This window comes from Mobula birostris, chromosome 16, assembly GCF_030028105.1.
Source record: "Mobula birostris isolate sMobBir1 chromosome 16, sMobBir1.hap1, whole genome shotgun sequence".
Lineage (NCBI taxonomy): Eukaryota > Metazoa > Chordata > Chondrichthyes > Myliobatiformes > Myliobatidae > Mobula > Mobula birostris.
The window spans coordinates 76,912,688-77,014,838 of NC_092385.1; the positions used below are offsets into that span (position 1 = coordinate 76,912,688).

The window sequence follows — 102,151 nt, forward strand, 5'->3', positions numbered from 1 at the left end:
AAAACAGATGGGTTTTAAAGAGAATTAGCAAGTAAATTGATCATTTTCAGATCCCACTAGTTAATGCAAGGCCACTAACAGTGGAAAAATAAATTTAGAGTTGATCACAAGGTTTTAATTGACAGAGCAATAGTGAACTTGGCCTTTTCTCCTTGGAGTGACGGAGGATGAGAGGTGACCTGATGGAGGTGTATAAGATGATGAGAGGCATTGATTGTGTGGATAGTCAGAGGCTTTTTCCCAGGGCTGAAATGGCTGCCACAAGAGGGCACAGGTTTAAGGTGCTTGGGAGTAGGTACAGAGGAGATGTCAGGGGTAAATTTTTTTTTATGCAGAGAGTGGTGAGTGCATGGAATGGGCTGACAGCAACGGTGGTGGACCAAAGGGCCTGTATTGTGCTGTAGGTTTTCTACGTTTCTATGTAATAGATATTTCAGAGAGTTGCAGAGCTGAACTAGATTTCAGAGATAAGAAGGAGTGAAGCCACAGAAGGATAAGAGAAGAAGGGTGAGAATGTTAAAGTCAATATGTTGATTGACTTGGAACGAATGTAGGTCAAGACACACAGGGTTGTTGGCTGAATGTTTTTGATCCTCTGTCTCTTTATTTTCCATCATGGATCTATCCACCAAAGAACTTCATCTACAGTTTACCCCAAAGTAACCCAGCCCTTGCTTAATCAGAGTTATTCATTCACTTTTTCCATCCCTGGTCACTCTCAATAAGCAGTCATGGAAGGACAGAGTGAGATGTATTGAGAAGGTCCAAAAGATTGCATATTGTTCTAGGGCTAGCAGACTCCATGTTACAAAATGCTTTTTATGTGCAGAGCACATTCCCATGTCATTACCATTCCTCCAAGTTCTGATCTCTCCTCCTACCTCTGACTCTCCCTTAATAGCTCCTTGGGAAGCAACAATACAAACAGTTATGACTATGAGGACATGCAGTCCCCTTTTATTGTCATTTAGGAATGCATACATTAAGAAATGATAAAAATGTTTTTCCAGAATGATATCACAAAAACACATGACAAACCGACTTTAAAAACTAACAAAAACCACATAATTGTAACATATGTTACAACAGTGCAAAGCAATACCATAATTTGATAAGAACAGACCACAACACAGTAAAAGTCTAAGAGTCTCTCAAAGTCCCATCATCTCACGCAGACAGTGAACCTCCAGCGCCGCCAACTTGCAGATGCAGCATCCCGGAAGCATCCGACCACAGTCCGACTCCGAGTCCATCTGAAAAACTCTAAGCCTCCGACCACCTATTTGACACCGAGCACCATCTCTGCCGAGCGTTTCGGCCCCGGCCCCGGTAACAGGCAATATGCAAAGCCGAAGATTTGGGGCCTACGCCTCTGGAAATTCTTGACGGCACAGTAGCAACGGCAGCGAAGCAGGCATTTCAGAAGTTCCACCAGATGTTCCTCTGCGCTTTCACGGCTGTCCCCATCAAATCTGGATTGATGCACGACCCCTAGTTACACATAATCGATATTCATTCGGAACGGCTGCGTCGCGCTGCCATCTTCTCCCTCCGTCAGTTGATGTTCAACCAACAGCTTGACTCCCATTACAGTAAAATACCAAAACTGTGCCAGCCAATTATTCACAATTCCTGACAGCATTGGTCACAGGTGATGTTTTCAGGGCTCCACTGATACTCAGCAGTAAGCTCTATGGGCAGTCACACAGACCCTGGGTTCACTGGATAAACTGTCTATCATCTTTGCAGTGTTAATAAATTAACGTCCAATAGTCCAGAAAGTCTACCATACCAGATAATTGGTATTGTATTCAACAACTGAATTTCCTTTAAAAGCCAAATTCTCTCACACTACATTCTGCAAAATTGGCTCAAATGATCTAGAATTCAGCTTCCTGTTGGCTGTGGAACCTGCTTCCCTTCCCAGGCTTACTTTATCCAATGCGGAGGGCAGACCACACTGCCATACCACATCCATTAGGCAAACCACAAGCCCTCAGCCCCAGGTAGTGCTATACTTCACCCATGGAAAACCCCAATGATCAAAGTTGATGACAAATTTACTGTTATATGCACAAGTACACATAAAGATAGATGCAATGAAAAACTCACTTGGGCACCATCACGGGCACATGGCATTAGATAAGCAGCATTCATAAGAAAAATTTCAATTAAACATAAATTTTCCATATTTTTACAAGTAAACGCCATTAGAATGTAAAAAAAAAAAACACAAAGTCCATTTTAGTTCAGTGGTCAAAGTGGTCATAGTTTTGCTGAACTGCAATGGTTTGAATTTTGTTGTTTGGTTCTTGACCGAAATAGTTGAAGGGAAGTAGTTGTTCTTGAACCTGGTGGTGTGGGGCTTCAGGCTCCTGTACTTCGTGCCTAGCTGCAGCTGCAAAAAGATAGCATGGTGTGTGCCTCGTGTAGATACTATCAATGGTGGAGATGGATGCGCTTGTGATGTATCAGGCGAAGTTCACCACTCTCCGCAACTTCTTGCCTTCCTGCACATTTGAATTGCCATACACAACTGCTTAAGTTTTTATATAGTATTTCAACTGATAAATTTTCATCATGTGTTGGAAAAATTAGAACAAAAATATCATTAGGAAAACAAGTAACCTCGAAGCTTTTTACATATATTTCTTATTGTAATTACTGGCTGTTGTAATTATTATGTATAGCAATGAACTGCTGCCACAAAAACCAAATGTCACGCCAAATACCAGTGATGTTAAACCTGATGCAGCTTCCAGTGAATTCACTTAGGATATAAGTGCTTGTTAGATTTTATATCTGCACTAGTTTCCTTTCACCATTTTTAAGAAATGCGTTAAGAAATTTCAATGATTAAGAAAGCATGCCAGTGGCTATATTTCATTGTGAGTTTGAGAAGAATTTCACATGTCACCGAAGACTCCAGCGAATTTCTGATGATGTACAGTGGAGAGCATTCTGACTAGCTGCATCGCAATGGGGGCTCCAATGCAGGGAGGATCATGAGAGGCTACAGAGGGTTGTAAATTCAGCCAGCTCCATCACAGGCACAATCATCCCCACCTTTAAGGCTATCTTCCAAAGGTAACACCTCAAGAAGGCAGCATCCATCGTTAGGGAGCATCAGCCTCTGGGATATGCCCTCTTCTCATTACTAGCTGCAGGGAAGAGAGACAGGAGCCTGAAGACCAGCACTTCATGTTTTAGGAACAGCTTCTTTCCCTCCACCATCAGATTTCTGAGTGGTCCATGAACTCATGAGCACCACCTCACTATTCCTCTTTTCCACTATTTATTAATTTATTGTCATGGCTGCACAGTACAACCGCCATAAAAAAATAATTTCATATTTTACATCAGTCACAATAAACCTGACTTGGATTCTGATGTAATATTGTCACTAGTGGATCTCAAAATTCTCCTATCATTTCCAGTAAATCTCAAAAACAAAATCACCTCCAAGGACAGAAATAGCAAAGGAACTGCTTCCAACAGCAGCCCATACATACAGTACTGTACATATCAATAGCTGGGATGCATACGACTTTTGCACAGTGCTTTCACTTATTGGCCAAAGGGATGAGGTACAACATCCAGTAGGCATTGTTAAGTTGAATTGACTCCAGAAATAGCGACAGCCGATTTGCAAGTAACTGTAGTTGGGATCAAGCATATAGATCGTCACAGAGAATTGATCAAATGAAGACATGTTGATGAAGAAATTTAATGAATCTGCGAAAGCAACATTGAAAGTATGAAGAAAACAAATCATATCATTGAGCACATGTTGATTTGACAAATTCAGTAATAGTTTCTTTTTGGCAACTACACTTGTGATGAATATAAGTTCATTAGAACTAAGCCAGATTACACAGATTCAACACGGCACCCAAAACTTTGACAAACTTCTAGAGGTGCACAGTGGAGAGTATCCTGCTAAGTTCCTCCAGCATTTTGTGTGTGTTGCATTATTTTATCTTTTTTTGTAATTGCAGTTTGTCTTATGCATTTGTCTATCTTTGTCTGTAGCTTTTTATGGATTCTATTGTGTTTCTTTGTATCTACTGTGAAGACCTGCAAGAAAATGAATCTCAGACTAGTTAATGGTGACCTATACGTACTTTGATAATAAATTTACTTTGAACTTTGAATGACATGACATATTCTCTAGTCATTGAACAGTTACTATCCTCAATTGCAACACAGCAGGCTCCAGAGTTACAAAGATGTCCTGTATTTAGTTATTCGAAATCCCTGTTAATGTTGAAATGTCATGAGAAAGTCTTTAGGAAGATGTCATACTTAAGTCATAACAAGCCATTTCTTAGAACACACAGAGAATAATCACTTATCAAGAACTCAGATAATGATCATTCTGGAACTGCAGACATTGCTACAAACAAATTTCAATGTTTAGAAACATTGCAGATGAATTTATTAATACTTCCTATTTCCACTGAAATGAGCGCATGATCTGTAAAGCTGACATTGCTGAGCTTGTGGTTGTTCCTCTTCACATTTTGTGGCGCATCAGGTGGCAACTTTGCCGTTTCTTTGGCATTTTATCTATTTTCTTTACGAGGCCGAGTTGCTAGCTCGATGCTCAACCCAGCACGGATGGAAAGCGTGCAAGGAGCCGGCCAGATTCGAACCCAGGACCACTGGCCTCAAAGTCTAGTGCATCACCAGACAACTATTGCTGAACTGGCTAGAGTTAAATCCCTATATACTTCCATCCCCCATCAGGAAGGTCTCAAAGCTCTACGCTTCTTTTTGGATTCCAGACCTAATCAGTTCCCTCTACCACCACTCTGCTCCGTCTGGCGGAATTAGTCCTTACTCTTAATAATTTCTCCTTTGGCTCCTCCCACTTCCTCCAAACTAAAGGCGTAACTATGGGCACCCATATGGGTCCTAGCTATGCCTGCCTTTTTGTTGGCTTTGTGGAACAATCTATGTTCCGTGCCTATTCTGGTATCTGTCCCCCACTTTTTCTTCGCTACATCGACGACTGCATTGGCGCTGCTTCCTGCACGTATGCTGAGCTCGTTGACTTTATTAACTTTGCCTCCAACTTTCACCCTGCCCTCAAGTTTACCTGGTCCATTTCCGACACCTCCCTCCCCTTTCTAGATCTTTCTGTCTCTGTCTCTGGAGACAGCTTATCCACTGATGTCTACTATAAGCCTACTGACTCTCACAGCTATCTGGACTACTCCTCTTCTCACCCTGTTTCTTGCAAAAACGCCATCCCCTTCTTGCAATTCCTCCGTCTCCACCGCATCTGCTCTCAGGATGTGACTTTTCATTCTAGGACGAGGGAGATGTCCTCCATTTTTAAAGAAAGGGGCTTCCCTTCCTCCATTATCAACTCTGCTCTTAAACGCATCTCCCCCATTTCACGTACGTCTGCTCTCACTCCATCCTCCTGCCACCCCACTAGGAATAGGGTTCCCCTGGTCGTCACCTACCACCCCACCAGCCTCCGGGTCCAACATATTATTCTCCGTAACTTCCGCCACCTCCAACGGGACCCCACCACTAAGCACATCTTTCCCTCCCCCCCCCTCTCTGCATTCCGCAGGGATCGCTCCCTACGTGACTCCCTTGTCCATTCGTCCCCCCCATCCCTCCCCACTGATCTCCCTCCTGGCACTTATCCGTGTAAGCGGAACAAGTGCTACACATGCCCTTACACTTCCTCCCTTACCACCATTCAGGGCCCCAAACAGTCCTTCCAGGTGAGGCGACACTTCACCTGTGAGTCGGCTGGGGTGATATACTGCGTCCGGTGCTCCCGATGTGGCCTTTTATATATTGGCGAGACCCGACGCAGACTGGGAGACCGCTTTGCTGAACACCTACGCTCTGTCCGCCAGAGAAAGCAGGATCTCCCAGTGGCCACACATTTTAATTCCACATCCCATTCCCATTCTGACATGTCTATCCACGGCCTCCTCTACTGTAAAGATGAAGCCACACTCAGGTGGAGGAACAACACCTTATATTCCGTCTGGGTAGCCTCCAACCTGATGGCATGAACATCGACTTCTCTAAGTTCCGCTAATGCCCCACCTCCCCCTCGTACCCCATCTGTTATTTATTTTTATACACACATTCTTTCTTTCACTCTCCTTTTTCTCCCTCTGTCCCTCTGAATATGCCCCTTGCCCATCCTCTGGGTCGCCCCCCGCCCCCGTCTTTCTTCCCGGACCTCCTGTCCCATGATCCTCCCGTATCCCTTTTGCCTATCACCTGTCCAGCTCTTGGCTCCATCCCTCCCCCTCCTGTCTTCTCCTATCATTTTGGATCTCCCCCTCCCCCTCCAACTTTCAAATCTCTTACTCTTCCTTCAGTTAGTCCTGACGAAGGGTCTCAGCCTGAAACGTCGACTGCACCTCTTCCTACAGATGCTGCCTGGCCTGCTGCGTTCACCAGCAACTTTGATGTGTGTTGCTTGAATTTCCAGCATCTGCAGATTTCCTGTTGTTAGAGTTAAAATCTTGGTATTTTTTCTTAGGTTTCTTCAGTTTCTGAAACATGAAGCTTGCAATTGGCATGTAGATCCTGGGCTCAGATCTCTGATGGGCAAACACTTGTCCATAAGACCACAAGACATAGAAGCAGAATTAGGCCATCCAGCCCATCGCGTCTACTCTGCTAATCCATCATGGCAGAACCCAGATGCCACTCAACCCCATACACTGTCCTGGCTGCCTACTGAACTGAACTGAAATTATGAGTTGAAACGAGACCTAGGTTCAACACCACTGCCTTTTAGAGTCTTACCCGCTAGTCTATTCCTGTGAGAGAGACACCTGTTGGGGGCTCATTGAAGTTTCCTGGTAAAATATGCATACCAGGCCATCATGAAGTGTGTATTTAATGAACTATACTGTTTGGTCAACAACTTTGAAACAGGATACACTGAGCTGCTCTTCGTCATTGCTGGTGACTTCATGAATGTGTCACCAAAATACTCCTGAACTGCCAAGGGGCCAAATATCCTTGATCATTGTAGTATAACCACCAAGCCAAAGCCTGACCACACTTCGGTCAATCAGCCCACCAGGGTGAGTTCCCAGTCACTGCACACAAATAGAAACTGAAATAGGAAGATCCAGTACAGAAAGTCATACAATGCTGGTCAGAGGAAATAGATCAGCTTCCATGGGACGGGCTTTGAGTCGGACTGATCCGTGTTCAAAGACTCAGCTGCCAGCCAAGATTATATCCCATGACTGCAGCCCTTGTTAGCAGGTACATTGAGTACAGTGTACCAAAAGGATCAGTCTGGGTGTTCGCAAACCAGAAACCATCAATGAACCAGGAAATCCACTCGCTTTTGAAGTCAAGGATTACAGTGTTCAATTCAGGTGACCCTGACCTTTATAAGAAGATATAATTTCCATAAAGCTATTAGAGATGCCAAGAGACAATACCAGTCCAAAGTAGAGTCCCAAACAAGCCATCAGCTGTGGCAGGGCTTACTGGCTATAAATAATTTCAAGCAGCATTACATCCCTTCCCAATGGCTTAAGGCACAAATTGGATGTTCTGAACAGAAGGGAATTTCAATGTCATCACCCAGTTTGATGGCCTCCAATGCACCTGAACCCATAATCATGGCTGCAGATCTAAAATCAGTCTTGTGGAAAACATACTGGTGCACCTGGCCCGTCCCTAGATCCTGGTGTCCCTGGCCCGTCCCTAGATCCTGGTGTCCCTGGCCCGTCCCTAGATCCTGGTGTCCCTGGCCCGTCCCTAGATCCTGGTGCACCTGGCCCGTCCCTAGATCCCAGTGTCACTGGCCCGTCCCTAGATCCCGGTATCCCTGGCCCGTCCCTAGATCCCGGTGCCCGTGGCCCGTCCCTAGATCCCGGTGCCCGTGGCCCGTCCCTAGATCCCGGTGCCCGTGGCCCGTCCCTAGATCCCGGTGCCCGTGGCCCATCCCTAGATCCCGGTGCCCGTGGCCCGTCCCTAGATCCCGGTGCCTGTGGCCCGCCCCTAGATTCTTGTATCCCTGGTCCATCCCTAGGTCCTGGTGCCGCTGGGCCATCCCTAGAACCTGGTGCCCCTGGCCCACCCCTAGATCCTGGTGTCCCTGGCCCGCCCCTAGATCCTGGTGTCCCTGGTGCTCCCGAGATCCCGGTGTCACTGGCCTGTCCCTAGATCCCGGTGTCACTGGCCTGTCCCTAGATCCTGGTGTTACTGGCCCGTCCCCAGATCCTGGTGTTACTAGCCCATCCCCAGATCCTGGTGTTACTAGCCCATCCCCAGATCATGGTGTTACTAGCCCGTCCCTAGATCCTGGTGTCCCTGGCCCGTCCCTAAATCCTGGTGTCCCTGGCCCATCCCGAGATCCTGGTGTCCCTGGCCCATCCCGAGATCCTGGTGTCCCTGGCCCACCCCTAGATCCTGGTGTCCCTGGCCCGCCTCTAGATCCTGGTGTCCCTGGCCCGCCTCTAGATCCTGGTGTCCCTGGCCCGCCTCTAGATCCTGGTGTCCCTGGCCCGCCTCTAGATCCTGGTGTCCCTGGCCCGCCTCTAGATCCTGGTGTCCCTGGCCTGTCCCTAATTCTGGTGTCCCTGGCCTGTCCCTAATTCTGGTGTCCCTGGCCTGTCCCTAATTCTGGTGTCCCTGGCCTGTCCCTAGATCCTGGTGTCCCTGGCCTGTCCCTAGATCCTGGTGTCCCTGGCCCGTCCCGAGATCCTGGTGTCCCTGGCCCGCCCCTAGATCCTGGTGCCCCTGGCCCGCCTCTAGATCCTGGTGCCCCTGGCCCGCCTCTAGATCCTGGTGCCCCTGGCCCGCCTCTAGATCCTGGTGCCCCTGGCCCGTCCCTAGATCCTGGTGCCCCTGGCCCGTCCCTAGATCCTGGTGCCCCTGGCCCGTCCCTAGATCCTGGTGCCTGTGGCCCGCCCCTAGATTCTTGTATCCCTGGTCCATCCCTAGGTCCTGGTGCCCCTGGGCCATCCCTAGAACCTGGTGCCCCTGGCCCACCCCTAGATGCTGGTGTCCCTGGCCCGCCCCTAGATCCTGGTGTCCCTGGTGCTCCCGAGATCCTGGTGCACCTGGCCTGTCCCTAGATCCCGGTGTCACTGGCCTGTCCCTAGATCCTGGTGTTACTGGCCCGTCCCCAGATCCTGGTGTTACTAGCCCGTCCCCAGATCATGGTGTTACTAGCCCGTCCCTAGATCCTGGTGTCCCTGGCCCATCCCAAGATCCTAGTTTCGCTGGCCCACCCCTAGATCCTGGTGTCCCTGGCCCACCTCTAGATCCTGGTGTCCCTGGCCTGCCTCTAGATCCTGGTGTCCCTGGCCTGCCTCTAGATCCTGGTGTCCCTGGCCTGCCTCTAGATCCTGGTGTCCCTGGCCTGCCTCTAGATCCTGGTGTCCCTGGCCTGCCTCTAGATCCTGGTGTCCCTGGCCTGTCCCTAATTCTGGTGTCCCTGGCCTGTCCCTAGATCCTGGTGCCCCTGGCCCGCCCCTAGATCCTGGTGCCCCTGGCCCGCCCCTAGATCCTGGTGCCCCTGGCCCGCCCCTAGATCCTGGTGCCCCTGGCCCGCCCCTAGATCCTGGTGCCCCTGGCCCGCCCCTAGATCCTGGTGCCCCTGGCCCGCCCCTAGATCCTGGTGCCCCTGGCCCGCCCCTAGATCCTGGTGCCCCTGGCCCGCCCCTAGATCCTGGTGCCCCTGGCCCGCCCCTAGATCCTGGTGCCCCTGGCCCGTCCCTAGATCCTGGTGCCCCTGGCCCACCCCTGGATCCTGGTGACCCTGGCCTGTCCCTAATTCTGGTGTCCCTGGCCCACCCCTAGATCCTGGTGTCCCTGGCCCACCCCTAGATCCTGGTGACCCTGGCCCGTCCCTAATTCTGGTGTCCCTGGCCCGTCCCGAGATCCTGGTGTCCCTGGCCCGTCCCGAGATCCTGGTGTCCCTGGCCCGTCCCGAGATCCTGGTTTCCCTGGCCCACCCCCAGATCCTGGTGCCCCTGGCCCGTCCCCAGATCCTGGTGCCCCTGGCCCGCCCGGAGATCCTGGTGCCCCTGGCCCGCCCGGAGATCCTGGTGCCCCTGGCCCGCCCGGAGATCCTGGTGCCCCTGGCCCGCCCGGAGATCCTGGTGCCCCTGGCCCGTCCCTATATCCTGGTGCCCCTGGCCCGCCCCTAGATCCTGGCATCACTGGCGCTCCTGAGATCCTGGTACTCGTGGCCAGTCCCTACATCCTGGTGTCCCTGGCCCGTCCCCAGATCCTGGTGCCCCTGGCCCGCCCCTAGATCCTGGTGTCCCTGGCCTGTCCCTAGATCCTGTACAGATCAGCCATCAGCAGTATTTACAGACATTTTAATCTCGCCCTGCTTCAAATCTGAGGCGCCCACACACTTTAAGAAGACCACTGTCTTCCCAGTAACTAAGAAAAATGAGATAACGCACCTTAGTAACTACCACCCAGTGGCTCTGACACCCACCGTCATGAAATGCTTTGAGTGGCTGGTCATGGCATACGATACCTACGGTGATCGAGAGGCTGGTTGTGGTACACATTAACTACAGTGATCGAGAGGCTGGTCATTGTTTTTTATAAAACGATAAAAGTTTATTTACAGCACATATACAGAAGGTACAGACATTCAATATTTACAAGACAGTAAGATACTCAGATTAAAATATGGTTACAACTGTCTATTAGACAATCAACACGCCGAGGGGCCCAGTGCACCCAGAAGTCCCCCATCGTGCCCATTGCGACCGCATGCTCCCTCTCCCGGGACAGCCGGGCACAAACGTATCCTCAGAAAAGGGGCAGGCTGTCAGAATGGGCGCGCTCTCCACTTTCCGCGCAAGCCCACTGTCACGTACCCCGTGAGGGGGATAAAGAACCAGCAGAGATGGAAACCACTTTGGAGTCTCGTATTGCTATAAACTACTAATATTTATCAGTAACTACGCAATACAGTAATATAAATGTAGATAAATCACACAGGTTAGCAATGATTATGTATAAAAGTAAGTGTGGAATATATATGTGTGGAAAAACCACGCTGCTTTAAGTCTAGGGGTAAAAAGATACAGTCTTACGATGTTGAGTAAAGTTCAGTTTGTGGTATTGAGTTGAGTAGTGATGGGGAGAGAGAGAGAGAGAGAGATAGATAGATAGATAGATATGGATATGAGTCTTCAGCTGAGCTGATGCCGTCGATCTTCTCGTCGTCTTCCGAAATCCTTCACAAGTCACTGACTGTGACTTTAACCAGGGGGACGGTTTTCCTGTGGTGGAGCTATCACCCCGGCAAGGGTGGACACATAGACAACTCCCCACCAGTCAACCCCTTCTCCTCAAACTGGAATAGCAACTTGGAATCGATCCGCCTGATCGATCCTCCAAAACCCTCTTTCTCTGCGGGCACAACAATGCTCCTTCAGTGTCCCGATCATGTGTCTGAGGTCTGTATCATCTGACCTCCCATTTATTTCACCAGGCTGCGTATCACCTGCCATTCAAAGAGTCCCTCCTTCCTGAGTGCACAAGCAGGCAACAAGTCCTTGAAGAAATATCAACAATCTGCCTTTGGTCACCATAGCAACTTTCGAGCTGCTCGGAGCTGTCTCCAACTCCAAACTCAGTAAAAATCCACAGTTACTTCCAATGCCTTAAAGTGACAGTCCAACGTTAATCTTCGTCTCTCTCTCTCTCTCTCTTTTCAAACAAACCATCAATGATGAATGTCTCTCTCTGTCTCTCTTCAAACAGTTAATAGGGGCACTCCAGGATCCCCTCACACTCCCCTTCCTCAAGGAAAAAAAAATTGTCAAAGACAATTTTTTTAAAATGTCCATCGCAGGGTTTTAAACAATACAGGGAAAGAACATCAGACGACAAAGCAAAAAAGGGTTACAGTTTTGAACTTAACATCTGGATAAGCAATCAGCTATGATGTTATCAGTACCTTTTACGTTTTATTTTTACGTCACCTTCTTGCAATATCAGACTCCAATTTAACAACCTTCTATTCTTATCCTTATCTTAGTTAGAAACATCAATGGATTGTAACCCATGTAAACCATAAGTGGTCTTTGAGCAACAAAATGGTTTTGAGGTCTCTGATCATAGGCCTCAAAATGTTGTAAAGCCAGAATAAGTGCTAGTAATTCCTTTTCAACAGTTGAATAATTTTTCTGGTGTACATTAAATTTCTTTGAGAAATAAGCTACTGGATGTTCAATGTCATCCACTCCCTTCTGTAACAGTACTGCCCAGCAGCTTCGTCACTAACCCCTGTTGTTATAGAAAATGGCTTTGAAAAATCAGGTGCTTTGAGCACAGGATGGTTTCCAGAAGTTCAAATGCCTCCTGGCAAAGGTCACTCCATTCAAATCTTTCACTCTTCCCTAGCAGTTTTGTTAGGGGGAGAGCAATGTCAGCAAAGTTCTTACATAATTTTCTATAATACCCAACCATCCCTAAAAAACTTCTCAAAGCCTCCTTGCCAGTCAGAACAGGAACTTCAGCAATAGCTTGAACCTTGGCCTGTCCAGGAGCCAGCTGGCCTTGGCCCACCACATACCCCAGATATGTGAATGTGGCATGGCCGAATTCACTTTTAGCAAGGGTCACCGTAAGATTGGCCTTAGAAAGTCTATCGAACAGTTTCTCTACCGCTGCAATATGTTCTTCCCATGTGTCACGCCAGACCATTAGGTCATTGATATGAATTCCTGTGCTTTCTAACCCTCCAATCACCGAACTGATTATTTTTTGAAATGTTTCTAAAGGATTTTTCATCCCGAAGTGTAAAACATTGTACTCATACAGTCTAGATGGTCTCACAAATGTTGATACCTCTTTAACCCTCTCTGTTAAAGGAACACCCCGGTATCCTTTTAACAAGTCAATCTTAATAAGGTATTTAGCCTTCCCCACTCTATCAATACAGTCATCCATTCTCTTTCTTTGTTCTTTCTTGTTTCTAATTCCTTCTTCACCCATTTTACTTTTCTCAAAGCTCACTTCTGTGAAGATACCATTTCGTAGGCTGCGCTAAATTCATAATGATGTCATGCACTGCACCTGTGCCCCATTTCAAAACACCAATTAGTCCTTTTACTTGTTTTTTCGGCTTTGGGTCCAACTGGTGGACCTTATCAGTAATATTTTCCAAAACAATGGAATTCTGACATCTTGGTGCGTCTAGATTCAGTGGGCAAACATGTTTTTCCATTCCATTATCAGATTTCACGATTCCATTTCGTACTTCAATAATTCTCACAGCGGCAATTCCAGTAAACAAGTGTCTTATTTTGACTCGACCATTTTGTAAACTTTCCTTAGCAAAGTCACAAAGCTTACTAAATCCCTTCCAAAGTTCTCTGAGTCAGGTCAAAGGTCCTTTTGGCCTGTAACTGAACACAGGTTCCAACAAATTACCCTTCACTGCCTTCTGAATCGAATCTCCAACAATAAATAAGAAGCGGGGAACCCCCTCGTTCCAATTTTCCTCATTTCTCACACTATGACGTCCACCTGAAGGCATACTGTAAGCCATGTTTAAAATTTCAGCCTTCTAACCTTTCAAAACCACCACGTGACTTGCAGGCACTGAGGCTGGTCTCCACCTCCTCATCAACACCCCATCTTTAAGGTAACGTTCCACTGACTCTCTCTGAACCTCCTCTCCTGTGAGAGCCATCTCCCTTAAAGCTACCATTCCAGAATCTCGCTTCTGTTCCTCGATACATTCCTTTCTCAACAAAGACAAACCTTTCTTATACACCTTACCCTTATCAGCTGTACTGCCCTCTGAGTCCTGCTGAAACCTGGACGGGAGAAAAGTCTCTGACACATCATAATTTAACCCTTTGGTCTTGCTATAGGCCTCAGCAGCAGCTTTGCTCATTAGCTGAATTGCTGAAACACGCTTACCTTGTCAACATGCCTCCATTGTTTATTAAACTCAGTACCATCATCAGGCTGATCAGAATCATGTATACATTATGAAAGAGACCAAATAAACTCCCCATCTCATTACGATCTATACTTCGACTTGTATCCATGGCAACTTCCACTCCAAAACCACAACAATTTTTCCTCCTCTCAATAATATCACTCTGAATAACAGCATGACCTTGCAGGTGCTTACTTCCAAATGTCCAAACAAAATCCAACAAACTAGCGCATCCTGTCTCAGCAGGCCTTTGTCCTGCAACCAATCCAACCTTTTCCATCACTTTACCCAAAAGTCCAGGAACAGCACTTTTGCCATTACTTTCAACAACACTGACCTCACCAGGTTCCACTTCATGACCAACTTTTAAAACACGGTCTACTACAAATGACTGAGAATCCTCACATTCCACTGATACCAAGGTTAACCCCTTACTCACTGAACCAAGTCCATCTGACACAAAAGGACTGCATTCCTTTCCAACCAAGTCAGCCACCTCAGACTTCAACTGAGCCTCAACATGAGGTTCAGAATCCTGTGAATTCACAGGTACTTCAACAACCTGAACACAGGCAATCGGGACAACTGCCTCTTCTGGGCTGTCATCACTTGTCCCAGTTTCAAATTCAAGGTCATCTCGAACCTCCCAGCTTTTCTCTGGCCAACTCCCTTCTGGAGTAAACTCAACCTCGTGGGTTAAAACTTCTTTGTCTGCTTTCTCAACAGACCCCCTCAGGGTAGGGGCATCCCCTGCCACTGGATATGCCCTTACTTCATCAAGAACACAACTTTTAAATTCATCACACAAAACTAGCCCCTCCGAGCTGTAAAAATCATCAGGGTCCAACTCCAAACCTGTTTGCTGCAACCTCTCCCTTTTAAACTGTCTCTGCCTTTCTGCCACGTGATCTTCACGTTGCCATTTCTCCCGTTCGAGCTGTCTCTTTCTGCCTCTTTAGCCTCTCTCTCGAGCTGTTTTAATTTCAGTTCATGCTCCCTGTTTACTATTTCCAACAGAAGCTGAAGCTCATCCTCAGCAGGTTCACCTTCCAAGAACAACTCTAACGCCTCCTCATCAAATGTTCCCTTATCTATATAATATTCAACTATTTTCCTTTGAATTTCTTCCTTACTCACAGCCTTCTTTACCTCAATTCTCAATTCTTTAGCAGTGTCCGGCAACTCATACTCTTTAGCAAACTTCAAAGTCCCCAGGTCTGGTGATTTCAGAACACCCATTTCTGCTGTTTTTCCACACAACCAAATCAACAGTCCAAATTCAAAAGAGATTCCCCCCAATCAAATCAAACCAGCCTCCCAACCAATTTGTTCATATCGCGGACACAGGCCCCAATTAATGTCACGTACCCCGTGAGGGGGATAGAGAACCAGCAGAGATGGAAAACACTTTGGAGTCTCGTATTGCTATAAACTACTAATATTTATCAGTAACTACGCAATACAGTAATATAAATGTAGATAAATCAAACAGGTTAGCAATGAGTATATATAAAAGTAAGTGTGGAATATATATGTGTGAAAAAACCAGGCTTCTTTAAGTCTAGGGGTAAAAAGATACAGTCTTACGATGTTGAGTAAAGTTCAGTTTGTGGTATTGAGTTGAGTAGTGATGGAGAGAGAGAGAGAGAGAGAGAGATAGATAGATAGATAGATAGATATGGATATGAGTCTTCAGCTGAGCTGATGCCGTCGATCTTCTCGTCGTCTTCCGAAATCCTTTACAAGTCACTGACTGTGACTTTAACCAGGGGGACGGTTTTCCTGTGGTGGAGCTATCACCCCGGCAAGGGTGGACACATAGACAACTCCCCACCAGTCAACCCCTTCTCCTCAAACTGGAATAGCAACTTGGAATCGATCCGCCTGATTGATCCTCCAAAACCCACTTTCTCTGCGGGCACAACAATGCTCATTCAGTGTCCCGATCATGTGTCCTGAGGTCTGTATCATCTGACCTCCCATTTATTTCACCAGGCTGAGCATCACCTGCCATTCAAAGAGTCCCTCCTTCCTGAGTGCACAAGCAGGCAACAAGTCCTTGAAGAAATATCAACAATCTGCCTTTGGTCACCATAGCAACTTTCGAGCTGCTCGGAGCTGTCTCCAACTCCAAACTCAGTAAAAATCCACAGTTACTTCCAATGCCTTAAAGTGACAGTCCAACGTTAATCTTCGTCTCTCTCTCTTTTCAAACAAACCATCAATGATGAATGTCTCTCTCTGTCTCTCTTCAAACAGTTAATAGGGGCACTCCAGGATCCCCTCACACCACCAGGAGATCCTCCTCACGAGCCACCCCCTTCCGAACTAGGTGCCTGTATATCAGGAACGCAGGGTTGAGTGCAGACAGAACCTGAGCTACAGCCCCTTGGGAAACTCAAACAGCGGCTGCAAGCTCCCACATTCTGTGTGAGCATGGTGCACTCACCTCTCCCGCCCACAGAATGATCAGGTGGACGGGGTGTCAGTGAACCTGCCCTGATGCATCACCTTTCACCCAGGTCCCCAATGAACAGAGAAAGCATCCCTGCGTAAAGAGATTTCCACAGGGGACCTCCTCCGCTGCCAGATGATAACACAGACCACCAAGGAGTATCTGGCCGGCAGACGAAGGCAAGGAAGCGGAAGGTGTGCAGGAGCAGCCCGTACAAAAAACACTTCTGAGTGTCACGGAATGGTCTTGGCACAGATGAACTACAGTGCTCCTTGAACCTGAGGGGATAACTTCACTCACCCCAGTACTGAACTGACCCCACAACCTGTGGACTCAATTTCAAGGATTCTACAACTCACATTCTCAATACTTATTGCTATCATTATTTTGTTTTCTCTTTTTGTATTTGCATAGTTTGTTATCCTTTGCACACTGGTTATTTATCTGCCTTTGATCACTAATCGTAAGCTCTGATCCAAGCACATTGATACAATGACCAAGAAAACTCACCAGTGCCTCAGCTTTCTTAAGAGGCTAAACAAATTTGGCATGTTCCCTTTGACCCTCACCAATTTTTATTGACGCACCATAGAAAACAACCTATCCAGATGCATCATAGCTTGGTATGGCAACTGTTCTGCCCGTGATTGCAAGAAAATGCAGAGAATCATGAAAACCCACATTCCTTCAATGGAATCTGTCTGCACCTACCAATGCCTTGGTAGGGCAGCCAGCAGAATCCAAGATCTCACCAATCCCTCAGCGATTCTCTCTTTTCCTCATTTCCATCAGACAGAAGATGCAAGTTTGCAAGCAAGTACCACCAGGTTCATGGTTAGTCAGGGAATCAAAGGTTATAAGGAGAAGGTAGGAGAATGAGTTTGAAAATGATAATAGAACAGTCATGATGGAATGGCAGAACAGACTCAAAGGGCCGAGCGGCCTAGATCTGCTCTTATGGCTCAAACCAGGTTCATCGCACAGTTATAAGACTATCGAATGGTTCCCTAGTACAATAAGGTGGGCTCCTGACCTTAGAATCTATCACATTGTGGATGAGTGTGTGCCTACACAGACATACTGTGCAATCCCAAACTAAAGCCGTGGATGAATCAGGAGGTACGTCATCTGCTGAAGGCTCGATCTGTGGCATTCAAGTCTGGCAACCCAGGCCTGTACCAGAAAACCAGGTATGATTTGCAGAAGGCTATTTCAAGGACGAAGGGACAATATTGAATGAGGTTGGAGGCGATATCAGATGCACGGCAACTCTGGCAGGGTCTGCAAGACATTACTTCCTACAAAGCGAAACCCAATAGCATGAATGGCAGCGATGCTTCACTGCCAGAGGAACTCAACGCCTTCTATGCCCGCTTTGAAAAGGAGAACACAACTACAGCTGTGAAGATCCCTGCTGCACCTGATGACCCTGTGATCTCTGTCTCAGAGGCCGATGTTAGACTGTTGTTAAAGAGGGTGAACCCTCGCAAGGCGTAAGGTCCCGATGGAATACCTGGTAAGGCTCTGAAAACCTGTGCCAACCAACTAGCGGGAATATTCAAGGACATTTTCAACCTCTCACTGCGACGGGCAGAAGTTCCCACTTGCTTCAAAAAGGCAACAATTATACCAGTGCCTAAGAAAAATAATGTGGGCTGCCTTAATGACTATTGCCCAGTAGCACTCACATCGACAGTGATGAAATGTTTTGAGAGGTTGGTCATGACTAGACTGAACTCCTGCCTCAGCAAGGACCTGGACCCATTGCAATTTGCCTATCGCCACAATAGGTCAATGGCAGATGCAATCTCAAAGGCTCGCCACATGGCTTTAGACCACCTGGACAACACAAACACCTACGTCAGGATGCTGTTCATCGACTATAGTTCAGCATTTAATACTATCATTCCCACAATCCTGATTGAGAAGTTGCAGAACCTGGGCCTCTGTAACTCCCTCTGCAACTGGATCCTCGACTTCCTAACCAGAAGACCATAATCTGTGTGGATTGGTGATAACATATCCTCTTCGCTGACAATCAACACTGGCGCACCTCAGGGGTGTGTGCTTAGCCCACTGCTCTACTCTCTCTATACACATGACTGTGTGGGTAGGCATAGCTCAAATACACCTACAAGTTTGCTGATGATACAACCATTGTTGGTAGAATCTCAGGTGGTGATGAGAGGGTGTACAGGAGTGAGATATACCAACTAGTGGAGTGGTGCCACAGCAACAACCTGGCACTCAACATCAGTAGGACGAAAGAGCTGATTGTGGACTTCAGAAGGGTAAGACAAAGGAACACATACCAATCTTCATAGAGGGATCAGAAGTGGAGAGGGTGAGCAGCTTCAAGCTCCTGGGTGTCAAGATCTCTGAGGATCTAACCTGGTCCCAACATATTGACATATTCATAAAGGAGACAAGACAGTGGCTATACTTTATTAGGAGTTTGAAGCGATTTGGCATGTCAACATATACACTCAGAAACTTCTACAGTTGTAGTGTGGAGAGCATTCTGACAGGCTGCATCACTGTCTGGTATGGAGGGGCTACTGCACAGGACCGAAAGAAGCTGCAGGGGGTTGTAAATCTAGTCAGCTCCATCTTGGGTACTAGCCTACAAAGTACCCAGGGCATCTTCAAGGAGCGGTGTCTCAGAAAGGCAGCGTCCATTATTAAGGACCTTCAGCACGCAGGGCATGTCCTTTTCTCACTGTTACCATCGGGTAGGAGATACAGAAGCCTGAAGACACACACTCAGCGATTCAGGAACAGCTTCTTCCCCTCTGCCATCCAATTCCTAAATGGACATTGAATCTTTGGACACTACGCCACTTTTTTAAATATACGGTATTTCTGTTTTTGCACATTTTTAATCATCTATTCAATATATGTAATTGAGTTACTTGTTTATCTATTATTATATTTTTCTCTCTCTCTGCTAGTTTATGTATTGCATTGAACTGCTGCTGCTAAGTTAACAAATTTCACATCACATGCCGGTGATAATAAACCTGATTCTGATTCTGATTCATTGTGATTTTCCACCTTCCTGTCTACCTACACTCCACTTTCTCTGTACTGTAACACTTCATTCTGCACTCTATTATTGGTTTACCTGTTCTACTCAACCAACTGAGCCACAGAACGGGATGCAAGATATAATTTAAACTTACCTCAGTACATGTGACAATAATAAACCAATTTACCAATTTACCAACAGATATTCGACAAAACAAAGGGATGCAATTGCAATGCTAACATGACACCTACACAGGGAAGTTTCTGTGATTACCAACACCATCCTGAGAGGTGGGACTAGTACATCCTTTGCTTCTACGGATGTTGTTTAACCTACCAGGTTCCTCCAAAGTTCCTTTTTGCTCAAAAACTCTGCTTCCTTTTTTGTTCAAAAATTTATGGTATTGATGTTGATAGAGAATTGGTTGGCAGACAGGAAGCAAAGAGTGGGAATAAACGGGACCTTTTCAGAATGGCAGGCGGTGACTAGTGGGGTACCGCAAGGCTCAGTGCTGGGACCCCAGTTGTTTACAATATATATTAATGACTTGGATGAGGGAATTAAATGCAGCATCTCCAAATTTGCGGATGACACAAAGCTGGGCGGCAGTGTTAGCTGTGAGGAGGATGCTAAGAGGATGCAGGGTGACTTGGATAGGTTAGGTGAGTGGGCAAATTCATGGCAGATACAATTTAATGCGGATAAATGTGAGGTTATCCACTTTGGTGGCAAAAACAGGAAAACAGATTATTATCTGAATGGTGGCTGATTAGGAAAAGGGGAGGTGCAACGAGACCTGGGCATCATTATACACCAGTCATTGAAAGTGGGCATGCAGGTACAGCAGGCAGTGAATAAGGTGAATGGTATGCTGGCATTTATAGCGAGAGGATTTGAGTACAGGAGCAGGGAGGTACTACTGCAGTTGTACAAGGCCTTGGTGAGACCACACCTGGAGTATTGTGTGCAGTTTTGGTCCCCTAATCTGAGGAAAGACATTCTTGCCATAGAGGGAGTACAAAGAAGGTTCACCAGATTGATTCCTGGGATGGCAGGACTTTCATATGATGAAAGACTGGATCGGCTAGGCTTACACTCATTGGAATTTAGAAGATTGAGGGGGGATCTTATTGAAATGTATAAAATCCTAAAGGGATTGGACAGGCTAGATGCAGGAAGATTGTTCCCGATGTTGGGGAAGTCCAGAATGAGGGGTCACAGTTTGAGGATAAAGGGGAAGCCTTTTAGGACCGAGATGAGAAAATACTTCTTCACACAGAGAGTGGTGAATCTGTGGAATTCTCTGCCACAGGAAACAGTTGAGTCCAGTTCATTGGCTATATTTAAGAGGGAGTTAGATATGGCCCTTGTGGCTAAAGGGATCAGGGGGTATGGAGAGAAGGCAGGTACAGGGTTCTGAGTTGGATGATCAGCCATGATCATACTGAATGGCGGTGCAGGCTCGAAGGGCCAAATGGCCTACTCCTGCACCTATTTTCTATGTTTCTATGTCTGGTCCCTTAAAGAAACCCTGTTTCCTTCGCTATTCCCTGTCTACTGACCCAAGCACCCACTTCTCCATCATCTGCACTATTAAACTCCGCACCCTTCTTCACATTTAGTGTACCCACCCCCCACAAAAGTATGTGAGTATTCCCTACAACATGGTAATACTAACATCAAGTGATTCATCAATCTATATGAATGAAAAGAAGGGCATGTAGTTTCTGGGGCCTCAGGTGCTGAAGGAGAAGATGTTCAGACCATTCCCACAGAACCTCTACAAGAGCAACTACAACAGCATTGTACTGATCTTCAGGTACAGGGGAGTCAGGAATTAAGGACAACAGGCAACAAATGGGGTTTATTTATCTATCTATCTATCAATTGATTGATTGGGATACAGATTGGAACAGGCCCTTCCAGCCCTTCAAACCACACTACCCAGCAACCAACTGATTAACTCTAGCCTGATCACAGGGCAATGTACAGTGACCAATTAACCTACTAACCAGTATGTCTTTGGACTGTGGGAGGAAATGGAAGCACCCAGAGAAAAAATCATACATTCCACGGGGAGGACATACAAACTCCTTACAGATGACGTTGGAATTGCCCTGAGCAGCAATGGTGTCACACCAACCACTACACTACCATGGCACCCAGATAAGGACAAGATCAGATCATCTGGGACCTTATTGAATGATTGAACAGGGCTAGATACTATATGGCTTACTCTTGCAATTTTTATCCATTCTGATTCACATACCACAGAAATGTCATTTTGTATTGACCCCAAGACTTAAATAAATGGCACTACCCAGTCTACACGACAAAGTAGGTACCAGTGCCTGGTTAAGTGCTTATATTAATTAGTTCTGGTGTTAATAGAATTGAACAAACCCCCTTAATTGTAAATTAGACAGAAAGACTATTGAAACAGATGAGGACTGGCAATCACACACATGTATTGTGTAAAAAGACGACAAAATGGACAAATGAAATACAATGGATTCTGATTAATTGGGCCATTGGTTATTTGGAACAACTGTCGAAGAACAAAAAATAATCAAGAATATAGGTGGGATTCCCTTAGTTAATTTGGGACACTGTGCTGCCTAATTGGGCCAGGATAATCTTGCTAAACAGTTTCTAACTAGTTTCAGTCGCCTGTACCTGCATGGCCATTAGGCATTACATTGTATTTAGAGCGAACAGTTTTTAAATAGCGTCTGTTGTGCGTGTTTGTGTTCAAAAAGGAGCGATTTTTGTCCCTGATAGTTGGCGAGAAATAAGCAGTAAGACAATTTAGAACTGTTCTTTTCACTGCAGTTTCAAGCATTCAGGCTTGGTGATGCCAGAATCAGCCAGGAGTGAAAATCAAACAATTTCACTACTTCAACAAGTTAGGACCTACAAAGAATTGGAAAGCATCAACAATCATCTTGAACATTAGAATGAAAATGAAGATTTGGAGAATGCCATCATCGAAAGGATTGTATGAAGGCAGTCCATAATCTATTTTGACCTTGTTCATTTATTCAATCAAAAGAACATGGCAGCGCACATTGGATTAATTTTTCTGTCGATATCTGTTAGGAACTAATACAGTTTTATAGGACTGTAGTGGTATTGATCATCATCATCATCACCATCAGGTGCCATGCCCATTTTGAGCTTTGACTGCCATGGCCCACACACTCCTGTTTCGGGTCAAGTGGATCAGTTCATTGATATTCATTTCCAGTTCTCTGGCTGCTGCCTCCATCATCATTTGTCTTTGTCTTCCTCTTGCTCTCTTCCCTTCAATCTTTCCCATAATTACCGTGCATTCTAATTCCTCTTTCCTAATCACATGTCCAATGAAGTTACATTGCCTTTTCATGATCTCATACATTATTTCTCTTTTTGTCTTTGCTCTGTTCATGACATCCTTGTTAGATATTCATTTTGTCCATGATATTCTTTGCATCCTCCTCAAAAACCACATCTCTGCAGCTTCAATTCATTTCCTCATGTTACTAGATATTGTCCAACATTCTGAGCCATATAACATAACTGGATAAATATTTAATATTTCAGTACTCTGAGGCGGGTTGTCATGCCTAGTTTAGTGTTGGTCAGTATACTCTACATTCTCGTAAAGGTGTCTTTTGCCATCCCTATTCTTCTTTTGATGTCCATGTTGCACCTGCCATCTGATGTCACCCAGCTTCCTAAGTAGCAAAAGTTCTGTACTTGTTTTATGTCTTCCCCATTTATTCTCAGCCTGCAGATAGGATTCTCCTTCTTTTTGGATATCACCATAGATTCTGTCTTTTTGCAATTCATAGATAGACCCATTTTTGCACTTTCTTCAACAATTATATCAATTACGTTTTGTAGCTCTTCCTCCATACTTGCAATTAACACAGTGTCATCTGCATATCTGAAATTATTGATGTTTTCACCACCAACTTTGATTCCCAAGATGTCTCTTATTTTTTGTAATATTGTTTCACTTACACATTAAACAAATCAGGGGAGAAAACACACCCTTGTTTAACGCCTCTCTTGATTTTCATAAACTGACTCACTTCTCCATCTATTCTTACAGCGGCAGTTTGTTCCCAGTACAGATTTCTGATTAGGCGGAGGTCTTTCGAATCTAGATCTAGAGTTTCCTGCAATATTTCAAATAACTTATTGTGCTTCATTTTATCAAATGCTTTTGTGTAGTCGATAAAACAAAAAAACAAATCTTTTTGCACTTGAATAACTTGGCTCCTCCCACTTCCTCCAAACTAAAGGTGTAGCTATGGGCACCTGTATGGGTCCTAGCTATGCCTGCCTTTTTGCTGGCTTTGTGGAACAATCTATGTTCCGTGCCTATTCTGGTATCTGTCCCCCACTTTTCCTTCGCTACATCGACGACTGCATTGGCACTGCTTCCTGCGCACATGCTGAGCTCGTTGACTTTATTAACTTTGCCTCCAACTTTCACCCTGCCCTCAAGTTTACCTGGTCCATTTCCGACACCTCCCTCCCCTTTCTAGATCTTTCTGTCTCTATCTCTGGAGACAGCTTATCCACTGATGTCTACTATAAACCTACTGACTCTCACAGCTACCTGGACTATTCCACTTCTCACCCCGTCTCTTGCAAAAATGCCATCCCCTTCTTGCAATTCCTCCATCTCAGCCGCATCTGCTCTCAGGATGAGGCTTTTCATTCCAGGACGAGGGAGATGTCTTCCTTTTTTAAAGAAAGGGGCTTCCCTTCCTCCACCATCAACTCTGCTCTCAAACGCATCTCCCCCATTTCACGCACATCTGCTCTCACTCCATCCTCCCCTCCCCCCCACTTCCCTGGTCCTCACCTACCACCCCACCAGCCTCCGGGTCCAACATATTATTCTCCGTAACTTCCGCCACCTCCAACGGGATCCCACCACTAAGCACATCTATCCCTCCCCCCACCCCGCTTTCCGCAGGGATCGCTCCCTACGCGACTCCCTTGTCCATTCGTCCCCCCCATCCCTCCCCACTGATCTCCCTCCTGGCACTTATCCTTGTAAGCAGAACAAGTGCTGCACATGCCCTTACACTTCCTCCCTTACCACCATTCAGGGCCCCAGACAGTCCTTCCAGGTGAGGCAACACTTCACCTGTGAGTCGGCTGGGGTGATATACTGCGTCCGGTGCTCTCGATGTGGCCTTCTATATATTGGCGAGACCCGACGCAGACTGGGAGACCGCTTTACTGAACACCTACGCTCTGTCCGCCAGAGAAAGCAGGATCTTCCAGTGGCCACACATTTTAATTCCACATCCCATTCCCATTCTGACATGTCTATCCACGGCCTCCTCTACTGTAAAGATGAAGCCACACTCAGGTTGGAGGAACAACACCTTATATTCCGTCTGGGTAGCCTCCAACCTGATGGCATGAACATTGACTTCTCTAAGTTCCGCTAATGCCCCACCTCCCCCTCGTACTCCATCCATTATTTATTTTTATACACACATTCTTTCTCTCACTCTCCTTTTCCTCCCTCTGTCCCTCTGACTATACCCCTTGCCCATCCTCTGGGTTCCCCCCTCCCCTTGTCTTTCTCCCCGGGCCTCCTGTCCCATGATCCTCTCACATCCCTTTTGCCAATCACCTGTCCAGCTCTTGGCTCCATCCCTCCCCCTCCTGTCTTCTCCTATCATTTTGGATCTCCCCCTCCCACTTTCAAATCTCTTACTAACTCTTCCTTCAGTTAGTTCTGACGAAGGATCTCAGCCTGAAACGTCGACTGTACCTCTTCCTAGAGATGCTGCCTGGCCTGCTGTGTTCACCAGCAACTTTTATGTGTGTTGCTTGAATCTCCAGCATCTGCAGAATTCCTGCTGTGTGCATATGTTGACTGCTAGTTTTCCCATATTATAGCCATGACTAGATTTCAGAAATACTTCATTGTCTGTGAGTTGAGATATTGTCAGGAGGATAGCAGCCACAAAACTAGGTATAATCCAAATCTTTATGACAAGTGTTTAATTAACCCAATAAAATCGTCACATCAGGTTCAGCAGAAGCACACTATCACTGGTGCACTACATGGGACCAGATGGTTCATTCTGCCAGATCCTATACTATAACAGTAGGAATAGGTGATGAAGAATTTCTTTCAACCAGTCCAGTTTTAGGTAACTTTAGGTAACCCTAGTTCTATATTCTACCTGCACTGTACTTTTGGGTAACTCTAATACTATATTCTGCATACAAAAGTTTTTTTTTGCTTTTGTACTGCCCCATCAGGAATGATTTGCTTGGATAGCATGCAAAACCAAGATTTTCACTCCATCGCTATAAGTGTAATAGTAAACCAATTAATAATCTATAGTAATAATAATAATATTTTTTTACACGCTTTACTTAGCATTTACCTCAAGATTCCAATTTAGAGCAACCGATTCTGACAGAGGATAAAGACCTTCACATTTAATGAATTCTGATGTAAAACTGAATCTACAGCATCCATTTACTGTCGGACAGCTGAGTCACCGGTTTAACTGCTGGGTGTGTACGATAGGTTAATGACGGTGAGATCATCGTTAAATGTTATCAGATCGTAACAGTGCAACCGGTGTATAGGAGCTGGGACCGTACTTCTGAAACATAAATCTGGACTTTCTTAAAAATAACAGTAAGTAGCAGTTGTATTGAACGTACTCCGGATTCAACGTATCGATACTGGTCATCCGTTGCTCACTATCAGTAAAATGTATAGAGAAAAATTCCAAATTTTGATTATTTTAATGTTATCTTAATGCATTCTTATTGCGTAAACGGTGAGTGGATTTTTTGTGTAAGTATATTTTAAATATACCTGAAAGATGACGCAGCCTATGAAGTCCTGGTGGTTTTAGTTATCGTAAATGACTTCTCGGGCCGCAAACTTCGTGATTGCGGCCGGTGTTCGGCCGATCCCGCCCATCCGCACTGACCAGATTCATTTCCAGTGCTCTTCTGGAAAAGCTGGGATAGGATGATCCTTTTTGCAGACTACTGTGCAATACATATCTACGGATTATCAAAAACAAAGCCTTCCGTAGAAACACACACACAAAATGCTGGAGGAACTCAGCAGGCCAGGCAGCATCTATGGGGAAAAAAAGCACAGTTGAGATTTGGGCTGAGACCCTTCATCAGGACTGAAAGCTGAGGAGTAGATTTGAGGGGGAGGGCACCTAACCCTTCCGTAGGAACTTGGCTTTTTACAAATGGTGTGATGTGAAACTCTGGGCTTAAATTAAGAATGCTTAAAAACTGATATGTGACCAACTTAATTTAAAGCAGAAGCAACCAGCCATGCTATCTTCCCAATTAATTAATTTAAATGCTAAACTACTTTGACATCGGTCCTTTGCTTGGGATACAGTGTGGAATAGACCCTTCCAGCTGAGCTGCCCAGCAACCCACTGGTTAACTCCAGCCTGGTCACAGGACAATTTACAGTGAGCAATTAACCTACTAACTGGTGATGCCTTGGGACTGTGGGAGGGGATAGAAGTAGCTGGAGGAAAACCGCACATTCCACGGGGAGGATGTACAAACTGTGCTCAAATCAGTTTAGAAGCTAAAACTTGTTGCCAGGCTTGGTCTGATGAGGAGATGGGGATGGAAGAGGGGCTCCATGGGCTTAGTTACCTGGGGGCATCGAGAAGTGTTCCTATCTAAATAGTAAGCTTAAATTTAACATCTAAGGTAAGAGATTTTAAAAGGACATTTAAGGGGAAGATAAGGGGAAACTTCTTCACTCAGAGAGTCATGAGAATGTAGAATAAGATGCCGGCACAAGTGTTGCATGTGAGCTTGATTTCAATGTTTAAGGAAGTTTGGATAGGTGCATGGGTGATGGGGACGTGGAGGGCTATTGTCCTGGTACAGGTTGTTCGAAGTAGGGAGTTTGAACAGTTTTGGCATGGACTAGATGGGCTGAAAGGCCTGTTACATGCTGTACTTCTGTATCACCTCAAAGACAGCTTCACGTAAAGGGTGCTGCTATTTGGAATGAGTTGCCAGAAATGGGGCTTGAGGTTGGCACATCATTGAAAGTTATCTAGCTAAGCGCTTGGATAGGAGAGGGTTAAAGGACACAGACGGGGGGACTAGCTCACTAGGATACTGTCAGCATAGGCCAGCTGGGCTGGAGGACCTGTTTCCAGCTGTGTCTTTTTCCTGCATAAGCATATTGGATTATATTCTAGCTCAGGATTCTGAGTAGATTTCCATAACGTGTAATTCAAGGATTTAAGTATTCACAGGTGCCTCGGTAGCGCAGCGGTTAGGGTGGCACTTTAAAATTTGGTATTCCACAGCTCAATCCTGATGCAATCTGAACAGTGTGGGTTTCCTCTGGGTCCACAGACCTGCTGGTTAGATGGTTAATTGGTCATTGTAGCTGATCTTGTGATTAGGCTTGTGTCAACCGGGTGGGTTGCTGGGCAGTCCAGCTCCTTGGGCCAGAAGGGCCTGTTCTGTGCTGCAGCTCTAAATAGTAATTTCCAGTTTAGTCAAAGTCCATTCACCTATTGAAATATTTCCCCCCTTGTTCCATTTTTCTCTGTTGAATTGGTCTCTGGCAGACTGATGAACCCTGGATGCTGGCATTTCATTTTCCCCTGGTGTGGTGAAGTAGTCAATGAAGAGTTACTGGCCTTTAATTCCCATTGCCCCTTTCTCTTTTTAATTGGTCTTTATTTTCCATGGTAGGATTATTGAGAAAAGCTTGTATGTAAGGAATTAAATGACTTGTTCTCCTGGGCAATGTGGCTTAAACTGAATCTGTTCCAACCTTTTACTGTTTTAAATGCCCTATCAGTCATACACATACACTTTGTCTCGTGTTTTGTGACATGCTACATATGCCAACCTCTTTCCTAATGCGACTGTTGATTTAGGTCAAGTGTCAGATCTGGGAAATGATTTTGCAGTAAATTTTTGTTGCTGAATAGGGTGATTCACTCTGACATCTGCATAAAAGAAAAATCTAAAGTATACTCTTTGTGCTTTGAATTGGAGTGCTTTGTAATATCACCTTTGTGTTCATTCTGAAACTTTTTTTAACCAAAGCTTACTGGAATTTTTACTACATCTCTGATCAGTTGTCTTATTTGCAGAAATGAAGTGTGGCCTTAACCCACTTTGAATTAATTTGGATCATAAGAGAAGTAGAATGAGGCCATTTAGCTCATCATTTTTGCTCTGCTGTTGAGTCATGACTTTTTTTAAAACTCCCTCTCTCCTGCCAGTTTAATGCTAAACTGAATGGGAAGAGTGCCCCAGCTTCTAATGGCTGGAGTTCCTGAGTTGTAACAGGCACCCCAGAGTCTGGACTGTAATTGATCACAGTGATGATTTTAATTACCTTTGCTAAACCATGTCTGTTAGGAGTTTGTACGCTCTCCCAGTGACCATGTCTGTTTCCTTCGGGTGCTCTGGTTTCCTCCCACAGTCCAAAGACGTAACTACTGGATAGTAAGTTAATTATTCATTGTAAGCTGTCCTGTGGTGAGGCTAGTGTTAAACAGGTATTTTGCTGTGCAGTGCGGCTCATTTGGCCTGTTCTGCATTGTATCTCCAAATAACTGATTCAGGGATTTTAAAGAAGTCCTGAATTCTGAATTTGTTTCAGAAGCAATCCAGTTATGTGCTAAAATCCATTCCACTTAAGGATAGGCTGGAAGAAAATCATCCTTTCAAAATGTGAGGCTGTTAACACTGATCAACACTCCCTCTTTTACGCTTACGCAGTACTGTGGAGTAACACCAATTTAATACAGAACTTTGACCCGTTTGAGTCAATGACTACTGAAACAGTGAACTTTGGAATTACGGTCACAATCTGGAATGTGGGCGAATAGGAGAGACTTAAAACTTGAAAAGGAGTGTCTTAGTATCAGCCAAACTGTGTATTGGATTTTTACTTGTCTAGACATTCTGCTTGACACCAGGATATCTGGCAGTGTATTTTTGAATCCGTGCGAATTCATTTGCTTTCTGTGCCGTTCAGTTGAATCATTCTCCACAAATCACTGAACATTTCTATGCATTGATGCTGTCAGTGTACAAATAAGGTGAGTCAGAAATGAAATCTTTCTTTATGGTGTAATGTGTATCTGTCCTGCTAATGCTTAGTAATGATTTGGTTATAATTCCTATTATTGATGATGTGTTGTCTGAAGGTGGTGAGTCCTTCATTCTTTGGAAAAGTAATCATTGACTAGATGAACGTGGGTTGTTGAACATCTGATAAAACATACAATGAAATGTGTAATTTGCGTTAACCATCACCACAACCTCAGGATGTGCTGGGGGCAGCCTGCAAGTTCCACCACACATTCTGGTGTCAGCATGGCATGCCCATAGTGTTTAGCATGAGAATGGGTAATGTGTGGCTCCTGCTACAAATATATCTTTTATACAGCATGTATGTGCGGGGGTTTGCCTTTGTATCCTAAGCAGATGCTCCTCTTTTTTGGAGTGGTGAGGAAACATATAAATGCTTTGAGTATGAGATCCTATGGTGTAGAATCTCCTTAGATCTAGGCAGATTGAAGATTTTAATAGTGAACTTCTGTAAATTGTTTTAATAGGTGTGCTGTGCATCCGTAAGGGCTGAAAATGGAATATGCGAAAAAGTCTCTCAGTTTCTTATCTTCTAGTTCCATCTCCAGGTAACACCTCCACAGATGCAATGATCCTTCAGTGCACAGAGTTGTGACCATTGGGTCTCCATATTTCAATGAATGCTAACGGTTCAGATTTTGTACTGTTGGTTCTGTATCATTCTCATTTGTCCCTCCTTCATGCCAACTTGTATTTAAATCTTCCTTTGCCGCAAATGGACTTAAACTATTCACTCTTGGGCAGTTCGAAATTTGCTGGAAGCTAGAGGGGCAAAATAAATCAAATTTTTCTGTGAATAGTTTAGGGGAAAATACTTTCTTGGTTATGAACCAACATGCTGATTTATATTTCTTCCAAGCTGTTGAGAGAGACCCAATCTACAATAGTTCTAAAGACAAATGAGAATCAGATTCTGGTATGTGGAAGAAAAACAACTTGGCTGGCCAGCCATGATCTGTGGGATAAAAATATAAATTTCAATGAATCCCGTCATCCTCTGCATCAGGACTGAGAGAAGAAGAAAGGTCTAGAAGCATTAGAGGGTGGTGCAATAGGTGAACAAGTGAGAAGAAAGCTAGATGGATGGGAAAGGTGAACAAATTAGAAGAAGGCTAGATGGATGGGTGAGTGTTTTAAAGAAAACAAATTCAATCATAGCAACTTGTCTATCTAATTCTCCCATTTGCTTATGGAGAGATGAAATGCAGGAAGAAACATTCCTTTTGCTTTGAGGGTTTGCAACCCAATGGTATGAACATTTCAGTTTTCCAATTCGGGTACCAAAGTTCAAGTAATTTTATTATTAAAGTACATATGATGCCATTATCTACCCTGAGGTTCATTTTCTTGCGGGCATTCACAGTAAATACAAAGAAACACAATAGAATCAATGAAAAAAGTACACACAACAAAGACAGACAACCAATGTGCAAAAGATGACAAACTACAAATATGAGAAATAAAAAATACAAATTAATATTAACAAGCAACAAATCTCAAGAACATGAGTTATCGAGTACTTGAAAGTGAGTTCAGCAGAGAGGTAATCTGCTGCCACCCACCAAAGGTGGCTCTTCCCACTCATATCTGTCAACCTACTTCCATGGATCACATTCTCACCTAGTTCCACGCTGCCCATTTCATTCCTCTTGTCATCTGCCAGCTATGCATTGCCCACTTACCCCACTGCTCTGCACCAACATTCTCTTCTGTTCTAATGCAGGATATAAACACTTTGCAACTTCTGCTGATTAACCAAAGTTGTTCCATATTCTATTGCTTTCCTCTACATTTCTCCTTTCTACCAGTTTGTATACTAGCAAGTAAGAACTCATTATCCGGGTACATCTTCAGTAAAATTTCGGTGTAATTGCTTGAATTACTTCAAGAAATAAAAAAGGGATGTCTGATGGAGGGGTAACTAAGATAGCTCACATCATGTGATCACTCTTTGATGCTTGTATTTGCATATAAAACAAAAGAACAGATTGAACCTGATGCACAGTAGAATACAGCAGTTGGCAGCAATCTTGAGTAAGCGAATGCCTGACATTCCCAGCAGATCAGTGAATATCTACAGACAGAAGCTGAGTTGATGTTCCCTGTGGTGACTTGCCAGATTTTCATAGAAACAAGGAAGATTGGTTGCTTGGTGCCTCTGGTTTCTGTAACAAGACACTCCAGGACAGGCTAACACGAGGAATTCTGCAGATGCTGGAAATTCAAGCAACACACATCAAAGTTGCTGGTGAACGCAGCAGGCCAGGCAGCATCTCTAGGAAGAGGTACAGTCAGGACTGACGAAGGGTCTCAGCCCGAAACGTCGACTGTACCTCTTCCTAGAGATGCTGCCTGGCCTGCTGCGTTCACCAGCAACTTTGATGTGTGTTCCAGGACAGGCTGTTGTTTTGACTTGAACTGCTTTCTCTGACTGTCAAGCCTTCTCAGTAATTATCATCCCATAGTGGAAGGTTGTGAATGTTTGGTCAAGTTCAGTTTGTTGTGGCCATCAGAAAGGGGCTGTGAATGTAATCTTCCAGTCGTCAGCCGAGATATGGGAGCAGAATTATACCTTTTGGCCCATCGAGTCTGCTCTGCCATTCCATCATGACTGATTTACTATCCCTCCCAACTCCATTCTCCTGCCTTCCCCTGTCACCTTGGACACCTTTTCTAACCAAGAATCATATCAAGCTCTGCTTTAAATATAGCCAATGACTTTGACTCCCCAGCCATCTATGGCAATGAATTCCAAAGACATGCCAACCTCAGGCTAAAGAAATTCCTCCTCATCTCCGCACTAAAGGGACATGCTTCTATTCTTGGGCTGTCCTCTGGTCCTAGAGTCTTCCATTATAGCAAACATCCTTTCAATATTCAGTAGGCTTCAGTGAGATTCCCCTCATTCTTAACTCCAGTGAGTACAGGCCCAGGGCCATCAAATGCTCTTTATACATTAACACTTTCATCCCCAAGATCATTCTCATACAACTTGTCTGGATCCTCCAATGCCAGCACGTCGTTTCAAATATGGGCCCAAAACAGCTCATGATGCTCTAAAAATGCTTTCTTTATGAAAAAGATGAGATAATTTAAAATTCACTACATCTTCAAATGGTAGTGTAGATCTTGTTTGCTCTTTGCTGAATAATCCAATAAAACCTGACTATCTAAGGTGCTATTTTCTTAGGTGCGTGTCTGCCAGTGCATCAGTAACTTCTCACCTGTTGAACGGTGGTCCACATCAAAGACCATTCAGAGTATGCAACTGGGATCGGAGTTTGAAGAAAGGTATCATGGCAGAGGGTCTTCATGATCTACTGGACAAGGTGAAGATCATTTGAACAAGTTTTGGCTTGGAAGTTCTACTTGGGAAGCTGGACACTTCACACAAGAACAACCAGCCATAGGCTTTTCTTGATAGTGATCTAGAAATTCTTTATCCCCCAAAATGAGAATACAATTATCAAATTCAAACTCGTGCAGTTTTTAAGATTTGGATTTTTATCTATGCACAAGTTGATTGAAAGGGATATTTTACCTGTTGAGGTCTTTCCTGTGGATGGGACTGGCAGTAGCATTTTGATTGCAAATCCTAAATGAAAATAAAACTATATCGCTTTTTCTTTTGACTACATGTTTTTCTGAAATCATAATCATATGATGTTGGCCCCAGAGAAACACTGTTTCATTTGACTATATTCCTGTATGGTTGGACTTTGAACTGCCATATTCCTTGTGCTAATTTGCAGTATTCCATCTGATGCGTTATAGGATTTTGTCCCATAACTGCAGTATGATCTTGTTAGTTTAAGTGGTTTCATAATATACTGGGTAGTTAAAGGCTAGGGAAGATGGGGCTTGCCAGCCATGATTGGCAGGTCATCTAGAAGGGAAAACTCTGGTCTCAAACATTGGCCCTGGGGCTTTACCCACTCATTGGGAAGGCTTTGGGAGTAAACCCGGAGGGAAAATCCAGAGCAGGAGTCCTATGCAACACACAGCAAAGTTGCTGGTGAACGCAGCAGGCCAGGCAGCATCTCTAGGAAGAGGCACAGTCGACGGTTGGAGTCCTATGTTGAGTTCAGTGCTGACTAGTAATGTCATAGTGCCAGACTGTATCAGTCTCACGGTCCATGAGTTGCCAACATCATGCTACTGAGTTGCCAACGTCAAGCATGACTGAGGGATGCTTGACATTAGAAAACAGATGCAATGTCAATATTCCAGCATCAGCATTGGTAGAAATTTGAGGACCAGTAGGAATGCACTATTCTTGACTAAAGCTGCTCTGGGATCAGCTGAGAACATTACTGACAATGCAAAGCAATCCATTAGTTTTGTTTATGAAAAGTTTTTTTTAGAAACTATAGAATGCAAAGAGAACTATTTAAATTAATCCTATCATATCAAGTTTTAATAAACTAACTTGAAGTGTGAGGTTTGGCATTGTTAACTTCATTTTGCACTTTCAGGTCCAAAAATCACTACATACGACATCCAGTGTCTCGCTTCTACTGGAGGAGGATGGGACCTTCATTGAGACTGAAGAATTCTTTCAGACTGTTTTAGACAACACCCTCTTTATGGTCATTGAGAGAGGGCAAAAGTGGACACCACCAGAGGTGTGGGCACTAGTATTATTTATTAATGAATTCTGTAACTTTGAATCATGATTTGAAGTAGCTTCAAGTGCAAATCCTTTATTCTTTAAATGGCCACAAGTTATTTACGGAAACTTGACTATTCAAACCTATTCACCTTATTAAAAAAGATCTTCCAATATTTCATAGCTCCATTGGTCCTTAATTCCATACAGATATTTTCTCCATAACTTTATTTTAATAATGTGAACCAAATCATCCCAGAGAGGATATGCATATAGGAAATTGTTTTCTGACACGGAATAAAATTACAAGTTTACTTTTAACAGAATATTGGCTTTCACCTGCGTTTCCCTGACAAATTGTGTAGAAGAAAAGATGTTGCCAGAATAACCTTTGACCTCTACAAAGAAAATCCACGTGATTTCATTGGTTGTCTGAATGTAAAAATGACTCTCTATGGCGCATATTCTCTATCATGCGATCTTCAATGTATGGGGGCAAAGAAAATAATGAGGTAAGGGCAGTTTTGAGATATAATTTTAAAAAAAACAACTTGAACTACTGAAATTCATTACTCTTGAAGGTTTTTTATTTGAATAGTTGTGTTGAGACTTAGTGTCATGGTGGCCTTTTAAGGATAATAACTCCTATTGCCAACTGCTTTCTAACAAAAATGAGTATTAAGTCAAAGTGGCTTGGGAAAATGTGAACTATTTTAACTCCAGTGATGTATTCATGTTCACCCATGGGTACTTAATGTAGACAGTTTTCCCAACAGCCTTGAGTTATGAGAATCCAATTTGTTTTTGGGGTGGGATTTTTTTTGTCCATTCAGATACAGATTTTCCTGTATGATCAGGAAAATCACAGTAATCTCGGGCTTCCATGAAACTCTTCTAAAGTGTTCCTTTTCCAGTAATCTTTGTATATCCCCTTCCTAGTATATTAGATATCCCAGTACACTTCATGCACCACTTGCAAAATCCCAAATCACCAATTCAGTTTTTCTTTAACCACTTGACTCTCCCCAATTCCAAGATCTTTCCTCATGTGCAATGCTACTTCATAAATCTCTCCCAAATTGTCCCTTGCCAAACATATTTTGCATTCATCAACATCAATTTCATTTGAACTTTGCTTTCAGGTCAACCTAGCCTCTGTATCAACATCCAGTTCACCATGGACTCTGACTTTTATCACTGAATCCATCATTTTGGATTCTGGCCGAATCCCCTCAATGACTTTATCTTCCATTACCTCTGAACTTGGTATTCATGTGCTGTATTAACATACTATGTCATCTTCATTTATATGGAGCAATACGGCCCTTTGGCCCATTAAGCCTGCACCAACCATCAAGCAGTCGTTTACATTAGTCCTATATTAATCCCATATTTTGTCCACATCCCCATTAACTTTCCCTATCCCCAGATTCAACACCCACTTGCACATGAGGGGCAATATGCAGTGGCTAATTAACTTCAAACCCAGAAGTTTGGAATGAACTATGAAATTTGGATAGGTACATGGATGGGTTGGTATATAGGGCTATGGTCTGTGTGCAGGTTCATAGAATTGGGCAGATTTTATTTATTGAGATACAGAACAGGCCCTTCAACCACGCCATGCAGCAACCCCAGATTTAACCCTAGCCTAATATGTGATCATTTACAATGACCAATTAACCTACCAATTGGTATGTCTTTGAACTGTGGGAGGAAACCCACACTATCACAAAGAGGACATACGGACTCCTTACAGACAGCAGCAGGAATTGAACTCGGGTCACTGGTACCGTGAAGTGTTATGCTAACCACTATACTACCGTACAGCAGATCAATGGGTTGGCATTGACCAGATGGGGTGCATGGCCTGTTTTGGTACTGTAAAGCAGCGGTCCCCAACCACCAGGCCGTGGACCGGTGCCGGGCCACAAAGCATGTGCCACCGGGCCGCGAGGGAACGATATGATTTGGCGATATGAGTCAGCTGCACCTTTCCTCATTCCCTGTCACGGCCACTGTTGAGCTTTAACACACGCGAGGTCATTACCCGCGCGTCATCCATGTCAGCGTGGGAAGGAGATCAACTCCTCCAGCTTGCAAATGACAGCGGGCTGAAAAGTATGTTTGACATAACATCTCTGCCAGCATTCTGGATCAAAGTCAAGGCTAAATATCCTGAGATAGCCACAAAAGCACTGAAAATGTTGCTTCTATTTCCAACATATCTCTGCAATGAATGCAATGAAAACTAAATTGCGGAATAGACTGGACATAAGGAACCCCCTTCGAGTATCGCTGTCTCCCATCACCCCTCGATGGGACCATCTTGTTGCAGGGAAACAAGCCCAGGGCTCCCTCTGATTCAGTGATATTGGTGTGTTGCAATGATTTTATATGTTCATATGGGGAAAATATGCGCTGTGTGTTTAATATCCAAACATTACTTAAAATGTTATGATGCTATTGACTTACTTATATAACCATATAACAATTACAGCACGGAAACAGGCCATCTCTGCCCTTGTAGTCCATGCCCAACGCTACTCTCACCTAGTCCCACCAACCTGCACTCGGCCCATAACCCTCTATTCCTTTCCTGTCCATATACCTATCCAATTTTTCTTTAAATGATAATATCGAACCTGCCTCGACCACTTCTACTCGAGGTTCATTCAACACTTACTTCAAGCTCCCCTCTCCTCACATGATAATTGACTTACCAGTACATTCATGCGAGGAAAATATGCACTGTGTGTTTAATATTAAATTTGTTAGATAATTTTAGAAACGAAATTGAGTGTATTAGCCATATCACCTATATTCCGGTCATGGTTAACAACCCCCCCCCCCCAAACAGAATTGCCAAAAGTGATTTGGAGGGGGAAAAATCGGCATGTTCACGCATGCACACTGGTGCCCGCGCAAGACTTCATGGTCATTGTAGTCTCTTGGGGTAAACAACGTATTTGACTGCTACTCTTGTCTGTTGGCAACCCTACCCACCCCACCGGTTCGGCCGGTCCGCAAGAATATTGTCAATATGAAACTGGTCCGCAGTGCAAAAACGGTTGGGGACCCCTGCTGAAATGTTATCTGTATTCTCATTAAGTTGAAGTCTGTGTGGGCATTATAACTTGATAGGTGATGTATCAGTCCTGGACACTTCATACTGTAATTCTATACCAATAATTTTTAATTTGGACTCTCCTGTTTATTTAAAGAAGAAAAATGCCATTCAGTTTTTTCATCGGTGTATGAGAGGTGGATAAAAGGCTTGTTTTGTTCTTTGCTGTAGCTTGTGGTGTTCTGAACATTGTGGGGCTCCTTTGCTGGCAGCAGAATGTGTGGTAACCCAGTCCACGTTGGGTGTTGTTAACACAAATGATGCATTTCCTGTTTTGATGTACATGTAATAAATTGAAGCTGAAGACCAGAGCAGCGAAGGGGAAACCTGAGTGACCACACAATGTGCAAACTTCTCTCAGACAGTGCTAAAGGTCAGGCTTGAAGCTGAGTTGAGGCAAATAGCAGCACCACTGAACTGCCCACTTAGCAGTGACCTTCTTGATAATGACAGCTCTAGGATTTTCACATATCATTGCACACAATGCTGGAGGAACTCAGCAGGTCAGGCAGCATCTATGGAAAAGAGAAAACAGTCAACGTTTCGGGCTGAGACCCTTCATCAGGACTGGAGAGAAAAAAATGAGAAGCCAGAGTGAGCGGAGTAAAAAGTTCTTACTCTGACTTCCATTTTTTTTCTCTCCTGATGAAGGGTCTCAGCCCAAAATGTCGACTGTTTACTCTTTTCCATAGATGCTGGCTGGGCTGCTGAGTTCCTCCAGCACTTTGTGTTGCTTGGATTTCCAGCATCTGCAGATTTTTCTCTTGTTAGTGATTGGTCAACATATCATTGTTGGCTCTTCTACTATAGCTGCAAACATGCTTTTGCAGAAGTAACACTATTCAACCTTTTGCCTTTAATATGCCACAAAGGAAAAGGGTGGAAGAGGAAATGCAGAAATGAGAAGTTCTGGTTTCTATCAAACCATAAAGTAGTTATTGTATTGAAAATGGGGATGGATTGTGCTGTAATTGTACTAATATAAGTTCTCAGTACAACACTGATTTGTCTGTTTACCAATATCTATTAATCTGCTTTATTCCCCATTAGGGAAGCCCTGCGCTTGACAATGTTAACAATGCAAGCTACAGGACACATCCTACTTGGTACATCAAGCTATGTCCAGCAGCTTTTGGATGAGGTGGAACAACATGTAGCAGGGAGACCCTTGCCCCTTCTTGAATGAAGGACACCTGCCTGGTATATTCATGGAACATATTAATGACTTTTTCATACAAGCCTTGATATTTGGCCCACTTTATGTAACCAAGTATGCTAATACTGAATACTGGAATCGTGAGGAACTTTGTAATCAGACCTTAAGTGATATGGCTCAACTACTAAAGTTTTTTTGCAAAAAAACCTGTCAACCCTGAACACAGAACCATGCTAGCACAAATTTGTTCCTACATAAGGTGGCCCAACTGGTTTAGTGGAATAATTGTGCATTGACAGAATAATCACCTGTTACACACAAGAAATTTTCATATCAATGTAGTTAATCAATTTGAAATTGGATTATTAGAGCTTTATTTCCCTTTATGTACTTGGGTGGTGCACAAACCCAGTTGGTTTCTTTTTAGCTTCCACTTATAGGAAAACTAAATGAACTCTAACAACATTTGTGTTTTACCTAAAAACCCATATTTGTCATATTCCCATAAGATTATTTATTCAAGGTTTCACTTAAATCAGTAATTGCAATAAAGCATTATAATCTAGGAATTGACTATTTATAACACTACTTTCCTCTCAAATGGGAAGGGAATTTCTATTAGAAGGATCACATGCTTTGCTGATTAGCAATCTCGATTTACAAATTTATTAAGTATTAAGTTTATTCAGTGTTCTTTTAGCAGAGCTAAAACTATCAAAATAACAATGAGGTAATGTATTCATGTCCGCCTGTGGCAATAGCAAGTCCTCACCAGGAAAGATGTATTAATAGCAATTTAGTTGTAAATCTAATACTTCTAATTGATCATTAGTATGTTTGCTTCTATGTGAATACAGAATGTTTATCTGAAATCTAATCTTGGTGTAGTAATTCATCCTTCTACTTCACCTTCAGTGAAACATGGTTTCAGGCAAAATCTGGATGGTTTTCAAAAAGTGCAAATCAGACCATCCACTTCCAAAATCCATAGAAAAGAATAGTCATAGTCATACTTTATTGATCCCGGGGGAAATTGGTTAAATAATTAAATAGTAATATGTAAGTTATGCCAGGAAATAAGTCCAGGACCAGCCTATTGGCTCGGTGTCTGACCCTCCAAGGGAGGAGTTGTAAAAATAAAGCCACAGGTGATGAGCTCAGTTTCCATCTTTTGCAAAACTGATATATTTATGATTAAAAACAAAATCTAGAATAACTCTCAAGTAGATAAAAGATAGTTGAAATAAGTTTTATTCCCTTCATCAGAATTGATGGAAGTTCCTGGATGTTAGTATTGACTGATTCACTTTCTGTAAATGAGAAGCATATCTAATTTGTGTTAGAACATAGACCACAATTGTTGTGCCATACCAATTAAATTAGTAATTAAATGGCTAACTAAACAAATCCCTTCTGTCCACACAATGTGCATACCCTTCAATTTCCCTCACATTCATGTGCGTACCCAGGTCTCCGAAAGTCCCTAATGCATCTGCCCCTACCACCACCCCAAGCAGCCCATTCAACCCTCACACACCTTAATGCAAGCCCTCTGGTGTCAGGTATTTCAGCCTGGGAGCAATACACTGTTTGTTCATTTCAGATGTCTAGCAATTGTTTGTCTTTGGGAATTCAATCCATTGAAATGTTAATCTATTTCAAATTAGTTTAAAACTCCATAATAACTAAATAAAAATTAATTTGTGTTGCTGGTGCCATTGATACTTGAATTGACCTACTGAATATAACCATGTAACCATATAACAATTACAGCACGGAAACAGGCCACCTCGGCCCTTCTAGTCCGTGCCAAACGTTTACTTTCACCTAGTCCCACCGACCTGCACTCAGCCCATAACCCTCCATTCCTTCCCTGCCCATATAGCTGTCCAATTTAACTTTAAACGACAATATCTAGTGGTAATTCTAATTGCAAACATTTCATTGCCGAAGGTCTCCTGAAGTTATTTTTTTCAAATTCTTGTTATCTTAAGTGTGGGTTTATTTTTTACAGCTCTTGTCTTGAAAAATAAATATAAAGTAAGTAACACCAGTAAGTTTTAGTTGTTAGAAAACTATTTGAGTGTGCCAGGTGCTGTTGCTTATCTTCTCTGAAGCAAACTGTTTGATCTTATCAGTTTGTTGTTCCTGTTTGTGTGTACGGCTGTTCACTTGCTTTATATTCCCCTATTATGAGCAGTCTCATCCTAGCCTTGATGCTGAGGAGGAACGGAAGCAAATGCTGGAAGATGACAATCTGTGCAAGCACCATAAAAACTCCAGTGTGGAAGTTGTCCAGCTCTAGGGATTTATCATTTACTCCTGATGATTCTTCCAATATGACTTTTTTCCACCGTACTTTGTTACAATAATCAAAATCCTGATTTCTTTGTTGTTATTCACTCCATAGCAACATGCTATTTCCAAGAGGTTCTCTTTTGTGAAGACTAAACTTAATTTTCATTTGCTTCTTCCCCTCTATCTGATCTGTGTATAGAAGATCGTGTGGTTCTCACATTATTTCCATATGCTACTCTCCTTGCAATGTCTTGCTCAATTGCTGTTAAATTCTAGAAATGTTCCCAACCCTCATCTTACTGCTTTTATAGTAGTGTTGGAGGGATATTACTTGAGCTAAATATCCTTACTGTTGGTTATAGCTTGTTTACTATCATACTTATTACTAGTTGCTGTTGCTCATTGGCTTTGTTTAAAGTAATCCTATTAATGCCTTGAATCTAAATTAGATTGTTTCCTTACTGCTGACTCAACATGCTGAACTTAAATGATCCTTTGAATTTGTCCTTTGCTCTTTCAGACTATAGGTCTATTAAAGCTCCTGATTCTACTACCCTGGCATTTCCAATTTCCTGTCCTGTGCTGTACCCTCACTACCTCTATTGTGGAGGGGCCTGTATTCAACTCACACCAAGGTATTCTGCCCCTTGCCGTTGTTGGCTTCAGCCAAACTGATTTTTGTTTGACTAGCTAAGATCCTTTGATTTGATTATCTTCATTTTAATATCAGGAACACACTGCTTCCTTTCTGCTTTAACTCTCTTTTAAGGTGTTATCCCGGGATCCTGAATTCTCCACCTTGGCTACTTGTGTATTCTTCTTTCTGCCATTCTACCAGCTGAAGGGTCTCAGTCACATTGATGCTGCCTGACTTGAGTTCCTTCAGCATTTTGTGTGTTCTGGTGTTCCAGCATCTACAGATCTCTTGTTTTTGATTCAAAGCCTTTTATTTTGCCTCTCTGGATTTTCCCCTGCTTTGAATCTGATTTAGATTAGATTATGAGGACAGTCAGTCCTCGTTTATTGTCATTTAGAAATGCATGCATTAAAAAATGATACAATGTTCCTCCAGGATGATATCACAGAAACACAAGTCAAACCAAGACTAAAACTGACAAAAGCACATAATTATAACATATAATTACAACAGTGCAAAGCAATACCGTAATTCGATAAAGAGCAGACCATAGGCACGGTAAAAAAAGGTCTCAAAGTTCCAATAGCCCCATCATCTCACACAGATGGCAGAAGGGAGAAACTCTCCCTGCCATGAACCTCCAAGCGCCGCAAACTTGCTGATGCACACAATTGGAAGCACCCAACCGCAGCGGACTGAGTCCATCCGAAAACTTCGAGCCTCCGACCAGCCCTTCGACACCGAGCACCGTCTCTGCCGAGCGCTTTGACTCCACCCTGGCCGCCGAGCAACAAGCAAAGCCGAGGACTTGGGGCCTTCCCCTCCGGAGATTCTGGATCACCCAGTAGCAGCGGCAGCGAAGCAGGCATTTCAGAAGTTTCACCGAATGCTCCTCCGTACTCTCACGTCCGTCTCCATCAAATCAGGATTGTGCACGGCCCCCTACTTGACCGATAACAGACATCACCACCGGAGTGGCTGCTGCGAGGCGAGCTGCGTCACACTGCCATCTCCTCCCTTGCAGGTATTTCTAAGTTTGCATGCACTGTTCCTTTTTGACAGATTCTGCTTCTTGTTAATGTTACCACTTTTGCCACCCTGCTCAATTTTTTTGCCCTCTAACAATCTGGCTATGCTGAAAAATACCAGCTGACAGGAAAAATAAAGACAAGAAAATCTTAAAAAATAAATAATTTCCAAAGCTTGAGATCTTTCTCAGAAACGCAGTTGTCACTGGAGCTCGTAATCACATCCTGAATCTCAGCAATAGCTTTGGCTAGGGCTATGTTCAATACTAGTCTGAATGAGGGTGGGTGGTTCTCCCTCTCCTTTAGAAGATGTGAATTAATGGGATTTGTACATCCGCAATGTGGTTTCAGATCTCCTACACGTCTGAAATTGAGTTTGCACAATGTTGCTCGAGATATTTTGTTAAACTAAAAAGCGTGAGCTGGCTTTGAACTGGCGCACACATGGGTGAGAAACCCACAGCAAGAGACCAATGCAAAAGCCCTTGATATTTTCTTTCCTCTGTTTACTTTGAAGAGTAGTAAATCACTGTACAAATTCTAGGCAGGGGGTTTAATATTTTTAAAAGCCTCAAAGATGAACTAAAGATCTTCTGATCCACTTGTAATTAGGCACATTCACATTGCAATACAAACTACGCTGTTTATTATTTTAGAGGTGTGGCATGGAACAGCTGCTTCCGCACAGCAATCCTTTGTTTAACCCTCGCCTGATCACAGGACAATTTACAATGACCAATTAACCTATTAATCAGTGCATCTTTGGACTGTGGGAGGAAACAGGAGCACCCGGAGAAAACCCACACATTCCACAGGGAGAATGTACAGACTCCTTACAGATGATGTTGAAATTAAACTCCGATTCTGACGCCCCAATCTGTAATAGCATCACACTAACTACCACACTCCTGTTCCCGATTCTGCTTCATTAGTTGCTTCTGTTTGTATGTACGGCTTCAGATGTGATCTGTAACCCAATCTACAGTCAGACGTTTTATACAGGTGTAGTGGTTTGTCTGAGTGCCAGGATGGAGACCACGCAGCAGTAAGTGAATAAACAGTCTTTTGCAATATCAGACAGAGCTGGTCAGACTCCAAAGTCAACAAGCAATGAAGTCTTCCTGCCTGTACTGTACATCAGTATTATAAATTGTTACAGTGCACCACTAACAAGTCAAGGCCTAGTGGTCGGGGTCTTCATTTGTCATCATCGAGTCCTGGGTTTGATTGGAAGTTGAGGCCCAATGGCCAGAGCCCTGAGGCTGGGAGTCTGCTGGGGAGGACCAAGCCCAAGTCTGTCAATCTGAGTCTGCCAGAGACTGGAGGGCAGAAATGACCCGTCCTGGGCTGGAGGACTGCTGTTGATGCAAACAATGTATTTCATTACTTTTCAAGGTATGTGATAAGTGTTTGAATCTTTATACTCTTATTAACCCATTTCTCCTGGACTTACCAATTAGTCTATCAGAATAGGAATCCACTTGTGCCTGTAGTTTTACCACGTAAAAGCAAATGTGCAGGCACAGGGTTAGCGAAACTACAAGGATATCATATCAAAATTGATCAAGTAATTGCACATCTCTCTAAAGGCACATTGTTAAGTTATAGTCATGAGTTAACAATCAGAAGTTGGCAAATCCTAGACATCTAGAGAGGAAAGCCTGGCACAACTCGGGCAGTTATCTAGCATGAGTGGCGGGTGGGGAGGGATAATGAGAGATGATGAGAAAAAGATAATTTTAGGTCAATGACCCTTCACAGTAAGAACCCGAATTAATTCTCCTGAATCCAGGACGATAAGAATGAGGTATACCAAACAATATTTATTGTTAAATTTGTTTTAATTGAGCAATAATTGTTATGATTGTCCTGGAGATCTGTACCATATCTACATGTTGCAATCAGGTCCTGATCTACTGAGTCTCTAAAACTTGGTTTTTGCTATAACCACACAGAAGTCTGCCTTTTATCTCAGAGTTGTGGCTCAAACAACCCCTTGATGTTCTGTAGTTCTTCGTTTCCTCCTTTTCCTTGTACTTTCACCAGCAGATTCATTCATAGTTAAACCCAAGAGCTGGAGAGTCCTGCTAAAGTAAGCCATGGGAGGAGCTGTAATGACTGTCTCTGACTTAGCTTTCAATGCTGGGATTGTAAGTCTTTGTAAGTGAAGGTGAATTGGTATTTTCCACATCTGCTTTTGGTTCAAATGTAGTTTCCTCAGTACGAATTCATCCAATACCTAAATAAGGAAAATCCAGCATTAAGAAGCGTTGTACGATGCCGAAATTAATGCATACAATTTAAGCAAGGATCGTCTGACTTCTATTGATAATAGCACAGGCAAAATGTAATTCAACATCAAAACAAAACTGGACAATTCAGGAGACAGTGCTGCAAATTGAGCAGCATCTGTGGAAGGAAAGGAATTGTCGATATTTTGATGTCTTAATGCAGGGTGTCAACCCAAAACATTGACAGTACGTTTCTTGCAACGATACTCGACTTGGCATGAATGGCAGTGATACTTCACTTCCAGATGAGCTCAGTGCATTTTATGCTTGTTTTGAAAGGGAGCATCTCTGCTGCAGCCAGTGAACCTTTCATCTGTGTCGCGGAGGCTGATGTCAGGCCTCTTTCAGAAGGGTGAACCCTCGCAAGGCAGCAGGCCCCAATGGAGTACCTGGTAAGGCTCTGAAAACATGTGCCAACGAACTGGTAGGTGTATTTACTGCATTTTCAGCCTCTGCTGCAGTTGTAAGTTCCCAGCTGCTTCAGAAGGGCAACAATTTTACCAGTGCCGAAGAAGACTAGTGCGACTGCCTTAATGACTATCGCCCAGTAGCACTCACATCGACAGTGATGAAATGCTTTGAGAGGTTGTTCATGGCTAGTTGGAACTCCTGCCTCAGCAAGAACCTGGACTCACTGCAATTTGCCTATCGCCACAATAAGTCTACTGCAGATGCAATCTCAATGGCTCATCACATGACCTTAGTTCACCTGGACAATACAAACACTGATGTCAGGATGCTGTTCATTGACTATAGCTCAGTGTTTAACACCATCATTCCTACAGTCCTGTTCAATAAGCTACAGAATCTAGGCCTCTGCAATTGGATCCTCAACCTACTAACCGGAAGACCACAATCTGTGCAGATTGGTAACGATATCTCCTCCTCGCTGACGATCAACACTGGCACACCTCAGGGGTGTGTGCTTAGCCCACTGCTATGCTCTCTCTACACCCATAACTGTGTGGCTAGGCATAGCTGAAATGCCAACTATAAACTTGCTGATGATACAACCATTGTTGGCAGAATCTCAGATCGAGACGAGAGGGTGTACAGGAGTGAGATATACCAGCTAGTTGAGTGGTGTCACAGCAACAACCTGGCACTCAATGTCAGTAAGACCAAAGAGCTGATCGTGGACTTCAGAAAAGGTAGGATGAGGAAACACAGAAACATAGAAAACCTACAGCACAATACAGGCCCTTCGGCCCACAAAGCTGTGCCGAGCATGTCCCTACCTTAGAACTACCTAGGCTTTACCCATAGCCCTCTATTTTTCTAAGCTCCATGTAGCCATCCAGGAGTCTCCTAAAAGACCCTATCGTTTCCGCCTCCGCTACTGCCGGCAGCTCATTCCACGCACTCACCACTCTCTGCGTTTTTAAAAAAAAAACTTACCCCTGACATCTCCCCTGTACCTACTTCCAAGCACAGACCAATCCTCAGAGGGATCAGAAGTGGAGAGAGTGAGCAGTTTCAAGTTCCTGGGTGTCAAGATCTCTGAGGATCTAACCTGGTCCCAACATATCAATGCAGCTATAAAGAAGGCAAGACAGCAGCTGTATTTCAGCAGGAGTTCGAGGAGATTTGATTTGTCACCTAAAACACTCAAACTTCTACAGCTGTACTGTGGATAGCATTCTGTCAGGCTGCATCGCTGTCTGGTATTTGTTTGGGAGGTGGGGGGGGGGGGGACTACTGCACAGGATCAAAAGAACCCATAGAAAGTTATAAAACCAGTCAGCTCCATCTTGGGTACTAGTCTCCGTAGTATCCAAGATATCTTCAAGGAGCGGTGCCTCAGAAAGGCAGCGTCCATTATTAAGAGCTCCCATCACCCAGGATATGCCCTCTTGTTACCACCAAGAAAGAGGTACAGAAGCCTGCAGGCACATGCAATAATTCAGGAACAGCTTCTTCCCCTCTGCCATCCAATTCCTAAATGGACATCAAATGCATGAACACTACCTCACTTTTTAATTATTTCTGTTTTTGCACTATTTTTAACTATTTTATACAAATATACCTACTGTAATTGATTTGCTCATTTAATTTTCTATTATCATTGCATTGTACTGCTGCCACTAAGTTAACAAACTTAGTGACGTATACCAGTGATATTAAAACTGATTCTAATTCTGATTATTGAATTTCTCTAGCAGATTGTCTGTTGAACAATGTTAACTGTAACACCTGTTTTCCACCTGACAGTGCAAGCACAGAGAATTTAACATGTAAATAGATTACATATTTAGAAGGTTTGAACACCATCAGTACAGATAATTTAAAATGCTAAGGATAATTGGATGAATAGGGGCAAAGATCAGAATGTGTGTTAGGAATATATGGTGACATATGTACTTTGATAGATTTACTTTGAAAATGTGCAAGTTACAGACAGGTAACTCTACTCTAGTGTGTGTTGAATCTGGATCCAGCAGCTGTTTCCCTTGTTCTGACAAAGGGTCTCCGACCAGAAAAGTTGACTCTGTCTTCTCATAGATGCATCCTGACCAGCTGAATAGTTCTGATGTTTTCTGTTTTTGTTCTAGATTAACAGTATTTGGCATTTATTTATTTTTTTGTTATTTTAGTTCTGTTCTTGTGACCTCCCTACACCTCCTCTCTCACCACTATTCAGGGCCCCAAACAGCGTGTTGTCTTGTGACCTCCCGCTCTGCTCTGGGTTCCTCCTTCCCAACAACCCCCATCACCCTTCAGCATTTTATCTCTATTGCAATTACCTGAGTTTGAGGAATTGCTGATTCCACAGGAAGGCAGAAGGGAACTCCCAGAACCTTGCCCAGGCGGGCAGAGTATACACGATCCCCAAGAACTGTGCAGAGTTTGAGACTCAGATGAACTTCCAACAAGCTCTCAAAGGCTGGAAGGAAAGATACATAAAAATGGAAAACCATTATTTAACCAGAATATAATATCCACCTGTCCCTACCTTCATTCAAAATGAATTCGCTTAAGGACTACTACTACTACATTGACTCAGGCCTAGGGGGCCAGCGTCCGGCATGATGACAGACTCCCCACTTCTCCCTCTCCCTCATCAGTGTGTACAGTTCATCTACATTAGCCGCGCCGCTGCCTTCTAAGAGCGTGTTGACCATAGTCTTGGGAGGGCACCCAGGGTTCACTTAAGGAAGTCTTTCTTTACAATTAAAATTTCTTGTATTACAAACTGCCCCGGGGTGCCACGGTAGCAAAGTGGTTAGCACGACATTATCACAGCCTAGGGCATCAGAATTCAATCCCAGCATCCTCTGTAAGGAGTTTGTATGTCCTCTCCGTGGAATGTTTGGGTTGAATCTGGGGTTGCTGGGCTGCATTGCCCAGATGGTTAGGGGGTCTATTCTGCCCTGTACCCTATAAATGAAGACAGCGATGTAAGTTAATGTAATTATGGGTTCATCATGTTCAAACTTTAGTACTTGGAACAGAAGTCAGTTTCCTATATCTTATCGTGACAGAAACAGTCTAAAGAGCATTTAAGAGAGACCAAACAAGAAAATGCATCTGTCCACATTCCACACCCAACCACAGGTTTCCATGGTTACCCTTTTATTTTTGGTAGATATGGAGAGGATGTTTCCTATATTGGAGAAGGCCGTAACTAGAGGGCACAGCCTCAGTATGCAAGGACGTCCCTTTAGGACAAAGATGAGGAGGAATTTCTTTAGCCAGAGGGTGGTGGATCTGTAGAATTCATTACCACAGATGGCTGTGGAGGCCAAGTCATTAAGTATATTTAAATACTTTGATAGGTTCTTTATTAGTGAGGATGTCAAAGGTTACGGGGAGAAGGCAGGAGAATGGGGTTGAGAGGGATAATAAATCAGCCATGATGGAACAGTGCAGGAAACTCGATGGACTGAATGGCCTCATTCAGTGCACATCTTATGGTCTTCAACATTATAATTTGAAAGATGAGATTATGACGTGGCACGCATTAGAATATGGCAGATGGAAATTAATGCACAAGACATCCGATGCCTTCATCAGCAGAATACATTTTTTTTTGGCCTGCAAGAATTTCAAAACCCACAGGTTTGTACTGATTCAACCTACCACCCTTGCTATTCAACACTGTTCAATGATGAGGGGCGTTGATCATGTGGATAGTCAGAGGCTTTTTCCCAGGGCTGAAACGGCTAGCACGAGGGGGCATAGTTTTAAGGTGCTTGGAAACGGGTACTGAGGGGATGTCAGGGGTAAGTTTCTCACACAGAGAGAAGTGGGTATGTGGAATGCACTGCCAATGGTGGTGGTGGAAGCAGATACAATAGGGTCTTTTAAGAGCCTATTGAGATGGGTACATGGAGCTTAGAAAAATAGAGGGTTCTATAATGGACTAGCAACATTTTCAGAGTTAATATCTGACAGACTTACTTGTAAGAGGCTGAAGCTGTACTAAAGCACAACCAGCTGCAGCATCCAGAACCTTGTACTGTGTAACTGCTTTCTTTGCTTCTTTCCGCTGAAAGTTTCCATGAGTAGGGTGAAACACAGGAACTACCTATTGGCATAACAAACAATTTCATTTTTAGCCACCCTATCAAAATATAGAGGGGGAAATTTACAGTGGCCATTTGACCTATCATCCTGAACATACGTGGGATGTGGAACAAATCTAGAGCATTCCAAGGAAATTCACAGGGAGAGTATGCAAACTCACAGAAGCTACCTTGGAGATCAGGATAAAACCCAGGTCACTTGTACTGTCCACAAATGCCATCATCTGCAGATTATCCTTCAAGTCCCCTTCATTGAGCACATTTACAAGGAGCTTTGTCACACAAAAAACAACATCAAAGACCCCCACCATCCAGGCCATGCTCTCTTCTTGCTGCTGCCATTGGGAAGGAGGTACAAGAGCCTTGTGTCCCACACCAGCAGGTTCAGGAACAGTTATTACCCTTCAATCGTTAGGCTGCTGAACCATGACCCATGGACTCACTTTTGTGGATGCTACAACTCAGTATTATTTATTTACTTATTATCTGCACAATTTGTTTTTCTTCTGCACAATGATTGTCATTCTATTGTTTATCAGTTTTTCATAAATTCTATTGTATTTTTTTCCTGTAAATGCCTAAAGAAAAACAAATCTCAAGGTAAATATACAGTGACATATGTACTTGATTAATAAATTTACTTTAAACTTGTGGACTTTACGTCTTACAACATCCTGACTTGGAGATCTACTGTTCTTCTGTTGACAGTGAAGAGACAAACTGCTGGAACTCGATAACAAACTGCAATGGGAATTTCTTCACCAGAAGAACTGCAGTAGATCAATAAGGCAGCTCAACATTTTCACAAGAGCACTTGGGGGCTGAACAATAAATACCAGTACCAGTTACAAATCTGTTACATTGCACAAACAAATAAAAATATGTTCAAGTACATCAGTAGTCTGTTGCATGTAAGCTGCTTCCAAGTAACCTATGTTACAGTCAGTTTAGAATTGAAAAATTGTTGTTCCTCTAGTTTTCCAGTGATGGAGAATCACTTGATTTACTTACTTAGCGATACAGCGGGGAATAGACCATTTGCACCACACCGCCCAGCAACCCCTGACAATCCCAACTACCTAATCACGGGACAATTTAAAATGACAATTCACCTACCTGGTACATCTTTAGAGAATCTTTGGAGGACCCAGAGAAAACCCACGCATTCCACGGGGAGGAAGTATAGAGGCTCACGGGAATTGAACTCAGACGCCCTGAGCTGTAATAGCATTATGCTGTTGCGCTAACTGTGGCGTCCTTTACAAAACTTATGTTGCAGTCAGTCTTTCTTAGTTTTTCTCTTATTAACAATTTAATAATTGTTCCTCTGTGCCAGTTATCGTGTTATCAAAATCAAAGAGTGTATCGAACAGAAACCTACCAGCTTCTGCTTGCCAATATACTGTTGTTTCAGAGCAATGTTAATCTCACCCTCTTCAGGTTCTGGAACTCCCACTGTCACCGCACTGTTAGGGAAAAAAAAAATCACAGTAAATACACAGATACTAAGAGAATTGGATTCACTGGGATACAAAGCATTGGAATGGTTGTAAGTGATTTACAACACCGTCACATACCATGCAATTAGAATTTGGAATTAAGCAGTTGCAATATCATTGTAAGACAGTTACAAAACACATGGGGGAAAATGCAAATGATGGTGTTGAAAAGCATTTTTGGATGGCACAATAATACGAGTAAACCCAGTGCCTCATGCTGCCAGAGCCCCAGCTACAGTCCTGACCATGAATGCTGTCTACGTGGAGCCTGCACATTCTCCTTGTGACCTGTTTCCTCTGGGCGCTCAACTTTCCCACATCCAAAAATATGAGAGTTGGTTGGTTAATTAGTCACTGTAAATCGCCCTTAGGTGTAATTCTGTGGTAGAAGGTAGGGGGAGTTGATGATACACAGTACTGTGCAAAAGTCTCAGACACATATACAGTATAGACCTTTGCACATTTCTGTAGTAATTTTACGTATTGCACTATACTACTGTCTCAAAAGTGTTTTTTTTAAACTTGATGATAAACTCTATTCTGATACGGGTCTCTTGTGGACTGAGAGTGGGAAGGGGGCAGGGAGAGAGGAATCATGGTTGGGAAAAGGGGAAGGGAGAGGGGAGGGAGTGGGAAGCACCAGAGAGACATTCTGTAATGATCAATAAACCAATTGTTTGTTTGGCCCTTCCTTAGGCGGTGGCCTTGGGCAGGTCCAGACACACGATGCAGCGCCCAAGTTCATCATGTCCCTTCTAACTCAGTGCACAGCATACAATTCGTAGATACGTGGTGAGGCTTTAATCTCTTCCACAGAAGATGGCCATTGCCTCACAAGGAGCTCATCCGCCCTTTTTCAGGTCTTGTTTGTTTTTAGTCCTGCTGGGTGTCCTCACACCCTCCTCACCAGAGTAAGTCTGGTGAGGGAGCCAGCCCAAATTGCCAACCAGTCGACCACGGCCCCCAGCTGAGCGCCCGCCCCCGCCGAATCTCTCCAAGCGTCCAGCGACCAAACAGCAGATTACAGGCCCTTAATCCCACAATGTCATGCCAACCATGTAACCTACTCTAGAAACTGCCTAGAGTTTCCCTACCACATAGCCCTCTATATTGCTAAGCTGCATGTCCCTACTAAGAGTGTCTTAAAAGACCCTATTGTATCTGCCTCCACCACCTTTGTTGGCAGTGCGTTCCACACACCCACCACTCTCTGTAAAAAAAAACTTGCCTCTGACATCCCCCTTGTACCTACTGCCAAGCATCTTAAAACTATGCCCCCTCGTGTTAGCCATTGCAGCCCTGGGGAAAAGCCTCTGACTATCCACATGATCAGTGCCTCTCATCATCCTATACACCTCTATTAGGTCATCCCTCATCCTCTGTCTCTCCAAAGAGAAAAGGCCAAGTTCTCTCAACTTATTCACATAATGAAGGGACTTGGCTTTAAACATTGGCTGCTAATTCCCCTCCTTAAATGGAACAAATTACAAAAGGAGATAGAAACTACATGCCAAAAAGGCAATGTTACAACAGTCATGGGAGACTTCAATATGCAGGTGGATTGGGAAAATCAGGTTGGTGCAGGCTTCCAGGAGGGGGAATTTCTAGAGTACCTATGAGATGGCTTTTTAGAGCAGCTCATGGTTGACCCCACTAGAGATCAGCTATTTTGGATTGGGTGTTGTACAATTAGCCAAAATTGATTAGGGAGCTTAAGGTAAAAGAACGCTTAGGAGAAAGTGGCCATAATATGATTGAATTCACCCTGAAATTTGAGAAAAAGGAGCTAAAGTCAGATGTTGAGAACATACAAAGCAGATTAAACCAAAATACGTAGTGAGGAAGGTTATTAAGAATGACAGCAAGATCTTGATCAGCTGGGAAAGAGGGCCAAGAAGTGGCAAATAGAATTTAATTCAGGTAAATGTGTGGTCTTGCTTTTAAGAAGTCAAGCCAAGGGGAACACTTTTACACTCAATGGTAAGGCCCTGGGGAGTGTGATAGAACAGGGGGATCTAGGAGTACAATACATGGTTTGTTGAAAATGGCATCTCAGGTAGACGGTGGCAAAGAAGACTTCTGGTACACTGGCCCTCATCAGTCAGAACACTAAATATAGACATTTTGATGTTATGTTGCAGTTGGACAAGATATTGGAGAGGCCACACTTTGAAATAATGCATTCAGTTTTGGTCATCCTGCTATAGAAAAGATGCCATTAAGCTGGAAAGAATACAATTAGGACTTATGAGGATGTTGCCAAGACTAAGGGACAGGGTTATTGAGAGAGGTAGGGCAGGATAGGACATTATTCACTGAGCATAGGAAACTGGGGGTGAACATATAAGGGGCAGAGATAGGGGGAATCCATAGTCTTTTACTCAGGGAAAGGGAATCAAGAACTAGAAGGCACAGGCTTTAAGATGAGAGGGGAAATATTTATTAGAAATTATTAGATTTATTAGAAACCTGCATGGAAACTTTTTCCCACACAGAGTGGTATGTATATGGAACGAGCTGTAAAATAAGTGGCCAAGGCAGGTATAAGATAAACATTTTAAACACAGGGATAGGAACGGTTTAGAGGATATGGGTCAAACACAAGAAAATGAGACTCATTTAAATGGGCATCTTGGTCAGCATGGATGAGTGGGCCGAAGGGCCTTTTCTGTGCTGTATGATTCTATGACTACGACCATGACCATGACCATAACACAAAGGTTCAGAATTGGGCCATTGAGTCTGCTCTGCCATTTGATCATGGCTGTTTTTGTCCCCTCGCAACTGCATTCTCCTACCTTCTCTCCTTAACCTTTGATCCTTTGATGCCCTTACTAATTTACCTCTACTTTAAATATACCAAATGACTTGGTCTCCACAGCTAAATGTTGCAATGAATTCTATAGATTCACCACCCTCTGGCTAAAGAAACTTCACCTCATCTCTGTCTAAAGCAGTGTTCCTCTATTCTGAGGCTGTGCCCTCTGGTCCTAGACTTTCCCACTATTGGAAACATCCTCTCCACGTCCACTGTACCTAGGCCTTTCAGTATTCGAATAGGTTTCAATGAGATCCCCCCTCATTTTTCTAAATTGCACTGAGTACAGGCCCAGAGCCATCAAAAACTTCTCATATGTTAACCCTTTCATTCCCAGGATAATTCTTGTAAACCTCCTCTGGACCATCTCCAATGAAAAACCATCTTTTTTTTAGGTAGGAGGCCCAAAACTGCTCACAATACTCCAACTGTGGCTTGACCAATGCCTTGTTAAACCTCACATTACATACTTGCTTTTATATTTCAGTTCTCTGAAAATGAATGCTAGAGTTGCATTTACCAACTCAACCTGCAAGCCCTTATCCATCAGAGAATCCTGTACAGTAAAGAAGAATTTCTCACGTTTGCACCCCAACCACTGACACACCTTTTCCTGCACAACTCTCTCACTTTTCCTAGCAAAACAGTTCACATTTTCCTATCACTGGGATCACACATGTTCTTCCTCCACCTCTAACTGCACCCATATCTGTATCAGTGCACTTAATAACCTCCTCCATTCCATTCACAGCACTATCTTTTCTTTCAAAAGTAGATTAGAACATAGAATAGTACAGGCCCTTCGGCCCACAATGTTGTGCCGACCCTCAAACCCTGCCTCTCATATAAGCCCCCACCTTAGATTCCTCCATACACCTGTCTAGTAGTCTCTTAAACTTCACTAGTGTATCTGCCTCCACCAATGACTCAGGCAGTGCATTCCACACACCAACCACTCTCTGAGTAAAAAACCTTCCTCTAATATCCCCCTTGAACTTCCCACCCCTTAAAGCCATGTCCTCTTGTATTGAGCAGTGGTGCCCTGGGGAAGAGGCGCTGGCTATCCACTCTATCTATTCCTCTTATTATCTTGTACACCTCTATCATGTCTCCTCTCATCCTCCTTCTCTCCAAAGAGTAAAGCCCTAGCTCCCTTAATCTCTTAATGTGCAATTAGTTGCACATTATGGTAAATATATTTGAAACTGGCTTAAACTATTCTCGGCAACGCACACAAAATACTGGAGCAACTCAGCAGGTCAGGCAGCATCTATGGAAATGAAAAAACAGTCGATGTTTCCAGCCAAGGCCCTTCTTCAGGAGCTAAAAGAAAGGAGGAAGACACCAGAATAAAAAGGTGGGGGGAGGGGGGAGGGAAAGAGGATAGTTAGAAGGTGATAGATGAAACCAGGTGGGTAGGAAAGGTAAAGTGCTGGAGAGGAAAGAATCTTATAGGAGAGGAGAGTGGACTACAGGAGAATGGGAAGGAAGAGTGAAGCCAGGGGGAGGTGAGAAGAGGTAAGAGGCCAGAGTGGGAAATAGAAGACGAGGGAGGGGAAAGGAAAAATATTATCAGAAGGTGAAATCGATACTCATGTCATCAGGTTGGAAGTTACCCAGACGGAAACAAGGTTTGCTCCTTCAACCTGAGGGTGACCTCATCTTGGCACAAGAGGAAGCATGGACCGACGATGGACCTCGTCACATGCTACTCCCAACACAAATAGTTTTGATCTTCAGATAGTAAGAGTCCAGTCCTTCTTGACGCTCAGTAACATTCAGTTTATGATAGTGTTAGATTAGACTATAATTGTTACCTTCTTTATAGTTTGAACTTTCTCATGTCTTCTTGTATTTTATATAATTACATGTGTATATGCAGTTGTTCACTGTGTTTCCTAGCGGTTACAGTTCTTTGTATTATTCTGGAAGCTTATTGGGTATCACATTATTTGAATAGGGATTATCTGATTGGTTAACTCTTATCTACAAGTTAGAATGGAATATCTGTTACCTATGGTATAAGAAGTGCAGAGCACGTAGGCTCTGGCTCTTCCTGCTTTGTTCTTTCCTGCCATCACTACTAGGCTCTTGCTACTCTCTTCGCCCAATCTCTTTGTTCTCTGAGCAAATGATCAAGCAGCAACAAGTTTTATACTTCATTCTTATCTTCTGAAAGAACCTTGGATCAAAAACATCAGAGTCCAACAATAGCCATGCCACACCTTGCCTTTAATTTTCAACTAGTGACAATTGTGTTAAAGAGTCATAGAGTAATACGGTTCAAAAACAAGCCCTTTGGCATAACTCATCCATGCCGACTAAGATGCCCATCAAAGCTAGTACAATTCACCTATGTTTGGCCCATATCTTTCCAATCTATGTGCCTGTCCAAATGTCTTTTAAATGTTGTTATTGTACGTACCTACCTCAACTACTTTCACTGGCAGCTCATTCCATGCCCTCTAGTTTGTGATTTCCTTTCCCCAGGAGAAAGACTTGAGTATATTCACGCTATCTATGCTCCTCATGATTTTATATACATCTATAAGGTCACCCCTCAGTCTCCTATGCTGTTATTCCATGTGCTCAAGAATTTTCAAGCAGCCAAAACTGTCATTTCCTGTACATTCAAGCTGTAACAACTTGTCAAGCCCTGTACTCACTGACATACAAATTGTAATAGCTCTGTCACTCCTTGTACTGATTAATATTCGATTCATAAGGGTTCTTTATCCCCTCTCCGTGGTGATGCTTCATTTCTAACTCTCCCATCTTCAGCACTTTATCAGACCCAAAGTTTTGTGAAATAGCTTGTGTCATTCAGATATAATGAAAAATATTGAGACCAACACCAATTTCAACAGACTTCTCTATCCCAGTCGTATTGCTGATTAGTTTACAGGTACTAAGAGTTACTGTTACAAAGATTTACTCCTTTGATCAATACTAATGACAAGAACCTGGGATTTGATATAAAAGGTTTTATTTTTGGGTTATTTAAAATTTGCATACTAATTCAGCCATTACCAGTAAGTCACTAATGGTTCCTTTTTTCTGCGAGCCTGGATAAAGGCATCCTCAATGAGTTTGGTGGTTTGGTGACAAGTAGAAAGCAGAACCAGACCAGAATAGTCTCTGTGAATAAAGCATAAAAGCTAGCTGTAAATCAGGCAGATATTGAAGGTTAATGGACTTGTCACAGTTCAAATTATAATGTACTCATTTGCAACATACAAATCATAATTTAGAAATACAAATGTGATTAATGCAGTAGTAGACTATTTCAGTGAGATATATTGAGCAGTGAGGCGTCTACGTTTCTTTCTAAATACGGTGTGTAACCAGAACATGCATTGTCACTGGTAGTCCAAATGATAGGTCTAATAATGAAGGGCCCAGATACAGCGGATGAGGAAAAGATGTTTCCCATAGTGGGGGGAGTCTGGGACCAGAGGGCACAGCCTCAGAATAGAGGGACAATCCCTTTAGAACAGCGCCTTTGGAATTCGTTGCTATAGATAGCTCTGGAGGAAAAGTCAATGGGTATACCAAAGTAACCTAGTGGTTAGTGTGACGCTATTACAGCTTGGGGCATCAGAATTCCAAGTTCAATTCCAGCGCCCTCTGTAAGAAAGTTCGTATGTATTTCCCATGTGTGTGTGGGCTTCCACTAAATGATTCAGTTTCCTCCCACAGCCAAAAGACGTATCAGTTAGTAAGTTACTTGGTCATTGTAAATTGTCCTGTGCGAAGGCTGGGGTTAATCACTAGGTTGCTGGGTGACCTGGCTCAGTGGGCTGGAAGAGCCTGTGCTATGCTATATCTCTCAAAATATTTAAAGCAGAGGTCAATAGGTTCTTGATAAGTCAGGGTGTCTAAGGTTACATGGAGAAGGCAGAAGAATTAAGTTGAGAGGAACAGTATATCAGCCATGATGGAATGGCAGAGTAGGCTCGATGGGCCAAATGGTCTAATTCTGCTCCTACAGCCTACAGTCTTGTACATAACAGCATCATTTCAGCATTCTCTTCTCTGTTATATGTAATGCACAGTGCGTTGGTATGGTGCTGGAGTTGTCTATGCTGTTACAGTCATATGAGAATATAGTCGTTTATCTGTGAATGCATTTTGCTCCTATTTATGTTTATGCCACTGCAGTTTGTATTCTGGACATGCATCTAAATGTGCAGACAACCTGGTTTTCTATGGTTACCTGAATTTAGTCCTGTCCGCACTCCTCTGGATATACTTTGACCCTGTATAAAAATCTTCATTGTCAGTTTTTGCATATGCATTTCCCAACTTTTAAATTTCATGTTTTTATCGATAGCATATTTAATATCCTGCACAATGCATCCGAAAAGAAAACTATCAAATTCCCACTAAAAACTGACCCACCTGTGACTTGCTTTTACAATATGGAGCTCCTCAGAAAGCTGGAGCCGCTGCTGGAGATCTGGAAGTAGTGATGTCAAGCAAAGATCTCCACCTGGTGTACAATGGAGGAGTGAAAAAGGCACGTTTCATCTTTTTATAAACATCATTAGGACAGACGGTTCATTAAATCTTCTCTACCATTGAATAATATCATGGCTGGTATCATCTTTCAATTCAATGTTCCAACCTGACCCCTACCCCTAAGGTCAAAAATTGCATCTGGATTACAGAATACAGAATAGGCCACCACAGGAATTGGCCCTCCAGATCACTACCTCTACGATGACCACAATGCCAATTTAAACTAATCCCTTTTACCAACCTGTTGTCCATATCCCCCCATTCCCTGCCTATTCATATGCATGTCAAAATGTCTCTTAAGCAATGGTATCATATCTACTTCAACTTACCACGACTGACAGTTCCAGACACCTGCACTTGCCTCACAAATCTCCTTTAAACTTCTGCCATTCACCTTGGCCTATGCCCTCTAGTATTTATCAGTTCCACCCTGAGAACAAGACTCGCACTATCTAACCTATCTATGCCTCACAAAATGTTATGTACTTCTATCAGGTCCCCCTCAGCTTCGGAGAACAATCTATCTGTCTGAGTCTCGAATATGTTTAAAGTACAATGGATTCTGGTGCATTGGGTCGTCAGTTAATTAGGGCAGCCACATAGTTCTAATGAGATGGGGACAGGAACTGTGGTGTACAAAGGCTGTTGTAAATCTAGTCAAGAAGAAAAGAAGAGCTTACGAAAGGTTCAAAAAACTAGGTAATGATAGCGATCTAGAAGATTATAAGGCTAGCAGGAAGGAGTTTAAAATTGAAATTAGGAGAGCCAGAAAGGGCCATGAGAAGGTTTTGGCGGACAGGGTTAAGGAAAACCCCAAGGCATTCAAGAGCAAGAGGATAAGACGTGAGAGAATAGGATCAATCAAGTGTGACAGTGGAAAAGTGTGTATGGAAATGGAGGACATAGCAGAGGTACTTAATGAATACAACAGGAATTCTGCAGATGCTGGAAATTCAAACAACACACATAAAAGTTGCTGGTGAACGCAGCAGGCCAGGCAGCATCTCTAGGAAGAGGTACAGTCGACGTTTCAGGCCGAGACCCTTCGTCAGGACTAACTGAAGGAAGAGTGAGTAAGGGATTTGAAAGTTGGAGGGGGAGGGGGAGATCCAAAATGATAGCAGAAGACAGGAGGGGGAGGGATGGAGCCAAGAGCTGGACAGGTGATAGGCAAAAGGGATACGAGAGGATCATGGGACAGGAGGTCCGGGAAGAAAGACAAGGGGGGGGAGAACCCAGAGGATGGGCAAGGGGCCACCTCCAACGGGATCCCACCACTAAGCACATCTTTCCCTCCCCCACTCTCTCTGCATTCCGCAGGGATCGCTCCCTACACAACTCCCTTGTCCATTTGTTCCCCCCATCCCTCCCCACTGATCTCCCTCCTGGCACTTATCCGTGTAAGCGGAACAAGTGCTACACATGCCCTTACACTTCCTCCCTTACCACCATTCAGGGCCCCAGACAGTCCTTCCAGGTGAGGCAACACTTCACCTGTGAGTCGACTGGGGTGATATACTGCATCCGGTGCTCCCGATGTGGCCTTTTATATATTGGCGAGACCCGACGCAGACTGGGAGACCGCTTTGCTGAACATCTACGCTCTGTCCGCCAGCGAAAGCAGGATCTCCCAGTGGCCACACATTTTAATTCCACATCCCATTCCCATTCTGACATGTCTATCCACGGCCTCCTCTACTGTAAAGATGAAACCACACTCAGGTGGAGGAACAACACCTTATATTCCGTCTGGGTAGCCTCCAACCTGATGGCATGAACATCGACTTCTCTAACTTCCGCTAATGCCCCACCTCCCCCTCGTACCCCATCTGTTATTTATTTTTATACACACATTCTTTCTCTCACTCTCCTTTTTCTCCCTCTGTCCCTCTGAATATACCCCTTGCCCATCCTCTGGGTCCCCCCCCCCTTGTCTTTCTTCCCGGACCTCCTGTCCCATGATCCTCTCATATCCCCTTTTGCCTATCACCTGTCCAGCTCTTGGCTCTATCCCTCCCCCTCCTGTCTTCTCCTATCATTTTGGATCTCCCCCTCTCCCTCCAACTTTCAAATCCCTTACTCACTCTTCCTTCAGTTAGTCCTGACGAAGGGTCTCGGCCTGAAACGTCGACTGCACCTCTTCCTAGAGATGCTGCCTGGCCTGCTGCGTTCACCAGCAACTTTTATGTGTGGTACTTAATGAATACTTTGCTTCAGTATTCACTACGGAAAAGGATCTTGGATGACTTGCAGCGGACTGAAAACCTTGAGCATGTAGATATTAAGGAAGAGGATGTGCTGGAGCTTTTGGAAAGCATCAAATTGGATAAATCACCAGGACCGGACGAGATGTACCCCAGGCTCCTGTGGGAGGCGAGGGAGGAGATTGCTGAGCCTCTGGCAATGATCTTTGCATCATCAATGAGGACGGGAAAGGTTCCGGAGAATTGGAGGGTTGCGGATGTTGTTCCTTTATTCAAAAAAGGGAGTAGGGATAGCCGAAGAAATTATAGACCAGTGAGTCTTACTTCTGTGGTTGGTAAGTTGATGGAGAAGATCCTGAGAGGCAGGATTTCTGAACATTTGGAGAGACATATGATTAGGAATAGTCAGCATGGCTTTGTCAAAGGCAGGTCATGCCTTATGAGCCTGATTGAATCTTTTGAGTACATGACTAAACGCATTGATGAAGCTAGAGTCATAGATGGATATGGAGAAGATCCTGAGAGGCAAGGCATTTGATAAGGTACCCCATGCAAGGCTTATTGAGAAAGTAAGGAGGCATGGGATCCAAGGGGACATTGCTTTGTGGATTCAGAACTGACTTGCCCACAGAAGGCAAAGAGTGGTTGTAGACGGGTCATATTCTGCATGGAGGCAAGTGACCAGTGGTGTGCCTCAGGGATCTGTCCTGGGACCCCTTCTCTTAGTGATTTTTATAAATGACCCGGATGAGGAAGTGGAGGGATGGGTTAGTAAATTTCTGACGACAGAAAGGTTGGGGGTGTTATGGATAGTGTGGAGGGCTGTCAGAGGTTACAGCAGGACATTGATAGGATGCAAAACTGGGCTGAGAAGTGGCAGGTGGAGTTCAACCCAGATAAGTGTGAGGTGGTTCATTCTGGTAGGTCAAATATGATAACAGAATATAGCATTAATGGCAAGACTCTTGGCAGTGTGGAGGATCAGAGGGATCTTGGGGTCCGAGTCTATAGGACACTCAAAGCTGCTACACAGGTTGACTCTGTGGTTAAGAAGGCATACAGTGCATTGGCCTTCATCAATCGTGGGATCGAGTTTAAGAGCCGAGAGGTAATGTTGCAACTATATAGGACCCTGGTCAGACCCCATTTGGAGTACTGTGTTCAATTCTGATCGCCTCACTACAGGAAAGACATGGAAACCACAGAAAGGGTGCAGAGATGTTGCCTGGATGGGGGAGCATGCCTTATGAGAATAGGTTGAGTGAACTTGGCCTTTTCTCCTTGGAGCGATGGAGGATGAGAGGTGACCTGATAGAAGTGTTCAAGATAATGAGAGGCATTGATCGTGTGGATAGTCAGAGGCTTTTCCCCAGGGCTGAAATGGCTAGCATGAGAGGGCATAGTTTTAAGGCACGAGGAGATGTCAGGGGTAAGTTTTTTTACGCCGGGAGTGGTGAGTGCGTGGAATGGGCTGACTGTGGTGGTAGAGGCGGAACCAATAGGGTCTTTTAAGAGACTCCTGGATGGATACCTGGAGCTTAGAAAAATAGAGGGCTATGGGTAAGCCTAGGTAGTTCTAAGGTAAGGACATGTTCAGCACAGAAGGGCCTGTATTGTGCTGTAGGTTTTCTATGTTTCTTAGTTGGAACAACTCTTAAAGACAAAAAGTAAGCAAGAAAGTAGCCAGCATTCCCTTCATTTATTTCGGACACTATGATGCTTAACTGGGGCAGGAGACTGTGCAAAGCAGTTTCTAACTAATGTCGGATATGTGCAACTGTGTGGCTGAGGTACTACACCATGCTTAGAGCGGACAGTTTTTAAGTAGTGGCATCTGAATGTGCTTGTGTTCAAAGAGTACTGATTCTTGTCACTGATAATTGGCAAGAAATAAGCACGTAGACAATTTAGAACTGTTCTTCTCACTGTGGTTTCAAGCCTTCAGGCTTGGAGATGCCAGAAATGGCCAGGAGTGAAAATGAAACCATTTCACTACTTCAACAGGTTAGGAACTATGAAGAACATGGCACCAGCGAACAACACAACCAAAGACAAAGTCCTTCAGACAGTTCACAAAACTATTTCTTTAACTGCTTCGACTTCTTCCAAATATGATTCTGTTCCTGCTGGAATCTGTGATCTACATGTAATGCCCTGGTAAAGGTTCTGCTGTTAATGTGATAAGATTTCATGTCATGGTTTTCTGTAGAAGCAGTGTGTTCTGCTGGTAGTGTTTGGGTTACTGTTAATGACAAGGGATCCAATCAGGATGGTGGAACTGGGAGAAGGTTCTAAAGAACACTGCGGGAGAGGTTTTGTGACAGACATTTAAGTGGGTCGAGGTCTTTTTCAGCAGGAGATTGAGAGAGAAGAAGCTCAAGAGAACTGGCCTTAGGATTTGATCCGGCAGGAATGCGTGATTCGATGGAGCCCAGGAGGGGGATTTCTACCGGGGATCGGTGAATAGGAGTTACGCTGTGAGTACATTGGACACAAAGGCTTTTGGAAGATTTGAGCTCCAACCTGTGTACATTTAACTATTTAATGATGATGGGCCTTTTTGTTTCCTTCTTTAATAAGTGTTTGGTTAAGTTAACATTCATAAATATACTTCCTTTATAATTGTATGCAGTGTATGGTCTGTTAATTCTTGCCGTCGGGTGATTGCATGGGGGCAGTAAATCACAGTTTTCAGACGGATCGAAGTTTGAGGCAGCCAGCCACCCTAACCTCACGGGTTTGTCAGGCAGGACCCAAGTCATAACGATTCTAGACGTACAGAGTCTGAGAAAGGCGGGTTTCTCACCGCTGAGTCTGGATGCTGTTAGCAAGGGGCTAATGAGCTGCATCTCTACAGACTCCCAGTAAAAAGGGGCTTCGGATGTTTTGAGGGTGTGCTTCCGGGCCAACTGAGCAATCTGACGCTCTGCTGTCTCCAGTGGAATTCAGTGAGGTTTGAAGTAGTGTGCTGCCCAGTGGCCAAGAGGCCTGGAGACAGGCACAAGTCCATGATCAAATCCATTTCTCCCCGATTAAAGCATTCAGCAAGACTGGAATCAATGAGGAGGAGAATGGAAGGTCAGTGGGTGTTCAGTGCCACCTGCCTACCTGTGACCAGTCTCTCTCTCCCTCTCGCTTGATGCTCCCAAAGAAAGGTGCCTGCTTTTGACTGGTCTCTCTCTCTCTTTCACTTGATGCTGCCAGAGTCTTGGGTCTTGGGCAAGGTCTAATCGACATGGTTTGTGAATCGGACTCTGTAGTTCATGTTATGATGCATTTCTGGTTGCTCCTTTTTCTGTTGCAATTTTATGCAATTTTGATCAGGGGGTGGACTGGTTCTGCAGCCTGCAGTCAACCTAAACTGAACCAAACCGAACTGAACATTGCTGTTTCAATGACTTCACAGAAAACCTACAGCACAATACAGGCCCTTTGGCCCACAAAGCTGTGCCAAACATGTCCTTACCTTAGAAATTACCTAGGATTACCCATGGCCCTCTATTTTTCTGAGCTCCATGAAACTATCCAGGAGTCGCTTAAAAGACCCTATCGTATCCGCCTCCACCTCCGTCGCCAGCAGCCCATTCCACGCACTCACCATTCTCTGCGTAAAAACTTACCTCTGACATCTCCTCTGTACCTACTTCTAAGCACTTTAAAACTGTGCCCTCTCATGCTAGCCATTTCAGCCCTGGGAAAAAGCCTCTGACTATCCACACGATTAATCCCTCTCATCATCTGATACACCTCTATCAGGCCACCTCTCATCCTCCATCACTCCAAGGAAAAAAGGCCGAGTTCACTCAACCTACTGTCATAAGGCATGCTCCCCAATCCAGCAACATCCTTGAAAATCTCCTCTGTACCTTTTCTATGGTTTCCACATCCTTCCTATAGTGAGGCAACCAGAACTGAGCACAGTACACCAAGTGGGGTCTGACCAGGGTCCTAGATACCTTCATGGCTTGATGTTTTAGCTTCTGTGTTTTTGCTTGTTTTTTTTTTGTCGCTTACATGATTTGGTTTTTTTTGCACATTGATGGTTTAATGTTTTCTCTTTGGACGGGCTTATGGTTTTCTTTGTTTCGTGGGAAAACAAATCTCAGGGTTGTATACTGCATACATATTCTTGATAAATGTACATTGAATCTTTGAATGAAGAATCTGAAGGGATCAACAATCATCTTGAATGTTACAAAGAAATTAAGATTTAGGGAATGTAATTGTTAACAGCATTGTATGAAGGCAGTCCATTCTCTCCACTAGGTGTCTGTGCTGGATTTGTTCACTTACAGTCAGTCAAAACAACATGTCAGCATACACTGAATTCCTCTATCAACAACTTTTAGGACCTAATACAATTTTATAGTACTGTAGTTCTATAGTATTGATAGTATTCTAATTTGTTTTGTATTACATTTAAATACATAATTTGTTAGTCAGTTAAATGGTACACAATGTTCATACCCATGAATTTCAATCAGTGAGCCCATACCTGAAAGTGAAAAGAATGGTAAATCAAAAATCTGTAAATAAGTTTCCAGCATTCAGAACACATGCAATTTAAGCTCCATGGTTTGGGGGTGCAAGGTGAGGAAGGTATTTGCAATGTAAAAACAAACCATTTACAATTTAACTTTTTAAAGTAGTACATCAATTATAAATACTGGATGGGTCATTAAACCCGCAAAAAAATAATAAGCAATGTATGGGCAAGTTGTACCCAAAATGTGCACGATATTACCAGTCACTGAGTATTATCAAGCAGAATGCTGCAAGTCCAATAATTAATAATGGTTACTAATGAAACCCCTTTTTACCAGATGTTTCTGGAAACACAACTGGTTAGCCCCTCACTAACAAGTCAATGGACTCACTGGTGAGAAAACCACCTTTCCCAAATTCTGTACGTCTAGGGTCCATATAACTTGGGTCCCACCAGACCAGAAGAACAGGACATTTCAACCAGCCACATCCCAATCTGAGCAAATACTGTGTAAATGTTGCCACTTGCAATTACCCATCAATAAGAAAAACAGATTGTATACTGCATACAATTATAAAGGAGGTACATTTACAAATTTCAGCTTTATCGAACAGTTAGTAGGAAAAGAAAAAGAAAAAAAAAGAGCCTATTACAGTTAACCCAATCCAAACGTGTGCTTAAGTTGGAGCTCATCTTGAAGTTGGCTTTAACGCACACATTGGACCCACAGTCTGCGTGAAAGCACACACCACATTCCGAATGTCGCTCGAAGCCCATCTCCAACAAATGGGCTCCCCCACGGGAGTGTTGGTCCTTCCTCCTTGAAGTCATTCATCTGCACAAAGCACCTTGTGCAACTGGGTCGGCATCCTCACCCATCTTCCTCCTGTCTTCTCCCTGCTCTCACCATAAAGACCTCGACCCACACCAGTTCCGTCACAAAAACCTCGCCGCCCAGCATTCTCTAGGACCTTCTCCCAATTCCACCATCCTGACTGGATGACGCTACATTCCGAAGCACGAACATCACAACCCCTTATCTTTAGCTCCAACCCATACATATTGAAAGCAGAACAGACTGCTCTTACAGAACTGCTGAAATGAAATACCTACAACATAACAATAAAATTCTTAACCAGGGTGTTACACTCTCTGCCCACCAAAAATAGTCATGTCCTCATGACTTTGAAATTTATCAACCCATCACTTACAACACAGTTTTCAAAGGAATTTCCATGATGTCAGGACCTTCAATTCATTTGTAAGTGCTCACTAAACATATCTCACTAGGGGGAAAGACACAGCACTCTGTTCCCCCAGCCCATCTGGAGGTTTTCTGACTCTGAGACCTCCTTAACCCATCTTCAGCTCCTCCAGCTTCAACCACCCCTTGTGACCTTTCCTATCTACTAGAGGGTGCCTCCCATCTGTCACTCATGTCTTCCAGTGGCTCAGGTCCCCCAGCTGCTTGATTGAATTTAACTTCCTTAAGCAGGTGCTGCCAAACATCTTCAACCTTCACTGGTGCCAACCAGCGAAACCCCTCTCGGACAGGGGTATCCTCGGTTGCTCTAATAGTATGGCAAGTACTCTTGGAGTAATCAACATCATACTTGTCAGTACAACAGGCATCTTTGCATCCCAACATCTCAGTTAATCTTCTTTTCCATTCCTCAGGCATAAATGATGGTGGGAGGAGAAGATGGCCGCGCGACGCAGCGCGCGCGGCCTTTCCGATGAAATGATATTGTACTTGTTAAATAGGGGCCGTGAACAATTCTGATTTGATGGAGACAGACGTGAGAAGCACGGAGGAACATCTGGAGAAACTTCTGAAATGCCCGGTTCACTGCTGCTGCTACTGTGCAATCGAGAATCTCCGCAGCAAAGGCCCCAAATCCTCAGCTTTTCCTGTTGCTGGCGGCCAAGGCTGGGGTCGAAGCGCTCGGCAGAGATGGTGCTCGGTGTCAGAGGCTTGAAGTTTTCGGACGACTCAGAGTCGGACTGTGGTCGGGTGCTTCCAGGATGCTGCATCAGCAAGTTTGTGGCGCTGGTAGCTCATGGCAGGAAGAGAGTTTTCTTCCTTCTGTCTGCGTGAGATGATGGGACTTTCGAGAGACTTTGAACTTTTTTTTAACATGGCCTGTTCTTCATCAAGTTATGGTATTGCTTGCACTGTTATAACTATATGTTGTAATTATGTGGTTTTTGTCAGTTTTTCAGTCTTGGTCTGTCTTGTGTTTCCGTGATATCACACCGGAGGAACATTGTATCATTTCTTAATGCATGCATTACTAAATTGACAATAAAAGAGGACTGCGTGTCCTCATAATCTAATCTAATCTAATGTAATATCAGCAAATTCAGAGACTTCTGTCACTCTAGCTACTCCTCCAGGACATAATATGATAGGTTGAGACTGGGTGTACCACACAGTTCCTTGTTTCTGCCTATTATCCTGCTTAGGAGGAACCTGCACCTTCTCAAAAGCAGCTCTGAACACAAGATGAATGGACAAGGTTTTCAAAAAGTTCTCTCCATTTCTCTCCTTGCACACTCCCACAAGCTTTCTCGTAATGGAAGTATTCGCTCCCACAAGAATGGAAGCTCCACCCTTTTCAACCGGATCAGGGCAGACCAACACTGGTGTGTCAGTAGTCTGTTACTCCAACATCTGCTTTCGAAAAAACTCCAGTTTCAACAACAAGTAGTCACCGTATGGGTACTCATCAGCACTAAGGCCATGGATCTCAAAGGCAGCAAGTGGTGTCAATGGTAAATGCGTCAAATACTGGTTGTAAAAGGATAAGCAAAGTAACATGAGAACCTGTGTCAAATATGGCTCTAGCACAAACTCCTTCAATCCATATGGATACATCAGAGCCTAGTCCCAATAAACCTTCAGGAATAGTGTTTTGTACCTTAGTAATCTCCCTTGATACACTGATAGGAACGTTTTCTCTCCGAAACACCAGCCCATTCCTTGACTGGGTCCCTCCGAAGGATTACCTCATTTCTTCACCCTTTGATCAACCGCTGATTTACTTTCTGAAGGTTTTCCTGTCCTTCACACTCCCGTTTGAAATGTCCATCTTCTCCACAGTTGTAACAGAAAATACCGGCCACTTCCCTGGTCAAGGGACCCCACTCAGTAGCAGTCCTCACCTTTGTACGTCTCACCAGTGGGTCCGTCTTCCTATTGGCCTTGTCATGCTTAATGGCAACACCAACCAAATATCATCCAAAAAATGCTCAGCCCTCAGATCTTTCATGACATCCTGCAAAACCCCCACTGCTGTGGCATCAGGGGTCGATTTAGCAACAGAGGTTACTACCGAGGACTTTGCCCTGATGACAAGAGGCCTCCCGCTCCTCCATCGAGTTTTCCTCCTCTCTAACTTCTCAGAGTAACTCGGTAAAAGATGAGGGGGGCGTATCTGGCGGGTCATTCAAATACATAGAGCAATCACCTCATGACAAAGCGCCCTTCACAACTTGCTCCATCCTCAAGCAATTTCTCTCAGAGAGTTGAATGCTCCCTTTGTGGCACAAACTCTGCAGCAGCTTCTCCAACCTGAAAATGGAGGCAGACAACACCTCTCCTTCCTCCTGAAATATGTGCCTAAACTTCATCCTACGATCGGCTGCACTTTGTGCAGGGCCAAAAGCATCTTCCAGAGCTTGCAAGTAATTAGCTGTCGTGGCTAATGGATTTTCTGTCTTGAGGAACCTCACTGTATCAGCCGCCGGGCCCCTTAAGCTCTCTACCAGGCTCATATTTTTCATATTATCTGAGCACTGCATTCATCCAGTAACGGAGATGGCTGCTCAGCCCAAGCCTCACGTTCTTCATCTTCATCAGGTGTGAGCTTGACCCCAGGGAACACTCGCAGCCGACAATAACTTCAGCTCTCTGCAGATAGACCTCTGCATTTATCAACCAGTGATGTAATAGCCAAAAGAGCTCAGAATTTAAAATCAACCACTGAAGAACTCATGAGACCTTTCACATCAGACAATTCCATCCCCTCACTCGGCAGAAACGAAAGTGGCTTGTCTTTAAAGTCTCCACCCTCAGCTACGGGAAACTTGGTTTCTAATTAGGCACCCTCGCCTACACTCCCCTCTTTTCTAAAAGTATAGATGGACCATGGGCTCGCCTCTCCAGGTACCCCAAGCGTACCAGGCAGATCCACTGCCATCACGTCCTTGTTAGACTGAACTAAAACAACATCTTTGCCCACCGTTTGCCGTTCCATGATCATAACTTTCCCTAATACTTTAACGGTACTTAAAACCCTAATCAATAATTCATCTGGGCTGCGGATATCCACCCCGCTCAGAACATAAGACCTAATTACATGTAGTCTCTTTGAATTGCACCAACACTTGATCCCTGCAGTGTCCATAACCACGTATCTTAAAAAAACTTTCCCGGACAATAGTTTAACACAGGCTCAAACACAAAACCACTTAGTCAATTCTTAGAGCAATTACACAGTATTCAGCAAATCCAATCCCAGACGATAGCCCCTACAATGGAACCCCTTTTACAAGGCTTCTCTAGAAATATGTGGTTAGTCCCTCACTAACAAGCCAATGGACTCAACGGTGAGAAAACAACCTTTCTTGAATTCCGTACGTCTAGGGTCGATATGACTTGGTCCCACCAGTCTGGGAGAGCTGGGATGTTTCAACCACCTGCACCCCATCTTCCCTCCTGTCTTCTCCCAGCTCCCGCCAAAAAGACCTCGACCCACACTAGTGTCCATCACAAAAACCTCTCCGCCCAGCGTTCTCTAGAACCTTATCCCAATTCCACCATCCTGATTGAATGACACTACATTCCTAAGCATGAACATCACAACCCCTTGTCTTTAGCTCAAACCTAAACATGCTTAAAGTAGAACAGGCTGCTCTTACAGAACTGCTAAAATGAAATACCTACAGCATAGCAGTAAAATTCTTAATCAGGGCATTACACTAAGATTCTTCTAGAATATTCCTTCTTGCTTCAAATACTCCTAGTGGTATTGAGCTCTACATTTTCTAAACAAAAAAAATCTTCCTTATTTCAATTTGGAGCTGATAACTAGATCATAACCTCAGGATTTTGTATCATCAATAAGATAGTAAGGCAAATTTTAGAACTGAAAGATTAAGTATCTTGAAGATTAGTACTAATTGCCACATATACATCGAAACATACAGTGAAATGCACTGTTTGCATCAAAAAAAATCAGCGAGGATTGTACTGGTCAATCTGCAAATATCGCCACTCTTCCATAGCACCACAGCTTGCCCACAATTTACTAATCCCAACCATACATCTCTGGAAAGTGGGAGGATACTGGGGCACCCGGAGGAAAACTATCTGGTCACAGGGAGAGCGTACAAACTCCTTACAGATAGTGGCAGGACTTGAACCCTGATCTTACAGCTGGCGATGCGCTAACCACAGTGCTCTCACGCCAAACCTGTTTCCTAACTCTCTTAAAGGCATTAACATATTCTTGGGTGGAGTTTCACAATGCTGAGCATCCTACAGTACATTTCCCAACAAATGTTCACTATTTGGGTTTTGAGGCTTTGCTCTCCCTGGCTTAGAACCAAATATGCAGGACAAGAATGTATGTATGTAGGTACTTTGATTTAGAGATGCAGTGCAGAATAAGCTCTTCTGGCGCACCGAGCCGTGCTGCCTAGCAACCCCCAGTTTAACACTAGCCTAATCACAGGACAATTTACAATGACCAATTAACTTCCTAGCTGGTACGTCTTTGGACTGTGGGAGGAAACTGGAGCACCTGGAGAAAGCCCACACATTCTATGGGGAGGACGTACAGACTCCTTTCAGAGGACACCATGTTTGATCTCTGTACTCTGACGCCCTGAGCTGTAATAGAGTCGTGCTAACCATTATGCTACCACGGCGCCCAATGCTGACAATGCTGAGGTTAACATTATACTAGTAAAGGTAAACCCCATCACTACTGCTGGGAGCACAATGCATTGAAAATAATATTATAGCGTCAATGGTACATTTACATGTACTGCTTCATGCACATTAATGGAAAGATGAAAATAACTTCCAGTCAAGGATATATACACACCATTACCTGTGATGGAAAATCCTGCAGGTTTATTAATGCCAATTAGAGGATCTGGTTGAGAAACAGATAAGACAGTAATTTAAGAACCAGATTATTCACAAAACATACAACAGAAATGCTTTAAGACACTCAAAATTCATATTTTAAGTTCCTTGAAATGCTCACATGCCCAGAACAATATGTCTCAAAAAAATAGCCCTCCTCTATTGGTCATGAATGGTAATATGAGTAATGTGCATATAAACAAACTATCAGTAAGGCAAAGAAATATCTCAGAGATATTCATTGCTTTGAATTAGACTAAATAATTAAAGTTGTCCATTGTTCAGAAATTATATGAATAATATTTAAACAATACATTTTAACATTTAGGAACTAAACAATCCCAGCAAATTCTTCTCATTTACAGAATCAGTAATTATTATCTGTCCCTAACTGCCTTCAAGAGGGTGGAGGTGAACTTTTTCTTGTACAACTGCTGCCCAGTGAGATGAAATGATAGCTTTTGGTTAAGAAATTCCAGGTGTAATGATATAATGGCATTACATTCCCAAGTCAGAATATTGTGGAACTTGTTGAGAAACAGTCCATCATAAGTAAAACCCCCTCCGCCACTGAGCACATTTACAATGAGTCCTGTTGCAGGAAAGCAGCATCCATTATCAAGGATCCCACCATATTCTCTTCTCACTACTGCCAACGCGAAGGAGGTACAGGAGCCTCAAATCCCACACCACCGGGTTTAGGAACAGTTATTACCCCTCAACCATCAGGGTCTTGAATCAAAGGGGATAATCTCACTCAACTTCACTCATTCCAACAGTGAACTAATTCAACTACCTACGGACAATCTATGGACTCACTTCTAAGGACTCTACAACTCATGTTCTCTATAGTTATTATTTATTTATTTATTATTATCACTTTTCTTCTCTTTTTGTTTTTTGCACATTGTTTGTTAAACCGTATTTGTGGTGTACGTTTTCATTAATTCTGTTGTGCTTCTTTGTTATTTACTGTGAATGCCCACAAGAAAGTGAATCTCGGGATTATATATGATGACATATGTCTATTTTGATAATAAATTTACTTCGAACTTGTAGTGTCGTTGATCCACAACCCCAGGCTTTTTACATAGTAGGGGTCATTGGCTTCGGAGATGCTGTTGAAAAAGCTTTGGTAAGATGTTGGTCATGGTATATATTGAAACTACAACATGGTGGATTGGAGGAAATGTTGATTTATTGGTTTAAGCGACTGGTTTGTCTTGAGTGATGTCCTGGCTGATCCTGTGCAGACAAGTGTGGAATGTTCTGTCACACTCCTGTACATCATGGAAAAGCTTTGTGTATTCAGAATGTAAACCATTCATCTCAATATGTGGCCTCTAACTTGCTTCCGTAGCCGGTGATTATATAATGGTCAGTTAAAGTGGATCAATCCTAGAATGTACCTTTGTGCTTCACCTGAATTACTTTTCAGTAGTGGCTTAGCTGCTAGCATCTTTCCTCTGATCGAGAAGTTTGCAGGTTTAAGTTCGACTCTCATAACAATTTAGGCTGTTACTCCACTCGGGGTTTAAGAGAGTGCTGTCAACTTTCAGAAGCCCCATTTGCACCCTCTGGTGGATGTAATGTAGTATCCATGACATTACTTAGAAGAAGAACTGCGGGGAACTATCCCCAAGGCCTGGCCAATATTTATCTCTCCTTTGGTATTATTACCCACAACCTTTACACTGAAATGTAAAAGGAAGATTTCACATTCTCTTAACTCACACAAACCTTTCAATTAACACCAATTATTACAGAGCTACTGTACTAGTAAGAGGTTGTTCTGTACAAAGCAAATGTTGCATTTCCTGCATTACAACTTCTACTTCCTTGCAAAACTCCCAAAGAAAGGTGAATTAAATAAATGTGAGACTTACATATTTTTACCCATAGCTTTCGTATGTTGGACAGACCATCTAGAACCTACCTTTGGGCACACTATTTGTCCCTCAGAGTAAATTATATAATCTCAACTCAGAATCAGAGCTGTGTAATTTGTTGTTTTGTGGCAGCAGTGCATTGCAAAACATAATAAAAAATATAAATTACAATAAGTAGTGCGAAAAAAGAGAAAAAATAATGAGGTAGTGTTCATGGGTTCACTGTCCATTCAGAAATCTGATGGCAGAGGGGAAGAAACTGTTCTTAATATGCTTGCAACACACACAAAAAACGGTGGTGAATGCAGCAGGCCAGGCAGCGTCTATAGGAAGAGGTACAGTCGACATTTCAGGCCAGGACCCTTTACGCTTTCTGTGTGGGTTAAAGGCGCGTGGCCAAGTCGTTAAAGGCGTTCGTCTAGCGATCTGAGCCAGCGTGCTGTGTCCTTGAGCAAGGCACTTAACCACACATTGCTCTGCGACGACACCGGTGCCAAGCTGTATGGGTCCTAATGCCCTTCCCTTGGACAACATCGGTGCCGTGGAGAGGGGAGACTCGCAACTTGGGCAGCTGCCAGTCTTCCATACAACCTTGCCCAGACCTGCACCCTGGAAACCATCCAAGGTGCAAATCCATGGTCTCATGAGAGTAACGGATGCCTATATAAAAGGCAGAAACATCCTACTAATAATAAAGAACGGATACCACTGTCAACTCCTATGTACCTAACAGACCTCTAAAAGAAACAAAGTATGCCCTGTAATGTTCTAAAAGCATCCAGACAATTGAATCAATACATTTAAAGTAGGAGGATGAGGGAAGATTTGATAGAGGGATACAAAATTATGAGGGGCGTAGATCAGATAAACTCTATCTATGGCTTTGTTGGCAACAAGGTTACTCCGTGATATGGCAGAGATTAGAGCAAGGCTCAGGAGGGCCACCAGAGAGTTGGCTGAAGAGGCAGAAAACATTAGCTTCTGGCTGTGGCTGAAGAGAAAGGACAGAAATTGGGGTCCAACTAACCCCACTGGAAGCAGGGAGACGTCCCTGCCTCTGCTCTGCCAGCAGGAGAGGTACCAGAGCTCGGGGAGCGGAACATCAATGAGTGGTGGTCCGCTGCTGATGGAGGCAGCAACGCCAAGTGGAAATAATATCTAAAACTAATTGAAAGCAGAAATTTGTATTCTATGGCGACTCTGCGGATGTGAAATAGACAACTAGATGGTATTTTGCCTCCCAGGTGCCAGGGTCAGGATGTCTCGGATCAGGTCCACAACATTCTAAAGGGATGGCCTGAAGTTGTGGTACATGGTGGTATCAACAGCATAGTAGAACATGGGAAGAGTTCCTGAAGACAGAATAGAGGGAGTTAGGTAGAAAGCTGAAAAGCAGGACCTCCAGAGTGATAATCTCTGGTTTGCTGCCTGTGCCATGTGCCAGTGAGAGTAAAAGTAGGATGATCTGGCAGATGAATATGTGGCTGAGAAATTGAGGAATCTGTGGGGATTGGTATTAACATCGCTACCTCACTGACAATTGGCATAGGAAGCAGGGTTTCAGGTTTCTGGATAACTGGGATCTCTTCTGGTGAATGTATGACGTACACAAGGAGGACGGATTAAACATGAACATGACGGGGACCACTATTCATGCGGGTAGGTTTGCTCGAGCTGTTGGGGAAGGTCTAAACTAATTTGGTAGGAGGATGAGAACTGGAATGATAGGGCTGAACTGGTATACAGTAGATGCAGTACATAGTGAGATGGTGAAGAAGGACAGGCAGATGATGAGGCAAAATTGCAATCAGTAGGATGAGTTGAAGTGTAACATGGGGCAAAATCGTAAAGGGTGATGAAAACAAGACTAAAGGTGTTATACTTGAATGCACACAGTATACAGGATAAGGTAACTGATCTTGTAGTGTAATTAGAGAATGGCAGGTACGACAGTGAGGGCCCTACTGAGTCATGGCTGAAAGAAGATCATAGTTAACATCCAAGGACACATCTTGTATTGAAAGGACAGGCAGGTAGGGGAAGAGGTAGGGTGGCTCTGTTGATAAAAATGAAATCAAATCCTTAAAAAGAGGTGACAGACAGTAAGATTGGAAGATGAAGAATCCTTGTGAATAGAGTTAAGAAACAGCAAGGGTAAAAGGACCCTGATGGGAATTATACACAGGCCCAAATAGGAGCCAGGGTGTGGGATACAAATTACACATAGGAGACGAAAAAGGCACATAAAAAGGGCAATGTTATGATAGTAATGGGGGATTCCAAAATGTAGGTAGATTGGGAAAATCAGGTTGGCGCTGGATCCCAAGAGTGGGAATTTGTAGAACGCCTACAAGATGGCTCTTTTGAACAGCTTGTGGTTGAGTCCACTAGGGGAAAGGAAATTAGGGATTGGTGTTGTATAATGAACCAGATTTTATTTGGGAGCTTATGGTAAAGGAACCTTTAGGAACAAGTGATCATGCTATGACAGCCTGTCTTCAGTGGTTGGGAAGATGTTGAAATTCATTTTAAAGGATGAGGTTTCGGGGTACTTGGAGGGACATGATAAAATAGGCCAAAGTCAGTATGTTTCCTTAGGGGGGATTCTTGCCTGACTAGTGACTGGCAGGAGGCAAACACTGAGAATAAACGGGAGTCTTTTCTGGTTGGCTGCCGGTGACCAGTGGTGCCCTGCAGTGGTCAGTGTTCATGCTGTTTCTTTTCATGTTATACGTCACTGATCTGGATGATGGAATTATTAGCTTTGTGGGCAAGATTGCAGACGATACAAAGATAGGTGGAGGAGTAAGTAGTGTTGAGGAAATAGGGAGTTTGCAGAAGGACTTAGACCTATTGAGAGAACGGGCAAAGACGTGGCAGATGGAGTATAGTGTAGGGAAGTATAAGGTCATGGACATCTGTAGAAGGAATAAAGGCATAGATTATTTTCTAAACAGTGAGAAAATTCAAAATTCGGAGGTGCAAAGAGACTTGGGAATCCTTAAGCAGGATTCCCTGAGGTTAACTTGCAGGTTGAGTTGGTGGTAAAAAAAAAGGCAAATGCAATGTTAGCATATCTTTTCAAGAGGACTAGGATATAAGAGCAAGGATATAATGCTGAGGCTTTATAAAGCACTGGTCAGTCTGCGCTTGGAGTATATGAACAGTTTTGGGCTCCTCATCGAAGAAACCATGCGCTAGCATTGGAAAGGTTCCAGAGGAGGTTCACAAGAATGATTCCGGGAAAGAAAGAGTTAATGAATTAGAAGCTCTGGGCCTGTACATGCTGGAGTTTAGAAGAAGGTCGGGGGATCTCATTGAAAACCATTGGATATTTAAAGGTCTGAATACAGTGGATGTGGGGAGGATGTTTCCTATGGTGGGGGGAGTCTTGGACCAGAAGGCACAGCCCTAGAATAGAGTGACATCCATTTAGAAAAGCGATGAGAAGAATTTCTTTAGCCAGAGGGTAGTGAATCTGTGCAATTTATTGCCACAGATTGCTGTGCAGGCCAAGCCATTGGGTATACTTAAAGTAGAGCTTGATAGCTTCTTGATTAGTCAAGGCATCAAAGGTTATGGGAAGAAGGCAAGAGAATGGGGTTGAGAGGGGTTGATAATAAATCGGCAAAGATGGAATGGCGGAGCAGACTCGATGGGCCAAATGGCTTAATTCTGCACCTACAGCTTATGGTTTAAATGCAAGCAGTCCATTTCCACTGAGGTTGAGTGAGACTAGATCTAGAGGTTATGGGTTAAGGCTGAAAGGTAAAATGTTTAAAGGGAACATGAGGGGCAGCTTCTTCATTCAGTGGGTGGTAAGAGTGCATAGTGAGCTGCCAGCAGAAGAGGTGGATATGGGTTCGACTTCAACATTTGAGAGAAATTTCGATCGGTACGTGGTTGGGAGGCCTATGGAGGGCTATGGTTCGGCTGCAGGTCCATGGGAAGAGGCAGATTAATGGTTCTGCACAGAATAGATAGGCAGAAGGGCATGTTTCTGTGCTACCGTACACAATGACTCTATTAAGATATTTAAATACATAAAAAGAAATGACATTAGCTAAAAAGAGCCTTTCACTGAATGTATTGATACTTAGTAGCAGTGATTGGTTTTGAAAACAAAATACACAGCTGTGCGATCAAAGCTTGCTCTTTATTACAGCAGTGTGTGGCAGGGAGTCACTTGACACAAGTGATTTGGAAACTGTTTACTGTACCTATAGAGACAATGATTGTTTCTTCTTTGTCTCCATGTTTATAGATATAGTACTTTGCAAAAGTCTTAGGCACATATACTGTATACAGCTAGGGTGCCTAAGGCTTTTGCACAGCACTGTATTTGTCAACGTGGAGCGGAGAGCAAGTTTGTAAAAGGATGTTGGGAAGGGAGAGGGTGGAGTGCCACAGGACAGGTGGCAGAGGAGGAGTGCTGGGACAAGGAGTGGCACAGGTGCAGACACACAGTCCTCAGACACCAGGTAAGGTCATTTGATTCCAAACAATTGCTTAACTGATCATTACAGAATGTCTCTCGGTGCTTCCTGCTCTCTCCCCTCTCCCTTCCACTTTTCCAACCATGATTCCTCTCTCCCTGTCCACAATAGAGACACCCCTATCAGAATCAGGTTTATCATCACTCACATATGTCATGAAATTTGTTTTTTACTACAGTACTGTGCAAAAGTTTTTGGCACCCTATCTATATATATGTTCATATTTGCAAGGCATCTTGCCTCAAGTCCCTACAAAGGACTGTGAGAACTGCTGACAGGACCATCTCTTGCACCCACTGGAGATATTTATCAGGAGCACTGTGTAGGCAGGGCCTTTCACATTGTCAATGATCCCTCCCATCCATCCAGCAATCTCTCTGACCCCCTACCATCAGACAGGAGGTACTGTAGCATTAGGACAAGGACTACTAGGACCCCAGGCGGTAAGACTGCCCAACTCCATGCCACCACATAGGTTTCATCACGTATGAAGTGCCAGCAGCATTATACCATTTACTTTGTAATTATGCACCTTATTATTTGTGGTAATATACTTTGTGTTATGTGTGTGTTATATGTACTGTGTTGTGCACCTTGGCCCGGATGAATGTTGTCTCCTTTGGCAGTGTACATGGGTATGGTTGAATTTCAATAAACTTGAAACTTGTACTTGAAAAATTCAAAATGGGATACTGACCAGTTTGGTACATAAACATGTAGAGAACAAATCTGTGCTTAACACGGGGTATACGTCATTCTAGATGTAATCCCCATCTCAAAACCCTTATGTATTTGCCACTTAAACCTCTTATCACAGAGCTGATCTGACTGAAGTGAACACTCACTTTCTTGGTATACCACACTGGTTGCTATCAGTTCGACAAGCTCTTGCCTGGTCATCTTTCCCAGCACTGGGATACCAGGATCCTGGAGGATACTGACAGCACTTCCTCTTTCCACAAGCTGCTTCTGCGGGTGTTTCTGTAGCTTGGATTTTTTATCAGACCTGAAACATAGATGGAGAGCTGACAATGAAGAGAAAAAGAAAACTAGCCTCAATATCATTGCTTTCTCTGAATTCTCAGTCCAGAACAACACATAGCATTGCAATGTCAATTACAATACCTTCACTCCTTCCACTCACAATACCATTATAGTCATCAAAAATGTCCTAAATATATTATTGTTGGCAGAAGAATGGTGTAATCCACTCTCTTGCAAGCTTCATGGTACTTCCTGATCCATCAGCCCAGAAACCCTGATTTTACATGATGATGTTACTATCAGGAAGGAGGTACAGAAGCCCACTCAGTGATTCAAGTACAGCTTCCTCCCCTCTGCGAATTCCTAAATTGACATTCAATCCATGAACACTACCTCAATACATTTTTTCTGTTTTTGCACTACTTATGTTAATGTAACAATTTAAAATCATATATATACTTACTGTAATTCAGTTTTTTCCCTATACTTATCATGTATTGCATTGTTCTGCTGCCACAAAATTAATATATTTCACAACATATGCCAGTGATACTAAACCTAATTCTGACCCTGATCAGAATCAGAATCAGGTTTATTATCACTGGCATGTGATGTGAAATTAGTTAATTTAGCAGCAGTAGTTCAATGCAATACATAATCTATCAGAGAAAAAGAAATAAAATAAAGATAATAATAATAATAATGTAAATCAAATACAGTATATTTATACTGAATAGATTTTAAAAAACATGCAAATAACAGAAATACTGTATATTAAAAAAAGTGAGGTAGTGTCCAAGGATTCAGTGTCCATTTAGGAATCTGATGGCAGAGGGGAAGAAGCTGTTCCTGAATTGCTGAGTGTGTGCCTTCAGGCTTCTGTATCTCCATCCTGATGGTAACAGTGAGAAAAGGGCATGCCCTGGGTGCTGGAGGTCTTTAATAATGGACGCTGCCTTTCTGAGACACCACTCCCTGAAGATGTCCTGGGTACTTTGTAGGCTAGTGTCCAAGATGGAGCTGACTAGATTTACAACCCTCTGCAGCTTCTTTCAGTCCTGTACAGTAGCCCCTCCATACCAGACAGTGATGCAGCCTGTCAGAATGCTCTCCACGGTATATCTATAGAAGTTTTTGAGTGTATTTGATGACATACCAAATCTCTTCCTAATTCCTAATGAAGTATAGCTGCTGTCTTGTTTTGTTTATAACTACATCGATTTGTTGGGACCAGGTTTGATCCTCAGAGATCTTGACACCCAGGAACTTGAAGCTGCTCACTCTCTCCACTTCTGATCCCTCTATGAGGATTGGTATGTGTTCCTTCATCTTACCCTTCCTGAAGTCCACAATCAGCTCTTTCGTCTTACTGACGTTGAGTGCCAGGTTGTTGCTGTGGCACCACTCCACTAGTTGGCATATCTCATTCCTGTACGCCCTCTTGTCTCCATCTGAGATTCTACCAACAATGGTTGTATCATCAGCAAATATATAGATGGTATTTGGGCTATGCCTGGCCACACAGTCATGTGTATACAGAGAGTAGAGCAGTGGGCTAAGCACACACCCCTGAGGTGCTCCAGTGTTGAATGTCAGCGAGGAGGATATGTTATCACCAATCCGCACAGACTGTGGTCTTTCGGTTAGGAAGTCGAGGATCCAATTGCAGAGGGAGGTGCAGAGGCCCAGGTTCTGCAACTTCTCAATCAGCATTGTGGGAATGATGGTATTAAATGCTGAACTATAGTCGATGAACAGCATCCTGACGTAGGTGTTTGTGTTGTCCAGGTGGTCTAAAGCCGTGTGAAGAGCCATCGAGATTGTGTCTGCTGTTGGCCTATTGTGGCGATAGACAAACTGCAATGGGTCCAGGTCCTTGCTGAGGCAGGAGTTCAGTCTAGTCATGACCAACCTCTCAAAGCATTTCATCACTGTTGATGTGAGTGCTACCGGGCGATAGTCATTAAGGCAGCTCACATTATTCTCCTTAGGCACTGGTATAATTGTTGCCTTTCTGAAGCAAGTGGGAACTTTTTCCAGCATCATTAACAATAGTGACTTACAATCATCATATACTGAATGAATAATGTCCCTATCATTAAACTGAGCTCTGTTTGAGCTCAATTAAAATCACAACTGGCCACACAGCACCACACCTTTATCACTTTGCTGGATGTGCAGCAGATGTTTCCAATAGTGGGAGAGTCTGGGACTGGAGCACACAGCCTCAGAATACAAGCTGTCCTTTTAGAACAGAGAAACTTCTTTAGACAGAGGGTGTTGAATTGGTGGAATTCACTGCCACAGATGTTCTGTGGAGGCTAAGTTATTGTACATATCTACAGTGTAAGTTGATAGTTCTTGGTTTGTCAGGGCATCAAAGGTTACAGGGAGAAGGCAGGAGAATCAGAAAATAAATTAGCCATGATCAAATGGCAGAGTAGACTCGATGGGCTGAATGGCCTAATTCTGCTCCCATGTCTTATGGCCTTTTATAATGAGGATTCAGTTACAATTTAAACAGTTGTCTATATGAATGTAAAGAGCTCAGTCACAATCTTTTTTTTGCACTTTAAGAATGTCCTACATTTTGGCCATCAAATCTAGTAACTTTTTCTATGAAGTTCTGGAAGACAAGAAAGTTTGAGCTGGGGCTTGCAGTTTCAAGTAAAACAAATATCTTAATAGGGACCCGCTTATGTAGTCAACTTCAAATGACTGGTCTATTGTTGTTCAATAGTGTAAGAGGCCTGGCAGAAAAAACTCAGTGTACTTTCTTTAAAAAGTACCACCACCACAGTAGTACAGCAATCAGCATGATGCTACTACAGCTCGAGACATCAGAATTCAGAGTTCAATCCTGACATCTTCTGTACGTCTTCACTGGAATCATGGGTTTTCTCCGGGTGCTGTCGGGCATTGCTGGGCTGTGCAACTCAGACAGCCAGAAGGACCTACACTGTGCCGCATGTCTAAATAAAATAAAATATCATAATGACTACTTTTGGAGTTAGTGGGCTGGTGAGTGAGGGGACTTTGGGGAGGAGGTGGGTGGTAGAAACTGACTATTTTTACCTTCTTTTTAACTGCTTTAATTTTCTAAGTAAACTTAAGGACTTCAGAATATAGTATGTTATGCTCATAGTGAGATAAAGCCCCAAACAGCATTGTTAGTTACCCTCTTTAATCATGAGTATTATGGAATTTAAGAACAATGCATGAAAGGTGAATGCCTGCAGGAAAGCAAATCTCAGAGTTGTATACAGTGACATATATATATATATATCTGATAATAAATTTACTTTAACTTTGAAATTTTGAGCTTTAAACTTGGCAGTATTCCAGGTGACCAAGTGTGCAGGAAGTGCGTCCAGCTACAGGTCTGGACTGACTATAGTGCACAGTTACAGTTGCAGAGGTGGTTTCCTTGTGGTACATCCATGATACTAAGGACATTGTGTAACAGCATGTTTAGTAAGCTGGTCACTCCATAATTAATGCCTGCACAAGTAGAAGAGTTAATGAGTAACCACCAGGAAGAGCAGTTTGCATGGCTGGGTAGTACAACAGGTCATTCCCCTTTCAGACAGATACACTGCGTTGAGTACAGCTGGGAAAGTGGAGGGGTGTTGGCCCTGTACTTGCTAAAGTTTAGAAGAATGAAGGGTGATCTCATTGGAACCTACTGAATACTGAAAGGCCGATAGAGAGAGAACGAGGAGAGGATGTGTCTATAGTAGGGAAGTTTCAAACCAGCGGGCACAACATCAGAATACAAGCATGCCCCTGAGTAGAGATGAGAAGGAATTCCTTCCGCCAGATAGTCATATATCTGTTGAATTCACTGGTTATATTTAAAAGAAAGGTTAATAGGTTCTCGATTAGAAAGCATGTCAAAGGTTATAGGAAAAAAGCAGGAGAATGGGATTGAGAGGGATAATAAATCAGCCATGATGAGCTGAATGGCCTAATTCTGCTCCTATGTTGTATGACCTTATGGCCCTTTCAAGTGAGAGTAGCAGCCAACACTGTAATAATGCAAATGGCTCTGCTGTATAGGAGGAGAGGACAAAAAGGTCAAGTGTGCAATAGGGACAGGGAAATCCAATGCAAGAGGAGAAGCTAGATGTTTCTTTAAGCTCAATGGTGTCAAGGAGAGCAAGATTGTCTCTGAGTTACTGCAGGACAATCTAAAACGGGAGGATAAATAGCCAAAGGTCATGGTCCACACTGGTACAAAGGAAGGACCTATTTCAGTGCTGAATGACTCACTGACTTTGACATGGGTAGAAACAGGGATGAAGTCCTGTAAACTGAAGCTAGGGAGCCAGGTCACAGATTAAAGAGCAGGGTCTCAAAGGAGTATAATATAGCTCATGAGAATAGCATAGAGGATAGATCAGATGAATGTGCAGCCACAGGGATGGAATACGAGGGAGGAAGGGTAAGGCAAGTCTGAAGATGGCACAAAAACCAGTCCATCACGGGTAAAGCTCCCCCTCCACTGAGCACAGCTACTTGGAGTGTTGCTGCAGGAAAGCAGCATCCATCATCAGGGACCCCTCCATCCAGGTCATGCTCCCTCTATCAGGAAGGAGGTACAGGAGCCTCAGGACCCGCACCACCAGGTTCAGGAACAGTTATTACCCCTCAAACATCAGGAAGGAGGTACAGGAGCCTCAGGACTCACACCACCAGGTTCAGGAACAGTTATTACCCCTCAACCATCAGGAAGGAGGTACAGGAGCCTCAGGACTCACACCACCAGGTTCAGGAACAGTTATTACCCCTCAACCATCAGGAAGGAGGTACAGGAGCCTCAGGACCCGCACCACCAGGTTCAGGAACAGTTATTACCCCTCAAACATCAGGAAGGAGGTACAGGAGCCTCAGGACCCGCACCACCAGGTTCAGGAACAGTTATTACCCCTCAAACATCAGGAAGGAGGTACAGGAGCCTCAGGACCCGCACCACCAGGTTCAGGAACAGTTATTACCCCTGAACTATTAGGCTCCTGATTACCTCACTCACCCATCACTGAACTGGACTCATTTTCAAGAGCTCTTCATCTGACGTTCTCAGTATTTATTTATTTGTTTGTTTGTTTCCTCTCTTTTTGTTTATGCATAGATTGTTTTTTTTACACATTGGTTGTCTGTCTGCCCTGTTGGGTGTGGTCTTCCACTGATTCTATTGTGTTTCTTGTACTTACTGGGATTGCCTGCAAGAAAATGAACCTCAGGGTTGTAATGGTGACATACTGTATCTGTACTTTGATAATAAATTTACTTTTAACTTTTTAACTCTGAGTTGCTGTTGTGATACTGAGGAAGATAGGCTCAAGCTACAGGAAGAATTTTTATCAGGTGGTAAAAAGGGGAGTGAAATGGCAGGTGATATTTAATCCTGATAAACATGAGGTGATGCACTTTGGGAGGACCACTAAGGGTATGCAACGAATGACAGAGTCGCAGGGGTTCCCACCCTTTTTTATGCCATGTACCAATATCATTAAGCAATGGGTCTGTGGGCGCCAGGTTTGGACGTCGGTGAATCCTGCAGGAAGCTGGAGCAACAGGAGAAAATCTACACGGTCACGGGAAGAACATACTAACTCCTCACTGAGGACACTGGCATTGAACTCCGAACTCCAAAGCCTCGAGCTGTAATAGTGCCGCGCTAACCACTACACTGCTATAGCTACAGGAGACTCTAAAACGTCCTAGAAAGCCACGAACTTCGGACAATTAGAAATGGCCAACATAATTGGTCACATTATTTCAGTGCCCAAGGCATCCATGGATCTGTGCCCGGAAAGGCCTGGGCAAGGTTGTATGAAAGACCAGGAGTTGTCCATGCATCAAGTCTCCCCTCTCCGCGACACTGATGTTGTCCAAGAGAAGGGCATTAGGACCCATACAGCTTGGCACCAGTGTCATGGCAGAGCAATGTGTGATTAAGTGCCTTGCTCAAGGACACAACACGCTGCCTTGGCTGGGGCTCAAACTCCCAACCTTCAGGTTGCTAGTCCAATGCCTTAACCACTTGGCCACGTGCCCACTTCAGTGCCCAAATCCCACCAATAAATAGAAAATCTAAGGCTTCTATTGAAAACACAGCAGGTTTTCAGAAACAGATTGATTATCGGTGACATACATCATGAAATCTGTTGTTTTGTGGCAACCGTGTCGTATCAGGCAAAAAAATTACTGAGTTACAATAAAAAAGTGCAAAAAAGGAATAGCAAGGTAGTGCTCATGGGTTAATGTTGTGTTCAGAAATCTAATGGCAGAGGGGAAGAAGCTCTTATCTTAAGGTACAGCTGAAACTCTGCTCATTCCATGTGCCAACACGGCTATGCACTGAAACACGCCTCAGTGTACAAAAGTACTCAGAAAAAAACTCACCTGCACACAGTACCAGGGAGACATGATGCTGAGTTGGCTACAAGTCTTCGAACACTGAAAAAGAACCGTCTCTGCATGGCAGTGGTCAGCGTCATACTTCCTACAGAGATCTGTTTCCACATGCAGTTTATCCTGAATTAAAATAGAAACACCAGTGATGGTCAAAGTTGAGAGGAGACAAACACTCCAAAGTACTGTATTCTGTTGGAATTCACAGAAATCAGTTAAACTTATGCCCTTTGTCTCTGCTTAAATAGCTGATAATAACTGACTTAATAGCTTTAGTAAAGAGTCTGTATGGACAAGTGGCCTCCAACTTTATTCTGCCTGTTGCATTATAAAAAAAATAAATTATTCATAACAATTACATTCTCTTCTCATACAAGATGTAATTGTGTTTCAGAAACAAAAATGAACTGATGACACCATGAACTCTGAGAGTATTTTTATCACAATTCAACTATAAGATTGCAAGAAATGCTGATTATGCCCAGTTAAAGGAATCCTTGTTTCTCACTTGTCAATATCTATCAACGGACCAAACTACATTAATCTCATCAGCAATTTCTTGGCAGTGATTCGAATGCAATCTTTTAATTAGAAACATGTTTAACTGTGTCTGTGTTATGCCCTTGATGCATAGAATAACAATGGATGCAGAAAACAAGTTTCTCCAGATGATGGAGGTATGTACTACTGTATTTGAATGCAAGTCTAACAAGAAATAGCAGCCGCTCCAATTTTAGTCCTTAAATGTACAGATTTAATACAGGATCCACTGTGATGAAGTTTACAATTCTATTGAAGATAGAAGGATACACAGATACATGTGCTTGTAAGGAAAACTCACCCAGCTATAAAACTGAGTATTGAACCAGTGCAGATAAAAACAAGAGTAAATCAAGAGGAGTCCACATAAAAAGTTTTCTTGTAAATAACTGGATATGGAACATACAATTTACATTCTGATTTTTCAGGATTAGTCTTTTAAGTTTTTATTACAAGAAAAGCTAATTTGTGCTTTAAGGATGGTCGGTGTGGATGCTTTACATGAGAGGAAACAAATGAATAAGGTTATTGGGCATAGTTTGAACTGGGCAAAGTGTACCTCAGAGGTTATCATTGGATCCAACTTTATCCTTCGACCAGTATCACTAAAATCATCACTGTCTGTACATACTACTTATTTCTACAAAAGGTGAACTAAACTTCAAAATGTATGGCACCAGCTCAAATGTATGGGAGAGCCATTTAAACATCATTTAAAAACTCCTTTCAATATCATAGATTGCTGGTTGCATTCAACACATGCAAACCTTCTAATATAAACGGGTTGGCAATGTGTAAAGACTGAAACAATACAGGAATACACAGTTAGTAAATGCTAATAAATGCAATCAAAATGACTCCCAGTTATAATTAGTGTCCAAAGTATTTTATCTCTAACTTTTATTAGTCTTTGCAATAATGCAGACACCAGAGCAGCAAGTAAGTTGTGATAATATGCAAATAATGTTTAGTAAATTTGACTGACATCCTTGACTGCCCCACCTTCCTTCATTATGAAACAGATCTACCTAATGGGTAAACACAAGAGATCTTGCAGATGCTGGAAATCCAGAGCAACATACACAGAATGCTGGAGGACTCAGCAAGTCAGGCAGCACCTGTGAAAGTTAATGAACAGTTGACGTTTTGAGACCCATCATCGGGACTGGAAAGTAAGGGAGCAGACGAAGGTGGGGGAGGGAGAGGAGGACAAGCTAGGTGGTGATGGGTGAAGCCAGGAGAGTGGGGGTGGGGATGAGGTAAGACATTGGGAGCTGGTATCTGGAAAAGCAAAGGGCTGGAGAAGAAGGAACCCGTTAGGATTATGGGAGGTAGGGGTAGGGAAGGAGGAGGGGCACTATGATGACGTGATAGGCAGGTGAGGAGAAGGGGCAAGAGGCCAGAATGGGAGAATGAAGAAGGACGAAGTGGGAGGGGAAAATAATTACCAGAAGTTGGAAAAATCGAAGTTAATGCCATCTGGTTGGAGGCTACCCAGGCAGAATATGAGGTGTTGCTCCTCCAGCCTGAGAGTGGCCTCATTGAGGCAGTAGAGGAAGCCATGGACTGACATGTCAGAATGGGAAGTAGAATTGAAATGGGTGGCCACAGGGAGATTCCACTTTTTTTTGGTGGGCGGGGTGTAGGTGCTCGGCAAAGCGGTCTCCCAATCTACGTCAGGTCTCACCGATATACACGAGGCCACAACGAAAGCACTGGATACAGTAGATGACCCACCCCAACAACACATAATTCTCCATAAATTACACCTTCTCCAACAGGATCCCACCACCAAGCACATCTTCCCTCCCCATCCCCCCGCCACAACTTTCCACAGGGATCGCTCCCTACGCAACTCCCTTGTTCACTCGTCCCTCCCCACTGATCTGCCTCCTGGCACTTATCCTTGCAGGCAGAACAAGCTCCACACCTGCCCCCTACAGTTCCTCCCTGACTACCATTCAGGGCCCCACCCAGACCTTCCAGGTGAGACGACACTTCAACTGCAAATCTGTTGGGGTCATCTATTGTAAGAAGTTCACCTGGTGTGGTCTCCTGTATAGAGCATAAGACATAGGAGCAGAATTAGGCCATCTGGCCCTTCAAGTCTGCTCCGCCATTCAATCATGGCTGATCCTTTTTTCCCTCTCCTCCTCAACCCCAGTTCCTGGCCTTCTACCTGTAACCCTTGATACCATGTCCAATCAAGAACCTGTCAATCTCTGCCTTAAATACACCCAACAACCTGGCCTCCACAGCTGCATGTGGCAACAAATTCCACAAATTCACCACCCTTTGGCTGAAGAAATTTCTCCGCATCTCTGTTTGAAAGGGTGCCACTCTGTCCCGAGGCTGTCCCTCTATCCTGAGGCTGTGCCCTCTTGTCCTAGACTCTCCCACCATGAGAAACATCCTTTCCACATCTACTCTGTCTAGACCTTTCAACATTTAAAAGATTTCTATGAGATCCTCCCTCATCCTTCTGAATTCCAGCGAGTACAGACCCAGAGCCATCAAACGTTCCTCATATAATAACCCTTTCATTCCTGGAATCATCCTTGTTAAGCTCCTCTGGACCCCCTCCAATGTCAGCACATCTTTTCTACAATAAGGAGCCCAAAACTTCACAATACTCAAGGTGAGGCCTCACCAGTGCCTTACAGAGTCTCAGCATCACATCCCTGCTCTTGTATTCTAGTCCCCTTGAAATGAATGCTAACATGGCATTTGCCCCCCTCACCACTGACTCAACCTGCAAGTTAGGCTTCAGGATCTTCTGCACAAGGACTCCCAAGTCCCTCTGCATCTCAGATTTTTGGATTTTCTCCTCATTTAGAAAACAGTCCGCACATTTAGTTCTACTACCAAAGTGCATGACCACGCATTTTCCAACATTGTATTTCATTTGCCACTTTCTTGCCCATTCTCCTAATCTGTCCAAGTCCTTCTGCATCCTACCTGTTTCCTCAACACTACCTGCCCATCCACCTATCTTCATATCATCGGCAAACTTGGCCACAAAGCATCTATTCCATCATCTAAATCATTTATATACAGCATAGAAAAAAGTGGTCCCAACATCGACCCCTGCAGAACACCACTAGTCACTGGCAGCCAACCCAATGAGGGTCCTTTTATTCCCACTCGCTGCCTCCTACCAACCAGCCAATGCTCTAAACATGTTAGTAACTTTCCTGTAGTACCATGGGCTCTTAACTTGCTAAGCAGCCTCATGTGTGGCACATGTCAAAGGCCTTCTGAAAGTCCAAATATACATTATCGCCTTTATCTATCCTACTTGTAATCTCCTCAAAGAATTCCATCAGGCAGGATTTTCCCTGAAGGAAACCATGCTGACTTTGTACTATCTTGTCCTGTGTCACCAAGTACTCCAGCACCTCATCCTTGACAATTGACTCTAATATCTTCCCAACCACTGAGATCAGGCTAACGGTCTATAATTTCCATTCTGCTGCCTTCCTCCTTTCTTAATGAGTGGAGTGACATTTGCAATTTTCCAGTCCTCTGGCACCATACCAGAGTCCAATGATTTCTGAAAGATCATTTCTAATGCCACTACAATCTCTAAAGCTACATCTTTCAGGACCCTAGGATGCAGTTCATCTGGTCCGGGTGACTTATATACATTTAAGTCTTTCAGCTTTTTGATTACCTTCTCTCATGACAGTAACTAGACCTACTCCTCTTCCCTCACACACCACAACATCAGGCATACCTTCACGGTGAAAACTGATGCAAAATACTCATCTAGTTCATCAGCCATCTCCTTGTCCCCCATTATTATTTCTCCTGCCTCATTTTCTAGTGGTCCTATATCCACTCTCATTTCTTTTTTATTTTTAACATACTTGAAAAAACTTTTCCTATCCACTTTGATATTATTTGCTAGCTTGCTTTCATATTTCATCTTTTCCCTTCTAATGATATTTTTAGTTGCTCTCTGTAGGTTTTTAAAAACTTCCCAGTCCTCTATCTTCCCACTAATGTTTGCTTTGTTGCATGCCCTTTCTTTTGTTTTTACGATAGGTTTGACTTCCCTTGTCAGCCATGGCTGTACTATTTTACCATTTCAGTATTTCTTCATTTTTGGAATACACATGTCCAGCACCTTCATCATTTTTCTGAGAAATGCATGCCATTGCTGCTCTGCTGACATCCCTGCCAGTAGCTCCTTCCAATTTACTTTGGCCAACTTCTCTCTCATACCACTGTAATTGTCCTTACTCCACTGAAATACTGCTACATCAGAGTTTACTTTCTCCCTATCAAATTTCAAGTTGAACAGAATCATATTGTGATCACTGGTTCCTTTTACCTTAACCCCCCTAATCGCCTCCAGTTCATTACATAACACACAATCCAGTATAGCTGATCCCCTAGTCGGCTCAACAACAAACTGCTCTAAAAAGCCATCTCATAGGCATTCAACAAACACTCTCTTGAGATCCATTACCAACCTGATTTTCCCAATTGACCTGCATGTTAAAATCTCCCATGACTACCATAACATTGCCCTTTTGACTCGCCCTTACTATTTCCTGTTGTAACCTGTGGTCCACCTCCCAGCCATTGTTGGGAAGCCTGTATATACACTAACTGTCATCAACTTCCTTTTACCTTTGCAGATTCTTAACCCAACCCTGAAGGATTCAACATCATCTGATCCTATGTCACATCTTTCTATTGATTTGATGCCATTATTTACCAGTAGAGCCACACCACCCCCTCTGCCTACCTTCCTATCACTCCGATATAACGTGTAACCTTGGACATTCAGCTCCCAACTACAACCATCCTTCAGCCATGATTCAGTGATGGACACAACATCATACCTGACAATCTGTAATATTGCAACAAGATCACTCACCTGATTTCTAATACTACACGCTTTTAGATACAACACCTTGAGTACCATATTTGCTGTCCTTTCTGATTCTGCATCCCCCATGTTTTGATACTCAGCCTGTTGGCTGCAACCTAGTCCCATCACCTGACTGCCCTTCCTGACAGTCTGACTGCACGCTATCTTTACTGTTTTACATTTTGGCTATTCCTGTTTCCCTCCCTTACCTTATCTCTTTACCTGCCTATCTCCTCCCTCAGGTGTTCCTCCCCCTCCTTTTCTTCATTGGTCTTCTATCCTTCCCAGTCAGATCCAGCCCTGGGTCTCTTTACCAATCAACTCCTCAGCTCCTTACTTCACCCCACCCCATCCCCCTCTCCCAGTTTCATCTATCACCTACTACCCTGTACATCTTCCTCTCCTCCCCCCACCTTCTTACTCTGTCATCTCCCCTCCCTTTCCAGTCCCGAAGAAGTGTTTCGGGCTGAAAGGTCGACTGTTTACTCTCTTCCATACATGTTGCCTGGCCTGCTGGATGCTCAAAACACTTGGGTTTCCAGACTATTGCTTTTTGTACCGGAGGGGGGCTCACAGACTTGAAAGGGTAACGCAGTTTCTCTCTCTACACACGCTGCCCGATCTGCCGAATGTTTCCAGCAATGACTGTTTTATTTCAGATTTTCAGCAAACATAATTTTCGTAAAGTCTAAAGCAAACCATGTTCACAAAAATAATCAGAACAATTACTTAGACAATATTAAGCTGCCGTAAAAAGTGCGTTTACCGAAAAGCTGTGAAATATATGGAAAATAGGACATTACTTGCAGCATTAGGAGCCACGCTGCAGGAGGACGGATTATGAGGTTGCTCAAGGGCTGGGCTCAAACATCGGGATGAAAACTGCGGCCCTGACAGCAGCTTCCAACTTTCCGGGATTCGTTGCAACCGGCTGCTGCTTTCGTCGGCTCTCCCCTCGCTTCCTGACTTTCTCCGCGGGATTGGCACACTTCTTACGGCTGCATTCGCCACCCGGGCCCGGCTCTGCACGGTGCAGCACTTGGTCTCCGATCGGAAACCCGGTTCCGAAGATGAGTTCCTCTACTCAACAGACCATCTCCTTGTTCTTCACATCGCAGAGCACAATGGGCTTCATGGCGCCCTGTTTCTGAATTTGCTCAATTACAGAATGACTTTTATTTAAATATTTCCTTGTGTCGGAAATAAAACATACGTGGAAACTGCATGAAGAGATGGCTAATTGATTAGGATCAAATAAAAGGCAAAGGGATACCGTACCTGAATCTATTTAATAATTGAAGTTTTAAAAATCAATGTAAGTCCGTATATAGTAGCAACGTGCAATTCACCTATCAACGAAAAAAACTTATGTTTCTGACAATTGACTTTTCCCACAACCTGTGGACTCACTTTAAAGGATTCTGCATCTCATGTTCTTGATACTTATGTATTATTATAGAAGTGTATTTTTTCTCAGCTCAGACTGGTAAAACCTGTGGAACGGGCATAGCCAAACACGCTCAGTTCTCAATTGCTAGGAACTTTCAGACTATTCTAGTGGTGTTTAGTATTGTGGCTTTCTGAAGATTTACATAGATATCCAGACATCCCACCCCGCAAAAACTCATTTCAGGGAGATAGCACCCCCGCCCCCCGTCGACCTCCAAGGGCGCATGTATACGGGACATTTGATTATGAAAGAACACAACAATTTATTTGACACATATTGAAACTATTTACACACATATATATTTCTTGTTGAGTATTTTGTTGGCAATCTCAATGCAAATAGCAAATAGCATTTCTATTTCTTTTGCAAACTTTCCTTGTAGGGTGATGTGGCTCTGCTGAAAAGAACTGTGAAATACTTGAGCAGCCTCCCCCGCGATTAGCCTCCCTAATATGTTGTGGTCCCTAAAAGAAATAAAAGCATAAAGTGTATCCTTATTATATCGTCTTATGTAATACTTTGTCCAGTGATTTTGTCTGATCTGTAAACCAATCTGTAATCTGTAAACTGGGTATATGCAGAAAATGTGACATTAAAATACAGTAACTTTGTCACATAGTGTGAGCAGAATTATCTGCAGCTTAATGTGAAATAGACTAAGGAGCTGGTGGTAGACCTGAGGAGAGCTAAGGTACCAGTGACCCCTGTTTCCACCCAGGGGGTCAGTGTGTACATGGTAGAGGATTACAAATACCTGGGGATACGAATTGGCAATAAACTGGACTGGTCAAAGAACACTGAGGCTGTCTACAAGAAGGGTCAGAGCCGTCTCTATTTCCTGAGGAGACTGAGGTCCTTTAACATCTGCCGGATGATGCTGAGGATGTTCTACGAGTCTGTGGTAGCCAGTGCGATCATGTTTGCTGTTGTGTGCTGGGGCAGCAGGCTGAGGATAGCAAACACCAACAGAATCAACAAACTCATTCGTAAGGCCAGTGATGTTGTGGGGATGGAACTGGACTCTCTCACGGTGGTGTCTGAAAAGAGGATGCTGTCCAAGTTGCATGCCATCTTGGTCAATGTCTCCCATCCTCTACATAATGTACTGGGTGGGCACAGGAGTACATTCAGCCAGAGACTCATTCCTCCGAGATGCAACACAGAGTGTCATAGGAAGTCATTCCTGCCTGTGGCCATCAAACTTTACAACTCCTCCCTTGGAGGGTCAGACACCCTGAGCCAATAGGCTGGTCCTGGATTTATTTCATAATTTACTGGCATAATTTACATATTACTATTTAACTATTTATGGTTCTATTACTACTTATTATTTATGGTGCAACTGTAACGAAAACCAATTTTCCCCGGGATCAATAAAGTATGACTATGTATTATCATGGAGTCGTTTTTTAATTCTATTACAACTTTAAGCAAGTCTACAGGGAGGCCTCATCACGTAGGACATCAATAGAGTAGCTCCTTAGCAGCCAGCCAGCTAGTTTAAATAACGTTAGCTATGCTAATGAATGAATGACACCTGTTAAACTCACCTCAACATGTCTTTTACAGTCTTAACCCACCATGGGCAATAGAAAAGTCACTGTTGCAAACAGTGCAGCGAGCAACACTGTCATTATTTTTGACCCCTATTAGGCAGGGGTACACTTTAGTGTCGTCTGGAGTGAAGTATGTTTTATATTTTCTTTTTTTGAAACACTTTGCCATGGCGGTGCAGGACATGGAACTGAACTGATGGAGAGACAGAGGTCGACTGTAAAGCCCACCCACAGAGAAAACTGATAGGTCTACTTATCACAAAGAGAGATCAATCAGGATGCTCGCTCTTGCTCCCGCTCTCCCTCTCATTTCCAGGATATTGTATATAATTTGCGGGCGTCAGGGAGCTGCTATTAATATGTGGGAGACTCACGGAACTTCCGGGAGAGGTGGGATGTCTGGATATTACTGTGTAGGCCTGATTGTTTAATGCTATTGTGTAGGGACTTTGGGATGACACCAGTGGCAGCTATTACTATTGGGACAATGTTCATGTTCCAAAGTCTTCCAATTTCCTCTTTTAATTCAGCTGATTTCTGTTTTTCACTTGTTGAGTTCTGTACGTTGTGTGTGTCTGGAATGGCTACATCTATTAAGTAAGTTGTTCTTGCTTGTTTATCCTGTATTATTATATCCAGACGGTCATTATGGATTGTCCTATCTGTAACAGATTGGTCATAATATAACTTGTGGAATTCTGACTCTAAAACTGGATCAGGCTTGTACTTATAGAAATGTATGATTTCATTTATGAGTCTGTATTTTAAAGCAAGATTTTGAAGAATAATGTTTGCCACTTGATTGTGAAAGAGATGTCTTTCTTCATGAATAAGAAAGAAGGCATAATATTGTTCTTTGTAACTAACTTAAAAAGATCCCCCTTCATAAAGGGACATAATTCCTTCAAAAGCAATGTTGGGGAGAGAGAGAGAGAGAAACTCGGAGTGGTAATGCACTGTATGGGTTTGAGTATGAGGAACTAGGTATCTAAACAACAACAGGGGAAAAGGGAATTGGAAGGCTGGTGATAAAGAGGAGAAAGCCGAGAGCCTGAATGTGAGGCGTTGAGAGAGCCACAATTCCGGGTGAAGACCTGGACAGTGTCAGGCTACACCAGCATTGAACAGTACGGACCGCTCTGCTCAACCAGTCCGTGCTGAGCACAGTGTCGACCCAACAAGACCCAATTTCCTGTGCTCAGCCCATAGCCTCCGAGCTTCCATTCCCCCCCCCCCACCCCACCCCACCCCCGAATGTACCTGTCTGTGTTAACAGCAGAAGTTCTTTTTGGCAGAATTGTCCTGATGAACTGTAGGCTACATATTCTGATGCTACGTGCCTTTAGAACTGTAGCAAAAACGAACTGCTGGAGGACCTCAGCCGGTCCTCCGGATGAAGGGTCTCAACCCAAAGCATCAACTGTCCTTTTCCCTCCCTGACCCCCTGAGTTCCTCCAACAGTTTGTTTTTATTATTGCTCTAGATTCTAACATCTGAGGTCTCTGATGTCTCCATGCATTAGAAACTGTATCCATCTGAATATTTCCCTTGGGTTTATACAGCCAGACTCTAAGTTGGGACCATTACTGAAAAGAGATGGGGAAGGTAGAATATGCCATGATGGTTTAACAGTGGCACAAGAAACAGAATGAAATTCCTGTAATTTAATCCACAGTAATATTTTCTCTTTCTGAGTTCATAAATCGAAAGCTCACTCCTTCACTGGAGAGAGGCAGCGGTGAATCTTCTGGAAGTATGGTTGATGAAGAAATGCAACTCAATTCTATATCTGCTCTGGAAGGACATGGTAGCCATGAGTCTAATCAACAGGTCAACTACAGACCCAAAGCCACACATGGGTCAGGGAGTTTCTCAATCTTCCTTGCTGCTATATTGCATCTGACCTCTGACACGCTCCCCATTGAAGTGGAGGTAATCTACACAATGTAAAGGAAACTGTTCTGCCTTTATCACCTCTACTTCACCATGAAGTAAAATATATAAATACTTGGGAGTCTGAGCTTCAAATTATTGTCTTCTTTACAGAAATGTATGTAAGAATTGGCCTTGCTCTGTATGTCCAATGGGATAACCTGTCCCCAAAATTACAGATCCATATCAAGACTTTGTTTAAAAGATGCTTTTCACAACTTAGGAGCTCTCTTAATGTTGACAGGTGCCAGTGATGACATTCACCATTGCCTCCAGAATAACAGCATTCCGTGCAGCTAGCCAAGGAAAAGTGTTCAAAAATCAGGCCCCCAAGACTGGTGCCTATTGGGCAGCAGAAATTCTGCCCTTCTATGTGAAGACACAAACTATTGCCAAAGACACCAGAAAGCTGGTTGGTCCTTCAAGCCCATATGGCACAACCCATTAGCATGGCAACTGAACCACTGTTCACCTTGTTTTCCCAGGATAGCACCCCCACTATCAGAGCTCTAATTACATGCAGACCAGAAAATCTGCAGATGCTGAAAATCCAAGCAACACACAGAACTCTGATGAAGGGTCTCAGCCCGAAACGTTGACTGTTTACTCTTTTCCATAGATGCTGAGTTCCTCCAGCATATTGTGTGTGTTGCTCTAATTAACTCAGCTGGTTCTATGGTGGGCAATATGGAGACAGGAGACTGCAGGTGGGCAATATGGAGACACAGGAGACTGCAGGTGGGCAATATGGAGACACAGGAAACTGCAGGTGGGCAATATGGAGACACAGGAGACTGCAGGTGGGCAATATAGAGACACAGGAGACTGCAGATGCTGGAATCTGGAGCAACAATCTGCCAGTGAGCAGGATCTGAAGGAGGCAAGGAAATGCCAATGTTTCAGCTCCAAACCCTGCATCACGACTCAGATCTCCCAATGCAAAGTTTTGACCTGACACCAGATTCTCATATCTCTTTGGAGCTCTCTTGCTCAAAGAGCTGTGGCAAAGGAGTTTCTGGGTATTTTAAGCCAGAAACAGATGAATGCTTGATAAAGGTAAAAATGTTACTGTAGGCTGGTGGGAATATGAAGTTGAGATTACAATCAAATCACATATGATATTAAATGACGGAGAAGGCTTGCTTCCAAGTAGCCTACTCCTTCCTGCACCTGAGTTGTAGCTTTGTATGTATCAAAACATGTACTTTCCATTGGGCTCTGTCACATCAGGTTTTTGAGAAGGCACAGAGAAAGTTTCAAGGGTGTCCCTGAGAAAGGTATAACATGTTCATTGATTGGAATCCCAGGTGGAAGACCGCTAACATGGAGCAGCTGCACGCAGGAAGGTTCCAAGTGTCTTTGGTGGGAGCAAACAGAGCACAAGTAAAAAGGGGTGGAGAGAGCACAACTCACCCCAAGCTACTAAGTGGCTCCAGCTACACCTGCGCGGGAGTTGATTTATCTTGTTTAATTTTATTAGTCACCTTGGAAAAGGAAGCAGGTGACCTTGAACTGTCTAAAGAGAAGTCCATGTAATCCCGTGGCTGAGGTTACTGGCCTCCAGCAACAACAACCATTTTGTGCAGGGTAAAACTTCAGCCAGTTTCTGGGTTTGTTGCTTCCCTTTGCCTACCAGGGCTGCTTTTGTGCCACTCAAGGGGAAAACTTACTTCAGTGGAAAGAGCACTCACTTATATCTCTACATTTCAGGCTACATAGAAAGCTTAAGGCAAAAGATTCTGACAGACCCAAATAGCACATAAGGTGACAAATTTGATGACCCTTACTATAACTTTGAAGATAGAGTGCAAAGTGATTGGCCTTTGTTGGTTAATTTAGGTTTGGTGATTATTTGGGGACTGGGCATATTTGAATATTATTTTTCCATTTGTACTTGCATTATCGTTATACCGGCTTCCTCTATTGGTTCGGTTGTTGTTGGGTCGTGTACTCTTTCTTGTAACTAGTGTGCGCTGCCATTTCTTTATCTTACACGGACTGAGTTGAAATTTTGCATCTAAAATGTTAGGGACACTGGAAGGAAATGAAGGTGGATTATTGCTTGTGGCTGAAGGCTATTGCAAAAGCTTTTTCTCAAGTTGCTTCTACCACCATCAATGTGACTATAATACGTAGGGACAAAATTAGGCCAAGCAGCCCATTGAGTCTGCTCCATCATTCCGTCATGGCTGATTATTATCTCTCTCAATCCCATTCTCCTCTTTTCTCCCTGTAACCTTTGAAGTCCTGTCTGATCAAGAACCTATCTACCTCCGCTTTAAATATACTCAGTGACTTGGGCTTCGTACCCTGTTAGTAGCAATGAATTCCACAAATTCACTACCCTCTGGTGAAAGAAGTTCCTCCTCATCTCTGTTTTAAATGAATATCCTCTGATTGTAGACTCCCCCACGATCGGAAACCTCCTCCTCATATTCACTTGATCCAGACCTTTCAATATTTGATCAGTTTCAATGAGATTCTGCCCTCATTCTTCTAAACTCCAGTGACTTAAGGGTCCAGAGCCATCAAATGTTCCTCATATGTTAACCCTTTCATTCTCGGAAACATTGTCATGAACCTCCTCTGGACCTTCTGCAATACCGACACATCACTTCTTAGACAAGTGGCCTAAAACTGCTGTTACGTACCAGCAGCAATAGATCACAAATAGAGTCTGGTTTCGATGTTCAAACCACTATCTTTATTAGTATCTACTCCAAATATAAAAGATTAAACGATTTAAACAGAAGTTAAGTGTTATGCGTATATATGTGTATATGTAGCTTCCAAGCTATCAAGCTTGAGAAACAATGCTTGAAGTCTTAAGATTCAGATGGCAAAGTAGAAAAGTTCAGTAATCCATGGAATAAATGAGTGAGGAGAGAGATTTGTAAATCCATGTGAAAATGTAAAGAGAAGGCAATTACGAAGAATTCCACAGATTCCATGCTAGGTAAATGAAATAACAGTCGCTGAAGATCTTATCCGTCGCGTTGTTCCGAAATCCACTCAGAAATATCACCAGGTGACAGTCACAGGAATATCGTCTTCAAGTGGTTACCACATAGCACCCTGATTCCAGGTAAAGGGCCAACAAAAGTGACAGTCACACATCCATTGTGCATTGCATGCTGCTGATCACCCCAATCTTTTGGGCATAGGAGAGTTCCAAACCATAGCAGTGACCAGCTGAAGTTGCAACAGCCTGTCCTCTCTCTCTCTCTTTACAACACTGAGCAGCAGCGGCGGCCCGCAGCTTGTTATACCGACATCATAGTCCCGCCTCATCCAGGCATCTCTTAAAGTGACAGTCCACAGTGAATGAAACCTGTGGTCTCGTAACTCTGCTCACTCCAAATGCAATGTGACCAGTGACTTAAAAAACTTACATGCTTGCTTTTATATTCTAGTCCTCAAAATGAATGTTCACATTGCATTTGCCTTCCTTACCACTGACTCAAACTGCAAGTTAACCTTTAGGGAATCCTGCACAAGGACTCCCAAGTCCCTTTGCACCTCTGATTTTTGAATTTTCTCCTGGTTTAGAAAATACTCTACACATTTTATTCCTTCTAATAAAGTGCATGACCATAGACTTCCCTTCACTATACTCCATCTGCCACTTCTTTGTCCATTTTCTAAATCTGTCTAAGTCCTTCTATAGATTCCCTGCCTCCTCAACACTACCTGCCCCTCCAATTATCTTCATATAATCTGCAAACTTGGCCACAAAGCCATCAATTCTGTCATCCAAGTCATTGATATACAACATGAAAAGAAGCAATCCCAACACCAACCATTGTGGAACACCGCTAGTCACCAGCAGCTAACCAGAAAAGGCCCCCTTTCTTCCCACTCTTTGCCTCCTACTAGTCAGCCAATCTTCTATCTATGCTAGTATCTTTCCTGTAATACCAGGGTCTTATATCCTGTTAAGCAGCCTCATGTGCAGCACCTTGTAAAAGGCCTTCTGAAAATCCAAGTACACAACATCCACTAACTCTCCTATGTCTATCCTGCCTATTATTTCCTCAAAGAATTCTAACAGATATGTCAGGCAAGATTTCCCCTTAAGACAACCATGCTGACTTTGGCCTATTTTATCATGGGCCTCCAAGTACCTGAAACCTCATCCTTGACAATTGACTACAACATCTTCACAACCAGAGAAGTCAGGCTGGCTGGCCTATAATTTCCTTTCTTCTGTTTCCCTCCCTTCTTAAAGAGTAGAGTTATATCTGCAATGTTCCAGTCCTCCGGAGCCATTCCAGAAACTAGTTATCTTTGAAATACTACTTATACCTCCACTTCATCTACTTCTTTCAGAACCCAGGGAGTAGTTTAGCTGATCCAGATGACCTATCTATCTTCAGACCTTCCAGTTTCCCAAGCACCTTATCCTTGGTAAGAGCAACTGCACTCACTTCTGTCCCCTGACACTCTCAAATTTTGGGCATACCACTAGTAGATACCCCAGTGAAGATTGATGCAAAATACTTATTAAGTTCATTTCTTCCACCATTTCTTTGTCCCCTTTTACTACTCCTCCAGCATCATTTTCCAGTGGTCTGATATCCACCCTTAAGACTATAAGATATAGAAGCAGAAGTAGGCCATTTGGCCCATCAAGTCTGCTCTGCCATTTAATCATGGGCTAATCCAATTCTTTTAGGCATCCCCATTCCCCTGCCTTCTCTCCATACCCTTTGATGCTCTGGCTAACCAAGAACCTATCTACCTCTGCCCTAAATATGCCCAATGACTTCACTTCCACAGCCTTTCGTGGCAACAAATTCCACAGATTTACCACCCTCTGACTAAAGTAATTTCTCTGCATCTCTGTTCTAAATAGACATGCTTCAATCCTGAAGTTATGCCCTCTTGTTCTAGACTCCCCTTCCATGGGAAATAACTTTGCTATATCTAATCTGTTCAGGCCTTTTAACATTCAGAATGTTTCTATGAAATCCCCCCTCATTCTCCTGAACTCCAGGGAATACAGCCCAAGAGCTGCCAGATGTTCCTCATACGGTAACCCTTTCATTCCTGGAATCCTTCTCATGAATCTTGACTGAACCCTCTCCAATGTCAGTATATCCTTTCTAAAACAAGGAACCCAAAACTGCACACAAACTCCATGTGGTCTGATAAGTGCCTTATAGAGCCTCAACTTCACATCCCTGCTGTTATATTCTGTACAATGAATGCCAACATTGTATTCACCTTCTTCACCACCGACTCAACCTGGAGGTTAACCTATAGAGAATCCTGCACGAGGGGTCCCAGGTACCCATGGTTGCACCATCCTCCCTTTAGAATACTTCTTCATCTTTGAAATGTAGCTGCGCTGTGCTTTCCAAACTTCCCCTAGGAACAGCAGCTATTGCTGCTCAGCTGTCATCCCTGCTGGTGTCCTATTCCAATCAACTTTGGCCAGCACCTCTCTCATGCCTTGGTAATTCCTTTTACTCCACTGTAATACTGATACATCTGACTTTATCTTCCCCCTCTCAAAATGCAGACTGAATTCTATCATGTTATGATCACTGTCTTCTTAGAGCTCTCTTACCATAAGCTCCCGAATCAAATGTCATTCATTACACAACACCCAATGCAGAATTGCCTTACCCCAAGTGGGCCCAACCACAAGCTGCTCTAACAAGCTACCTCATAAGCATTGTACAAATTTCCTCTCTTGAGATCCAGCACCAACCTGATTTTCCAATCTAAACGCATATTGAAATCCCTCATCACTATCGTAAATTTGCCCTTTTTACATGCCTTTTCTATCTCCCATTGTAATTTACATCCCACATCCTGGCTATTATTTGGAGGGCTGTATGTTACTCCTGTCCAGGGTCGTTTTACACTTGCAGTTTCTTAACTCTACCAACAAGGATTCTATATCTTACAATCCTGTGTCACCTCTTTCTAAGGATTTGTTTTAATTTTTTACCAATGGAGATGCCCCACCCCCTCTGCACACCTTTGATTACAATGTGTATCCTTGGATGTTAAAATCCCAACTGTGATCTTTCAGCCACGACTCAGTGATGTCCCCAACGTCACACCTGCCAATCTCTAACAGTGTTACAAGATCATCTACCTTATTCCATACACTGCTTGCATTCAAATATAACACCTTCAGCCCTGTAATCATCACCTTTTTTGATTTTGCCCCCATGATACACTTCAACTCATCCCTTGGACTGCAATTTTTCCCTGTCATCTGTCTGTCCTTCCTCACAGTTGCACTACACACTTCTTGTATACCTACTGCCCCATCCTTAGCCAGATCATTTTAAACCCTCCCCAACTAACCAAACCTCCCTCAATTAATGAGGGGTTCATTATTCACCACTTACGACTGGATGAGAAGGAAGTTGGTTGGTAATGAGACCATTCAACTGTTTATTGCTTCTGCTTTTTAATTGGCATCTAGTTCTGGGTTCTAGCTCCACCAAACTGATCCTTTATTTCAAGATATTCTAAGTGTTGATTCTGGAATGCTGTTCCATACTTGTTACTGAACTAGCACTGGTCTTACTTTACGGCAACGGATTCCACTGCACATGATTTATGGTTTCTTGTATGAACCATTGAGTTACTAGATCCCACTGAATCAGTCTCATTTACCAACGTAAGTGGATCCTTATTTTGACAAAGGGAATTTGACTCTACAAGGAGTGTGTTAACCATTCTTGTTGACACTGTCAGAGAGAAATGCATTAGTGACTGACAGATTGATGAACAAAGTTGGTTCTCCCTTGTGTGGCTCCTTGACCAACTACTGCAAGATGATAATGGCAGCTGTACCTTTGGTCTTGATTAGCTTAGCCAGCGATGGTGTTACTAAAGAGCACTTTTGGAGATGTACTCTGGGTGGGAGATTTCAATGCATCTTCTTACCCTTGTTCAACATGGAAACACAGGGATTCGTGGGCTATAGATGGCAATCAGTTAGAGAATTTCTGTGTTTGTTGAAATGTGGTGAAACTCAATGAGGCCCAGAGACAATGTTGAGTACTCCTGCCAGTCAGCAGGACAAGCCTAGCAAGGGTGATGAAT

The 102,151-nt window shown here is 43.5% G+C and overlaps 2 protein-coding genes across 8 annotated transcripts; one reads left to right on the forward strand and one right to left on the reverse strand.

Moving 5' to 3' along the window:
* The first annotated feature begins 26,021 nt into the window (after positions 1–26,021).
* On the forward strand, positions 26,022–50,123 carry cidec (cell death inducing DFFA like effector c). 4 transcript variants are annotated; one of them, XM_072280895.1, is made up of 7 exons: positions 29,308–29,525; positions 30,045–30,125; positions 32,768–32,906; positions 34,053–34,202; positions 34,511–34,698; positions 38,364–38,513; positions 49,958–50,123. In XM_072280895.1, the coding sequence occupies exons 2-6, from the start codon at positions 30,073–30,075 to the stop codon at positions 38,497–38,499; spliced, it is 666 nt and encodes a 221-aa protein (XP_072136996.1). In that variant the 5' UTR covers positions 29,308–29,525; positions 30,045–30,072; the 3' UTR covers positions 38,500–38,513; positions 49,958–50,123. The 4 variants fall into 4 exon arrangements, with proteins under 4 accessions (XP_072136995.1, XP_072136996.1, XP_072136994.1 ...); XM_072280894.1 differs by lacking the exons at positions 29,308–29,525; positions 49,958–50,123 and adding an exon at positions 26,022–26,092 and having other exon boundaries at positions 38,364–40,177; XM_072280893.1 differs by lacking the exon at positions 49,958–50,123 and having other exon boundaries at positions 38,364–40,177.
* On the reverse strand, positions 41,172–91,207 carry LOC140211244 (mitochondrial mRNA pseudouridine synthase RPUSD3-like). Of its 4 annotated transcripts, none has more exons than XM_072280892.1 (10): positions 90,946–91,207; positions 84,712–84,843; positions 78,165–78,325; positions 70,891–70,941; positions 57,968–58,058; positions 56,597–56,704; positions 50,627–50,715; positions 49,125–49,247; positions 47,468–47,607; positions 41,172–43,790 (listed from the first exon to the last, which is right to left on the reverse strand). In XM_072280892.1, the coding sequence occupies exons 2-10, from the start codon at positions 84,831–84,833 to the stop codon at positions 43,731–43,733; spliced, it is 945 nt and encodes a 314-aa protein (XP_072136993.1). In that variant the 5' UTR covers positions 84,834–84,843; positions 90,946–91,207; the 3' UTR covers positions 41,172–43,730. The 4 variants fall into 4 exon arrangements, with proteins under 4 accessions (XP_072136993.1, XP_072136989.1, XP_072136990.1 ...); XM_072280888.1 differs by lacking the exon at positions 41,172–43,790 and adding an exon at positions 44,262–44,671 and having other exon boundaries at positions 90,946–91,205; XM_072280889.1 differs by lacking the exon at positions 41,172–43,790 and adding an exon at positions 44,262–44,671 and having other exon boundaries at positions 90,909–91,205.
* Between the last annotated feature and the right edge of the window lie 10,944 nt (positions 91,208–102,151).

What these genes read in the sequence shown, in the direction of transcription:
- cidec (XM_072280894.1), top strand. Translation starts at nt 30,073, where the DNA reads ATGGAATATGCGAAAAAGTCTCTCAGTTTCTTATCTTCTAGTTCCATC. An exon ending in TCTTCTAGTTCCATCTCCAG is followed by an intron (nt 30,126 to 32,767) that starts GTAACACCTCCA and finishes CTATTTTCTTAG; the next exon opens with GTGCGTGTCTGCCAGTGCAT. An exon ending in GGGGCAAAGAAAATAATGAG is followed by an intron (nt 34,699 to 38,363) that starts GTAAGGGCAGTT and finishes ATTCCCCATTAG; the next exon opens with GGAAGCCCTGCGCTTGACAA.
- LOC140211244 (XM_072280888.1), bottom strand. Translation starts at nt 84,833, where the DNA reads ATGTGGAAACAGATCTCTGTAGGAAGTATGACGCTGACCACTGCCATG. An exon ending in ATTGTAAAAGCAAGTCACAG is followed by an intron (nt 56,705 to 57,967) that starts GTGGGTCAGTTT and finishes CTTTATTCACAG; the next exon opens with AGACTATTCTGGTCTGGTTC. An exon ending in CAGCAATTCCTCAAACTCAG is followed by an intron (nt 44,672 to 47,467) that starts GTAATTGCAATA and finishes TTCCTTATTTAG; the next exon opens with GTATTGGATGAATTCGTACT.